The 137,651-nt window shown below is 51.2% G+C and overlaps 5 protein-coding genes, 3 long non-coding RNA genes and 1 pseudogene across 15 annotated transcripts; 7 read left to right on the forward strand and 2 right to left on the reverse strand.

Moving 5' to 3' along the window:
• Positions 1-8,675: 8,675 nt before the first annotated feature.
• Positions 8,676-39,071, reverse strand: LOC127462750 (uncharacterized). 6 transcript variants are annotated; one of them, XR_007900545.1, is made up of 3 exons: positions 39,048-39,071; positions 11,671-11,740; positions 8,676-8,779 (listed from the first exon to the last, which is right to left on the reverse strand). It is a non-coding gene; the product is annotated as an uncharacterized LOC127462750 (long non-coding RNA). The 6 variants fall into 6 exon arrangements; XR_007900544.1 differs by lacking the exon at positions 39,048-39,071 and adding an exon at positions 37,891-37,914; XR_007900543.1 differs by lacking the exon at positions 39,048-39,071 and adding an exon at positions 36,732-36,755.
• Positions 39,072-42,219: 3,148 nt separating this feature from the next.
• LOC127462737 (B-cell antigen receptor complex-associated protein alpha chain-like) lies at positions 42,220-45,016 on the forward strand. The gene is made up of 5 exons (XM_051771618.1): positions 42,220-42,322; positions 42,393-42,650; positions 43,273-43,391; positions 44,712-44,780; positions 44,884-45,016. The coding sequence occupies exons 1-5, from the start codon at positions 42,220-42,222 to the stop codon at positions 44,992-44,994; spliced, it is 660 nt and encodes a 219-aa protein (XP_051627578.1). The 3' UTR covers positions 44,995-45,016.
• Positions 45,017-46,267: 1,251 nt separating this feature from the next.
• On the forward strand, positions 46,268-48,639 carry LOC127462738 (solute carrier family 35 member F4-like). The gene is made up of 3 exons (XM_051771619.1): positions 46,268-46,292; positions 46,517-46,606; positions 48,170-48,639. The coding sequence occupies exons 1-3, from the start codon at positions 46,268-46,270 to the stop codon at positions 48,409-48,411; spliced, it is 357 nt and encodes a 118-aa protein (XP_051627579.1). The 3' UTR covers positions 48,412-48,639.
• Positions 48,640-50,985: 2,346 nt separating this feature from the next.
• LOC127462739 (uncharacterized) lies at positions 50,986-53,323 on the forward strand. Its single transcript, XM_051771621.1, has 5 exons — positions 50,986-51,464; positions 51,706-51,770; positions 51,885-52,589; positions 52,750-52,886; positions 53,164-53,323. Exons 1-5 carry the CDS (start codon positions 51,359-51,361, stop codon positions 53,321-53,323), a joined length of 1,173 nt encoding a protein of 390 aa, XP_051627581.1. The 5' UTR covers positions 50,986-51,358.
• A 239-nt stretch (positions 53,324-53,562) lies between these two features.
• Positions 53,563-59,420, forward strand: LOC127462744 (maestro heat-like repeat family member 5). The gene is made up of 18 exons (XM_051771626.1): positions 53,563-53,740; positions 53,829-53,966; positions 54,240-54,354; positions 54,526-54,663; positions 54,921-55,097; positions 55,244-55,381; positions 55,732-55,880; positions 56,158-56,305; positions 56,526-56,713; positions 56,802-56,939; positions 57,066-57,180; positions 57,352-57,489; positions 57,745-57,921; positions 58,059-58,214; positions 58,372-58,473; positions 58,600-58,702; positions 58,953-58,997; positions 59,309-59,420. Exons 1-18 carry the CDS (start codon positions 53,607-53,609, stop codon positions 59,398-59,400), a joined length of 2,391 nt encoding a protein of 796 aa, XP_051627586.1. The 5' UTR covers positions 53,563-53,606; the 3' UTR covers positions 59,401-59,420.
• A 7,825-nt stretch (positions 59,421-67,245) lies between these two features.
• LOC127462740 (olfactory receptor 14J1-like) lies at positions 67,246-68,205 on the forward strand. Its single transcript, XM_051771622.1, has one exon. The coding sequence runs from the start codon at positions 67,246-67,248 to the stop codon at positions 68,203-68,205; it is 960 nt and encodes a 319-aa protein (XP_051627582.1).
• Positions 68,206-90,719: 22,514 nt separating this feature from the next.
• Positions 90,720-98,927, forward strand: LOC127462748 (uncharacterized). Of its 2 annotated transcripts, none has more exons than XR_007900540.1 (3): positions 90,720-90,764; positions 94,968-95,161; positions 98,811-98,927. It is a non-coding gene; the product is annotated as an uncharacterized LOC127462748 (long non-coding RNA). The 2 variants fall into 2 exon arrangements; XR_007900539.1 differs by lacking the exon at positions 90,720-90,764 and adding an exon at positions 93,212-93,256.
• LOC127462749 (uncharacterized) lies at positions 92,572-102,483 on the reverse strand. 2 transcript variants are annotated; one of them, XR_007900542.1, is made up of 3 exons: positions 102,406-102,483; positions 94,882-94,922; positions 92,572-92,598 (listed from the first exon to the last, which is right to left on the reverse strand). It is a non-coding gene; the product is annotated as an uncharacterized LOC127462749 (long non-coding RNA). The 2 variants fall into 2 exon arrangements; XR_007900541.1 differs by lacking the exon at positions 102,406-102,483 and adding an exon at positions 97,419-97,496.
• A 16,218-nt stretch (positions 102,484-118,701) lies between these two features.
• Positions 118,702-137,651, forward strand: part of LOC127462745 (zinc finger protein 883-like) — a 161,807-nt pseudogene continuing 142,857 nt past the window's right edge.

Genomic DNA, 137,651 nt, shown 5'->3' on the forward strand with positions numbered 1-137,651 from the left:
TAAGCTCTGCGCTGCAATGGCCGGCCCCACCTCCTGGAAAATTGAATCCAAATGAAGATTCCTGCCAGACAAAAGGTGCCACTACAGAAAGGTCTTTGCTGCCCAAGAAGTGCCCAGGCTGTCCCAAAATCTACACCTCAAAGACAAAGCTTCCAGAATTTTTTCCTGGTGGAAAGAGCTGCTGTTCCCTTTTTTCAGTCCTGTTCTGTAATGCCGGTCCCACCTCCTGAGAAATTGAATCCAACTAAAGATTCCTGCCAGAGAAATGGTGCCACCACAGAAAGGTCTTTGCTGCCCCAGAAGTGCCCAGGCTGCCCCACCAACTTCACCTCAAAGCCAAAGCTTCCAGACTTTTTTCCTGGTGGAAAGAGCTGCTGTTCCCTTTTTTCAGCCCTGCTCTGCAATGGCCGGTCCCACCTCCTGGAAAATTGACTACAAATGAAGATTCCTGCCAGACAAAAGGGGCCACCGCAGGAATCTCTTGCTGCCCAAAAAGTGCCCAGGCTGCCCCAAGAACTGCACCTGAAGCCAAAGGATTCAGACTTTTTTTCCCGGTAGAAAGAGCTGCTGTTCCCTTTTTTCAAGCCTGTTCTTCAATGGCCGGTCCCACCTCCAGAAAACTTTGCTCCAAATGAAGATTCCTGCCAGACAAATGGTGCCACCATAGAAAGGTCTTTGCTGCCCAAGAAGTGCCCAGGCTACCCCACCAACTACACCTCAAAACCAAAGGATCCAGACTTTTTTTCCTGGTGGAAAGAGCTGCTGATCCCTTTTTTCAGGCCTGTGCTGCAATGGCCGGCCCCACCTCCTGGAAAATTGAATCCGACTGAAGATTCCTGCCAGACAAAAGGTGCTACCACGGAAAGGTCTTGATGCCCAAGAAGTGCCCAGACTGCCCCAAGAACTGCACCTGAAGCCAAAGGATCCAGACTTTTTTTCCTGGTGGAAAGAGCTGCTGTTCCCTTTTTTCAGACCTGCTCTACAATGGCCGGTCCCACCTCCTGGAAAATTGAATCCAAATGAAGATTCCTGCCAGACAAATGGTGCCACCACAGAAAGGTCTTTGCTGCCCAAGAAGTGCCCAGGCTGCCGAAAGAACTGCACCTGAAGCCAAAGCTTCCAGACTTTTTTTTCCTTAGGGAAAGAGCTGCTGTTCCCTATTTTCAGACCTGTGCTGCAAGGGCCGTTCCCACTTCCAGAAAACTTTACTCCAGATGAAGATTCCTGCCAGACAAAAGGTGCCACCACAGAAAGGTCTTGATGCCCCAGAAGTGCCCAGGCTGCCCCACCAACTACACCTGAAACCAAAGCTTCCAGAATTTTTTTCCTGGTGGAAAGAGCTGCTGTTCCCTTTTTTCAGCCCTGCGCTGCAATGGCCGGTCCAACCTCCTGGAAAATTGAATCCAAATGAAGATTCCTGCCATACAAAAGGTGCCACCACAGAGAACTCATCTATCCCAAGAAGTGCCAAGGCTGCCCCACCAACTGCACCTCAAAGCCAAAGGATCCAGGCTTTTTTCCTGGTGTGAAGAGCTGCTGTTCCCGTTTTTCAGGCCTGCTCTGCAATGGTCGGTCCCACCTCCTGAAAACTTTAATCCAAATGAATATTCCTGCCAGACAAAATTTGCCACTACAAAAAACTCTTGCTGCCCCAGAAGTGCCCAGGCTGCCCCACCAACTACTCCTGAAGCCAAAGGATCCAGACTTTTTTTCCTTGGGAAAGAGCTGCTGTTCCGTTTTTTCTGCCCTGCGCTGCAATCTCCAGTCCCACCTTTTTAAAAACTGAATCCTACTGAAGATTCCTGCCAGAAAAAAGGTGCCACCACAGAAAACTCATCTATCCCAAGAAGTACCCAGGCTGCAACAACTACACCTGAAGCCAAAGGATCCAGACTTTTTTTCCTCAGGGAAAGAGCTGCTGTTCCCTTTTTTCAGTCCTGCGCTGCAATGGCCGGTCCCACCTCCTGGAAAATTGAATCCAAATGAAGATTCCTGCCAGACAAAAGGTGCCACTACAGAAAACTCTTCCTGCCCAAGAAGTACCCAGGCTGCACCAACTACACCTGAAGCCAAAGGACCCAGATTTTTTTCCTGGTAGAAAGAACTGCTGTTCCCTTTTTTCAGTCCTGTGCTGCAATGGCCGGTCCCACTTCCAGAAAACTTTACTCCAGATGAAGATTCCTGCCAGACAAAAGGTGCCACCACAGAAAGGTCTTGATGCCCCAGAAGTGCCCAGGCTGCCCCACCAACTACACCTGAAACCAAAGCTTCCAGAATTTTTTCCTGGTGGAAAGAGCTGCTGTTCCCTTTTTTCAGCCCTGCGCTGCAATGGCCGGTCCAACCTCCTGGAAAATTGAATCCAAATGAAGATTCCTGCCATACAAAAGGTGCCACCACAGAGAACTCATCTATCCCAAGAAGTGCCAAGGCTGCCCCACCAACTGCACCTCAAAACCAAAGGATCCAGGCTTTTTTCCTGGTGTGAAGAGCTGCTGTTCCCGTTTTTCAGGCCTGCTCTGCAATGGTCGGTCCCACCTCCTGAAAACTTTAATCCAAATGAATATTCCTGCCAGACAAAATTTGCCACTACAAAAAACTCTTGCTGCCCCAGAAGTGCCCAGGCTGCCCCACCAACTACTCCTGAAGCCAAAGGATCCAGACTTTTTTTCCTTAGGGAAAGAGCTGCTGTTCCGTTTTTTCTGCCCTGCGCTGCAATCTCCAGTCCCACCTTTTTAAAAACTGAATCCTACTGAAGATTCCTGCCAGAAAAAAGGTGCCACCACAGAAAACTCATCTATCCCAAGAAGTACCCAGGCTGCAACAACTACACCTGAAGCCAAAGGATCCAGACTTTTTTTCCTCAGGGAAAGAGCTGCTGTTCCCTTTTTTCAGTCCTGCGCTGCAATGGCCGGTCCCACCTCCTGGAAAATTGAATCCAAATGAAGATTCCTGCCAGACAAAAGGTGCCACTACAGAAAACTCTTCCTGCCCAAGAAGTACCCAGGCTGCACCAACTACACCTGAAGCCAAAGGACCCAGATTTTTTTCCTGGTAGAAAGAACTGCTGTTCCCTTTTTTCAGTCCTGTGCTGCAATGGCCGGTCCCACCTCCAGAAAACTTTACTCCAGATGAAGATTTCTGCCAGACAAAAGGTGCCACCACAGAAAGGTCTTTGCTGCCCAAGAAGTGCCCAGGCTACCCCAACAACTGCACCTCCATGACAAAGCTTCCTGACTTTTTTTCCTGGTGGAAAGAACTGCTGTTCCTTTTTTCTACCCTGCTCTGCAATGACCGGTCCCACCTTTTAAAAAATTTAATCCAAATGAAGATTCCTGCCAGACAAAAGGTGCTACCACAAAAAACTCTACCTTCCCAAGAAGTTTCCAGGCTGCACAAACTACACCTGAAGTCAAAGCTTCCAGATTTTTTCCTGGTGGAAAGAGCTGCTTTTCCCTTTTTTAAGCTCTGCGCTGCAATGGCCGGCCCCACCTCCTGGAAAATTGAATCCAAATGAAGATTCCTGCCAGACAAAAGGTGCCACTACAGAAAGGTCTTTGCTGCCCAAGAAGTGCCCAGGCTGTCCCAAAATCTACACCTCAAAGACAAAGCTTCCAGAATTTTTTCCTGGTGGAAAGAGCTGCTGTTCCCTTTTTTCAGTCCTGTTCTGTAATGCCGGTCCCACCTCCTGAGAAATTGAATCCAACTAAAGATTCCTGCCAGAGAAATGGTGCCACCACAGAAAGGTCTTTGCTGCCCCAGAAGTACCCAGGCTGCCCCACCAACTTCACCTCAAAGCCAAAGCTTCCAGACTTTTTTCCTGGTGGAAAGAGCTGCTGTTCCCTTTTTTCAGCCCTGCTCTGCAATGGCCGGTCCCACCTCCTGGAAAATTGACTACAAATGAAGATTCCTGCCAGACAAAAGGGGCCACCACAGGAATCTCTTGCTGCCCAAAAAGTGCCCAGGCTGCCCCAAGAACTGCACCTGAAGCCAAAGGATTCAGACTTTTTTTCCCGGTAGAAAGAGCTGCTGTTCCCTTTTTTCAAGCCTGTTCTTCAATGGCCGGTCCCACCTCCAGAAAACTTTGCTCCAAATGAAGATTCCTGCCAGACAAATGGTGCCACCATAGAAAGGTCTTTGCTGCCCAAGAAGTGCCCAGGCTACCCCACCAACTACACCTCAAAACCAAAGGATCCAGACTTTTTTTCCTGGTGGAAAGAGCTGCTGATCCCTTTTTTCAGGCCTGTGCTGCAATGGCCGGCCCCACCTCCTGGAAAATTGAATCCGACTGAAGATTGCTGCCAGACAAAAGGTGCTACCACGGAAAGGTCTTGATGCCCAAGAAGTGCCCAGGCTGCCCCAAGAACTGCACCTGAAGCCAAAGGATCCAGACTTTTTTTCCTGGTGGAAAGAGCTGCTGTTCCCTTTTTTCAGACCTGCTCTACAATGGCCGGTCCCACCTCCTGGAAAATTGAATCCAAATGAAGATTCCTGCCAGACAAATGGTGCCACCACAGAAAGGTCTTTGCTGCCCAAGAAGTGCCCAGGCTGCCGAAAGAACTGCACCTGAAGCCAAAGCTTCCAGACTTTTTTTCCTTAGGGAAAGAGCTGCTGTTCCCTATTTTCAGACCTGTGCTGCAAGGGCCGTTCCCACTTCCAGAAAACTTTACTCCAGATGAAGATTCCTGCCAGACAAAAGGTGCCACCACAGAAAGGTCTTGATGCCCCAGAAGTGCCCAGGCTGCCCCACCAACTACACCTGAAACCAAAGCTTCCAGAATTTTTTCCTGGTGGAAAGAGCTGCTGTTCCCTTTTTTCAGCCCTGCGCTGCAATGGCCGGTCCAACCTCCTGGAAAATTGAATCCGACTGAAGATTCCTGCCATACAAAAGGTGCCACCACAGAGAACTCATCTATCCCAAGAAGTGCCAAGGCTGCCCCACCAACTGCACCTCAAAGCCAAAGGATCCAGGCTTTTTTCCTGGTGTGAAGAGCTGCTGTTCCCGTTTTTCAGGCCTGCTCTGCAATGGTCGGTCCCACCTCCTGAAAACTTTAATCCAAATGAATATTCCTGCCAGACAAAATTTGCCACTACAAAAAACTCTTGCTGCCCCAGAAGTGCCCAGGCTGCCCCACCAACTACTCCTGAAGCCAAAGGATCCAGACTTTTTTTCCTTAGGGAAAGAGCTGCTGTTCCGTTTTTTCTGCCCTGCGCTGCAATCTCCAGTCCCACCTTTTTAAAAACTGAATCCTACTGAAGATTCCTGCCAGAAAAAAGGTGCCACCACAGAAAACTCATCTATCCCAAGAAGTACCCAGGCTGCAACAACTACACCTGAAGCCAAAGGATCCAGACTTTTTTTCCTCAGGGAAAGAGCTGCTGTTCCCTTTTTTCAGTCCTGCGCTGCAATGGCCGGTCCCACCTCCTGGAAAATTGAATCCAAATGAAGATTCCTGCCAGACAAAAGGTGCCACTACAGAAAACTCTTCCTGCCCAAGAAGTACCCAGGCTGCACCAACTACACCTGAAGCCAAAGGACCCAGATTTTTTTCCTGGTAGAAAGAACTGCTGTTCCCTTTTTTCAGTCCTGTGCTGCAATGGCCGGTCCCACCTCCAGAAAACTTTACTCCAGATGAAGATTTCTGCCAGACAAAAGGCGCCACCACAGAAAGGTCTTTGCTGCCCAAGAAGTGCCCAGGCTACCCCAACAACTGCACCTCCATGACAAAGCTTCCTGACTTTTTTTCCTGGTGGAAAGAACTGCTGTTCCTTTTTTCTACCCTGCTCTGCAATGACCGGTCCCACCTTTTAAAAAATTTAATCCAAATGAAGATTCCTGCCAGACAAAAGGTGCTACCACAAAAAACTCTACCTTCCCAAGAAGTTTCCAGGCTGCACAAACTACACCTGAAGTCAAAGCTTCCAGATTTTTTCCTGGTGGAAAGAGCTGCTTTTCCCTTTTTTAAGCTCTGCGCTGCAATGGCCGGCCCCACCTCCTGGAAAATTGAATCCAAATGAAGATTCCTGCCAGACAAAAGGTGCCACTACAGAAAGGTCTTTGCTGCCCAAGAAGTGCCCAGGCTGTCCCAAAATCTACACCTCAAAGACAAAGCTTCCAGACTTTTTTCCTGGTGGAAAGAGCTGCTGTTCCCTTTTTTCAGCCCTGCTCTGCAATGGCCGGTCCCACCTCCTGGAAAATTGACTACAAATGAAGATTCCTGCCAGACAAAAGGGGCCACCACAGGAATCTCTTGCTGCCCAAAAAGTGCCCAGGCTGCCCCAAGAACTGCACCTGAAGCCAAAGGATTCAGACTTTTTTTCCCGGTAGAAAGAACTGCTGTTCCCTTTTTTCAAGCCTGTTCTTCAATGGCCGGTCCCACCTCCAGAAAACTTTGCTCCAAATGAAGATTCCTGCCAGACAAAAGGTGCCACCATAGAAAGGTCATTGCTGCCCAAGAAGTGCCCAGGCTACCCCACCAACTACACCTCAAAACCAAAGGATCCAGACTTTTTTTCCTGGTGGAAAGAGCTGCTGTTCCCTTTTTTCAGGCCTGTGCTGCAATGGCCGGCCCCACCTCCTGGAAAATTGAATCCGACTGAAGATTCCTGCCAGACAAAAGGTGCTACCACGGAAAGGTCTTGATGCCCAAGAAGTGCCCAGACTGCCCCAAGAACTGCACCTGAAGCCAAAGGATCCAGACTTTTTTTCCTGGTGGAAAGAGCTGCTGTTCCCTTTTTTCAGACCTGCTCTACAATGGCCGGTCTCACCTCCTGGAAAATTGAATCCAAATGAAGATTCCTGCCAGACAAAAGGTGCCACTACAGAAAACTCTTCCTGCCCAAGAAGTACCCAGGCTGCACCAACTACACCTGAAGCCAAAGGACCCAGATTTTTTTCCTGGTAGAAAGAACTGCTGTTCCCTTTTTTCAGTCCTGTGCTGCAATGGCCGGTCCCACTTCCAGAAAACTTTACTCCAGATGAAGATTCCTGCCAGACAAAAGGTGCCACCACAGAAAGGTCTTGATGCCCCAGAAGTGCCCAGGCTGCCCCACCAACTACACCTGAAACCAAAGCTTCCAGAATTTTTTCCTGGTGGAAAGAGCTGCTGTTCCCTTTTTTCAGCCCTGCGCTGCAATGGCCGGTCCAACCTCCTGGAAAATTGAATCCAAATGAAGATTCCTGCCATACAAAAGGTGCCACCACAGAGAACTCATCTATCCCAAGAAGTGCCAAGGCTGCCCCACCAACTGCACCTCAAAACCAAAGGATCCAGGCTTTTTTCCTGGTGTGAAGAGCTGCTGTTCCCGTTTTTCAGGCCTGCTCTGCAATGGTCGGTCCCACCTCCTGAAAACTTTAATCCAAATGAATATTCCTGCCAGACAAAATTTGCCACTACAAAAAACTCTTGCTGCCCCAGAAGTGCCCAGGCTGCCCCACCAACTACTCCTGAAGCCAAAGGATCCAGACTTTTTTTCCTTAGGGAAAGAGCTGCTGTTCCGTTTTTTCTGCCCTGCGCTGCAATCTCCAGTCCCACCTTTTTAAAAACTGAATCCTACTGAAGATTCCTGCCAGAAAAAAGGTGCCACCACAGAAAACTCATCTATCCCAAGAAGTACCCAGGCTGCAACAACTACACCTGAAGCCAAAGGATCCAGACTTTTTTTCCTCAGGGAAAGAGCTGCTGTTCCCTTTTTTCAGTCCTGCGCTGCAATGGCCGGTCCCACCTCCTGGAAAATTGAATCCAAATGAAGATTCCTGCCAGACAAAAGGTGCCACTACAGAAAACTCTTCCTGCCCAAGAAGTACCCAGGCTGCACCAACTACACCTGAAGCCAAAGGACCCAGATTTTTTTCCTGGTAGAAAGAACTGCTGTTCCCTTTTTTCAGTCCTGTGCTGCAATGGCCGGTCCCACCTCCAGAAAACTTTACTCCAGATGAAGATTTCTGCCAGACAAAAGGCGCCACCACAGAAAGGTCTTTGCTGCCCAAGAAGTGCCCAGGCTACCCCAACAACTGCACCTCCATGACAAAGCTTCCTGACTTTTTTTCCTGGTGGAAAGAACTGCTGTTCCTTTTTTCTACCCTGCTCTGCAATGACCGGTCCCACCTTTTAAAAAATTTAATCCAAATGAAGATTCCTGCCAGACAAAAGGTGCTACCACAAAAAACTCTACCTTCCCAAGAAGTTTCCAGGCTGCACAAACTACACCTGAAGTCAAAGCTTCCAGATTTTTTCCTGGTGGAAAGAGCTGCTTTTCCCTTTTTTAAGCTCTGCGCTGCAATGGCCGGCCCCACCTCCTGGAAAATTGAATCCAAATGAAGATTCCTGCCAGACAAAAGGTGCCACTACAGAAAGGTCTTTGCTGCCCAAGAAGTGCCCAGGCTGTCCCAAAATCTACACCTCAAAGACAAAGCTTCCAGAATTTTTTCCTGGTGGAAAGAGCTGCTGTTCCCTTTTTTCAGTCCTGTTCTGTAATGCCGGTCCCACCTCCTGAGAAATTGAATCCAACTAAAGATTCCTGCCAGAGAAATGGTGCCACCACAGAAAGGTCTTTGCTGCCCCAGAAGTACCCAGGCTGCCCCACCAACTTCACCTCAAAGCCAAAGCTTCCAGACTTTTTTCCTGGTGGAAAGAGCTGCTGTTCCCTTTTTTCAGCCCTGCTCTGCAATGGCCGGTCCCACCTCCTGGAAAATTGACTACAAATGAAGATTCCTGCCAGACAAAAGGGGCCACCACAGGAATCTCTTGCTGCCCAAAAAGTGCCCAGGCTGCCCCAAGAACTGCACCTGAAGCCAAAGGATTCAGACTTTTTTTCCCGGTAGAAAGAGCTGCTGTTCCCTTTTTTCAAGCCTGTTCTTCAATGGCCGGTCCCACCTCCAGAAAACTTTGCTCCAAATGAAGATTCCTGCCAGACAAATGGTGCCACCATAGAAAGGTCTTTGCTGCCCAAGAAGTGCCCAGGCTACCCCACCAACTACACCTCAAAACCAAAGGATCCAGACTTTTTTTCCTGGTGGAAAGAGCTGCTGATCCCTTTTTTCAGGCCTGTGCTGCAATGGCCGGCCCCACCTCCTGGAAAATTGAATCCGACTGAAGATTCCTGCCAGACAAAAGGTGCTACCACGGAAAGGTCTTGATGCCCAAGAAGTGCCCAGGCTGCCCCAAGAACTGCACCTGAAGCCAAAGGATCCAGACTTTTTTTCCTGGTGGAAAGAGCTGCTGTTCCCTTTTTTCAGACCTGCTCTACAATGGCCGGTCCCACCTCCTGGAAAATTGAATCCAAATGAAGATTCCTGCCAGACAAATGGTGCCACCACAGAAAGGTCTTTGCTGCCCAAGAAGTGCCCAGGCTGCCGAAAGAACTGCACCTGAAGCCAAAGCTTCCAGACTTTTTTTCCTTAGGGAAAGAGCTGCTGTTCCCTATTTTCAGACCTGTGCTGCAAGGGCCGTTCCCACTTCCAGAAAACTTTACTCCAGATGAAGATTCCTGCCAGACAAAAGGTGCCACCACAGAAAGGTCTTGATGCCCCAGAAGTGCCCAGGCTGCCCCACCAACTACACCTGAAACCAAAGCTTCCAGAATTTTTTCCTGGTGGAAAGAGCTGCTGTTCCCTTTTTTCAGCCCTGCGCTGCAATGGCCGGTCCAACCTCCTGGAAAATTGAATCCGACTGAAGATTCCTGCCATACAAAAGGTGCCACCACAGAGAACTCATCTATCCCAAGAAGTGCCAAGGCTGCCCCACCAACTGCACCTCAAAGCCAAAGGATCCAGGCTTTTTTCCTGGTGTGAAGAGCTGCTGTTCCCGTTTTTCAGGCCTGCTCTGCAATGGTCGGTCCCACCTCCTGAAAACTTTAATCCAAATGAATATTCCTGCCAGACAAAATTTGCCACTACAAAAAACTCTTGCTGCCCCAGAAGTGCCCAGGCTGCCCCACCAACTACTCCTGAAGCCAAAGGATCCAGACTTTTTTTCCTTAGGGAAAGAGCTGCTGTTCCGTTTTTTCTGCCCTGCGCTGCAATCTCCAGTCCCACCTTTTTAAAAACTGAATCCTACTGAAGATTCCTGCCAGAAAAAAGGTGCCACCACAGAAAACTCATCTATCCCAAGAAGTACCCAGGCTGCAACAACTACACCTGAAGCCAAAGGATCCAGACTTTTTTTCCTCAGGGAAAGAGCTGCTGTTCCCTTTTTTCAGTCCTGCGCTGCAATGGCCGGTCCCACCTCCTGGAAAATTGAATCCAAATGAAGATTCCTGCCAGACAAAAGGTGCCACTACAGAAAACTCTTCCTGCCCAAGAAGTACCCAGGCTGCACCAACTACACCTGAAGCCAAAGGACCCAGATTTTTTTCCTGGTAGAAAGAACTGCTGTTCCCTTTTTTCAGTCCTGTGCTGCAATGGCCGGTCCCACCTCCAGAAAACTTTACTCCAGATGAAGATTTCTGCCAGACAAAAGGCGCCACCACAGAAAGGTCTTTGCTGCCCAAGAAGTGCCCAGGCTACCCCAACAACTGCACCTCCATGACAAAGCTTCCTGACTTTTTTTCCTGGTGGAAAGAACTGCTGTTCCTTTTTTCTACCCTGCTCTGCAATGACCGGTCCCACCTTTTAAAAAATTTAATCCAAATGAAGATTCCTGCCAGACAAAAGGTGCTACCACAAAAAACTCTACCTTCCCAAGAAGTTTCCAGGCTGCACAAACTACACCTGAAGTCAAAGCTTCCAGATTTTTTCCTGGTGGAAAGAGCTGCTTTTCCCTTTTTTAAGCTCTGCGCTGCAATGGCCGGCCCCACCTCCTGGAAAATTGAATCCAAATGAAGATTCCTGCCAGACAAAAGGTGCCACTACAGAAAGGTCTTTGCTGCCCAAGAAGTGCCCAGGCTGTCCCAAAATCTACACCTCAAAGACAAAGCTTCCAGACTTTTTTCCTGGTGGAAAGAGCTGCTGTTCCCTTTTTTCAGCCCTGCTCTGCAATGGCCGGTCCCACCTCCTGGAAAATTGACTACAAATGAAGATTCCTGCCAGACAAAAGGGGCCACCACAGGAATCTCTTGCTGCCCAAAAAGTGCCCAGGCTGCCCCAAGAACTGCACCTGAAGCCAAAGGATTCAGACTTTTTTTCCCGGTAGAAAGAACTGCTGTTCCCTTTTTTCAAGCCTGTTCTTCAATGGCCGGTCCCACCTCCAGAAAACTTTGCTCCAAATGAAGATTCCTGCCAGACAAAAGGTGCCACCATAGAAAGGTCATTGCTGCCCAAGAAGTGCCCAGGCTACCCCACCAACTACACCTCAAAACCAAAGGATCCAGACTTTTTTTCCTGGTGGAAAGAGCTGCTGTTCCCTTTTTTCAGGCCTGTGCTGCAATGGCCGGCCCCACCTCCTGGAAAATTGAATCCGACTGAAGATTCCTGCCAGACAAAAGGTGCTACCACGGAAAGGTCTTGATGCCCAAGAAGTGCCCAGACTGCCCCAAGAACTGCACCTGAAGCCAAAGGATCCAGACTTTTTTTCCTGGTGGAAAGAGCTGCTGTTCCCTTTTTTCAGACCTGCTCTACAATGGCCGGTCTCACCTCCTGGAAAATTGAATCCAAATGAAGATTCCTGCCAGACAAATGGTGCCACCATAGAAAGGTCTTTGCTGCCCCAGAAGTGCCCAGGCTACCCCACCAACTACACCTCAAAACCAAAGGATCCAGACTTTTTTTCCTGGTGGAAAGAGCTGCTGATCCCTTTTTTCAGGCCTGTGCTGCAAGGGCCGTTCCCACTTCCAGAAAACTTTACTCCAGATGAAGATTCCTGCCAGACAAAAGGTGCCACCACAGAAAGGTCTTGATGCCCAAGAAGTGCCCAGGCTGCCCCACCAACTACACCTGAAACCAAAGCTTCCAGAATTTTTTCCTGGTGGAAAGAGCTGCTGTTCCCTTTTTTCAGCCCTGCGCTGCAATGGCCGGTCCAACCTCCTGAAAACTTTAATCCAAATGAATATTCCTGCCAGACAAAATTTGCCACTACAAAAAACTCTTGCTGCCCCAGAAGTGCCCAGGCTGCCCCACCAACTACTCCTGAAGCCAAAGGATCCAGACTTTTTTTCCTTAGGGAAAGAGCTGCTGTTCCGTTTTTTCTGCCCTGCGCTGCAATCTCCAGTCCCACCTTTTTAAAAACTGAATCCTACTGAAGATTCCTGCCAGAAAAAAGGTGCCACCACAGAAAACTCATCTATCCCAAGAAGTACCCAGGCTGCAACAACTACACCTGAAGCCAAAGGATCCAGACTTTTTTTCCTCAGGGAAAGAGCTGCTGTTCCCTTTTTTCAGTCCTGCGCTGCAATGGCCGGTCCCACCTCCTGGAAAATTGAATCCAAATGAAGATTCCTGCCAGACAAAAGGTGCCACTACAGAAAACTCTTCCTGCCCAAGAAGTACCCAGGCTGCACCAACTACACCTGAAGCCAAAGGACCCAGATTTTTTTCCTGGTAGAAAGAACTGCTGTTCCCTTTTTTCAGTCCTGTGCTGCAAGGGCCGGTCCCACCTCCAGAAAACTTTACTCCAGATGAAGATTTCTGCCAGACAAAAGGCGCCACCACAGAAAGGTCTTTGCTGCCCAAGAAGTGCCCAGGCTACCCCAACAACTGCACCTCCATGACAAAGCTTCCTGACTTTTTTTCCTGGTGGAAAGAACTGCTGTTCCTTTTTTCTACCCTGCTCTGCAATGACCGGTCCCACCTTTTAAAAAATTTAATCCAAATGAAGATTCCTGCCAGACAAAAGGTGCTACCACAAAAAACTCTACCTTCCCAAGAAGTTTCCAGGCTGCACAAACTACACCTGAAGTCAAAGCTTCCAGATTTTTTCCTGGTGGAAAGAGCTGCTTTTCCCTTTTTTAAGCTCTGCGCTGCAATGGCCGGCCCCACCTCCTGGAAAATTGAATCCAAATGAAGATTCCTGCCAGACAAAAGGTGCCACTACAGAAAGGTCTTTGCTGCCCAAGAAGTGCCCAGGCTGTCCCAAAATCTACACCTCAAAGACAAAGCTTCCAGAATTTTTTCCTGGTGGAAAGAGCTGCTGTTCCCTTTTTTCAGTCCTGTTCTGTAATGCCGGTCCCACCTCCTGAGAAATTGAATCCAACTAAAGATTCCTGCCAGAGAAATGGTGCCACCACAGAAAGGTCTTTGCTGCCCCAGAAGTGCCCAGGCTGCCCCACCAACTTCACCTCAAAGCCAAAGCTTCTAGACTTTTTTCCTGGTGGAAAGAGCTGCTGTTCCCTTTTTTCAGCCCTGCTCTGCAATGGCCGGTCCCACCTCCTGGAAAATTGACTACAAATGAAGATTCCTGCCAGACAAAAGGGGCCACCACAGGAATCTCTTGCTGCCCAAAAAGTGCCCAGGCTGCCCCAAGAACTGCACCTGAAGCCAAAGGATTCAGACTTTTTTTCCCGGTAGAAAGAGCTGCTGTTCCCTTTTTTCAAGCCTGTTCTTCAATGGCCGGTCCCACCTCCAGAAAACTTTGCTCCAAATGAAGATTCCTGCCAGACAAATGGTACCACCATAGAAAGGTCTTTGCTGCCCAAGAAGTGCCCAGGCTACCCCACCAACTACACCTCAAAACCAAAGGATCCAGACTTTTTTTCCTGGTGGAAAGAGCTGCTGATCCCTTTTTTCAGGCCTGTGCTGCAATGGCCGGCCCCACCTCCTGGAAAATTGAATCCGACTGAAGATTCCTGCCAGACAAAAGGTGCTACCACGGAAAGGTCTTGATGCCCAAGAAGTGCCCAGGCTGCCCCAAGAACTGCACCTGAAGCCAAAGGATCCAGACTTTTTTTCCTGGTGGAAAGAGCTGCTGTTCCCTTTTTTCAGACCTGCTCTACAATGGCCGGTCCCACCTCCTGGAAAATTGAATCCAAATGAAGATTCCTGCCAGACAAATGGTGCCACCACAGAAAGGTCTTTGCTGCCCAAGAAGTGCCCAGGCTGCCGAAAGAACTGCACCTGAAGCCAAAGCTTCCAGACTTTTTTTCCTTAGGGAAAGAGCTGCTGTTCCCTATTTTCAGACCTGTGCTGCAAGGGCCGTTCCCACTTCCAGAAAACTTTACTCCAGATGAAGATTCCTGCCAGACAAAAGGTGCCACCACAGAAAGGTCTTGATGCCCCAGAAGTGCCCAGGCTGCCCCACCAACTGCACCTGAAGCCAAAGCTTCCAGACTTTTTTTCCTTAGGGAAAGAGCTGCTGTTCCCTATTTTCAGACCTGTGCTGCAAGGGCCGTTCCCACTTCCAGAAAACTTTACTCCAGATGAAGATTCCTGCCAGACAAAAGGCGCCACCACAGAAAGGTCTTTGCTGCCCAAGAAGTGCCCAGGCTACCCCAACAACTGCACCTCCATGACAAAGCTTCCTGACTTTTTTTCCTGGTGGAAAGAACTGCTGTTCCTTTTTTCTACCCTGCTCTGCAATGACCGGTCCCACCTTTTAAAAAATTTAATCCAAATGAAGATTCCTGCCAGACAAAAGGTGCTACCACAAAAAACTCTACCTTCCCAAGAAGTTTCCAGGCTGCACAAACTACACCTGAAGTCAAAGCTTCCAGATTTTTTCCTGGTGGAAAGAGCTGCTTTTCCCTTTTTTAAGCTCTGCGCTGCAATGGCCGGCCCCACCTCCTGGAAAATTGAATCCAAATGAAGATTCCTGCCAGACAAAAGGTGCCACTACAGAAAGGTCTTTGCTGCCCAAGAAGTGCCCAGGCTGTCCCAAAATCTACACCTCAAAGACAAAGCTTCCAGAATTTTTTCCTGGTGGAAAGAGCTGCTGTTCCCTTTTTTCAGTCCTGTTCTGTAATGCCGGTCCCACCTCCTGAGAAATTGAATCCAACTAAAGATTCCTGCCAGAGAAATGGTGCCACCACAGAAAGGTCTTTGCTGCCCCAGAAGTGCCCAGGCTGCCCCACCAACTTCACCTCAAAGCCAAAGCTTCCAGACTTTTTTCCTGGTGGAAAGAGCTGCTGTTCCCTTTTTTCAGCCCTGCTCTGCAATGGCCGGTCCCACCTCCTGGAAAATTGACTACAAATGAAGATTCCTGCCAGACAAAAGGGGCCACCACAGGAATCTCTTGCTGCCCAAAAAGTGCCCAGGCTGCCCCAAGAACTGCACCTGAAGCCAAAGGATTCAGACTTTTTTTCCCGGTAGAAAGAGCTGCTGTTCCCTTTTTTCAAGCCTGTTCTTCAATGGCCGGTCCCACCTCCAGAAAACTTTGCTCCAAATGAAGATTCCTGCCAGACAAATGGTACCACCATAGAAAGGTCTTTGCTGCCCAAGAAGTGCCCAGGCTACCCCACCAACTACACCTCAAAACCAAAGGATCCAGACTTTTTTTCCTGGTGGAAAGAGCTGCTGATCCCTTTTTTCAGGCCTGTGCTGCAATGGCCGGCCCCACCTCCTGGAAAATTGAATCCAAATGAAGATTCCTGCCAGACAAAAGGTGCTACCACGGAAAGGTCTTGATGCCCAAGAAGTGCCCAGGCTGCCCCAAGAACTGCACCTGAAGCCAAAGGATCCAGACTTTTTTTCCTGGTGGAAAGAGCTGCTGTTCCCTTTTTTCAGACCTGCTCTACAATGGCCGGTCCCACCTCCTGGAAAATTGAATCCAAATGAAGATTCCTGCCAGACAAATGGTGCCACCACAGAAAGGTCTTTGCTGCCCAAGAAGTGCCCAGGCTGCCGAAAGAACTGCACCTGAAGCCAAAGCTTCCAGACTTTTTTTCCTTAGGGAAAGAGCTGCTGTTCCCTATTTTCAGACCTGTGCTGCAAGGGCCGTTCCCACTTCCAGAAAACTTTACTCCAGATGAAGATTCCTGCCAGACAAAAGGTGCCACCACAGAAAGGTCTTGATGCCCCAGAAGTGCCCAGGCTGCCCCACCAACTACACCTGAAACCAAAGCTTCCAGAATTTTTTCCTGGTGGAAAGAGCTGCTGTTCCCTTTTTTCAGCCCTGCGCTGCAATGGCCGGTCCAACCTCCTGGAAAATTGAATCCGACTGAAGATTCCTGCCATACAAAAGGTGCCACCACAGAGAACTCATCTATCCCAAGAAGTGCCAAGGCTGCCCCACCAACTGCACCTCAAAGCCAAAGGATCCAGGCTTTTTTCCTGGTGTGAAGAGCTGCTGTTCCCGTTTTTCAGCCCTGCTCTGCAATGGTCGGTCCCACCTCCTGAAAAATTTAATCCAAATGAATATTCCTGCCAGACAAAATTTGCCACTACAAAAAACTCTTGCTGCCCCAGAAGTGCCCAGGCTGCCCCACCAACTACTCCTGAAGCCAAAGGATCCAGACTTTTTTTCCTTAGGGAAAGAGCTGCTGTTCCGTTTTTTCTGCCCTGCGCTGCAATCTCCAGTCCCACCTTTTTAAAAACTGAATCCTACTGAAGATTCCTGCCAGAAAAAAGGTGCCACCACAGAAAACTCATCTATCCCAAGAAGTACCCAGGCTGCAACAACTACACCTGAAGCCAAAGGATCCAGACTTTTTTTCCTCAGGGAAAGAGCTGCTGTTCCCTTTTTTCAGTCCTGCGCTGCAATGGCCGGTCCCACCTCCTGGAAAATTGAATCCAAATGAAGATTCCTGCCAGACAAAAGGTGCCACTACAGAAAACTCTTCCTGCCCAAGAAGTACCCAGGCTGCACCAACTACACCTGAAGCCAAAGGACCCAGATTTTTTTCCTGGTAGAAAGAACTGCTGTTCCCTTTTTTCAGTCCTGTGCTGCAATGGCCGGTCCCACCTCCAGAAAACTTTACTCCAGATGAAGATTTCTGCCAGACAAAAGGCGCCACCACAGAAAGGTCTTTGCTGCCCAAGAAGTGCCCAGGCTACCCCAACAACTGCACCTCCATGACAAAGCTTCCTGACTTTTTTTCCTGGTGGAAAGAACTGCTGTTCCTTTTTTCTACCCTGCTCTGCAATGACCGGTCCCACCTTTTAAAAAATTTAATCCAAATGAAGATTCCTGCCAGACAAAAGGTGCTACCACAAAAAACTCTACCTTCCCAAGAAGTTTCCAGGCTGCACAAACTACACCTGAAGTCAAAGCTTCCAGATTTTTTCCTGGTGGAAAGAGCTGCTTTTCCCTTTTTTAAGCTCTGCGCTGCAATGGCCGGCCCCACCTCCTGGAAAATTGAATCCAAATGAAGATTCCTGCCAGACAAAAGGTGCCACTACAGAAAGGTCTTTGCTGCCCAAGAAGTGCCCAGGCTGTCCCAAAATCTACACCTCAAAGACAAAGCTTCCAGAATTTTTTCCTGGTGGAAAGAGCTGCTGTTCCCTTTTTTCAGTCCTGTTCTGTAATGCCGGTCCCACCTCCTGAGAAACTGAATCCAACTAAAGATTCCTGCCAGAGAAATGGTGCCACCACAGAAAGGTCTTTGCTGCCCCAGAAGTGCCCAGGCTGCCCCACCAACTTCACCTCAAAGCCAAAGCTTCCAGACTTTTTTCCTGGTGGAAAGAGCTGCTGTTCCCTTTTTTCAGCCCTGCTCTGCAATGGCCGGTCCCACCTCCTGGAAAATTGACTACAAATGAAGATTCCTGCCAGACAAAAGGGGCCACCACAGGAATCTCTTGCTGCCCAAAAAGTGCCCAGGCTGCCCCAAGAACTGCACCTGAAGCCAAAGGATTCAGACTTTTTTTCCCGGTAGAAAGAGCTGCTGTTCCCTTTTTTCAAGCCTGTTCTTCAATGGCCGGTCCCACCTCCAGAAAACTTTGCTCCAAATGAAGATTCCTGCCAGACAAATGGTGCCACCATAGAAAGGTCTTTGCTGCCCAAGAAGTGCCCAGGCTACCCCACCAACTACACCTCAAAACCAAAGGATCCAGACTTTTTTTCCTGGTGGAAAGAGCTGCTGATCCCTTTTTTCAGGCCTGTGCTGCAATGGCCGGCCCCACCTCCTGGAAAATTGAATCCGACTGAAGATTCCTGCCAGACAAAAGGTGCTACCACGGAAAGGTCTTGATGCCCAAGAAGTGCCCAGGCTGCCCCACCAACTACACCTGAAACCAAAGCTTCCAGAATTTTTTCCTGGTGGAAAGAGCTGCTGTTCCCTTTTTTCAGCCCTGCGCTGCAATGGCCGGTCCCACCTCCTGGAAAATTGAATCCAAATGAAGATTCCTGCCATACAAAAGGTGCCACCACAGAGAACTCATCTATCCCAAGAAGTGCCAAGGCTGCCCCACCAACTGCACCTCAAAGCCAAAGGATCCAGGCTTTTTTCCTGGTGTGAAGAGCTGCTGTTCCCGTTTTTCAGGCCTGCTCTGCAATGGTCGGTCCCACCTCCTGAAAACTTTAATCCAAATGAATATTCCTGCCAGACAAAATTTGCCACTACAAAAAACTCTTGCTGCCCCAGAAGTGCCCAGGCTGCCCCACCAACTACTCCTGAAGCCAAAGGATCCAGACTTTTTTTCCTTAGGGAAAGAGCTGCTGTTCCGTTTTTTCTGCCCTGCGCTGCAATCTCCAGTCCCACCTTTTTAAAAACTGAATCCTACTGAAGATTCCTGCCAGAAAAAAGGTGCCACCACAGAAAACTCATCTATCCCAAGAAGTACCCAGGCTGCAACAACTACACCTGAAGCCAAAGGATCCAGACTTTTTTTCCTCAGGGAAAGAGCTGCTGTTCCCTTTTTTCAGTCCTGCGCTGCAATGGCCGGTCCCACCTCCTGGAAAATTGAATCCAAATGAAGATTCCTGCCAGACAAAAGGTGCCACTACAGAAAACTCTTCCTGCCCAAGAAGTACCCAGGCTGCACCAACTACACCTGAAGCCAAAGGACCCAGATTTTTTTCCTGGTAGAAAGAACTGCTGTTCCCTTTTTTCAGTCCTGTGCTGCAATGGCCGGTCCCACCTCCAGAAAACTTTACTCCAGATGAAGATTTCTGCCAGACAAAAGGCGCCACCACAGAAAGGTCTTTGCTGCCCAAGAAGTGCCCAGGCTACCCCAACAACTGCACCTCCATGACAAAGCTTCCTGACTTTTTTTCCTGGTGGAAAGAACTGCTGTTCCTTTTTTCTACCCTGCTCTGCAATGACCGGTCCCACCTTTTAAAAAATTTAATCCAAATGAAGATTCCTGCCAGACAAAAGGTGCTACCACAAAAAACTCTACCTTCCCAAGAAGTTTCCAGGCTGCACAAACTACACCTGAAGTCAAAGCTTCCAGATTTTTTCCTGGTGGAAAGAGCTGCTTTTCCCTTTTTTAAGCTCTGCGCTGCAATGGCCGGCCCCACCTCCTGGAAAATTGAATCCAAATGAAGATTCCTGCCAGAGAAAAGGTGCCACTACAGAAAGGTCTTTGCTGCCCAAGAAGTGCCCAGGCTGTCCCAAAATCTACACCTCAAAGACAAAGCTTCCAGAATTTTTTCCTGGTGGAAAGAGCTGCTGTTCCCTTTTTTCAGTCCTGTTCTGTAATGCCGGTCCCACCTCCTGAGAAACTGAATCCAACTAAAGATTCCTGCCAGAGAAATGGTGCCACCACAGAAAGGTCTTTGCTGCCCCAGAAGTGCCCAGGCTGCCCCACCAACTTCACCTCAAAGCCAAAGCTTCCAGACTTTTTTCCTGGTGGAAAGAGCTGCTGTTCCCTTTTTTCAGCCCTGCTCTGCAATGGCCGGTCCCACCTCCTGGAAAATTGACTACAAATGAAGATTCCTGCCAGACAAAAGGGGCCACCACAGGAATCTCTTGCTGCCCAAAAAGTGCCCAGGCTGCCCCAAGAACTGCACCTGAAGCCAAAGGATTCAGACTTTTTTTCCCGGTAGAAAGAGCTGCTGTTCCCTTTTTTCAAGCCTGTTCTTCAATGGCCGGTCCCACCTCCAGAAAACTTTGCTCCAAATGAAGATTCCTGCCAGACAAATGGTGCCACCATAGAAAGGTCTTTGCTGCCCAAGAAGTGCCCAGGCTACCCCACCAACTACACCTCAAAACCAAAGGATCCAGACTTTTTTTCCTGGTGGAAAGAGCTGCTGTTCCCTTTTTTCAGGCCTGTGCTGCAATGGCCGGTCCAACCTCCTGGAAAATTGAATCCGACTGAAGATTCCTGCCAGACAAAAGGTGCTACCACGGAAAGGTCTTGATGCCCAAGAAGTGCCCAGGCTGCCCCAAGAACTGCACCTGAAGCCAAAGGATCCAGACTTTTTTTCCTGGTGGAAAGAGATGCTGTTCCCTTTTTTCAGACCTGCTCTACAATGGCCGGTCCCACCTCCTGGAAAATTGAATCCAAATGAAGATTCCTGCCATACAAAAGGTGCCACCACAGAGAACTCATCTATCCCAAGAAGTGCCAAGGCTGCCCCACCAACTGCACCTCAAAGCCAAAGGATCCAGGCTTTTTTCCTGGTGTGAAGAGCTGCTGTTCCCGTTTTTCAGGCCTGCTCTGCAATGGTCGGTCCCACCTCCTGAAAAATTTAATCCAAATGAATATTCCTGCCAGACAAAATTTGCCACTACAAAAAACTCTTGCTGCCCCAGAAGTGCCCAGGCTGCCCCACCAACTACTCCTGAAGCCAAAGGATCCAGACTTTTTTTCCTTAGGGAAAGAGCTGCTGTTCCGTTTTTTCTGCCCTGCGCTGCAATCTCCAGTCCCACCTTTTTAAAAACTGAATCCTACTGAAGATTCCTGCCAGAAAAAAGGTGCCACCACAGAAAACTCATCTATCCCAAGAAGTACCCAGGCTGCAACAACTACACCTGAAGCCAAAGGATCCAGACTTTTTTTCCTCAGGGAAAGAGCTGCTGTTCCCTTTTTTCAGTCCTGCGCTGCAATGGCCGGTCCCACCTCCTGGAAAATTGAATCCAAATGAAGATTCCTGCCAGACAAAAGGTGCCACTACAGAAAACTCTTCCTGCCCAAGAAGTACCCAGGCTGCACCAACTACACCTGAAGCCAAAGGACCCAGATTTTTTTCCTGGTAGAAAGAACTGCTGTTCCCTTTTTTCAGTCCTGTGCTGCAATGGCCGGTCCCACCTCCAGAAAACTTTACTCCAGATGAAGATTTCTGCCAGACAAAAGGCGCCACCACAGAAAGGTCTTGATGCCCAAGAAGTGCCCAGGCTACCCCAACAACTGCACCTCCATGACAAAGCTTCCTGACTTTTTTTCCTGGTGGAAAGAACTGCTGTTCCTTTTTTCTACCCTGCTCTGCAATGACCGGTCCCACCTTTTAAAAAATTTAATCCAAATGAAGATTCCTGCCAGACAAAAGGTGCTACCACAAAAAACTCTACCTTCCCAAGAAGTTTCCAGGCTGCACAAACTACACCTGAAGTCAAAGCTTCCAGATTTTTTCCTGGTGGAAAGAGCTGCTTTTCCCTTTTTTAAGCTCTGCGCTGCAATGGCCGGCCCCACCTCCTGGAAAATTGAATCCAAATGAAGATTCCTGCCAGACAAAAGGTGCCACTACAGAAAGGTCTTTGCTGCCCAAGAAGTGCCCAGGCTGTCCCAAAATCTACACCTCAAAGACAAAGCTTCCAGAATTTTTTCCTGGTGGAAAGAGCTGCTGTTCCCTTTTTTCAGTCCTGTTCTGTAATGCCGGTCCCACCTCCTGAGAAATTGAATCCAACTAAAGATTCCTGCCAGAGAAATGGTGCCACCACAGAAAGGTCTTTGCTGCCCCAGAAGTGCCCAGGCTGCCCCACCAACTTCACCTCAAAGCCAAAGCTTCCAGACTTTTTTCCTGGTGGAAAGAGCTGCTGTTCCCTTTTTTCAGCCCTGCTCTGCAATGGCCGGTCCCACCTCCTGGAAAATTGACTACAAATGAAGATTGCTGCCAGACAAAAGGGGCCACCACAGGAATCTCTTGCTGCCCAAAAAGTGCCCAGGCTGCCCCAAGAACTGCACCTGAAGCCAAAGGATTCAGACTTTTTTTCCCGGTAGAAAGAGCTGCTGTTCCCTTTTTTCAAGCCTGTTCTTCAATGGCCGGTCCCACCTCCAGAAAACTTTGCTCCAAATGAAGATTCCTGCCAGACAAATGGTGCCACCATAGAAAGGTCTTTGCTGCCCAAGAAGTGCCCAGGCTACCCCACCAACTACACCTCAAAACCAAAGGATCCAGACTTTTTTTCCTGGTGGAAAGAGCTGCTGATCCCTTTTTTCAGGCCTGTGCTGCAATGGCCGGCCCCACCTCCTGGAAAATTGAATCCAAATGAAGATTCCTGCCAGACAAAAGGTGCTACCACGGAAAGGTCTTGATGCCCAAGAAGTGCCCAGGCTGCCCCACCAACTACACCTAAAACCAAAGCTTCCAGAATTTTTTCCTGGTGGAAAGAGCTGCTGTTCCCTTTTTTCAGCCCTGCGCTGCAATGGCCGGTCCAACCTCCTGGAAAATTGAATCCAAATGAAGATTCCTGCCATACAAAAGGTGCCACCACAGAGAACTCATCTATCCCAAGAAGTGCCAAGGCTGCCCCACCAACTGCACCTCAAAGCCAAAGGATCCAGGCTTTTTTCCTGGTGTGAAGAGCTGCTGTTCCCGTTTTTCAGGCCTGCTCTGCAATGGTCGGTCCCACCTCCTGAAAACTTTAATCCAAATGAATATTCCTGCCAGACAAAATTTGCCACTACAAAAAACTCTTGCTGCCCCAGAAGTGCCCAGGCTGCCCCACCAACTACTCCTGAAGCCAAAGGATCCAGACTTTTTTTCCTTAGGGAAAGAGCTGCTGTTCCGTTTTTTCTGCCCTGCGCTGCAATCTCCAGTCCCACCTTTTTAAAAACTGAATCCTACTGAAGATTCCTGCCAGAAAAAAGGTGCCACCACAGAAAACTCATCTATCCCAAGAAGTACCCAGGCTGCAACAACTACACCTGAAGCCAAAGGATCCAGACTTTTTTTCCTCAGGGAAAGAGCTGCTGTTCCCTTTTTTCAGTCCTGCGCTGCAATGGCCGGTCCCACCTCCTGGAAAATTGAATCCAAATGAAGATTCCTGCCAGACAAAAGGTGCCACTACAGAAAACTCTTCCTGCCCAAGAAGTACCCAGGCTGCACCAACTACACCTGAAGCCAAAGGACCCAGATTTTTTTCCTGGTAGAAAGAACTGCTGTTCCCTTTTTTCAGTCCTGTGCTGCAATGGCCGGTCCCACCTCCAGAAAACTTTACTCCAGATGAAGATTTCTGCCAGACAAAAGGCGCCACCACAGAAAGGTCTTTGCTGCCCAAGAAGTGCCCAGGCTACCCCAACAACTGCACCTCCATGACAAAGCTTCCTGACTTTTTTTCCTGGTGGAAAGAACTGCTGTTCCTTTTTTCTACCCTGCTCTGCAATGACCGGTCCCACCTTTTAAAAAATTTAATCCAAATGAAGATTCCTGCCAGACAAAAGGTGCTACCACAAAAAACTCTACCTTCCCAAGAAGTTTCCAGGCTGCACAAACTACACCTGAAGTCAAAGCTTCCAGATTTTTTCCTGGTGGAAAGAGCTGCTTTTCCCTTTTTTAAGCTCTGCGCTGCAATGGCCGGCCCCACCTCCTGGAAAATTGAATCCAAATGAAGATTCCTGCCAGACAAAAGGTGCCACTACAGAAAGGTCTTTGCTGCCCAAGAAGTGCCCAGGCTGTCCCAAAATCTACACCTCAAAGACAAAGCTTCCAGAATTTTTTCCTGGTGGAAAGAGCTGCTGTTCCCTATTTTCAGTCCTGTTCTGTAATGCCGGTCCCACCTCCTGAGAAATTGAATCCAACTAAAGATTCCTGCCAGAGAAATGGTGCCACCACAGAAAGGTCTTTGCTGCCCCAGAAGTGCCCAGGCTGCCCCACCAACTTCACCTCAAAGCCAAAGCTTCCAGACTTTTTTCCTGGTGGAAAGAGCTGCTGTTCCCTTTTTTCAGCCCTGCTCTGCAATGGCCGGTCCCACCTCCTGGAAAATTGACTACAAATGAAGATTCCTGCCAGACAAAAGGGGCCACCACAGGAATCTCTTGCTGCCCAAAAAGTGCCCAGGCTGCCCCAAGAACTGCACCTGAAGCCAAAGGATTCAGACTTTTTTTCCCGGTAGAAAGAGCTGCTGTTCCCTTTTTTCAAGCCTGTTCTTCAATGGCCGGTCCCACCTCCAGAAAACTTTGCTCCAAATGAAGATTCCTGCCAGACAAATGGTGCCACCATAGAAAGGTCTTTGCTGCCCAAGAAGTGCCCAGGCTACCCCACCAACTACACCTCAAAACCAAAGGATCCAGACTTTTTTTCCTGGTGGAAAGAGCTGCTGATCCCTTTTTTCAGGCCTGTGCTGCAATGGCCGGCCCCACCTCCTGGAAAATTGAATCCAAATGAAGATTCCTGCCAGACAAAAGGTGCTACCACGGAAAGGTCTTGATGCCCAAGAAGTGCCCAGGCTGCCCCACCAACTACACCTGAAACCAAAGCTTCCAGAATTTTTTCCTGGTGGAAAGAGCTGCTGTTCCCTTTTTTCAGCCCTGCGCTGCAATGGCCGGTCCCACCTCCTGGAAAATTGAATCCAAATGAAGATTCCTGCCATACAAAAGGTGCCACCACAGAGAACTCATCTATCCCAAGAAGTGCCAAGGCTGCCCCACCAACTGCACCTCAAAGCCAAAGGATCCAGGCTTTTTTCCTGGTGTGAAGAGCTGCTGTTCCCGTTTTTCAGGCCTGCTCTGCAATGGTCGGTCCCACCTCCTGAAAAATTTAATCCAAATGAATATTCCTGCCAGACAAAATTTGCCACTACAAAAAACTCTTGCTGCCCCAGAAGTGCCCAGGCTGCCCCACCAACTACTCCTGAAGCCAAAGGATCCAGACTTTTTTTCCTTAGGGAAAGAGCTGCTGTTCCGTTTTTTCTGCCCTGCGCTGCAATCTCCAGTCCCACCTTTTTAAAAACTGAATCCTACTGAAGATTCCTGCCAGAAAAAAGGTGCCACCACAGAAAACTCATCTATCCCAAGAAGTACCCAGGCTGCAACAACTACACCTGAAGCCAAAGGATCCAGACTTTTTTTCCTCAGGGAAAGAGCTGCTGTTCCCTTTTTTCAGTCCTGCGCTGCAATGGCCGGTCCCACCTCCTGGAAAATTGAATCCAAATGAAGATTCCTGCCAGACAAAAGGTGCCACTACAGAAAACTCTTCCTGCCCAAGAAGTACCCAGGCTGCACCAACTACACCTGAAGCCAAAGGACCCAGATTTTTTTCCTGGTAGAAAGAACTGCTGTTCCCTTTTTTCAGTCCTGTGCTGCAATGGCCGGTCCCACCTCCAGAAAACTTTACTCCAGATGAAGATTTCTGCCAGACAAAAGGCGCCACCACAGAAAGGTCTTGATGCCCAAGAAGTGCCCAGGCTACCCCAACAACTGCACCTCCATGACAAAGCTTCCTGACTTTTTTTCCTGGTGGAAAGAACTGCTGTTCCTTTTTTCTACCCTGCTCTGCAATGACCGGTCCCACCTTTTAAAAAATTTAATCCAAATGAAGATTCCTGCCAGACAAAAGGTGCTACCACAAAAAACTCTACCTTCCCAAGAAGTTTCCAGGCTGCACAAACTACACCTGAAGTCAAAGCTTCCAGATTTTTTCCTGGTGGAAAGAGCTGCTTTTCCCTTTTTTAAGCTCTGCGCTGCAATGGCCGGCCCCACCTCCTGGAAAATTGAATCCAAATGAAGATTCCTGCCAGACAAAAGGTGCCACTACAGAAAGGTCTTTGCTGCCCAAGAAGTGCCCAGGCTGTCCCAAAATCTACACCTCAAAGACAAAGCTTCCAGAATTTTTTCCTGGTGGAAAGAGCTGCTGTTCCCTTTTTTCAGTCCTGTTCTGTAATGCCGGTCCCACCTCCTGAGAAATTGAATCCAACTAAAGATTCCTGCCAGAGAAATGGTGCCACCACAGAAAGGTCTTTGCTGCCCCAGAAGTGCCCAGGCTGCCCCACCAACTTCACCTCAAAGCCAAAGCTTCCAGACTTTTTTCCTGGTGGAAAGAGCTGCTGTTCCCTTTTTTCAGCCCTGCTCTGCAATGGCCGGTCCCACCTCCTGGAAAATTGACTACAAATGAAGATTCCTGCCAGACAAAAGGGGCCACCACAGGAATCTCTTGCTGCCCAAAAAGTGCCCAGGCTGCCCCAAGAACTGCACCTGAAGCCAAAGGATTCAGACTTTTTTTCCCGGTAGAAAGAGCTGCTGTTCCCTTTTTTCAAGCCTGTTCTTCAATGGCCGGTCCCACCTCCAGAAAACTTTGCTCCAAATGAAGATTCCTGCCAGACAAATGGTGCCACCATAGAAAGGTCTTTGCTGCCCAAGAAGTGCCCAGGCTACCCCACCAACTACACCTCAAAACCAAAGGATCCAGACTTTTTTTCCTGGTGGAAAGAGCTGCTGATCCCTTTTTTCAGGCCTGTGCTGCAATGGCCGGCCCCACCTCCTGGAAAATTGAATCCAAATGAAGATTCCTGCCAGACAAAAGGTGCTACCACGGAAAGGTCTTGATGCCCAAGAAGTGCCCAGGCTGCCCCACCAACTACACCTGAAACCAAAGCTTCCAGAATTTTTTCCTGGTGGAAAGAGCTGCTGTTCCCTTTTTTCAGCCCTGCGCTGCAATGGCCGGTCCAACCTCCTGGAAAATTGAATCCAAATGAAGATTCCTGCCATACAAAAGGTGCCACCACAGAGAACTCATCTATCCCAAGAAGTGCCAAGGCTGCCCCACAAACTGCACCTCAAAGCCAAAGGATCCAGGCTTTTTTCCTGGTGTGAAGAGCTGCTGTTCCCGTTTTTCAGGCCTGCTCTGCAATGGTCGGTCCCACCTCCTGAAAACTTTAATCCAAATGAATATTCCTGCCAGACAAAAGGTGCCACTACAGAAAACTCTTCCTGCCCAAGAAGTACCCAGGCTGCACCAACTACACCTGAAGCCAAAGGACCCAGATTTTTTTCCTGGTAGAAAGAACTGCTGTTCCCTTTTTTCAGTCCTGTGCTGCAATGGCCGGTCCCACCTCCAGAAAACTTTACTCCAGATGAAGATTTCTGCCAGACAAAAGGCGCCACCACAGAAAGGTCTTGATGCCCAAGAAGTACCCAGGCTACCCCAACAACTGCACCTCCATGACAAAGCTTCCTGACTTTTTTTCCTGGTGGAAAGAACTGCTGTTCCTTTTTTCTACCCTGCTCTGCAATGACCGGTCCCACCTTTTAAAAAATTTAATCCAAATGAAGATTCCTGCCAGACAAAAGGTGCTACCACAAAAAACTCTACCTTCCCAAGAAGTTTCCAGGCTGCACAAACTACACCTGAAGTCAAAGCTTCCAGATTTTTTCCTGGTGGAAAGAGCTGCTTTTCCCTTTTTTAAGCTCTGCGCTGCAATGGCCGGCCCCACCTCCTGGAAAATTGAATCCAAATGAAGATTCCTGCCAGACAAAAGGTGCCACTACAGAAAGGTCTTTGCTGCCCAAGAAGTGCCCAGGCTGTCCCAAAATCTACACCTCAAAGACAAAGCTTCCAGAATTTTTTCCTGGTGGAAAGAGCTGCTGTTCCCTATTTTCAGTCCTGTTCTGTAATGCCGGTCCCACCTCCTGAGAAATTGAATCCAACTAAAGATTCCTGCCAGAGAAATGGTGCCACCACAGAAAGGTCTTTGCTGCCCCAGAAGTGCCCAGGCTGCCCCACCAACTTCACCTCAAAGCCAAAGCTTCCAGACTTTTTTCCTGGTGGAAAGAGCTGCTGTTCCCTTTTTTCAGCCCTGCTCTGCAATGGCCGGTCCCACCTCCTGGAAAATTGACTACAAATGAAGATTCCTGCCAGACAAAAGGGGCCACCACAGGAATCTCTTGCTGCCCAAAAAGTGCCCAGGCTGCCCCAAGAACTGCACCTGAAGCCAAAGGATTCAGACTTTTTTTCCCGGTAGAAAGAGCTGCTGTTCCCTTTTTTCAAGCCTGTTCTTCAATGGCCGGTCCCACCTCCAGAAAACTTTGCTCCAAATGAAGATTCCTGCCAGACAAATGGTGCCACCATAGAAAGGTCTTTGCTGCCCAAGAAGTGCCCAGGCTACCCCACCAACTACACCTCAAAACCAAAGGATCCAGACTTTTTTTCCTGGTGGAAAGAGCTGCTGATCCCTTTTTTCAGGCCTGTGCTGCAATGGCCGGCCCCACCTCCTGGAAAATTGAATCCAAATGAAGATTCCTGCCAGACAAAAGGTGCTACCACGGAAAGGTCTTGATGCCCAAGAAGTGCCCAGGCTGCCCCACCAACTACACCTGAAACCAAAGCTTCCAGAATTTTTTCCTGGTGGAAAGAGCTGCTGTTCCCTTTTTTCAGCCCTGCGCTGCAATGGCCGGTCCCACCTCCTGGAAAATTGAATCCAAATGAAGATTCCTGCCATACAAAAGGTGCCACCACAGAGAACTCATCTATCCCAAGAAGTGCCAAGGCTGCCCCACCAACTGCACCTCAAAGCCAAAGGATCCAGGCTTTTTTCCTGGTGTGAAGAGCTGCTGTTCCCGTTTTTCAGGCCTGCTCTGCAATGGTCGGTCCCACCTCCTGAAAAATTTAATCCAAATGAATATTCCTGCCAGACAAAATTTGCCACTACAAAAAACTCTTGCTGCCCCAGAAGTGCCCAGGCTGCCCCACCAACTACTCCTGAAGCCAAAGGATCCAGACTTTTTTTCCTTAGGGAAAGAGCTGCTGTTCCGTTTTTTCTGCCCTGCGCTGCAATCTCCAGTCCCACCTTTTTAAAAACTGAATCCTACTGAAGATTCCTGCCAGAAAAAAGGTGCCACCACAGAAAACTCATCTATCCCAAGAAGTACCCAGGCTGCAACAACTACACCTGAAGCCAAAGGATCCAGACTTTTTTTCCTCAGGGAAAGAGCTGCTGTTCCCTTTTTTCAGTCCTGCGCTGCAATGGCCGGTCCCACCTCCTGGAAAATTGAATCCAAATGAAGATTCCTGCCAGACAAAAGGTGCCACTACAGAAAACTCTTCCTGCCCAAGAAGTACCCAGGCTGCACCAACTACACCTGAAGCCAAAGGACCCAGATTTTTTTCCTGGTAGAAAGAACTGCTGTTCCCTTTTTTCAGTCCTGTGCTGCAATGGCCGGTCCCACCTCCAGAAAACTTTACTCCAGATGAAGATTTCTGCCAGACAAAAGGCGCCACCACAGAAAGGTCTTGATGCCCAAGAAGTGCCCAGGCTACCCCAACAACTGCACCTCCATGACAAAGCTTCCTGACTTTTTTTCCTGGTGGAAAGAACTGCTGTTCCTTTTTTCTACCCTGCTCTGCAATGACCGGTCCCACCTTTTAAAAAATTTAATCCAAATGAAGATTCCTGCCAGACAAAAGGTGCTACCACAAAAAACTCTACCTTCCCAAGAAGTTTCCAGGCTGCACAAACTACACCTGAAGTCAAAGCTTCCAGATTTTTTCCTGGTGGAAAGAGCTGCTTTTCCCTTTTTTAAGCTCTGCGCTGCAATGGCCGGCCCCACCTCCTGGAAAATTGAATCCAAATGAAGATTCCTGCCAGACAAAAGGTGCCACTACAGAAAGGTCTTTGCTGCCCAAGAAGTGCCCAGGCTGTCCCAAAATCTACACCTCAAAGACAAAGCTTCCAGAATTTTTTCCTGGTGGAAAGAGCTGCTGTTCCCTTTTTTCAGTCCTGTTCTGTAATGCCGGTCCCACCTCCTGAGAAATTGAATCCAACTAAAGATTCCTGCCAGAGAAATGGTGCCACCACAGAAAGGTCTTTGCTGCCCCAGAAGTGCCCAGGCTGCCCCACCAACTTCACCTCAAAGCCAAAGCTTCCAGACTTTTTTCCTGGTGGAAAGAGCTGCTGTTCCCTTTTTTCAGCCCTGCTCTGCAATGGCCGGTCCCACCTCCTGGAAAATTGACTACAAATGAAGATTCCTGCCAGACAAAAGGGGCCACCACAGGAATCTCTTGCTGCCCAAAAAGTGCCCAGGCTGCCCCAAGAACTGCACCTGAAGCCAAAGGATTCAGACTTTTTTTCCCGGTAGAAAGAGCTGCTGTTCCCTTTTTTCAAGCCTGTTCTTCAATGGCCGGTCCCACCTCCAGAAAACTTTGCTCCAAATGAAGATTCCTGCCAGACAAATGGTGCCACCATAGAAAGGTCTTTGCTGCCCAAGAAGTGCCCAGGCTACCCCACCAACTACACCTCAAAACCAAAGGATCCAGACTTTTTTTCCTGGTGGAAAGAGCTGCTGATCCCTTTTTTCAGGCCTGTGCTGCAATGGCCGGCCCCACCTCCTGGAAAATTGAATCCAAATGAAGATTCCTGCCAGACAAAAGGTGCTACCACGGAAAGGTCTTGATGCCCAAGAAGTGCCCAGGCTGCCCCACCAACTACACCTGAAACCAAAGCTTCCAGAATTTTTTCCTGGTGGAAAGAGCTGCTGTTCCCTTTTTTCAGCCCTGCGCTGCAATGGCCGGTCCAACCTCCTGGAAAATTGAATCCAAATGAAGATTCCTGCCATACAAAAGGTGCCACCACAGAGAACTCATCTATCCCAAGAAGTGCCAAGGCTGCCCCACAAACTGCACCTCAAAGCCAAAGGATCCAGGCTTTTTTCCTGGTGTGAAGAGCTGCTGTTCCCGTTTTTCAGGCCTGCTCTGCAATGGTCGGTCCCACCTCCTGAAAACTTTAATCCAAATGAATATTCCTGCCAGACAAAAGGTGCCACTACAGAAAACTCTTCCTGCCCAAGAAGTACCCAGGCTGCACCAACTACACCTGAAGCCAAAGGACCCAGATTTTTTTCCTGGTAGAAAGAACTGCTGTTCCCTTTTTTCAGTCCTGTGCTGCAATGGCCGGTCCCACCTCCAGAAAACTTTACTCCAGATGAAGATTTCTGCCAGACAAAAGGCGCCACCACAGAAAGGTCTTGATGCCCAAGAAGTACCCAGGCTACCCCAACAACTGCACCTCCATGACAAAGCTTCCTGACTTTTTTTCCTGGTGGAAAGAACTGCTGTTCCTTTTTTCTACCCTGCTCTGCAATGACCGGTCCCACCTTTTAAAAAATTTAATCCAAATGAAGATTCCTGCCAGACAAAAGGTGCTACCACAAAAAACTCTACCTTCCCAAGAAGTTTCCAGGCTGCACAAACTACACCTGAAGTCAAAGCTTCCAGATTTTTTCCTGGTGGAAAGAGCTGCTTTTCCCTTTTTTAAGCTCTGCGCTGCAATGGCCGGCCCCACCTCCTGGAAAATTGAATCCAAATGAAGATTCCTGCCAGACAAAAGGTGCCACTACAGAAAGGTCTTTGCTGCCCAAGAAGTGCCCAGGCTGTCCCAAAATCTACACCTCAAAGACAAAGCTTCCAGAATTTTTTCCTGGTGGAAAGAGCTGCTGTTCCCTATTTTCAGTCCTGTTCTGTAATGCCGGTCCCACCTCCTGAGAAATTGAATCCAACTAAAGATTCCTGCCAGAGAAATGGTGCCACCACAGAAAGGTCTTTGCTGCCCCAGAAGTGCCCAGGCTGCCCCACCAACTTCACCTCAAAGCCAAAGCTTCCAGACTTTTTTCCTGGTGGAAAGAGCTGCTGTTCCCTTTTTTCAGCCCTGCTCTGCAATGGCCGGTCCCACCTCCTGGAAAATTGACTACAAATGAAGATTCCTGCCAGACAAAAGGGGCCACCACAGGAATCTCTTGCTGCCCAAAAAGTGCCCAGGCTGCCCCAAGAACTGCACCTGAAGCCAAAGGATTCAGACTTTTTTTCCCGGTAGAAAGAGCTGCTGTTCCCTTTTTTCAAGCCTGTTCTTCAATGGCCGGTCCCACCTCCAGAAAACTTTGCTCCAAATGAAGATTCCTGCCAGACAAATGGTGCCACCATAGAAAGGTCTTTGCTGCCCAAGAAGTGCCCAGGCTACCCCACCAACTACACCTCAAAACCAAAGGATCCAGACTTTTTTTCCTGGTGGAAAGAGCTGCTATTCCCGTTTTTCAGGCCTGCTCTGCAATGGTCGGTCCCACCTCCTGAAAACTTTAATCCAAATGAATATTCCTGCCAGACAAAATTTGCCACTACAAAAAACTCTTGCTGCCCCAGAAGTGCCCAGGCTGCCCCACCAACTACTCCTGAAGCCAAAGGATCCAGACTTTTTTTCCTTAGGGAAAGAGCTGCTGTTCCGTTTTTTCTGCCCTGCGCTGCAATCTCCAGTCCCACCTTTTTAAAAACTGAATCCTACTGAAGATTCCTGCCAGAAAAAAGGTGCCACCACAGAAAACTCATCTATCCCAAGAAGTACCCAGGCTGCAACAACTACACCTGAAGCCAAAGGATCCAGACTTTTTTTCCTCAGGGAAAGAGCTGCTGTTCCCTTTTTTCAGTCCTGCGCTGCAATGGCCGGTCCCACCTCCTGGAAAATTGAATCCAAATGAAGATTCCTGCCAGACAAAAGGTGCCACTACAGAAAACTCTTCCTGCCCAAGAAGTACCCAGGCTGCACCAACTACACCTGAAGCCAAAGGACCCAGATTTTTTTCCTGGTAGAAAGAACTGCTGTTCCCTTTTTTCAGTCCTGTGCTGCAATGGCCGGTCCCACCTCCAGAAAACTTTACTCCAGATGAAGATTTCTGCCAGACAAAAGGCGCCACCACAGAAAGGTCTTGATGCCCAAGAAGTGCCCAGGCTACCCCAACAACTGCACCTCCATGACAAAGCTTCCTGACTTTTTTTCCTGGTGGAAAGAACTGCTGTTCCTTTTTTCTACCCTGCTCTGCAATGACCGGTCCCACCTTTTAAAAAATTTAATCCAAATGAAGATTCCTGCCAGACAAAAGGTGCTACCACAAAAAACTCTACCTTCCCAAGAAGTTTCCAGGCTGCACAAACTACACCTGAAGTCAAAGCTTCCAGATTTTTTCCTGGTGGAAAGAGCTGCTTTTCCCTTTTTTAAGCTCTGCGCTGCAATGGCCGGCCCCACCTCCTGGAAAATTGAATCCAAATGAAGATTCCTGCCAGACAAAAGGTGCCACTACAGAAAGGTCTTTGCTGCCCAAGAAGTGCCCAGGCTGTCCCAAAATCTACACCTCAAAGACAAAGCTTCCAGAATTTTTTCCTGGTGGAAAGAGCTGCTGTTCCCTATTTTCAGTCCTGTTCTGTAATGCCGGTCCCACCTCCTGAGAAATTGAATCCAACTAAAGATTCCTGCCAGAGAAATGGTGCCACCACAGAAAGGTCTTTGCTGCCCCAGAAGTGCCCAGGCTGCCCCACCAACTTCACCTCAAAGCCAAAGCTTCCAGACTTTTTTCCTGGTGGAAAGAGCTGCTGTTCCCTTTTTTCAGCCCTGCTCTGCAATGGCCGGTCCCACCTCCTGGAAAATTGACTACAAATGAAGATTCCTGCCAGACAAAAGGGGCCACCACAGGAATCTCTTGCTGCCCAAAAAGTGCCCAGGCTGCCCCAAGAACTGCACCTGAAGCCAAAGGATTCAGACTTTTTTTCCCGGTAGAAAGAGCTGCTGTTCCCTTTTTTCAAGCCTGTTCTTCAATGGCCGGTCCCACCTCCAGAAAACTTTGCTCCAAATGAAGATTCCTGCCAGACAAATGGTGCCACCATAGAAAGGTCTTTGCTGCCCAAGAAGTGCCCAGGCTACCCCACCAACTACACCTCAAAACCAAAGGATCCAGACTTTTTTTCCTGGTGGAAAGAGCTGCTATTCCCGTTTTTCAGGCCTGCTCTGCAATGGTCGGTCCCACCTCCTGAAAACTTTAATCCAAATGAATATTCCTGCCAGACAAAATTTGCCACTACAAAAAACTCTTGCTGCCCCAGAAGTGCCCAGGCTGCCCCACCAACTACTCCTGAAGCCAAAGGATCCAGACTTTTTTTCCTTAGGGAAAGAGCTGCTGTTCCGTTTTTTCTGCCCTGCGCTGCAATCTCCAGTCCCACCTTTTTAAAAACTGAATCCTACTGAAGATTCCTGCCAGAAAAAAGGTGCCACCACAGAAAACTCATCTATCCCAAGAAGTACCCAGGCTGCAACAACTACACCTGAAGCCAAAGGATCCAGACTTTTTTTCCTCAGGGAAAGAGCTGCTGTTCCCTTTTTTCAGTCCTGCGCTGCAATGGCCGGTCCCACCTCCTGGAAAATTGAATCCAAATGAAGATTCCTGCCAGACAAAAGGTGCCACTACAGAAAACTCTTCCTGCCCAAGAAGTACCCAGGCTGCACCAACTACACCTGAAGCCAAAGCTTCCAGACTTTTTTTCCTGGTGGAAAGAGCTGCTGTTCCCTTTTTTCAGTCCTGTGCTGCAATGGCCGGTCCCACCTCCAGAAAACTTTACACCAGATGAAGATTTCTGCCAGACAAAAGGCGCCACCACAGAAAGGTCTTTGCTGCCCAAGAAGTTCCCAGGCTACCCCAACAACTGCACCTCCATGACAAAGCTTCCTGACTTTTTTTCCTGGTGGAAAGAACTGCTGTTCCTTTTTTCTACCCTGCTCTGCAATGACCGGTCCCACCTTTTAAAAAATTTAATCCAAATGAAGATTCCTGCCAGACAAAAGGTGCTACCACAAAAAACTCTACCTTCCCAAGAAGTTTCCAGGCTGCACAAACTACACCTGAAGTCAAAGCTTCCAGATTTTTTCCTGGTGGAAAGAGCTGCTTTTCCCTTTTTTAAGCTCTGCGCTGCAATGGCCGGCCCCACCTCCTGGAAAATTGAATCCAAATGAAGATTCCTGCCAGACAAAAGGTGCCACTACAGAAAGGTCTTTGCTGCCCAAGAAGTGCCCAGGCTGTCCCAAAATCTACACCTCAAAGACAAAGCTTCCAGAATTTTTTCCTGGTGGAAAGAGCTGCTGTTCCCTTTTTTCAGTCCTGTTCTGTAATGCCGGTCCCACCTCCTGAGAAATTGAATCCAACTAAAGATTCCTGCCAGAGAAATGGTGCCACCACAGAAAGGTCTTTGCTGCCCCAGAAGTGCCCAGGCTGCCCCACCAACTTCACCTCAAAGCCAAAGCTTCCAGACTTTTTTCCTGGTGGAAAGAGCTGCTGTTCCCTTTTTCAGCCCTGCTCTGCAATGGCCGGTCCCACCTCCTGGAAAATTGACTACAAATGAAGATTCCTGCCAGACAAAAGGGGCCACCACAGGAATCTCTTGCTGCCCAAAAAGTGCCCAGGCTGCCCCAAGAACTGCACCTGAAGCCAAAGGATTCAGACTTTTTTTCCCGGTAGAAAGAGCTGCTGTTCCCTTTTTTCAAACCTGTTCTTCAATGGCCGGTCCCACCTCCAGAAAACTTTGCTCCAAATGAAGATTCCTGCCAGACAAATGGTGCCACCATAGAAAGGTCTTTGCTGCCCAAGAAGTGCCCAGGCTACCCCACCAACTACACCTCAAAACCAAAGGATCCAGACTTTTTTTCCTGGTGGAAAGAGCTGCTGATCCCTTTTTTCAGGCCTGTGCTGCAATGGCCGACCCCACCTCCTGGAAAATTGAATCCGACTGAAGATTCCTGCCAGACAAAAGGTGCTACCACGGAAAGGTCTTGATGCCCAAGAAGTGCCCAGGCTGCCCCAAGAACTGCACCTGAAGCCAAAGGATCCAGACTTTTTTTCCTGGTGGAAAGAGCTGCTGTTCCCTTTTTTCAGACCTGCTCTACAATGGCCGGTCCCACCTCCTGGAAAATTGAATCCAAATGAAGATTCCTGCCAGACAAAAGGTGCCACCACAGAAAGGTCTTTGCTGCCCAAGAAGTGCCCTGGCTGCCGAAAGAACTGCACCTGAAGCCAAAGCTTCCAGACTTTTTTTCCTTAGGGAAAGAGCTGCTGTTCCCTATTTTCAGACCTGTGCTGCAAGGGCCGTTCCCACTTCCAGAAAACTTTACTCCAGATGAAGATTCCTGCCAGACAAAAGGTGCCACCACAGAAAGGTCTTGATGCCCAAGAAGTGCCCAGGCTGCCCCACCAACTACACCTGAAACCAAAGCTTCCAGAATTTTTTCCTGGTGGAAAGAGCTGCTGTTCCCTTTTTTCAGCCCTGCGCTGCAATGGCCGGTCCAACCTCCTGGAAAATTGAATCCGACTGAAGATTCCTGCCATACAAAAGGTGCCACCACAGAGAACTCATCTATCCCAAGAAGTGCCAAGGCTGCCCCACCAACTGCACCTCAAAGCCAAAGGATCCAGGCTTTTTTCCTGGTGTGAAGAGCTGCTGTTCCCGTTTTTCAGGCCTGCTCTGCAATGGTCGGTCCCACCTCCTGAAAACTTTAATCCAAATGAATATTCCTGCCAGACAAAATTTGCCACTACAAAAAACTCTTGCTGCCCCAGAAGTGCCCAGGCTGCCCCACCAACTACTCCTGAAGCCAAAGGATCCAGACTTTTTTTCCTTAGGGAAAGAGCTGCTGTTCCGTTTTTTCTGCCCTGCGCTGCAATCTCCAGTCCCACCTTTTTAAAAACTGAATCCTACTGAAGATTCCTGCCAGAAAAAAGGTGCCACCACAGAAAACTCATCTATCCCAAGAAGTACCCAGGCTGCAACAACTACACCTGAAGCCAAAGGATCCAGAATTTTTTCCTCAGGGAAAGAGCTGCTGTTCCCTTTTTTCAGTCCTGCGCTGCAATGGCCGGTCCCACCTCCTGGAAAATTGAATCCAAATAAAGATTCCTGCCAGACAAATGGTGCCACCACAGAAAGGTCTTGATGCCCAAGAAGTGCCCAGGCTGCCGAAAGAACTGCACCTGAAGCCAAAGCTTCCAGACTTTTTTTCCTGGTGGAAAGAGCTGCTGTTCCCTTTTTTCAGACCTGTGCTGCAATGGCCGTTCCCACTTCCAGAAAACTTTACTCCAGATGAAGATTCCTGCCAGACAAAAGGTGCCACCACAGAAAGGTCTTCCTGCCCAAGAAGTTCTTAGGCTGCCCCACCAACTACACCTGAAGCCAAAGCTTCCAGAATTTTTTCCTGGTGGAAAGAGCTGCTGTTCCCTTTTTTCAGCCCTGTGCTGCAGTGGTCGGTCCCACCTCCTGAGAAATTTAATCCAAATGAAGATTCCTGCCAGACAAAATTTGCCACTACAAAAAACTCTTGCTGCCCAAGAAGTGCGCAGGCTGCCCCACCAACTACACCTCAAAACCAAAGGATCCAGACTTTTTTTCCTGGTGGAAAGAGCAGCTGTTCCGTTTTTTCTGCCCTGCGCTTCAATGGCCGGTCCCACCTCCTGAGAAATTTAACCCAAATGAATATTCCTGCCAGACAAAATTTGCCACTACAAAAAACTCTTGCTGCCCAAGAAGTGCCCAGGCTGCCCCACCAACTACTCCTGAAGCCAAAGGATCCAGACTTTTTTTCCTTAGGGAAAGAGCTGCTGTTCCCTTTTTTCAGGCCTGCGCTGCAATAGCCGGTCCCACCTTTTTAAAAACTGAATCCTACTGAAGATTCCTGCCAGAAAAAAGGTGCCACCACAGAAAATTCATCTATCCCAAGAAGTGCCCAGGCTGCCCCACCAACTTCACCTCAAAGCCAAAGGATCCAGACTTTTTTTCCTCAGGGAAAGAGCTGCTGTTCCCTTTTTTCAGTCCTGCGCTGCAATGGCCGGTCCCACCTCCTGGAAAATTGAATCCGACTGAAGATTCCTGCCAGACAAAAGGTGCCACTACAGAAAACATTTCCTGCCCAAGAAGTACCCAGGCTGCCCCAACAACTGCACCTGGAACCAAAGGATCCAGACTTTTTTTCCTGGTGGAAAGAGCTGCTGTTCCCTTTTTTCAGCCCTGCTCTGCAATGGCCAGTCCCACCTTGTAAAAAATTGAATGCAAATGAAGATTCCTGCCAGACAAAAGGTACCACCACAGAAAGGTCTTGATGCCCAAGAAGTGCCCAGGCTGCCGAAAGAACTGCACCAGAAGCCAAAGGATCCAGACTTTTTTCCCTGGTGGAAAGAGCTGCTGTTCCCTTTTTTCAGACCTGTGCTGCAATGGCCGTTCCCACTTCCAGAAAACTTTTCTCCATATGAAGATTCCTGCCAGACAAAAGGTGCCACCACAGAAAGGTCTTGATGCCCAAGAAGTTCTTAGGCTGCCCCACCAACTACACCTGAAGCCAAAGCTTCCAGAATTTTTTCCTGGTGTGAAGAGCTGCTCTTCTTGTTTTTCAGGCCTGCTCTGCAATGGCCGGTCCCACCTCCTGAGAAATTTAATCCAAATGAATATTCCTGCCAGACAAAATTTGCCACTACAAAAAAGTCTTGCTGCCAAGAAGTGCGCAGGCTGCCCCACCAACTACACCTCAAAACCAAAGGATCCAGACTTTTTTTCCTGGTGGAAAGAGCAGCTGTTCCGTTTTTTCTGCCTTGCTCTGCAATGGCAAGTCCCACCTTTTTAAAAACTGAATCCTACTGAAGATTTCTGCCAGAAAAAAGGTGCCACCACAAAAAACTCATCTATCCCAAAAAGTACCCAGGCTGCAACAACTACACCTGTAGGCAAAGGATCCAGACTTTTTTTCCTAAGGGAAAGAGCTGCTGTTCCCTTTTTTAAGCTCTGCGCTGCAATGGCCGGTCCCACCTCTTGGAAAATTGAATCCAAATGAAGATTCCTGCCAGAGAAAAGGTGCCACTACAGAAAGGTCTTTGGTGCCCAAGAAGTGCCCAGGCTGCCCCAAAATCTGCACCTCAAAGCCAAAGGTACCAGACATTTTTTCCTGGTGGAAAGAGCTGCTGTTCCCTTTTTTCAGACCTGCTCTACAATGGCCGGTCACACCTCCTGGAAAATTGAATCCAAATGAAGATTCCTGCCAGACAAAAGGTGCTACCACAGAAAGGTCTTTGCTGCCCAAGAAGTGCCCAGGCTGCCCCAAGAACTGCACCTGAAGCCAAAGGATCCAGACTTTTTTTCCTGGTGGAAAGAGCTGCTGTTCTCTTTTTTTAGACCTGCTCTACAATGACCGGTCCCACCTCCTGGAAAATTGAATCCAAATAAAGATTCCTGCCAGACAAATGGTGCCACCACAGAAAGGTCTTGATGCCCAAGAAGTGCCCAGGCTGCCGAAAGAACTGCACCTGAAGCCAAAGCTTCCAGACTTTTTTTCCTGGTGGAAAGAGCTGCTGTTCCCTTTTTTCAGACCTGTGCTGCAATGGCCGTTCCCACTTCCAGAAAACTTTACTCGAGATGAAGATTCCTGCCAGACAAAAGGTGCCACCACAGAAAGGTCTTGATGCCCAAGAAGTTCTTAGGCTGCCCCACCAACTACACCTGAAGCCAAAGCTTCCAGAATTTTTTCCTGGTGGAAAGAGCTGCTGTTCCCTTTTTTCAGCCCTGTGCTGCAGTGGTCGGTCCCACCTCCTGAGAAATTTAATCCAAATGAAGATTCCTGCCAGACAAAATTTGCCACTACAAAAAACTCTTGCTGCCCAAGCAGTGCCCAGGCTGCCCCACCAACTACACCTCAAAACCAAAGGATCCAGACTTTTTTTCCTGGTGGAAAGAGCAGCTGTTCCGTTTTTTCTGCCCTGCGCTGCAATGGCCGGTCCCACCTCCTGAGAAATTTAACCCAAATGAATATTCCTGCCAGACAAAATTTACCACTAGAAAAAACTCTTGCTGCCCAAGAAGTGCCCAGGCTGCCCCACCAACTACTCCTGAAGCCAAAGGATCCAGACTTTTTTTCCTTAGGGAAAGAGCTGCTGTTCCCTTTTTTCAGGCCTGCGCTGCAATGGCCGGTCCCACCTTTTTAAAAACTGAATCCTACTGAAGATTCCTGCCAGAAAAAAGGTGCCACCACAGAAAATTCATCTATCCCAAGAAGTACCCAGGCTGCAACAACTACACCTGTAGGCAAAGGATCCAGACTTTTTTTCCTCAGGGAAAGAGCTGCTGTTCCCTTTTTTCAGTCCTGCGCTGCAATGGCCGGTCCCACCTCCTAGAAAATTGAATCCGACTGAAGATTCCTGCCAGACAAAAGGTGCCACTACAGAAAACATTTCCTGCCCAAGAAGTACCCAGGCTGCCCCAACAACTGCACCTGGAACCAAAGGATCCTGACTTTTTTTTCTTGGTGGAAAGAGCTGCTGTTCCCTTTTTTCAGCCCTGCTCTGCAATGGCCAGTCCCACCTTGTAAAAAATTGAATGCAAATGAAGATTCCTGCCAGACAAAAGGTACCACCACAGAAAGGTCTTGATGCCCAAGAAGTGCCCAGGCTGCCCCAAGAACTGCACCTGACGCCAAAAGATCCAGACTTTTTTTCCTGGTGGAAAGAGCTGCTGTTCCCTTTTTTCAGCCCTGCTACAATGGCTCGTCCCACCTCCTGCAAAATTTACTCTAAATGAAGACTCCTGCCAGACAAAAGGTGCCGCCACAAAAAACTCTTCCTTCCCAAGAAGTTCCCAGGCTGCACAAACTACACCTGAAGCCAAAGCTTCCAGATTTTTTTCTTGGTGGAAAGAGCTGCTGTTCCCATATTTTAGCCCTGCACTGTAATGGCCGGTCCCACTTACTGAAAAATTGAATCCAAGTGAAGATTCCTGCCAGACAAAAGTTGCCCCCACAGAAAGCTCCTGCTGCCCATGAAGTGCCCAGGCTGCACCAACTACACCTGAAGCCGAAGGGGAAAAGTCGAAGGTCTTTATGGAAAGAGCTGCTGTTCCCTTTTTTCAGCCCTGCTCTGCAATGGCCGGTCCCACCTTTTGAAAAATTGAATACAAATGAAGATTCCTGCCAGACAAAAGGTGCCACCACAGAAAGCACTTTGCTGCCCAAGAAGTGCCCAGGCTGCCCCAACAACTGTACCTTGTGATAGGTAACAAGACTATAAATTTAGGTTGCAAGGTATAAAAGATTTTTTAATGCCACAAACAAGCAAAAACGGCTATCCGGGCGACCAGAGGAAACCCCTGTTCCTGCCGCAGTCCACAAGGGGGAACAAAAACAGCACTTATTATACCCTTCTTTGCCACCTCCCCCCCAAAGTCATGTCATCAGTCCATTGGTGGAGATTTCACGGGCTGCATCCTGCTTGGTTCCCTCTTCGCGGGCCAACTCTGGGTTGGTTCCTCCTTTCGCGGGCCATCTCTGTTGTTGAGGGGTGTCCACCAATAATTTTAAAGTCATTAGTCTCTATTAGGCCGTGGTTCTGGAAACTTCCATCAGGATGACGGTTGATCGCCCGGACTCCTCGTGGCCGACCCCTCCGTATTGCTCCCCATTAATATGCTTAGAACAAACAGCTTCAAAGTACAATATGCTAAATCATCATTGCGTTGTGGTTAATCAGTTTGCAGCTTACAGAACTTGTGGTTAGGCATTGCATAACACTCTAACTTGTGATTCCAACAAAGCAGTTAACACAATATAATAGCTTTATTAACTCTTTCTCTCATTTGAACAGCAAATTTCTTTAGATCACTTATAACACTGCTCCTCGCAGGTAGGATTTGGGTCTGGGGGTCTCAGTTTTGGTGTGTGGGGGGTCTCAGTTTGGGTCTGAGTGGTCTCTGGGGTGTCAGCTTGGGTCAGGGGGTCTCAGGCTTTGGGTCTGGGAGTCTCAGGGGTCCCAAGGCCTCAGTTTTGGTCTGGGGGCCTTGGTTCTGGGGGTCTTAGTTTGGGTCTGGGGATCTCAGCTTTTGGGTCTGGGGGGCTCAGGATTTGGGTCTGGGGGTCTCAGTTTGGCTCTGGGGATCTCAGGTTTTGGGTCTGGGTGGCTCAGGATTTGGGTCTGGGGGTCTCAGTTTGGCTCTGGGGATCTCAGGTTTTGGGTCTGGGGGTCTCAGTTTGGGTCAGGGAGGTTTAGGGTTTGGGTCTAGGGGGCTCAGTTTGGGTCAGGGGGGCTCAGTTTGGGTCCGAGGGGCTCAGGATTTGGATCTGGGGGTCTCGGGGATCCCAAGGTCTCCATTTGGGTTTGGGGGTCTCAGGGTTTGGGTCTGGGGGGTCTCAGGGGGTCTCAGCATCAGGTTTTGTCCCCCACACCTGTGTCAAAATGTCCCCCGCCACCCCAACCAGTATTTCCTGTTCCCAAACTGGGACAGGGAACCGAAACTGGGAGGGGGAAGGGGGGGAACTGGGAGGGGCTGGGGGGCGCCCAATGACCTTCAGATGGGTCTGGGGGACCCCCAAAGACCCCTCACTGTTCTGGGAACTCCCAAAGACCCCCCCCAGAAGGGACAGGGACCCCCAATGACCCCCTCAGGGTCAGTCGCCCTCCATGGGGGTTGGGGGGCACTGGTGACCTCCCCTAACCCCCCCTCTGTCCCCGCAGGCTCCCAGTGCTCCCAGACCCCCCCCGAAGGCTGCGCCCCGTGCATGACCCCTGGAGCCCCCCGAGACGCCGACCCCCGTGACCGTGACCACCGGGAGCCCCCCGAGCCCCTCCTGCTCCCCGGCCCCGCCCCGGGGGTGGCTCCGGGTGGGGGGGGGGCCCCCCTCCCGCGAGGGGCCCGTGGGGACCCCCCTGACCCTCGAGTGCCACTTCCGAGGCCCCCCCGACCCCGCCCTGACCTGGCTCCAGGCGTGTCCCCCCGGGCTTGGGGAGGTCCCCCGGAGCTGCCCCTGGCCCCAGGAGGTGGTGGCCACCCGGGGGGGCTGCCGGATGGAGCGGGCGGTGCAGGAAGGGGGGGGAAGCTCCACCCTGACCTTCCCCAAACTGTCCCACAACGACTCCGGGCTCTTCTTCTGCTGCGTGGAGTCCGGGGGGGAGACGGCCCAGAGCTGCGGCACCTTCGTCAGGGTCCTCGGTGAGTGGGGGGCGTGGGGGGGTCTCACCCGGGTCACTCGGCCCCTCCCGGTGCCCCCAGCATGGTACCAGTATAGCCCAGTCCCTCCCAGTTTAACCCAGTCCATCCCAGTCCCCTCCAAGGGTATCCCAGTGCCCCCCAGCCCTGCAGCACCTTCGGGAGGGTCCTGGGGGTCTCGGGGGGATCGAGGGGGCTGGGGGGTCTCATCTGAGTCACTGATCTTTCCCAGTCCATCCTAGTCCCCTCCCAGTATAACCCAGTCCATCCCAGTCCCCTCCCAGTATAACCTAGTGCTACCACAAGCCCCCCCAGTCCATCCCAGTGCCCTGCAGTGCCCCCCAGTCCATCCCAGTTATTCCCAGTAACCCCTTTGAGCCCTTCTCAGTGCCCTCCAGTCCCACTCCAGTCTGTCCCAGTCACTCCCAGTATCTCTCTTGAGTCCCTCCCAGTGCCCTCCCAGCATAACCCAGTGCCCTCCAGTCCCTCCCAGTATAACCCAGTGCCCTCCCAGTATAGCCCAGGCCCTCCCAGTATAACCCAGTGCCCTGCACTCCCTCCCAGTATACCCAGTCCCTCCCAGTGTAACCCAGTCCCTCCCAGTTACCCAGTCCCGTTCCCACAGAGCCAGTTCCCGCCCCGTTCCTGGCGCTGAGGGAGAGCACCAAGAACCGGATCCTGACGGCGCAGGGGGTGCTGCTGCTGCTCTGCTCGGCCGGGCCGGGGCTGCTGCTGCTGCTCAGGGTGGGACACTGGGACAAACTGGGACAACTGGGACAGGGGGACACCAACTGGGACACTGGGACACCAACTGGGACACCCAACTGGGACACTGGGACACCAACTGGGACACTGGGACAACTGGGACAGGGGGACACCAACTGGGACACCCAACTGGGACACTGAGACACCAACTAGGACACTGGGACACCAACTGGGACACCCAACTGGGACACTGAGACACCAACTAGGACACTGGGACACCAACTGAGACACTGGGACAACTGGGACACCCAACTGGGACACTGGGACACCCAACTGGGACACTGGGACAACTGGGACAGGGGGACACCAACTGGGACACTGGGACCCCCAGTTCTGTCACTGGGACCCCCAATTGGACACTGGGACCCCCAGTTGGGACACTGGGGACACCAACTGGAACTTTGGGACCCCTAAATAGGACACTGGGGACACCAACTGGGACACTGGGGACACCTAATTAGGACATTGGGGACACCAACTTGGACACTGGGGACACCAGCTGGGACACTGGGGACACCAGGTGGGACATTGGGTCCCGTAAATGGGACACTGGGGACACCAATTGAGACATTGGGGACATTAATTGAGACCCTGGGGACACCAATTGCCCCCCGGGTCCCCCAAAATCCCCCCCTGGGTAACCTCAATCCTCCCCAACCCCCCAACCCCCCCTGGTACCCCCAATTCCCCCCTGGATGCCCCAAAACCCCTTCAACGCCCCCCGTACCTCCCAGTTCCCCCCAAATCCCCCCCCAGTTCCCCCCAACCTCCTCCTGCCATCCCCAAATCCCCCCAGTCCTCCCCAGAGACACCCACCCCCCCCTGGCCACCCCTAAATCCCCCTGGTGCCCCCAAAACCCCCCTGGCCACCCCTAAATCCCCCTGGTGCCCCCCAAAACCCCCCTGGCCACCCCAACCCCCTCCGGCCACCCCTAGTTTTCCCCTGTCACCCCTTAATTCCTCCTTGGTGCCTCCAAACCCCACCCGGCCACCCCAAAACCCCCCTGGAGTCCCCCCAAACACCCCCCGGCCACCCCAAAACCCCCCTGTGCCCTCTTTTCCCCCCCTGGCCACCCCTAAATCCCCCCTGGTGCCCCCAGAAAACCCCCCCGGCCACCCCAAAACCCCCCTGTACTTCCAACCTCCCCGCCCCACCACCCCTAAATCTCCCCTGGTGCCCCTCAAAACCCCCCTGGCCACCCCAAAAATTCCCTGTGCCCCCTTTTTTCCCCCCTGGCCACCCCTAAACCCCCCCTGGCCACTCCAAACCCCCCCGTGCCCCCTGTTCCCCCCCCATAGAAACGCTGGGCCAACGAGCAGCTGCTGCACCCCGAAAAAACCACATGCGAGGAGGAAAACCTCTACGAGGTGACGTTCTGGGGGCCCCCGCGCCCCAAAATCGTGCTGGGGGGGTCTATCAGCCCCTAAACCCCCCCAACCGACCCGAATCCCCCCCTTTCCTCGTTTTCAGGGGCTGCACCTGGACGAGTGTTCGATGTACGAGGACATTTCCCGGGGGGTCCAACCCACCTACCAGGATGTGAGGACCCTCCCCGGCGACTCCCAGCTGGAAAAGCCCTGAGGGACCCCCCGAAAAAGGGGGGTGGGACCCACCGGGAAGGGGTTTGGGACCCCCTGGCTCTGCTTGGCCCCCCCGATGCTCTGCTCTGGTGACAAAAGGCTGTGCTGACCCCCCCAAAATAAAGCTGCTGCACTGCTGGATGGGTTCTGTGGGTTTTGGGGGGTTAGTTACTCATGTCAGTGCACAAACACCCCACAGATTGTGCCAGGAAGACACTGAGAACACACAGCCCTTTGAAATGGGATTTAGAGCAGTCAAGCTATTCCAGAGACAGGGGAATTGGTGTGGAACTAGAGTAGGGATGAAAAGCTGACACATGGATCCCCAGTGCTGGGGCACCTTTCTGTGGGTGCTGCAGGTGCTGGGCAAGGCTCACACAGCCCTTCCATAACACCCCCTCTTCCTGAGCCAAAATTGGCATTCTCCAGCCGGGCACAGTATCTGTTGGATTCAACCCGGGGGCGTTTTAATTTCCAGATATAACAACATCCTTTCCTTTAGTAAAGTCTCTGTTATTTCATAATTGAAGAGGTTTCTGTTTCCACTACACGTTTATCAAATGGAAGCAAAGAGAATGCCTGATACACAGCCCATCCTGAGACGTGGTTGGGCTGACAGCTGAGCTCTGTGAGCACCTTGAACCAGAATTTCAGCTCCTCTGTGAGCACCTGAGGGACAAAAAGCAGGGCTAATTTATCACCCATCAATCTACCAAAGTGTATAACCCCAGCCATGAGGGAACAACCTGACGGAGCAGACAAGGAGGAGCGAGCCTTTGCTCCTTTTAATGTAGGGCACTCAGCAGCAGGACTGAGTGACCAGAAGAAAATTTTTGGAAGTTTCTGCAGCTTGCTTTTGATCTCCCAAGGAAATTGTAGCTGGCTGGTAACGCTGTCATGTAAAAAAAAAAAACCAAAACTAATGCATAAATTTAAGGTGTTGAATATTTGTAATCTGTCAGATTTCATTTTGTCTTCAACGTGGCACCAAGGCTGTGGTCTTGCCCCAGTCTGCTTAGTTTGCAGTTAAATTCATCAGCTAATTGTGTTTAATGTCCTTTAGAGTATGAGTTCCTGCTGCTGTCACCTTTGGGGTGTGGTCCAGGTGGAGGGTTTGCAGCCTTTTGTCAGGGAAATGTCCCACTGAGACAAGGACACCACAGCCTCAGCCAAGAGGGCAAGCTGGGATCACCACCCTTCTGGTAGGGGAACAAATGAAGGTTTCTGGCAGCAAAAACAGGTTGTTTGTATCTGATTAAAGCTTGAGAAAAGCCATGAAATATGAGTGTGATAACCTTGGTATTACAGTTTGTGAAAGGCCATCCAGCCCTTCCCATTACACCAGTCAGAACTTCCCCTCATTTCACACTCCTAAATAAAAAAACCAAAATCACTCACTTTGTGACAACTATGTAATTGTGGTGTGGATACTGATATCACACTTGTAGGGTGAAGTGGAAGAGAAATATCTCACTCTAGTGTTTTTCCTGTAATCATGCATGATTTGCTCTGTTTTTCCCTAGCTTTCAATATCCAGGTTAACGTTGGTGTCCTGCTCACATACCCCATCCTGATCTCCATCGGCACAGTGCTCAGCGTCCCTGGAAATGCAGGTACCACGGCTGGTGGTGGAAAAATAACCCCACGGGCACACAGACAGCACAAGCAGTTTATTGTCCAAATACTCAAAATCTGTTGTCACCAGGGCAGGGGGTATACGTGGAAATTTATTCCAGAGTCCTGTCTTGTTGAATAGCCTCTGCCTCTGCTCTCCCACCCTCTCAGCCTCGCCGCTCCTGGGATTTGAGCATGTTTTCAAAGAAAAATCTATTTTTAGGGGGATGCAGGTCAGAGCTGCAGAACAATCAGTACCTGAAGGAGGCTGCCCAAGGGCTCAGGTGCCCTCTTGGTGCTGGTTGTGGGTCTGGGAGGCACCGACTCCAGCTCTCTGACCCACGTGCTGCTCTCTCCCAGTCCCTGGCCTGTGCAGCCCAAGGAAACATTCTGCTGGTGCAAACTGTTAAAGAGTTACCATAAAGTGCCTTCCCTCTCAGAGAAGAAATCATGGAATCATAGATTCATTAAGGTTGGAAAAGACCTTCAAAATCTCCAAGGAGATGGGAGGTTGGACCTCCAAGTCAAACCCTCAACAAAATATGCCCATGGCCAGTTAACCATATAGTGAAGTGCCACGTCTACTCACTTCTTGAACACTTTCAGGGATGGTGACTCCACCTCTTCCCTGAGGAGCCTGGTCCAGTCCTTAACCATTCTTCCAATTAATAAATATTTCCTAATATCCAACCTGAGGCCATTTCCACTTGCTCTATCACTTGTTACCTGAGAGGCAAACACCCACCTGTCTACAACCTCCTCTCAGGGAGTTGTAGAGAGTGAGAAGGTCACCCTGAGCCTCCTTTTCTCCAGGCTGAGCCCCCCCAGCTCCCTCAGCTGCTCCTCATAGACCCTTTCACATGGAAACCTTGAGGCTTGGATCCCACAAGGCTTCCTCAGAGCCTGCATGAGGTGGTGAGGGATGGAAGAGATGTGGCACTTCCAGTGCTGTGCTATCAGGTCAAAGCTGTTCTCTGAACTAAGGGTGCTGCTCGCTCTGAAGATCTGAGAACTGCATGGCCACTGTCACAGCCAGAGTGCAGCACATGGGTCACAGAGACGTGCCAGGCTGCTCTGATGCCATCATCCATATGTTGGAAATCAGAGACAAGGAAAAAACTAACAAAGGCAATTCAGCAATTGTGCTGAAACTCTCTCTGTCTGGGAAAAAGATAACAAAAAGACTGAAAATGCGGATTAATTAGCATGTGAAGCGAGCAATCAATAACCAATAGAAGATAGAATACTAATTAATGAAGAGGATTATGAAATTTATAGCCAATGAGCATTAATTCCTTTGTTTGCTAAAAATGCATAAAATAGTGAAAAGTATTGAAAGTGGGTGTGTGTGTCTGGTGGAGTGACCCCACAAGCACCCTGATAATAATGGTAATAGATTATTATTAAAGTATATAAATGCATAGAAATAACAAGGTAATAAAGTAATGCCTGCTTTCCAATACTAAAAAAATAGCTACAGAGCTTGATTTGTCCTGGTTTTGTTGACACATCCCACTGCTGGTTTGATGTTGTTGCTGTTGTTCTTGTTTCCTTCCCCGCAGCCGTGGATCTGGTGAAGCACAAAATGATCTTCAGCGTGGTGAGGTTGGGAGCCACCATCATCATCTGCATCGGGTTCCTGCTCATGCTGCTCCCCGAGGAATGGGACGAGATAACCCTGAGGTTCATCAACAGCCTGAAGGAGCAGAAGAGTGAGGATCACGCCGACGAGATCCCAGAGTCCAGCGTACACACGAGGAGCAGGAGCAGAGCTAACGGGACAGTGTCTGTACCACTGGCTTAGGGCTGGGGGACCTCCCCTGCACGCAGGTGTATATTCTGTGGATACAGCTGAAATCCCCTCACCACCTGTATGCTTAAAAAAAAATGACATTTAACCTGAACAAGGGATGGACTGTAAGATAAGAGAAATACATCTATAATAAATGTTTACATTTATACACTTATCGAGGAATGGGTGTAAATAACTACAATAAAATGTTTTGTAATAAAAAAGACATTTCTGCTGGCGTCTCAGTGAAGTGGTGGGTTTAAAATGTGGATCAAGTTTACACCATTTATCTCCTTTTGCTTTTGCCTTGAGAGGCATTCTCAAGGATACAAATCTTGGATATTTCCAGCCAAATCTCAGAATTGAACATCTCGACTTGCCTTCAATAAGGTGACCTTTCAGCAAGGTACTAGGTTTGGAAAACCATTTCAAACCTCTCCTGGCATTTTTGAGAATTCATTTGTGAAAGACCCTGATGTTCTCGTTTGCATTTGGAATTATTATCAGAAAATATCAGCAAAACATGAAGCCTCCATCCCAAACCATGCTGAGCTGTGCCTCTTTCTAACACCACCCTTCTAGAATTGGTGCTGGGATTTGGAAAAGCCAAAAATGATTTTATTCATCTCTTTTTCCCCCAGAAAAACTGCACTCCCAGCTGCACGACAAGCTTCTCAGGAGACATGGAACACCCCAGATTGCCAGTGTCCTTGGGAAATTCCTATTTTCAGTTCCTATTTTCTAGGGCTTTGGGACAAACCAATATTTTTCTTAACCTCCACTGTGGAAAAGTCTTTCAAAAGCCAAAACAAATCAAACAACCTTCCAGTCTCTTCCCTAAGCCTATTGCTGTGTAATTTAGGCTGGTTTACAGCATTCCTAGGACTGACCATGCAAGACTGTCTTTATTTGAGAGCACTTGATATGCAGACAAGCATTTTTTCCCTTTTCTTTTTTATTTTTAAAGGGATAATAGAAACAACTGGAAAGTATCACAGGTTGCTGAACTCTGCTGGCTCTACTGCCCACAGTTTGTAAGTTTACTTAGCAGCTAGAAGGAGTTTTTTTGCTTGTGGGTATTTTTTTTTATATCAATAATGTTTCTGCCAGGAAAAAATAGTCATGTAAATAGTAACAAAGGCACTTTTAGATTTTATTCTTCCCTTTGAGGTCTTTATTTTATCCTTTAACGTCCATGTCCAAACTGTTCCTTGCAACGAGCAGAGCTGATAAAATACTTGTGTATATTTAAAAAACCCACAGCTGGGCTCCTTTATCACATGACTGAAGAATTAGGGCTGTAGAAACCAACCCAAACCAACTGCTACCTGTGCATTAAACCCAGAAGTGTAAGGTTTGGGTACACTTTTACAGCTCCTTGTCTGCTGCTTTTGAAAGGAGCTAGACATAGAAAAATATCCTAAAAAAGTGAAGTCTATGGAACAGGAGATACTGATGGTAAAACACCGATGGGCTGAGAGCACACAACATATGGCAGCTTGGACACTACCTCAAGTTGGTTTTGGAGTTGATATATTCATTTACATTACTAGATTAGGGGATGTGTTTTACTGAAATTTTAGCTCCTGCCAAACTGAACACACGGGAAAAACAAAACTTTCATTCAGTATGCACTGATGAGGACTTTTGGCAAGCAGACTCATAGAAGCATCTTCAGGCACAGGACTGGATCCTTCAGGAACGTCACTGAACTTGAAAGCACCCACCGGAGTGTCCCTAGGATGAGTGGGAAGGCCTTAGAAAGGCTGGAGCACTCACTCTCTCAACTCCAAATCATCCAATACAGATTTGGCTTTGTATTTTTGAGCCCTTCAAAGCTTTCCTGGCCAGTTAGCTCCCTGCAGCAGAGGAAGGATCAGTGTTTTTGCAATATCCTCCCTTGTTTGGGGTGCTTTTGGAAGACTGAGGGAACTTTTGTTCCTTGAGGGCTTTTATCCCTTACCAGAATTATTCTATTCTTATCCCTTAATAGAAAACCCTTTGCAAACCAAACAATGCCAGGGTTTTTTGCTTCTGTTTAGTTTTTGAAATTGACTCTCAATGGACCATTTGAAGGCAAATGAGTTGCTGCTGATTTCAGTGCAGCTGCGACTAAAGGGGTCAGAGCAGCATTCGTGCCCTTGCCCACACATTGTGTCACAGCCCCTCTGTTTAGATGGCCACCAACCAAGACTTCTCCCAAGGAGGCCATGCCAGCTTCTGTGGAGGCCCCGTGCCCTTCCCACTGCTGCTGTGTTGGCAGCCGAGGGGGCTCTTTCTGCTGCCACAAGCAGGCACAGGAGGGGAGTGTTTACTCCTTTTTGGAACCGTTCCTAAAGTTCACGTCCAGCTGTCTCAGATGCTTTAGGGATCGGATTCCTTCCAACCTGGGGCAGGTTGACCAGGTTGGGGGAGGCCCCAGGGCCCGTGTCCGTGTGTCACAGGGCCCTTTGTGACATGGTGGCCGTCGCCAATGGGATGGGACAGGGCAGGGTGTCCAAGGGCCCTTTATGACACATCCTGATATAGGTGTTGGGCGGCAACGCGGCCGCGCCACAGTACTCGGAGCACGCGTCTGGTCAGGACGGGACTGAGCGGGGCTGTGAGGAGTCTCCTCGCAGCCAACTCATTCGTTGCTGACCGGAAGCGATTCTGAGAGTTTTTTTTTGAGCAAGTTCCCTTGAGGCCACACCACAGGAGTTGGTGACCCGGAGGTTTTTCCGAGGCATCCCCACTCCCTGTGGGAGTGGCCCTCGAGGCCAGGCCACAGGCCTTGGTGACCCGGAGCTTTTCTGGGCATCACCAGTGCTTGTGGAAGGTGCCTACGAGGCCAGACCACGGGACTTGGTCACCTGCAGTCCCTGTGGAAGGTGCCCTCGAGGCCATTTTGTGAGATTTGCCCACCAGGGTTTTTTCCGAAGCGTCTCTCGTGCAAGTTCCCTTGAGACAAGACGGTGGGATGGCAGGGAGACGCTTCAGCCTGTTCAGGCTGCTGAGGAGGAAGAAGAACAGGAGAGGTCCTGGGGCGGCCCCAGCACAGCAAGCTGAGGAGCCCCTGCAGCAGGGTGAGTGCTGGAGATGGGCCACAGGGCTGGTGGCTGCAGCCAGCTTGGCCCCTTCCTGTCCCCTCTGGACACGCCCAGGGAAAAAGGAGGGGGGAAGAGGGGCCCAGGCTGACCCCCCAGCATCCCTGCTCCATCCACTGGGCACCACAGGGCCGGCCCTGCCTGTGGAGTGCAGGGCTGGGCTGTGTTCCCTGGCCTCTCCCGCACACCCTCAGCTCTGCCTGCACTCGCTCTTTGACAGATCCAGGCCAGGAGCGGACAGAGGAGCAGGACCGCCCCCATGGCCGCTTCCGCAGAGCAGTTCAGGTACCTGCAGCCATCCCCCCCTGGGCTGGGCCTGCTGTCCCTGCTCCGCCTGGCACTGCTGGTGGAGCGCTCCCATGGACTTCCCTCTCTTCCCTGCCCTTTCTTCTCCTGCAGAGGTTGCTGAAAATCATGCGCATTCGGCATAGAACACCCAGGACCACACCACCTGAGCTCGTGTCAGAGCCTGACACCAGGCCAGCTGAGCTCAAAGAAAAGCCTGATGGCAGCACCGCGCCGATTGATGGCATGGCAACCTCTGACACCGCTGTGAGCGAGGACACAGCCAACCCTGACACCGCACTGGCCGACCCCATTGCGAAGGATGACACAGAACCCAGTCATTGCACAGCAAAGCCCGACACCGCTTTGGCTGAAGACACTGCTTTGGCTGAAGACACAACCAGCTCTGACACCACAGTGACTGATGTCATGGCCAAGGCTGACATGGCGCTGATGGCCATTGATGGCACATCACCCTCTGACACGGCACCGATGGACGGCACAGCAAAGCCTGACACTGCTTTGGCTGGTGACACAACCGGCTCTGACACTGATCTCGTGGCCCAGGCTGACATCACACCGATGCTGACTGAGGGCACAGCAAGCTCTGCTGAGGCACCGATGGATGACTCAGCAAACCCTGAGACTGCCATGACTGATGACACAACCAGCACTGAAACCACAACAAGTGACCTCATGGCAGAGGGTGACGCCACGAGTGAGGGCATCGGAAACGCTGCCACCACGTCAGCTGAGAGTGTGACTGATGCTCCCAGTGTGCACTTTTTGGAGGGGAAAGGTGTCTCCAGCTGGAAGTCAGTAAGCAGCCTGTGGTCAGGGTTTAAGTCCCCAGGGGTCTCGTGGCCTCTCAAGTTGGGTCTGCTGGCCCCCTAAGCCTTTGAGGCCAGCAGAGTGTGGTGGGAAGGGAAGCACCTGCTCCCTCTGGCAGCTCCTCAACTGTCCCCCACTGCCTCTCCAGGTGCCGGCCATCGTTTGGTACATCCACCATGACCTCACCTCCCACGTGTCTCCGCACACTGACATCTGCAGGCTCGCTGAGGCACACCCACGTGATGTGGTGATGACTCTCCTGCGCTGTGCCCCAGAGTGTGACAGGTACAGGGCCCAGCTGCCTTGCTGGCTCAGGGATCACCAACCCGTACAACCCCTCACCCTGCAGAGCCTGTCCCACATGGTCTGCCAGACAGATGGAGACTTCCAGGACCCTTGGGCCACTCCATTTCCTAGCCTTGGCCTGTCAGCCCCCAATCCTACTGCCACATGCCCTCCCTGCCCCTCAAGGCACCATGGCTCTGTCACATGGGCCCCCACAGATGCCCAGGCCATGGTGCTGTAGCTGAGACCCCCCTGACCCAGAGCTCTGGCTCCACAGAGCTGCTGCAATGATGTGGAGAAGCATCGGCTCCTCGGGAACAACAGTGGAGAAGGTGCTGCCAACACTGCTCCGAGTGATGGAGGACTGGCCAGTGCATGGAATGTCCACCTCCGATGGCGACAACAGAGACGTGTTTGCCCTGGTTGTGAGTTTCTAGAAGTGACCTTTACTCCTCCCCACGTCGCCTCTCCAGTGGCTCTCCATCATCCCCCACCCCTGCATCTCCCTGCCTCAGGCCTTGGGCTGCAAATGTGGCTGAGGGGCAGGTTCAGGGGCACCAGGCCGGCTGCTCCCCCTGCCTCTCCCCTGGCCTCTCCCTCCCACACTCGGACCCTGCCACGTGGACCTCTCGCACTCAGTGCTGTCTCTCTGTGCTTTGATTGCAGGCAACCCTGGCACTGTGGCTGATCATCCAGGAGCCCAACTGCCAGGGTGCAGTCATGAATTACATCCCCCGCCTGCTCATGGCTCTGCTGTTCCAAGTGTCCATGAGCACAGAGCAGGTGCCAGAAGAGGTGAACACCTTCTGGAGGGGATGCCTGGAGCAACACCACCTTCCCACCCAGCCCAACAGGTGCTCCATCCCAGTCCTCTCTCCCTGCCATGCCCTCAGGGTTGGGGCCAGCGCTCCCAGCATGACCTGGCCTTTGCTCTGCACACAGGTTTTTGGTCCAGACCATGAAGGCCCTGCTCTGCCACCTGCCGTGGGAGGATATTTGGATGGCAAGGAAGCGCAGGCTTGCCTGGGACCCACTCCTGAATTCTGACACCCATCACTATGCAGTGGGTCTGCATGTCAGGTGAGAGAATCTTGTCCATGCTGCTCCCATCATCTCTACCCTGGGCACAGGGCACTCCACACAGCCCCTATGGGTGTAGGGCAGAGGGCCTTGGCCCCAAGGGATGGCTGAGTAGCTTGGAAAAGGCTGTGCGAGGCGGGTGCACAGGAGGAGCCACCTGCCATAGTGCCCACGTCCCATCCTGGGCTGCTGGGAAAAGACCAAGACTCTGTGAGTCACTGCTGGGAGAGCTTTGCCCACCCTGTTCAGGGTTCATGCTTTTCTCCCTGACAGGGAGATGCGCCGCCAACTGACCCCCTCCCATTCCCCACTGGCAATCCACCTGCTGGGGCAGCTCAGCTCTGAGGACCCCCGTTGGGAGCTGCCTGCCCTGGAGTTCCTGGTGGAGGTGAGCCTGATGGCGAGCGCTGCCTGGCCCAGCTGCCTCCCCCTCTCTGCCCTCTGGCAGCCGCAGCCGCCCGGGACGGTGCCTGCACCCTGTGCTGCTGCCTGGGCCCAGCCCCGGGCGGGTCCGGGCTCCTGCTGCCCGGGCACCCCGTCACTGCTCCCTGCCTTCCAGCTCCTGGACTATCTGGACGGAAGGAGATGTCACAGCAGTGTTGAGCAGATCCTGTCAAGGCACCTGCAGAGTGAGTGCCCAGAGAGACGTCGCCTGGCTCTCCGAGGCCGCATGGTGCTCTGGACGGATCTGTCAATGGTGAGAAGGGGACACCCGGCTGAAGCCACACAGGCAACCTGGGGCTGGGGAAGGCAGTCCCTTGGGCTTGGCAGGGCTTTGGGAGCTGTGGATGCTCTTCCCAGCTCTCCTGCCTCCCTCTTCTGCTGCCTGGGCCCTGCGGGACAGGCCTTTGGCCTCTGGACCCCGGGGCAGCAGCGTGGGGTTGCACCACCAGAGTGCCCTGCCGCTGTTGCAGCTGTTCAGGGCTTGACAGCACAGCACTGTGTTCCACACAGGCCCAAAGCATCTGCAGCCTGTCTCAACACCTCCTGGAGCTGCTGCCTGATGCAGATGGAGAGCTGGTCGTGATGACCCTCTCTGTGTTTGTGAGTGTGCTCCGGGACAAAGACATTCAGGCATTCATCTCCACTGCCCCCAAGCTGGCTGAGGTGCTCTGGCCACTCTTTGACAACGTAAGGCCTTGTATCCCCAGTCCATGGGCACTGGCTGCTGCCAGGAAACTTTGTGCCCTGTGAATGTTCAGGCTTGTGCCTGTGCCTGGTTGGCCTGGAGCATCCAGTGCTGAGGTCTTTTTCTCTTCTTTTGCACCCATGTGCAGCTGTCCTCCTTTCACTTCCTCGAAACGGTGATGGAGGTACTGGTGGAAGGGGGAACAAAGCCCTTGGAGATGCAGATGCACCAGAGCCTGGTGCTGTGGTTCTTCCTGCAGTATGATGAGCACCAGTGCGTGGCAGAGGTGAGCACTGTGGGCTCTGGGGTCCCCGTGGCAGGGGCTGGGCTGCCTCCTGCCCTGGGGCTTCATGGGCTCCAGCCTCCTCCTGCCCAGGCACCGAGACCTGGCCACAGAAACTCAAGACACCTCCTCTTCCAGATTTTTATGGAGGAGAAAGGTGTCCCCAGTCGGCAGCAAGTAAGCAGCCTGTGGCCAGGGCTCAAGTGCCCCAGGGGTCTTGGGGCCTCTCATGCCAGGTCCGCTGACCCCCTAAGCCTTTGAGGTCACACTGTGTGGTGGGAAGTACTTCTTGGGCAAGCTGGGCAACCTGCTCCCTCTGGCAGCTCTCCAACTCTCCCCCACTGCCTCTCCAGGTGCCGACCATCGTGAGATCCATGCACCAGTGCCTCACCTCCCACATGACTCCAGGGGTCAGGATGCACACTAACATCTGCAGGCTCACTGAGGCACACCCACATGATGTGGTGATGACTCTCCTGCGCTGTGCCCCAGAGTGTGACAGGTACAGGGCCCAGCTGCCTTGCTGGCTCAGGGATCACCAACCCATACAACCCCTCACCCTGCAGAGCCTGTCCCATGTGGTCCGCCAGACAGATGGAGACTTCCAGGAACCTCGGGCCCCTCCATTTCCTAGCCTTGGCCTGTCAGCCCCCAATCCTACTGCCACATGCCCTCCCTGCCCCTCAAGGCACCATGGCTCTGTCACATGGGCCCCCACAGATGCCCAGGCCATGGTGCTGTAGCTGAGACCCCCCTGACCCAGAGCTCTGGCTCCACAGAGCTGCTGCAATGATGTGGAGAAGCATCGGCTCCTCGGGAACAACAGTGGAGAAGGTGCTGCCAACACTGCTCCGAGTGATGGAGGACTGGCCAGTGCACAGAATGTCCACCTCCGATGGCGACAACAGAGATGTCTTTGCCCTGGCTGTGAGTTTCTAGAAGTGGCCTCTGCTCCCCCCACATCACCTCCCCCACCCCTGCATCTCCCTGCCTCAGGCCTTGGGCTGCAAATGTGGCTGAGGGGCAGGTTCAGGGGCACCAGGCCGGCTGCTCCCCCTGCCTCTCCCCTGGCCTCTCCCTCCCACACTCGGACCCTGCCACGTGGACCTCTCGCACTCAGTGCTGTCTCTCTGTGCTTTGATTGCAGGCAACCCTGGCACTGTGGCTGATCATCCAGGAGCCCAAGTGCCAGGATGAAGTCATGAATTACATCCCCCGCCTGCTCATGGCTCTGCTGTTCCAAGTGTCCATGAGCACAGAGCAGGTGCCAGAAGAGGTGAACACCTTCTGGAGGGGATGCCTGGAGCAACACCGCCTTCCCACCCAGCCCAGCAGGTGCTCCTTCCCAGTCCTCTCTCCCTGCCATGCCCTCAGGGTTGGGGCCAGCGCTCCCAGCATGACCTGGCCTTTGCTCTGCACACAGGTTTTTGGTCCAGACCATCAAGACCCTCTTCTGCCGGCTGCAGTGGGACAATGAGGTGGTGTCAGTGGAGCGCAAGTGTGGCTGGGACACGCTCCTCTGTGCTGACACCCAGCACTATGCAGTGGGGCTGCTGGCCAGGTGAGACACCCTTGTCCCTGCTGCCCCCAGCATCTCTGCCCTGGGCATGGGGCACCCCACACAGCCTTCTGGGGGAGCTTTGCCCACCCTACTCAGGCTCCATCCTTCCTTCTTTCCCCCTGACAGGGAGATGCGCCACGTCTTGATCCCTTTCTATTCTCCAATGGCAATCCACCTGCTGGGGCTGCTCAGCACTGAGGACTCCCGTTGGGAGCTGCCTGCCCTGGCCTTCCTGGTGGAGGTGAGCCTGATGACGAGCGCTGCCTGGTCCGCCTGCCTCCCCCTCTCTGCCCTCTCACAGCCGCAGCTGCCTGGGATGGTGCCTGCACCCTGTGCTGCTGCCTGGGCCCAGCCCTGGGCGGGTCTGGGCTCCTGCCGGCCGGGCACCCCGTCACTGCTCTCTGCCTTCCAGGTCCTGGACTTTCTGGACAGGAGTAAATGTTGTGACAGTGTCCTGCCCATCCTGTCGAGGAACCTGCGGAGCCAGTGCCAAGAGAGGCAGCGCCTGGCGCTCAGAGGCCTCCTGGTGCTTGCTGTGGATCCCTCAATGGTGAGAAGGGGACACCCGGATGAAGCCACACGGGCAGCCTGGGGCTGGGAAGGGGAGGTGCTTGGGTTTGGCTGGGCTTTGGGAGCTGTGGCAGCTGCTCCCAGCTCTCCTGCCTCCCTCTTCTGCTGCCCTGGCCCTGCGGGACAGGCCTTTGGCCTCTGGGCCCCGGGGCAGCAGCGTGGGGCTGCACCGCCAGAGAGCTGTTGGTGGGGCAGCTGTTCAGGGCTTGACAGCACAGCACTGTGTTCCACACAGGCCCAAAGCATCTGCAGCCTATCTCAACACCTCCTGGAGCTGCTGCCTGATGCAGATGGAGAGCTGGTCGTGATGACCCTCTCTGTGTTTGAGAGTATGCTCCAGGATGAAGACATTCGGGTATTTGTCTCCACTGCCCCCAAGCTGGCTGAGGCGCTCCGGCCCCTCTTTGACAATGTAAGGCTTTGTGCCCTCCACCTCCAGGCACTGAGTGCTGCCAAGAAACTTTGCCCTGTGGATGTTCAGGCCTGTGCCTGTACCTGGTTGGCCGGGAGCATCCAGTGCTGAGGTCTTTTTCTCCTCTTTTGTCCCAGGACAACACCCACGTGCAGCTGCTCTCCATTCACCTCTTCCAAGAGGTGATGGAGCTGCTGGTAGAAGAGGGAACACAGCTCTTGGAGACTCAGGTGCACCAGAGCCTGGTCCCACTGTTCATCCATGGGCATGACGAGAACCAGTGCGTGGCAGAGGTGAGCACTCGTGGGCTCTGGTGTCCCTGTGCACGGGGCTGGGCTGCCTCCTGCCCTGGGGCCTCAAGGGCTCCAGCCTCCTGCTGGCCTTGGTGCAGGGACACAGGGGCTGTGCCCTGGGCTGTGGTGCCATGTCCCGCTCTCTGCTGCTCTGCAGGCCTCTCGGGAAGTGCTGCTTTGCGCTGCCAGGTTCCTCAAGAGAAGGGACCTGGAGAAGTTGCTGAGGAGAGAGCAGCACTTCAAGTTCTGCGATTGCCTGGTAAGGATGACCCTGAAGGCCCAGCCCCAGGCTGGACAAGCCCCCAGGCCCCGATGCCAAGTGTGCAGGGCTGGCCCTGTGCCCCTGCCACTGCTGCAGCCACAGACACCCCCCTGCTCTCTGCAGATGGACAAGGACGTGAGCCGAAGGGCCGAGCACCTGCAGCAGGCCCTGCCCTACCTGCAGAGCCCACAGCAGCCCCTGCGAGAGGCGGCCGTCAGGTTCATGGGTGAGCCCCAAGGCCGCGGTCCCTCCCTGCCCACTGCAGCTCAGCCCCAGCCCCGGCTGCTCCAGCGGCAGCAGGATGTGGCCCAGGGATGTGCTGGGGAGGCCCGAGTGCCCTGGCAGTTGCTGCTGCCCTCTGCCAGCCCAGCCCTTGGGTGTCCCAATGCGGGAAGGCCCCGGCTCAGCCCTGCCAGGCCAGGAGGCCGTGGGGGGGGGCTGTGCTGCTGGGGCCCTGACACGCTCTCTGTTCCCAGGGATTGCTGCCTGGCACATGCAAGACCTGCAGCTCCTCATGAGGGGTGAGTGAGGACAGTGGGCTTTCACTGGGGGCTGGCAGGGAGGAGCACAGACCCTGGACAGGGAACTGCAGTCCCTGCCCTGCCTGCGCGGGGCTCTGCTCCCTGCACGGACAAGGGGCGCTGTGGGCAGAGCAGGGACACATTTCAGGGGCAGGGAGAGGATTGGGGGCCAGCACCTTCCCGCTCATCCTGTTGACCCCTGCTCCCTGCTGGCCATGGCAAGAGCTGGCTGGGATGGCCCTGGCAGGAAGAGCTCCTCGGGTTCCCACACATCCAGGCTCTGACTGTGGCTCCGTTCCTCTCTCTTCCAGCCTTTGAAGCCATGAGCCAGGACGACTGCCCGTCCTACTGCACCATGCGGACTGAATTCTTGTCCGCTTTCAGACGGGCAGTAACAAAGTAATCTCCAGCCAGACAACCTGCATCCCCCCAACAGCACTGGAAGACCAAGGGACGAGACCACTTCTCATGGGAGCTGGAGATTCAGCTGATGCTGGGCCCAACTGAGCCAGCCGGCAAGGCCAGGCAGCTCCTGGCCTGCCCATCTCTATGAACAGCCCCTTCCCTTCCCAAACCTTCCCTTCCCAAACCTTTCCCAAACCTTCCCAAACCTTCCCAAACCTTCCCAAACCTTCCCAAACTTTCCCAAACCTTCTCCTGCCCACACTTAATCCTCCCTTTCCCCTTAGCTTAAGAAGGTTCATCCCTTCCCCTTAGATTAATAAACATCAGCTCCCCTCCTCTCTCCTCCCCTTCCCAAACCTTCCCTTTCCTCCCCAAACCTTCCCCTGTCCACACTTCATCCCTCCCTTTCCCCTTAGCTTAAGAAGATTCATCCCTCCCCTTCCCCTTAGATTAATATCGGCTCCCTTCCCCTCCCTTCCCCTCCATCCCCTTTCCTTCCCTCCCCAAACCTTCCCAAACCTTCCATTCCCTCCCCTCCCCTTCCCTTCTCCTGCCCACACTTCATCCCTCCCTTTCCCCTTAACTTAAGAAGCTTCATCCCTCCCCTTCCCCTTAGAGTAATAAACACAAGCTCCCCTCCCCCCTCCCCTTCCCTCCCCTCCCCTTCCCTCCCCTCCCCTCCCCTCCCCTCCCCTTCCCTCCCCAAACCTTCCCAAACCTTCCCTTCCCAAACCTTCTCTTCCCTTTCCCAAACCTTTACAAACCTTCCCAAACCTTCTCCTGCTCACACTTAATCCTCCCTTTCCCCTTAGCTTAAGAAGGTTCATCCCTTCCCTTCCCTTCCCCTTAGATTAATACACATCAGCTCCCCTCCTCTCCCCTCCCCTCCCCTTCCCAAACCTTCCCTTTCCTCCCCAAACCTTCCCCTGTCCACACTTCATCCCTCCCTTTCCCCTTAGCTTAAGAAGATTCATCCCTCCCCTTCCCCTTAGATTAATATCAGATCCCCTCCCTCCCTTCCCCTCCATCCCCTTTCCTTCCCTCCCCAAACCTTCCCAAACCTTCCCTCCTCTCCCCTCCCCTCCCCAAATCTTCCCTCCCCTTCCCTCCCCTCCTTTCCCCTCCCCAAACCTTTCCTTCCCTCTCCTCCCCTTGCCAAACCTTCCCTTCCCTTCCCAAACCTTCCCTTCCCAAACCTTCCCAAGCCTTCCCTTCCCAAACCTTCTCTTCCCTCCCCTCCCCTTCCCTTCTCCTGCCCACACCTCATCCCTCCCTTTCCCATTACCTTAAGAAGCTTCATCCCTCCCCTTCACCTTACATTAATAAACATTTGCTTTCTCCCCCTGACCTGCATCTTTGTGGAACTCAATCGCCACAAACCTCAGCCCTGTAGCTCACAGGCCCATTCCTGCCTTGCTTTTGCCCCTTGTGCTGTGGGCACACACACAGGGACAAGGGCACTTCAGGCTGCCCTTGTCCCTAGGGCTCTGGGGCACATTTAAAACTGCTTTAGCACAGGTCCCACCAGCAGTTGCTCTCCAGTGCCACAGGGAGCCTGGCAGGCTGGGCACACACCCACTCAGCAAACCCCCGGCAACTCTGCTCTGCCTCAGGCAACACCTCAGCTCAGCCACTGCAGCTGGGCTGGGGCCGTTCTGTCCCACACTCAGTCACAGTACTGACTGTCTCAGAGACAACACCTTCAGGACATCAACCTCAAGCCTACCCACAGGGTACCTGAGTGTTCCCAAACAACAACAAAAATACCACCAATCTGCTCCACACCTATTCATCAACCCCTGCAAGCACCCCAAAGCACAAGCATCACACCTCAGCCACAGACCCTGGCTGACAGCAGAAAGCACCAGGTATCTCCTTGCCATAGGATCAAGATGTTGATCTGTTCTCTACACACTCAGCTTCCTCCCCACCTGATTTTATTGTACTCATTACCTGACTGCACACGGTGAGCTTCTTGGTCTCCAAATGTTTATAACTATCTTGGCCTCAAAAATTCTCATCTCCTCTGCACCTTCTCTACTCAGAAGAAATGTAGAGGGTTTTTTGGTTTCTTGTTTTTTGTTTTTGGTTTTTGTTTTTTTTTTTTTTGTTTTGTTTTTTGTTTTTTTTTTTTTTTTTTTTTGTTTTGTTTTTGTTTTTTTTTTTGTTTGTTTGGTTTTTTTTCTCAAACTTTTACAAGCAAACTGCTGTTTGGATCCATGGAATCATTAGCTCCTCCTTTGCCGTCTTGGAAACAAAGGCACAACTTTAGAGCCCGTACTATTTCTCTCCCTTACCATCAGGACTAAGGCATAAAGGAGCTTCTCTGGGCTGCATGCAAGTGACATGGACTTGGCAATAACCCAGAACTAGCTCGGAGTGAAACTGTGTTCACCCAGCACAAGAGTGGATGGAACAGTGTGCTGGTTTAAAGGTAAACCAGCAGGGGAAATGAACTCAACTCAAAGGAGAGATTATAAGTCAGAATAACAATTTAATAAAATAATACAATACGTACAATTATACAGACAAACAATTGGTCTTAACCCACAAAACCCAAATGTATAACCCAGCACCCTGGGGCATGAACAGAGTGGTGTTCCTTGCCCCCCCCCCCCCCCTCGAGTCCAAAGTAAAGGCAGAGGGGAAAACCCTGCTGGTGGGAGAGCTGTTGCAGTCTGGTCAAAAGTGGTGATTGCAGTCCAGTTGAGGGTGGTGTCTCAGTCTGGTTGAGAGCGGTGAGCTGCAGTCTTCCTCTGCAGTTTTACCATGAGTGGTAAAAAGGTTCCGAAACTCCAAGTTTATATATTCTCCAATTCAGGCAGGAATGTTCAGTCTTTCCCTCAGAGTAGGGAATTCCATAAAAGGGTATGAGGACAGGAACATCTTCCTATCTCACAGGCCTCTACCGACAACAGTTTCTGGGAAATGGCATGGAAAGCCATAGAATACACAGTCCTGGGCTACATCCATCCAGTGATGAATCAGTCCCAGCCGTTCTATTGTTTCAATAATTGCTTCAATATAGTGCACTATCCTATCTTATACTGAACAACTAGTAATTTTAGCATTTATACTGTGTAGTACACAATTCTGATTAAGATAATTTGTCTGATCAATTGTATAAATAAATGTTTCTTTTTTTTTATAAATACTCTCATTTGGTCAACCATTAAAACCAGTGGGGCAAAAGTGGTTCAATCGCACTTCTGTAATTCCTTAAATTTAATTTGTTGACAAAATCCAAAGCAAAGATTGGACCCCTTATTCTTTGAGGCACTGCAGTGGGACAATGGCTCTATGATTACAGGAGGTTGCACTGTTTCCCAGCATTCTTGGGCTCCATAAGGCCATGCACTGTTACAATGGCCCACTGATTCCATCATTTTCTCCAGTGTCTCAATGGACCCTTGATTCCATGAGGTTCCACAAAGGCCCAAGGTCCTTTTGATTCCACTAGATTCCACGGCGTCCCATGTTCCCTTTGGTTCCAGGAGGCCCCAGTGTATTCCAATGGACCCTGGATTCCATGAGATTCCACAGTGTCCTGGGGTTCCCTTGTCTCCCTCAGTTTTGGCAGTGTCCCAGGGTCCCTTTGTTCCCAGGGAGGTTCCTTTGTTTCCATCAGGCCCTGCCACGTCCCAGACTCCCTTTGGTTCCATGAGGTGCTGCAGGGTCACAATGTCCCCTTTATTCCAGGAGGTTCTGCCATGTCCCAGGGTTCCTTTGGTTCCATGGGATTCCACAGGGCCAAAACTCTCTGGTTCTTATCCTTCCAAAATTTGTGGGCCCATTCTATCCCTGCCTGGGATGGAGCCCCATTGTGTTTCTGCAGGAATGGATCCATGGCCATCCTGCCACTGCACCAATTGAATGCTGCACAAACATCACTGCAGGCCCGACCCTGGATGCAGGAACAGTCTGGGAACTCCAGGCCTGCTCCCATTCAGCAGAGCCAGGCGGGGTCCCAAAGAGCACAAGTGATTGACTGCAACCCCTGCAGGTCTCTGGCATTGCTGGGGACAAATGCAGGAACTGCCAGGAGCTCTGCAGAGCCCTGACAGTGCCACTGCAATCCCAAGCTGTATTGCCCGGGGCAACCCTCAGCACAGCCAAGGCCACAACCCTTCGTGAAAGGTGTCCCTTCTGGGCAGGGCCAGGGGGACAAACCCCTCCATCTGTCCCTGCACATGTTGGGTCCAATTCTCATCCCCCACTTAGGGACAAAGTCAGGCTCCATTGGGTGTTTAGCTTTGCATTTCCTTCACCCTTTTGTGCTTCCAACACACACACACCCCAGTCTGGGCAGAGTTTGGTCTTCCAAAAAACACAAGACCTGACTATTTGTGGCTCCAGCTCCAGTGACTGGAACTTGGGCCATGATCCGTGCCAGGAGTAGAGAGGTCTCTCCCCACAGAAACTTCTTGACAATGGAGTTATCAAGAAAACGGGACAGGCTGTGGGGATCACTTGCAGGGCACAGCCAGGGATGTGTCTTGACCAGCCTCCTGTTTATCATGACCAGCTTTTTCAGCCTCTTTTCTCTCTCTTTTTTCATGCTGTTTCCTCCAGAAACCACTGGGATTCTACCCTTGCTTTGGTTCTTTCTTAGACATCCCATGACAAGTCTTGCCCAGTCCCCAAATCCCCTTTCTGTCTGCCCATTATGAGTCTCAGAGCCCAAGGCCAAATCCCCCATCCTCAGCTGCAAGGTCACCCTGAGAGGTTCTGCCATTGACCCACTTGTTTCAAGTTTCACACAGATACCTTGGAACTTCCTTTCAATTATTTTTTTTATTTTTTGGACTTAGAAGGGTTTCTCCAAAAACATGGCAATTCATGTCCTCAAAAATGGAAATTCTTTGGAGAAGGAGTTTGGGACTTCAGACTCAAAAGAATGACAAAATTATTTGGCTTGGAAGGGAGCTAGAAGGTCATGTGGTCCAAGTCTCTGGACATGGACAGTGACATCTTTTACTAATTCAGGTTACTCATAGTCCCTGACCTTGGACAAATGGAGTGATGGGACATCCACTTCTCTGGAAACCTGGTCCAGTTCTTGCCGCCCTTATTGCTAAATATTTCCTCTTATTATACAATATAAAACTCTTCTCTTTCAGTTCAAAGCCACTGTCCCATGTTCTGCCACTACAGGCCTTGGTAACAAGTATCCCTGGGATTTCCTTAGACTATGAGCACGACATTTTCATCTGCAAAAAAATTAGTGAGTGCCCGGAGATCTCCCAAGATGGGCTTTAAAGGTCTCAAGCACATGAGCACTAGAGAGGGGCTAAGGAGCTGTGGCCTCAATGGTGTGGAGACTGAGGACGGTACAGGACAGCCCTCAGAGGGCTTGAAGGGAGGATTTAGAGATGGTGGATCCATTTCTCATAGCAGAAAAGACCATGAGAAATAAAGAAATAATACCAAGTTCAGCTAGGGAGGTCAAAACTGGAAACAAAGAGAAAGGAGTTTCACTCTGAGGGCAAAGGTGTGGTGCAACACATCACCCAGAAGGAGTCTGGATGAGCCCAAGGCTTTGTGTGTGCAGGAAGAGCCAGGGAGGACGCAGAGATGTCAGTGCAGGAAGGTGCCAGCCAGGTGGGGCAGCCGGGGGGATGACGACAGCCTGCAGGGAAAGGGGCAGGGCATGGACACCTTAGGACAGCCTGGGCTGGAGAGGAGATAGGGATGGGGAGAAGCTGAAAGGCCCTGACACAGCCACCTTCTGCAGGCCTTTGGCCAGGGCTGCTGTCTGTGCCCCTGATGCCAGGAGGAGGGGAGTGGCCCTTGCAGCCCTGGGGCCTCATGGCCTCCTTGTCCCTGCTCAGCAGCCTGGCAGGTGCCACCCCATGGTCCTGCCCTTGGCACTGCACATCCCACATCCCAGTGCCCCAGGAAGAGCCCTGAGGAATGAGGCAGGGACAGCACCTGCCTTCCCAGGGGCTGGGGGTCAGGCCTTGGTCCTCTGGATTAAGGAAACAAGTCAAAGTTTATTCATCATTAGAACCACCTTTCCTTTTCTTGTCCATCCTTGTCACCACTGTCTGCAGTTTTCTGTTCCAACTGGAACCTGGGGACACGTTCTCAGTTGTGTCCCTCAGTGGGACTCATTTGCACTACAAGAAACTTCAGTGTTTCAATCTCATTTTGAGTTCTTGAGAAGTTGTTTGAACTTACTCTCAGGGACTGAGTCTCAGGTAAACAACACCAATTCCCCCCCAAGGGTCATGAACTGCCTGGGGCTGTTGCTGTGCTGCTGAGCTGGGCCAGGCTCCTGGCACACAGGGAGCTCCTGCTAAGCAAGAAGAGCTTCAAAGAGACAGCTCTGCTGGTGAGCAGCTCCTCTGCACAGCCCAGCAGGGCTGAGGGCACTGCCAGGGCAGCTCAGGGACACCAGCAGGGCACAGGCAGAGCTTCAAGGGGCTCAGCACTGGCAGGAGGGCTGAGAGCTCCCTGCAGGAGGAATTTTGGCAGGGCTGCACATGGTGAGTCTGTGGCTGCAGGGCAGTGCAGGGGCAGCTCCTGGACGCATCTCCTAAAGCTGGCCCAGCCCCAGCTGATGGGATGGGTGAGCAGGGGCTGTTTTGGGGCACTTTGGAAGAGCTGTGAAGCCGGGGGTGCAGCCAGGGGTGCCCAGGGCTGTGGGGCAGAGCAGGGTCCTGCAACCCAGGGTGCTGTGCTGGGCAGGGACTCTGCTGCCTGCCAGGGGCAGCTCTCAGCCGGCCCGGGGAGCTGCTGCCAGGGCTGGGGCAGAAGGGCTTTGGGCAAGGGGCAAACCTGGCAGCTGAGAGAGGATTTTTTCCATGTCTTGCTGTTGCAGGGTCAGACCTGCTCACAGCTCCAGATCACTACACTATATTTAATGCAGAATTTTTTGCAAAGCTCACAAAAGGCAGGGGCTACAGGAAAGGAGTTTGTCCTGCTGGTAGTTTCCTGCTTAGGCATTGTAGCAGAGACATTGTTCTCTCAGTTCTGGAGGCTACACTGAAATTCAAACTGTTTTCCTCTCGGAGATGAACATTTCAGGCAGGATCAGAAATGAGCACAGGATCCTGGGCAGGGCTGAGCCTTCCCTTGGGGGTGGGCACTCTCCTGTCCCAGCCCTTGGCTTTTCTGCAGGAGGGCTCCTGTCCTGCTCTGTCCAGCACAGCTGCACCTCTGGGCTGGCACAGGGGACACTTCACAGAGCTGACCTTGGAAACAACATTGTCCTGCTCTCATCACTGCACATGTATTTGGGGGTGTGTTTTTTAATATTTGTTTGTGTGAAATCAAAGTGAATGCAGCACAAGGTAAAGAGTAGGGCAGATGGGAAACAGGCTAAAGAACTCTGCAACTCTCCTGGTTCTGCTTGAAACCACAGAGAGCTGAGCCCTTTTGTCTCTTGTCTTTTCTAAAGATTCTTTACATTTTCAGCAATAAAAATGAGAATTTTTACTCCTAAAAGGAACACTATGCAGATTTAATGGTGGAACATATCTAACAGAAGAATTATTCTAAAGACAATAGAAACCTCTGTTCTGCAGAGCACGCTATTGTGAGTAAGGGGGTCAGAAATGGAACTTGTCTATTAAAGGTGGGTTACATCTGACATCCCTTGTGATCATCAGAGCTGTCACAAACCAGCTCCATGTCGTCACTGCAGCAGAGCAAAGCTGAGCCCTTGGCAGCACATGGCCAGAATTCTTGCTGTTCACACCACTCTGAGCCAGTATAAGGGAAATACAAATGGTTTGGGGGGATTACTATGAAAGATGGAGTATCTTTGCTGAGAGGGGTATCTCCTAATTGTTCTGTGTCTTTTTCTTTTCTTAACAGACCCTGTGCTAGGGAACAGCAAATGTCCAACAGCAGCTCCCTCACCCAGTTCCTCCTCCTGGCATTCACAGACAGGCGGGAGCTGCAGCTCCTGCACTTCTGGCTCTTCCTGGCCATCTCCCTGGCTGCCCTCCTGGCCAACGGCCTCATCCTCAGCGCCATAGCCTGTGACCACCACCTGCACACCCCCATGGGCTTCTTCCTGCTCAACCTCTCCCTCACAGACCTGGGATCCATCTACACCACTGTCCCCAAAGCCATGCACAATTCCCTCCGTAACACCACAGCCATCTCCTACACAGGATGTGCTGCACAGGCCTTTTTCTTTCTATTCTTCATCTCAGCAGAGTTTTCCGTCCTCACCATCATGTGCTACGACCGCTACGTTGCCATCTGCAAACCCCTGCACTACGGGACCCTCCTGGGCAGCAGAGCTTGTGCCCACATGGCAGCAACTGCCTGGGCCGCTGGCTTTCTCAATGCTCTGCTGCACACAGCCAGTACATTTTCCCTGCCCCTGTGCCAGGGCAATGCCCTGGGCCAGTTCTTCTGTGAAATCCCACACATCCTCAAGCTCTCCTGCTCACACTCAGGCTACCTCAGAGAACTTGGGCTTCTTATGTTTAGTACCTGTTTAGGGTTTGGTTGTTTCATTTTCATTGTTTTCTCCTATGTGCAGATCTTCAGGGCTGTGCTGAGGATCCCCTCTCAGCAGGGACGGCACAAAGCCTTTTCCACGTGCCTCCCTCACCTGGCCGTGGTCTCCCTGTTTATCAGCACTGGCGTGTTTACTTACCTGAAGCCCCCCTCCATCTCCTCCCCATCCTTTGATCTGGTGGTGTCAGTTCTGTACTCAGTGGTGCCTCCAGCACTGAATCCCCTCATCTACAGCCTGAGGAACCAGGAGCTCAAGGATGGCCTGAGGAAACTGATAACTGGGTGTTTTTCAGAAGCAACAAACTCTCTGAGATGGTTTGAATGATAACGGACAATCCAGTTTGTGGGTACAAAGCTGAATACTTTATTTGACATAACTTTAGCTATATAGAGAGTTTTGGGAAAGCAGGGTAAGCATTCCATTGATGGCTGGGGTTAAAGGTCTAGGAAGATATTTTTCTTTAAACAGATAAACAGATATTTCTTTCCATTTCGGGTATATAAAAGCTGTACATTACCTTGAAAAAAGGGCCTTCTTGCTACAGAATTTTCACTTGTAGTATTGAAAGTAAAGCTGCACTTAAATCACAAACACAATGCAGATGGGGGCAAACAGAGTGATAAAACAGATTTACCTCTGGAGTCTAGAAGTCAACTTAATTAAAAGATACTATAAGAATATAAGAGAGTAAATATAAACAGGCTTCCCTGTGTTTAAATCTCAAGGTTTCTGGCTAAGATAACTTCTTATGTCTGCTGTATCATTAAGAATTCCTACCACAACACATATCTTCTCTATTTTTTGCTCCTGGTGGGGATGTTATTTTTGTGAGAATTTGTTCAAATCAAAAATCTTTATGTATAAATATGCATATAAAAAATGTATATAAAAAACATTTTCAATTCAGTGTTTGCCTTTCTAGCCTGGCCCAGAGGCTGTACAAACTGGGAATTGACTCACTGTGTGCTTAAGCCAAATAAAGAACTCTGCATTGGCTTGTCTGCCTGACATCTTTCCTCTCTGACTTCTCTGCAGCTGCAGGGTCGGTGCCTCTGTGCAGAGCTGGGCCAGAAAAGAGTCCCAGCAGAGCAGCACTGCCAGGGAGCAGCAGCCCTTCTCCTCCATGGCCTCCTCTCCCTTCCCTTCCACACTGTCCTGCAGAGCCCTGTGTTGTTGGAGGCCTCAGTGCTCTGGCAGTCGGTGCCAGTCCTGCTGCAGGACTGTCCAGGGACTGCAGGCAGGGACAGCCACGGGCACTGCTGGCACAGAGCTGACCTCTGCAGCAGTACTGCCATCCTGCAGGGGCATCTCCTCAGACCAGGGCCTGAAAGCTTCCATCTGCTTTCCACTTTGCTCTCCAGGATGTGCCCAACACAATGCCCTGTAGAGGAAAACAGCAGTGACCAGCACAAGGGGGGGAGTGCTCAGGGTGGGGGCACCCAGCAGTGCCCTGGCACAGCCAGCGCCGCTCCCAGCACTGGCCTCTCACCCCAGGCCATTGGGCTTGTTCTTCCCTCCAAGGAGGGACAGCAAATGACCAGCTCAGGGGTCCATGTTTGCACTGCATGCACAAGACATGCCCATGTGTCACGGCTTGGGGCTGGGGGGTGGAAGGCTCAGACAAAGCTGATGGCAGAAGCCGTCTCGTTGAGCTACGAGGGGCAGAAAGGACCCCCTTGCTTTGCAAATTCCTTCTCAGAGAGGAGCCTGGCTGTGGCTGGATCCAATCTCAGGCTCAGATTTTGGGTTCAATTGAAGGAATTCTAGAGGTGTGATTCAATCACTTTGTCCTGCAGGTTTTAGTGATGGCAAATCAGAAATATTTCAATAAAATTAATTATTTATTATGACAAATGAACAGACAATTGATCAGACAAGTGAACAGATAAATGACCTTAAAGAGAATTATTTCCTGCACAGTATAAAAGCCAAAACCTCCTAGCAGTATAGTGTAAGATAGGACAGTGGAGTCTATCAAAGTCATTCTATTAAAGCAATTGGATCAAAGACAGCAAAAAGAAACGATCCTGAAGCAGAGATTGAGGTAACTCACCCCACAATGACAGGGGGTAGTTCTCTCTCTTTCACTTAACCCCTGGGCAGTGACCATGAAGAGCTGTCCCTGCTTCATGGCAGAAGCTCCACACACTTCAAGGAAGTCTGTGGAAGAATCTGCCACATGACAGTTGGACGGGGCTTTTATAGTTATCAAGGGTTTGACTGCCAGACATATTTGCAGGCCAGGGAGCAGCTTATCTGTCAAATCCTGCTTCAGAAAGCAGGATGTGTGTTTGAAGTTTCATGAAGCATTTTGGGTTTAGCATAATTCAACATTAAAAACAGCACCTTGGCACCAGCAGTAACTCATCACAGAGAGTGTGCATTGTTTGCATTCTCTGACCATTGTTTAGGTATTATCTGAGCAGAGCATCCTGCCAGAAATGGCCCCTTGATTCCATGAGGTTGCAAAGACTCTCAGGGTTCCTTTAGTTCCTTGAGGCCCTGCAGTGTCACAATGGCCCCTTGATTCCAGGATGTTCCAAAACATCCCAGGGTTCCCTTGGCTCCAAGAGGCTCCCCAGTGTCCCAGCGGCCCCTGGATTCCAGCAGGCCCTGCAGTGTCCCAATGGCCACTGGGTTCCAGGAGCCACAGCGGCTGCCGCCGGCGTCTGTGCCCGGAGCCGCCGCTCCCACGGGGCTGCCGCACTCACCGCCGGGGTTGCCGCTCGCGCAGCCGCCGCTCTGCCCCGGCTGCACCGGGACCCGGCACCGCCTCGGGCCTGCGCTGCCGCCTCAGCGGCCACAGGGACACAGCCATGGGGGACCTTTGCTCTGACACTGATGGGGCCTGGCTTTGTTCTGCTTGGGGCTGGGCTTTGGGAAAATTGCTGTTCATGTTCATGCTCCACTGGAACAGCTCCTGAATTCCAAAGGTTTCCTAATCCAGGGGAGGGGTTTCTATGGCATCGGAGGTGCCGCCCCTCGGGACACATTGTCAATAAACCATCCAGCTGACTGGGATGGTTGTAAGAGCTGGGGAACACAGGATAATCAGTCATCCCCTGAAAACCTTGGAACATTCCCTACCTGAATCATAACCCAAATGGAACAGTTTGGATCCAATTCCCAAATAGTTTGGAAACTCCAGTCATTCCTGACACCAGGAGGGAAATTCAGCAGATAACTAAAGCCAGTCCCCTTGGGAGCCCACAACCAGCGGGGCTGAGGGAGGCCCTGGCAGCTCCCCAGCACCTCCCTCTCAGTGGGACACCTCTGGCACCCTCTCCCAGCTCAGGAACCCTCCAGTTTGCAACACTCCAAAGATTGTCCCTGATGCCCAGGACAATTCTGATCCCCCTCCACAAACACTCCTCCAGCTGTGCCCCTTGTCTGTTGGCAAACACAAAGGGATTTGGGGGAGTGTTTCCCTGACAACAAAGAGAATTTGGTAGAGAGGGAGCTTTCCACAGCCAGCTCTTGATGTGTCCACACATCTCTGCCTGGGTGTGGGTATGAATTGACAGTGGTGGGAATGTTGTTCTTGTGAATCTATAATTCAGTCACTGTTAAAATTGCACCAAATGCTATTGAATCACTTGATAATTGTTTGATTGGTCAATGATGAGTGATACTAATGTCTTTTCCCCCCTTGTCTTTGAATCCAAATCCTTTGCACACTGACCCTCTTACATCCCAAGGTTCTGTGTAAATCATTCCACTTCATCAAAAAATATATTTTTCATGACTTTCACTTTAAAATCTTCCTCCTTAGCTAAACTACAAAACAACTACAATTAGCTGTAGAACTCTTGAAGACTTGAAGACAATTAAAGGAAGGAAATAATTTGTTTCTCAGTGTTTTAATGGGTCCCACAGTGTGTTTGGAGCTGCATCAGCTGTCAGTCCAAGATGGGCCATGTCAGAACTGGTGAGGTTGGGGGGTGAGGAGCAAGGTTGATCATACAGGGTCAGTGTGGATCTCCTGAGGAGGCACTCAGCATCAAGATCACTTGGAGAACACCTCTATCACCTCTCCTCTGAACTAAAAAATATCCATAATTGAATTAAAACAAAAAAATTACAAACTTCAAAGACTTGTTTTGAAATTGCCTTGAAGACAATTAAAGGAAGACAAAGAGATCCTGAGGGCTTTCTGCATTTTAATGAGCCCCACGGTGTGTTTGCAACCCAACCCATGATCCTGAGGTGCTGAGAGAAGATTGAAGCAGCTGCTGAAGAAGTCAGAAGCCAAAGTGCAAGTGCCTTGAAGCATTGCTGGGCCCCACTGAGGGCAGGCACTGCCAAAGCCTCCCCAGGGACTCCTTGGAGCAGCTCCTTGGAGGCCAGGAGTGCAGGCAGACAAAGGCTCTGGGCAGGCCCCTGCAATGCTGAGCAAAGCCTGCCTTGGTTTTGTGGAGCACAAAGGCCAAGGCCTGAGCCCCAGGCCCTGGCCCAGCAGATCCTGTCCCTCCCGGCTGGCTCAGGGCTGTTTGGGGGGCACTGGGATGGGAGGGGGAGGAACAACAAAGGCCCAAAACTGGGCAACCCCTGCCAGGCTCCTGAGGGAGGGGCGAGGCAGAAACCAAGTGCAGAACCTGCCAGGCAAGTGTCTTGTGGTGGCCTGAGTGGCAGAGGCAGCTGCCAGAGGCAAGGGGACAAAGGCCTGGGTGCCTTTGGGCCTTGCAGCCCTGCCAGAGCCCTTGGCCATCTCTCCTGCAGGCTGTCCTGCCCTGGCCCTGCTGCTGCTCTGGCCTTGCAGGCTGCACACACCCCTCCTGCTTTCCCACCCCCTCCCAGCAGCATTTCTAGACCCTCCCTGATGTCTCTGCACCAGCTCTGGCTGTTGCCATGTGCACTTGGCCTTCTGAACTTGGATCCTGAGCCCCTGTGCCACAGGACATCCCTGCCAGAGCCCAGGCCCTTCTCCTGGGGGTCACTGCAGAGCTGAGCAGATCCAGGTCACCTCCCATTCCTCTGCCAACCCCCTGGGCCTGCTCTGGGCCCTCCAGGTCCTTGCCCTGCTCCCAAGGGCTGTGGGGGTGCTGAATGGTAAGGGCTTGGGGTTTAGAGCTCAGGGTGGGGATTAGGCAGAACTTTGGGAGGTTTGTTGTTCTGCTGGCAGTGTCTGGTTCATGATTAGGGGAAGAGATTTTTAGGCTGGGTTAGGATTAAAGCTTGGTTTTTCATACTGGTAATACAGGTTTGGGATTAGGGTGGGCATTGGAGGACAAATAAGAGTGTGGAGTTCTGGGTTTGGGCTTTTTCTGGCTTGGAATTAGAGCAGTGGTGTCTTAGTTAGAACAACTGGGACCGATTCATCACTGGATAGGTATAGCCCAAACCTGTGTATTCTATGGACCTCCATGCCATTTCCCAGAAACTCTTGTCAAGGGGGGGGGGAGGGCCTGCCTGTGGGGGGATGTTCCTGTCCTCATACCCTTTTATGGAATTCCCCTATCTGAGCATCCTCATACCCTTTTATGGAATTCCCCACTCTGAACATTCTCATACCCTTTTATGGAATTCCCCGCTCTGAGAGAAGGATTGACCATTCCTTTTATGGAATTCCCTGCTCTGAGGGAAGGATTGACCATTCCTGCCTGAACTGGAGAATATATAAACCTGGAGTTTCAGAACTTTTCTACCACTCGTGGGATCCAGAGGAGAGGAAGACTGCAGCTCATCGCTCTCAACCAGACTGAGACCACCAGCCTCAACTGGACTGCAATCACCACTTTTGACCAGACTGCAGCAGCTCTCCCACCAGCAGGTTTTTTCCCTTCTCCCTTTACTTTGGACTCGGGGGGGAGGGGGGGGCCCAAGGAACACCACTCTGTCCATGCCCCAGGGTGCTGGGTTATACATTTGGGTTTTGTGGGTTAAGACCAATTGTTAGTTTGTATAATTGTACTTATTGTATTATTTTAATAATTTGTTATTCTGACTTATAATCTCTCCTTTGAGTTGAGTTCATTTCCCCTGCTGGTTAACTTGGGGGTGGGAGGGGTGGCTGAGGGGAGTGGGGAGAGCGGGAGCGGGGTTGCCGTGGGGGTACCTCGGTGTCCTCATGCCTTGATTCCTGGAGAGCGAGGGAGGCTGGAGATAGGGAGGAGCTTCGAGAGCCCTGAGAGCCTGGAGAGGGGGGGCACGGAGAAGGGGAAGCCTGGACAGTGGGGACCCCTGGGGTCCCCTAGGACAACAAAGTGGAGAACCTGATGAGGGGGAATTTCTAGGAATGCGGCATCCCGAAGGCGAGAATCAGAGGAGAAGGGAGCCTTGGGACCCCCAACACTCCCAGCATCTCTAGGTAGAACCCCCAGCATCCCAGACAGGGGAGACTCTCTGAACCCTAGAGGGGGGAAACCAGAGAAGGGGAAATCTTAGGAGAATTTTTTTGGGCTCATCTTCATATTTTAGAGTATTTTTTAGGTGAATCTTTTTTCAGTTTGGGGGGGCAGGAGTCTTCTCACTATTTCTTATAGGCTTTTGCCTGAATCTCGATGATTTGGGGTTTTCTGGGTTGATCCTTGGTGTTTTGGAGGTTTTTATGGTCACAGGATGTCCGGTGAGTTCTAGAGATGGACTTGGGCAGGAGGAACCCCCAAGCCCAAACGCTCAGCCCTTGTTTCCCCCCCATCAGGATTTGTCCTTCCCAAAGCTCGGGCGGATGGAGGAGGAGGCTGGGAGGAAGAGGAAGATGCCTTGGGCCCCCCAGGCAGGTGAGGAGGAAGTCAGTGTCCCTTTGGGCGGGTGTTGTGCTGGCTCTGTCAGCCCAGCATGGCCCCGGCTGCAGGACAACCCCGCTGGCGCCGCCGTCCTGCCGGGGCCGGAGTTGGGGGGATGTCCTTGGCCTTCCCTGTGGGCCGGAGGCAAATCCCCTGCCTGTCCTTCTTGCTTCCTGCCCCAGGCCCCGAGCTGAGGACGGAGAGCCCGGAGGACAAATCCCCCCGTGAGACCCTGGTGGGAGAGGCCGTTTTGAAGGGCTCCCCGGTGCAGGAAGGCAGCGGGGAGGAAAAGGGCCGGAGATCCCCCCGCAGGAGGGGCTCCAAAGCCAGCCCAGGGTGTTCTGAGGAGGAAAGAGCCAGCCTGTGCCGGGAAGGCGGCTGGAGCTTGAGGGGGAGCTCTGACCTGGTGGTCCCTGAGCAGCCTCCCAGCAGAGAGAAGCCCTTCAGGTGCTTGGAATGTGGGAAGAGCTTCAGGGACAGCTTCAACCTGATCCGACACCAGCACATCCACACTGGTGAACAACCCTACATGTGTGGGGAATGTGGGAAGAGGTTTATGAACAGCTCCCACCTCCTCACCCATCGTTGCATCCACACTGGAGAACGGCCCTACACGTGTGGGGAATGTGGGAAGAGGTTTATGACCAGCTCACATCTCTGCAGGCATGAGCAGACACACACGGATGAGAGGCCCTTCCGCTGCACCGACTGTGGGAAGGGCTTCAAGCGGAACTCCCACCTTGTCACCCACCGGCACATCCACACCGGGGAGAGGCCCTACAAGTGTGGGGAGTGTGGGAAGAGCTTCACCCACAGCTCTAACTTGACCAGACACCAACGGACCCACCGGGGTAATAGAAGCCCTGTGAGTGCCCCAACTGTGGGAAGAGCTTCAGCCACTGCTTCCACCCCAAATTTACCCCCTAATGCTGAGGCAACCTCTGGAATTCAAGGACTGTCAGTCCATCCCTTTCCACCAGAAATGGCCAGTCCCCTTTCCCAGGGGCAGCTTCTTCCAACAGGACCCTTCTTGGGGGGAGTGTGGAGATTCCTGCCTTGGCTGGGGACCCCCCAATGTCAGTGCTGGAGGTTGAGAGCAGAGACCTCCCCACCAGCGTTGGTCTGGGGGAGTTCCATCCATCTCTAATTAAGAATTATTGCTTTTGTGTCAACTTTAGTCGAATTGTTTCAACAATTGCTTTAGTGTAGAGCACTGTCCTATCTTATCCTGTAGTCCTGGTAGATTTAGTGTGTATATTGTGCACTAATTGTGATGAAGATCTTTTGTCTGATCATTTGTATCTCTAAATAAATTCATTTCTAGCAATAGATCTGATTTGCCATCATTAAAACCTGGGGGACCAAAGTGATTCAGTCACACCTCTGTAATTCCTCTAATCTGAAACTGTTGGCATGATCCAAGGCTGAGATTGGATCCAGCAGCCCCCAGCACCCCACAGTAAATTGAGAGTTCAGGGGGGCCACCTCCCTTTCCCACCCCTTTGTGCCCAAATACCCCCATGAGACCATCTGACCCACCAGACCACCCCCCCTTTTCCACCCTTCTCCCTGTTTCTCCCATTTTCCCATTGTCCTCTTAATCCTCATTTTCCCCTCCAAACAGTTTTTGGGCTCCCAACCCCCACTTTTTGCCCCCTCTCCTGTGGATGCTGAAGGAGAAAATGAGGCTGCACACACAGAGTTCCATTGCAGGACTTGTCCACCCATCTTTCCAGTGTCCCCCTTTCATTGGGGTTCCTTTGGAAACAGCGCCTGGGCTTTGTCTTTTAGTCCACCAGAATTCCCAGCATGGCCCCAAAGCAGTGCCCTGATCCCACACATTCCCCTCCCCTCATGTGCTGGTGTATTGGGACGAAGTTGTGATGATATTTTTGGTCTGTGTTTGGCCTTAGCCACCTGCAGTAGTTTATAGTTCTCCCTGCCAAGTTCACTGATAAAACAGTGAATTTGGCCTTGGAGGGAGAACTTCTGTATAAACTGTATAAACTGTGATTGGTTAATGGCTCGTCAAGGGCATTTGGAGGAGACAGTGATGATAAAGGGAGGAAGGCTCACCCCCAGACTCAATTGGGAAAGACCCCCAGGACACACATGGGGGGATTTCCAAAGTTCTCACCCATGTGCAGGAGGGGTGCACTGACATACCCAGGGGGAGGGATTGAGAACCCCTGATGGGGCAGTGCTGGCCACACCTGGGGAGGTTGTGGTCTCTCAATTAATTGTTTAAAAAGGAGATAGTGCCTTCTTGGCAAGAGCTAGCTTTACTTCAAGGACAACGTTGCCTTCTGGCAGGGACTCTTGCCAGCTTGTTAACTTATTGACTCTCCGAGGGTGCCGCTTCTGCTCTGGGTAATTATAGGTATGCTAGGTCAGTAAGATAACTTTATAGGCAACAGCTGGGTGACTGGGGAGGTCCCACTGGGGGCTTATTCCTCTCCTCGTTCCTCCCTTTTGGGTTGTTCATTTTCTTGGCCAACTTTTGTAATAAACATTGGGGGTTTTTTGTTGAGCTAGCAACGGTGTCTGTTTTTCGTGTCTGTATATCTCGGACCTTCCCTGATAAAGTAACCCCCCCTCCCTGATACACAGTGACAGAACTGGGGGTCCCAGTGTCCCAGTTGGTGTCCCCCTGTCCCAGTTGTCCCAGTGTCCCAGTTGGTGTCCCAGTGTCCCAGTTGGTGTCCCCCTGTCCCAGTTGTCCCAGTTTGTCCCAGTGTCCCACCCTGAGCAGCAGCAGCAGCCCCGGCCCAGCCGAGCAGAGCAGCAGCAGCACCCCCTGCGCCGTCAGGATCCGGTTCTTGGTGCTCTCCCTCAGCGCCAGGAACGGGGCGGGAACCGGCTCTGTGGGAACGGGACTGGGTAACTGGGAGGGACTGGGTATACTGGGAGGGACTGGGGTATACTGAGAGGGAGTGCAGGGCACTGGGTTATACTGGGAGGGCCTGGGCTATACTGGGAGGGCACTGGGTTATACTGGGAGGGACTGGAGGGCACTGGGGTGTACTGGGAGGGCACTGGGTTATACAGGGAGGGAGTGGAGGGCACTGGGTTATACTGGGAGGGTACTGGGAGGGACTCAAGGGGGATACTGGGAGTGACTGGAACGGACTGGAGTGGGACTGGGGGGCACTGGGAGGGTATCAAAGGGGATACTGGGAATAACTGGGATGGACTGGGGGGCACTGCAGGGCACTGGGATGGACTGGGGGGGCTCGTGGTAGTCCTGGGTTATACTGGAAGGGGACTGGGATGGACTGGGTTATACTGGGAGGGGACTAGGATGGACTGGGAAAGACCAGTGACTCAGATGAGACCCCCCAGCCCCCCCTGACTCCTTCTCGAGACCCCCAGGACCCTCCCGAAGGTGCCGCAGGGCTGGGGGGCACTGGGATACCCTTGGAGGGGACTGGGATGGACTGGGTTAAACTGGGAGGGACTGGGCTATACTGGTACCATGCTGGGGGCACCGGGAAGGGCCGAGTGACCCGGGTGAGACCCCCCCACGCCCCCCACTCACCGAGGACCCTGACGAAGGTGCCGCAGCTCTGGGCCGTCTCCCCCCCGGACTCCACGCGGCAGAAGAAGAGCCCGGAGTCGTTGTGGGACAGTTTGGGGAAGGTCAGGGTGGAGCTTCCCCCCCCTTCCTGCACCGCCCGCTCCATCCGGCGGCCCCCCCGGGTGGCCACCACCTCCTGGGGCCAGGGGCAGCTCCAGGGGACCTCCCCGAGCCTGGGGGGACACGCCTGGAGCCAGGTCAGGGCGGTGTCGGGGGGGCCTCGGAAGTGGTACTCGAGGTTCAGGGGGGTCCCCACGGGCCCCTCGCGGGAGGGGGGGCCCCCCCACACCCGGAGCCACCCCTGGGGCGGGGCCGGGGAGCAGGAGGGGCTCGGGGGGCTCCCGGTGGTCACGGTCACGGGGGTCGGCGTCTCGGGGGGCTCCAGGGGTCATGCACGGGGCGCAGCCTTCAGGGGGGGTCTGGGAGCACTGGGAGCCTGCGGGGACAGAGGGGGGGTTAGGGGAGGTCACCAGTGCCCCCCAACCCCCATGGAGGGCGACTGACCCTGAGGGGGTCACTGGGGGTCCCTGTCCCTGCTGGGGGGGGTCTTTGGGAGTTCCCAGAACTGTGAGGGGTCATTGGGGGTCCCTCCGGGGTCTTTGGGGGTCCCCCAGACCCACCTGAAGGTCATTGGGCCCCCCCCAGCCCCTCCCAGTTCCCCCCCTTCCCCCTCCCAGTTTCAGTTCCCTGTCCCAGTTTGGGAACAGGAAATACTGGTTGGGGGGGGGGGGCGGGGGACATTTTGACACAGGTGTGGGGGACAAAACCCGATGCTAAGACCCCCTGAGACCCCCCAGACCCAAACCCTGAGACCCCCAGACCCAAATGGAGACCTTGGGATCCCTGAGACCCCCAGATCCAAATCCTGAGCCCCTCAGACCCAAACTGAGCCCCCCTGACCCAAACTGAGCCCCCCAGACCCAAACCCTAAACCTCCCTGACCCAAACTGAGACCCCCAGACCCAAAACCTGAGATCCCCAGAGCCAAACTGAGACCCCCAGACCCAAATCCTGAGCCCCCCAGACCCAAAACCTGAGATCCCCAGACCCAAACTGAGACCCCCAGACCCAAATCCTGAGCCCCCCAGACCCAAAACCTGAGATCCCCAGACCCAAACTAAGACCCCCAGAACCAAGGCCCCCAGACCAAAACTGAGGCCTTGGGACCCCTGAGGCCCCCAGACCCAAAGCCTGAGACCCCCTGACCCAAGCTGACACCCCAGAGACCCCTCAGACCCAAACTGAGACCCCCCCCCCACCAAAACTGAGACCCCCAGACACAAATCCTACCTGCGAGGAGCAGTGTTATAAGTGATCTAAAGAAATTTGCTGTTCAAATGAGAGAAAGAGTTAACAAAGTTATTATATTGTGTTAACTGCTTTGTTGGAATCACAAGTTAGAGTGTTATGCAATGCCTAACCACAAGTTCTGTAAGCTGCAAACTGATTAACCACAACGCAATGATGATTTAGCATATTGTACTTTGAAGCTGTTTGTTCTAAGCATATTAATGGGGAGCAATACGGAGGGGTCGGCCACGAGGAGTCCGGGTGATCAACCATCATCCTGATGGAAGTTTCCAGAACCACGGCCTAATAGAGACTAATGACTTTAAAATTATTGGTGGACACCCCTCAACAATGGAGATGGCCCGTGAAAGGAGGAACCAACCCAGAGCTGGCCCGCGAAGAGGGAACCAAGCAGGATGCAGCCCGTGAAATCTCCACCAATGGACTGATGACATGACTTTGGGGGGGAGGTGGTAAAGAAGGGTATAATAAGTGCTGTTTTTGTTCCCCCTTGTGGACTGCGGCAGGAACAGGGGTTTCCTCTGGTCACCCGGATAGCCGTTTTTGCTTGTTTGTGGCATTAAAAAATCTTTTATACCTTGCAACCTAAATTTATAGCCTTGTTACCTGTCACAAGGAACAGTTTTTGGGGCAGCCTGGGCACTTCTTGGGCAGCAAAGTGCTTTCTGTGGTGGCACCTTTTGTCTGGCACGAATCTTCATTTGTATTCAATTTTTCAAAAGGTGGGACCGGCCATTGCAGAGCAGGGCTGAAAAAAGGGAACAGCAGCTCTTTCCATAAAGAGCTTCGGATTTTCCCCTTCGGCTTCAGGTGTAGTTGGTGCAGCCTGGGCACTTCATGGGCAGCAAGAGCTTTCTGTGGGGGCAACTTTTGTCTGGCAGGAATCTTCACTTGGATTCAATTTTTCAGTAAGTGGGACCAGCCATTACAGTGTAGGGCTAAAAAATGGGAACAGCAGCTCTTTCCACCAGGAAAAAATCTGGAAGCTTTGGCTTCAGGTGTACTTTGTGCAGCCTGGGAACTTCTTGGGAAGGAAGAGTTTTTTGTGGCGGCACCTTTTGTCTGGCAGGAATCTTCATTTAGAGTAAATTTTTCAGGAGGTGGGACAAGCCATTGCAGCAGGACTGAAAAAAGGGAACAGCAGCTCTTTCCACCAGGAAAAAAGTCTGGATCTTTTGACGTCAGGTGCAGTTCTTGGGGCAGCCTGGGCACTTCTTGGGCATCAAGACCTTTCTGTGGTGGCACCTTTTGTCTGGCAGGAATCTTCATTTGCATTCAATTTTTTACAAGGTGGGACTGGCCATTGCAGAGCAGGACTGCAAAAAGGGAACAGCAGCTCTTTCCACCAGGAAAAAAAGTCTGGATCCTTTGGCTCCAGGTGCAGTTGTTGGGGCAGCCTGGGAACTTCTTGGGCAGGAAGAGTTTTCTGTAGTGGCACCTTTTGTCTGGCAGGAATCTTCAGTCGGATTCAATTTTCCAGGGGGTGGGACCGGCCATTGCAGCGCAGGACTGAAAAAAGGGAACAGCAGCTCTTTCCCTGAGGAAAAAAGTCTGGATCCTTTGGCTTCAGGAGTAGTTGGTGGGGCAGCCTGGGCACTTCTTGGGCAGCAAGACTTTTTTGTAGTGGCAAATTTTGTCTGGCAGGAATATTCATTTGGATTAAATTTTTCAGGAGGTGGGACCGGCCATTGCAGAGCAGGCCTGAAAAATGGGAACAGCAGCTCTTCACACCAGGAAAGTCTGGATCCTTTGACTTTGAAGTGCAGTTGGTGGGGCAGCCTGGGCACTTCTTGGGGTAGATGAGTTCTCTGTGGTGGCACCTTTTATATGGCAGGAATCTTCAGTCTGATTCAATTTTCCAGGAGGTTGGACCGGCCATTGCAGCGCAGGGTTGAAAAAAGGCAACAGCAGCTCTTTCCACCAGGAAAAAATTTTGGAAGCTTTGGTTTCATGTGTAGTTGGTGGGGCAGCCTGCGAACTTCTTGGGTATCAAGACCTTTCTGTGGTGGCACTTTTGTCTGGCAGGAATCTTCATCTGGAGTAAAGTTTTCTGGAAGTGGGAACAGCCTTTGCAGCACCGGTCTGAAAAAAGGGAACAGCAGATTTTTCCACCAGGAAAAAAAGTCTGGATCCTTTGGATTCAGGTGCAGTTCTTGGGGCAGCCTGGGCACTTCTTGGGCATCAAGACCTTTCTGTGGTAGCACCTTTTGTCTGGCAGGAATCTTCATTTGGATTCAATTTTCCAGGAGGTGGGACCAGCCATTGCAGAGCAGGGCTGAAAAAAGGGAACAGCAGCTCTTTCCACCAGGAAAAAAGTCTGGAAGCTTTGTCTTTGAGGTGAAGTTGGTGGGGCAGCCTGGGCACTTCTGGGGCATCAAGACCTTTCTGTGGTGGCACCATTTCTCTGGCAGGAATCTTTAGTTGGATTCAATTTCTCAGGAGGTGGGACTGGCATTAAAGAACAGGACTGAAAAAAGGGAACAGCAGCTCTTTCTACCAGGAAAAAATGTCTGGTACCTTTGGCTTTGAGGTGCAGATTTTGGGGCAGTCTGGGCACTTCTTGGGCAGCAAAGACCTTTCTGTGGTGGCACCTTTTGTCTGGCAGGAATCTTCATCTGGAGTAAAGGTTTCTGGAGGTGGGACCGGCCATTGCAGCACAGGACTGAAAAAAGGGAACAGCAGCTCTTTTTTACCAGGAAAAAAACCTGGATCCTTTGGTTTTGAGGTGTAGTTGGTGGGGCAGCCTGGGTACTTCTTGGGCAGCAAGAGATTCCTGTAGTGGCACCTTTTGTCTAGGAGGAATCTTCATTTGGATTCAATTTTCCAGGAGGTGGGGCCGGCCATTGCAACGCAGAGCTTAAAAAAAGGAACAGCAGCTCTTTCCCTAAGGAAAAAATGTCTGGATCCTTTGCCTACAGGTGTAGTTGTTGTAGCCTGGGTACTTCTTGGGATAGATGAGTTTTCTGTGGTGGCACCTTTTTTCTAGAAGAAATCTTCAGTAGGATTCAGTTTTTATAAAGGTGGGACTGGAGATTGCAGCGCAGGGCAGAAAAAACGGAACAGCAGCTCTTTCCCTAAGGAAAAAAAGTCTGGATCCTTAGGTTTTGAGGTGCAGTTGGTGGGGCAGCCTGGGAACTTCTGGGGCAGCAAAGACCTTTATGTGGTGGCACCTTTTGTCTGGCAGGAATCTTCATTTGGATTCAATTTTTTAAAAGTTGGGACCGGTCATTGCAGAGCAGGGTAGAAAAAAGGAACAGCAGCTCTTTCCACCAGGAAAAAAAGTCTGGAAACTTTGTCATGGAGGTGCAGTTGTTGGGGTAGCCTGGGCACTGCTTGGGCAGGAAGAGTTTTCTGTGGTGGCGCCTTTTGTCTGGCAGGAATCTTCATCTGGAGTAAAGTTTTCTGGAGGTGGGACCGGCTATTGCAGCACAGGACTGAAAAAAGGGAACAGCAGCTCTTTCTACCAGGAAAAAAAGTCTGGATCCTTTGGTTTTGAGGTGTAGTTGGTGGGGCAGCCTGGGCACTTCTTGGGCAGCAAGAGATTCCTGTAGTGGCACCTTTTGTCTAGGAGGAATCTTCATTTGCATTCAATTTTCCAGGAGGTGGGACCGGCCATTGCAGCGCAGGGAGAAAGAAGGGAACAGCAGCTCTTTCCACCAGGAAAAAATCTGGAAGATTTGGCTTCAGGTGTAGTTTGTGCAGCCTGGGAACTTCTTGGGAAGGAAGAGTTTTTTGTGGCGGCGCCTTTTGTCTGGCAGGAATCTTCATTTAGAGTAAATTTTGCAGGAGGTGGGACAAGCCATTGTAGCAGGGCTTTAAAAAGGGAACAGCAGCTCTTTCCACCAGGAAAAAAAGTCTGGATCCTTTGGCTTGAGGTGCAGTTCTTGGGGTAGCCTGGGAACTTCTTCGGCAGCAAAGACCTTTCTGTGGTGGCACCTTCTGTCTGGCAGGAATCTTCATCTGGAGTAAAGTTTTCTGGAGGTGGGACCGGCCATTACAGCACAGGACTGAAAAAAGGGAACAGCAGTACTTTCTACCAGGAAAAAAATCTGGATCCTTTGGCTTCCGGTGTAGGTGGTGCAGGCTGGGTACTTCTTGGGCAGGAAGAGTTTTCTGTAGTGGCACCTTTTGTCTGGCAGGAATCTTTATTTGGAGTAAATTTTCCAGGAGGTGGGACCGGCCATTGCAGCGCAGGGCTGAAAAAAGGGAACAGCAGCCCTTTCCCTAAATAAAAAAAATCTGGATCCTTTGACTTCCGGTGTAGGTGGGGCAGTCTGGGCACTTCTTGGGCAGGAAAGACCTTTCTATGGTGGCACCATTTGTCTGGAAGGAATCTTCATTTGGAGCAAAGTTTTCTGGAGGTGGGACCGGCCATTGAAGAACAGGCTTGAAAAAAGGGAACAGCAGCTCTTTCTACCAGGAAAAAAAGTCTGAATCCTTTGGTTTCAGGTGCACTTCTTAGGGCAGCCTGGGCACTTTTTGGGCAGCAAGAGATTCCTGTGTTGGCCCCTTTTGTCTGGCAGGAATCTTCATTTGCATTCAATGTTCCAGGAGGTGGGACCGGCCATTGCAGAGCAGGGCTGAAAAAAGGGAACAGCAGCTCTTTCCACCAGGAAAAACTTCTGGAAGCTTTGTCTTTGAGGTGAAGTTGGTGGGGCAGCCTGGGCACTTCTGGGGCAGCAAAGACCTTTCTGTGGTGGCACCATTTCTCTGGCAGGAATCTTAAGTTGGATTCAATTTCTCAGGAGGTGGAACCGGCACTACAGAACAGGACTGAAAAAAGGGAACAGCAGCTCTTTCTACCAGGAAAAAATGTCTGGTACCTTTGGCTTTGAGGTGCAGATTTTGGGGCAGCCTGGACACTTCTTGGGCAGCAAAGACCTTTCTGTGGTGGCACCTTTTGTCTGGCAGGAATCTTCATCTGGAGTAAAGGTTTCTGGAGGTGGGACCGGCCATTGCAGCACTGGAGTGAAAAAAGGGAACAGCAGCTCTTTTTTACCAGGAAAAAAATCTGGATCCTTTGGCTTCAGGTGTAGTTGGTACAGCCTGGGTACTTCTTGGGCAGGAAGAGTTTTCTGTAGTGGCACCTTTTGTCTGGCAGGAATCTTCAGTTGGATTCAATTTTCCAGGAGGTGGGACCGGCCATTGCAGCACAGGACTGAAAAAAGGGAACAGCAGCTCTTTCCCTAAGGAAAAAAAGTCTGGATCCTTTGGCTTCAGGTGTAGTTGTTGCAGCCTGGGTACTTCTTGGGATAGATGAGTTTTCTGTGGTGGCACCTTTTTTCTGGCAGGAATCTTCAGTAGGATTCAGTTTTTAAAAAGGTGGGACTGGCCATTGCACCGCAGGGCAGAAAAACGGGAACAGCAGCTCTTCACACCAGGAAAAAAGCCTGGATCCTTTGGTTTTGAGGTGCAGTTGGTGGGGCAGCCTGGGCACTTCTTGGGATAGATGAATTCTCTGTGGTGGCACCTTTTGTCTGGCAGGAATCTTCATCTCGAGTAAAGTTTTCTGGAAGTGGGAACGGCCATTGCAGCGCAGGCCTGAAAAAAGGGAACAGCAGCTCTTTCCACCAGGAAAAAGTCTGGATCCTTTGGCTTCAGGTGCAGTTCTTTCGGCAGCCTGGGCACTTCTTGGGCAGCAAAGACCTTTCTGTGGTTGCACCTTTTGTCTGGCAGGAATCTTCATTTGGAGCAAAGTTTTCTGGAGGTGGGACCGGCCATTGAAGAACAGGCTTGAAAAAAGGGAACAGCAGCTCTTTCTACCGGGAAAAAAAGTCTGAATCCTTTGGCTTCAGGTGCAGTTCTTGGGGCAGCCTGGGCACTTTTTGGGCAGCAAGAGATTCCTGTGGCGGCACCTTTTGTCTGGCAGGAATCTTCATTTAGAGTAAATTTTGCAGGAGGTGGGACAAGCCATTGTAGCAGGGCTTTAAAAAGGGAACAGCAGCTCTTTCCACCAGGAAAAAATGTCTGGTACCTTTGGCTTCAGGTGCAGTTCTTGGGGCAGCCTGGGTACTTCTTGGGCATCAAGACCTTTCTGTGGTAGCACGTTTTGTCTGGCAGGAATCTTCATTTGGATTCAATTTTCCAGGAGGTGGGACCGGCCATTGAAGAGCAAGTCTGGAAAAAGGGAACAGCAGCTCTTTCCACCAGGAAAAAAGTCTGGAAGCTTTGACTTCAGGTGAAGTTGGTGGGGCAGCCTGGGCACTTCTTGGGCAGCAAAGACCTTTCTATGGTGGCACCTTTTGTCTGCCAGGAATCTTCATTTGGAGCAAAGTTTTCTGGAGGTGGGACCGGCCATTACAGCACAGGACTGAAAAAAGGGAACAGCAGTTCTTTCTACCAGGAAAAAAAACTGGATCCTTTGGCTTCCGGTGTAGGTGGTGCAGCCTGGGTACTTCTTGGGCAGGAAGAGTTTTCTGTAGTGGCACCTTTTGTCTGGCAGGAATCTTCAGTCGGATTCAATTTTCCAGGAGGTGGGACCGGCCATTGCAGCGCAGGGCTGAAAAAAGGGAACAGCAGCCCTTTCCTTAAGGAAAAAAAGTCTGGATCCTTTGGCTTCAGGAGTAGTTGGTGGGGCAGTCTGGGCACTTCTTGGGCAGCAAGAGTTTTTTGTAGTGGCAAATTTTGTCTGGCAGGAATATTCATTTGGATTAAAGTTTTCACGAGGTGGGACCGGCCATTGCAGAGCAGGCCTGAAAAACGGGAACAGCAGCTCTTCACACCAGGAAAAAAGCCTGGATCCTTTGGCTTTGAGGTGCAGTTGCTGGGGCAGCCTGGGCACTTCTTGGGATAGATGAGTTCTCTGTGGTGGCACCTTTTGTATGGCAGGAATCTGCAGTCGGATTCAATTTTCCAGGAGGTGGAACCGGCATTACAGAACAGGACTGAAAAAAGGGAACAGCAGCTCTTTCTACCAGGAAAAAATGTCTGGTACCTTTGGCTTTGAGGTGCAGATTTTGGGGCAGCCTGGACACTTCTTGGGCAGCAAAGACCTTTCAGTGGTGGCACCTTTTGTCTGGCAGGAATCTTCATCTGGAGTAAAGGTTTCTTGAGGTGGGACCGGCCATTGCAGCACTGGAGTGAAAAAAGGGAACAGCAGCTCTTTTTTACCAGGAAAAAAATCTGGATCCTTTGGCTTCAGGTGTAGTTGGTACAGCCTGGGTACTTCTTGGGCAGGAAGAGTTTTCTGTAGTGGCACCTTTTGTCTGGCAGGAATCTTCATTTGGATTCAATTTTCCAGGAGGTGGGACCGGCCATTGAAGAGCAAGTCTGGAAAAAGGGAACAGCAGCTCTTTCCACCAGGAAAAAAGTCTGGAAGCTTTGACTTCAGGTGAAGTTGGTGGGGCAGCCTGGGCACTTCTTGGGCAGCAAAGACCTTTCTATGGTGGCACCTTTTGTCTGGAAGGAATCTTCATTTGGAGCAAAGTTTTCTGGAGGTGGGACCGGCCATTGAAGAACAGGCTTGAAAAAAGGGAACAGCAGCTCTTTCTACCAGGTAAAAAAGTCTGAATCCTTTGGTTTCAGGTGCACTTCTTAGGGCAGCCTGGGCAATTTGTGGGCAGCAAGAGATTCCTGTGTTGGCCTCTTTTGTCTGGCAGGAATCTTCATTTGCATTCAATGTTCCAGGAGGTGGGACCGGCCATTGCAGCGCAGGCCTGAAAAAAGGGAACAGCAGCTCTTTCCACCAGGAAAAAGTCTGGATCCTTTGGCTTCAGGTGCAGTTCTTTCGGCAGCCTGGGCACTTCTTGGGCAGCAAAGACCTTTCTGTGGTGGCACCTTTTGTCTGGCGGGAATCTTCATTTGGAGCAAAGTTTTCTGGAGGTGGGACCGGTCATTGAAGAACAGGCTTGAAAAAAGGGAACAGCAGCTCTTTCCCTAAGGAAAAAAAGTCTGAATCCTTTGGCATCAGGTGCAGTTCTTGGGGCAGCCTGGGCACGTTTTGGGCAGAAAGAGATTCCTGTGGCGGCACCTTTTGTCTGGCAGGAATCTTCATTTAGAGTAAATTTTGCAGGAGGTGGGACAAGCCATTGTAGCAGGGCTTTAAAAAGGGAACAGCAGCTCTTTCCTCCAGGAAAAAAAGTCTGGATCCTTTGGCTTCAGGTGCAGTTCTTTCGGCAGCCTGGGCACTTCTTGGGCAGCAAAGACCTTTCTGTGGTTGCACCTTTTGTCTGGCAGGAATCTTCATTTGGAGCAAAGTTTTCTGGAGGTGGGACCGGCCATTGAAGAACAGGCTTGAAAAAAGGGAACAGCAGCTCTTTCTACCGGGAAAAAAAGTCTGAATCCTTTGGCTTCAGGTGCAGTTCTTGGGGCAGCCTGGGCACTTTTTGGGCAGCAAGAGATTCCTGTGGCGGCACCTTTTGTCTGGCAGGAATCTTCATTTAGAGTAAATTTTGCAGGAGGTGGGACAAGCCATTGTAGCAGGGCTTTAAAAAGGGAACAGCAGCTCTTTCCACCAGGAAAAAATGTCTGGTACCTTTGGCTTCAGGTGCAGTTCTTGGGGCAGCCTGGGTACTTCTTGGGCATCAAGACCTTTCTGTGGTAGCACGTTTTGTCTGGCAGGAATCTTCATTTGGATTCAATTTTCCAGGAGGTGGGACCGGCCATTGAAGAGCAAGTCTGGAAAAAGGGAACAGCAGCTCTTTCCACCAGGAAAAAAGTCTGGAAGCTTTGACTTCAGGTGAAGTTGGTGGGGCAGCCTGGGCACTTCTTGGGCAGCAAAGACCTTTCTATGGTGGCACCTTTTGTCTGCCAGGAATCTTCATTTGGAGCAAAGTTTTCTGGAGGTGGGACCGGCCATTACAGCACAGGACTGAAAAAAGGGAACAGCAGTTCTTTCTACCAGGAAAAAAAACTGGATCCTTTGGCTTCCGGTGTAGGTGGTGCAGCCTGGGTACTTCTTGGGCAGGAAGAGTTTTCTGTAGTGGCACCTTTTGTCTGGCAGGAATCTTCAGTCGGATTCAATTTTCCAGGAGGTGGGACCGGCCATTGCAGCGCAGGGCTGAAAAAAGGGAACAGCAGCCCTTTCCTTAAGGAAAAAAAGTCTGGATCCTTTGGCTTCAGGAGTAGTTGGTGGGGCAGTCTGGGCACTTCTTGGGCAGCAAGAGTTTTTTGTAGTGGCAAATTTTGTCTGGCAGGAATATTCATTTGGATTAAAGTTTTCACGAGGTGGGACCGGCCATTGCAGAGCAGGCCTGAAAAACGGGAACAGCAGCTCTTCACACCAGGAAAAAAGCCTGGATCCTTTGGCTTTGAGGTGCAGTTGCTGGGGCAGCCTGGGCACTTCTTGGGATAGATGAGTTCTCTGTGGTGGCACCTTTTGTATGGCAGGAATCTGCAGTCGGATTCAATTTTCCAGGAGGTGGAACCGGCATTACAGAACAGGACTGAAAAAAGGGAACAGCAGCTCTTTCTACCAGGAAAAAATGTCTGGTACCTTTGGCTTTGAGGTGCAGATTTTGGGGCAGCCTGGACACTTCTTGGGCAGCAAAGACCTTTCAGTGGTGGCACCTTTTGTCTGGCAGGAATCTTCATCTGGAGTAAAGGTTTCTTGAGGTGGGACCGGCCATTGCAGCACTGGAGTGAAAAAAGGGAACAGCAGCTCTTTTTTACCAGGAAAAAAATCTGGATCCTTTGGCTTCAGGTGTAGTTGGTACAGCCTGGGTACTTCTTGGGCAGGAAGAGTTTTCTGTAGTGGCACCTTTTGTCTGGCAGGAATCTTCATTTGGATTCAATTTTCCAGGAGGTGGGACCGGCCATTGAAGAGCAAGTCTGGAAAAAGGGAACAGCAGCTCTTTCCACCAGGAAAAAAGTCTGGAAGCTTTGACTTCAGGTGAAGTTGGTGGGGCAGCCTGGGCACTTCTTGGGCAGCAAAGACCTTTCTATGGTGGCACCTTTTGTCTGGAAGGAATCTTCATTTGGAGCAAAGTTTTCTGGAGGTGGGACCGGCCATTGAAGAACAGGCTTGAAAAAAGGGAACAGCAGCTCTTTCTACCAGGTAAAAAAGTCTGAATCCTTTGGTTTCAGGTGCACTTCTTAGGGCAGCCTGGGCAATTTGTGGGCAGCAAGAGATTCCTGTGTTGGCCTCTTTTGTCTGGCAGGAATCTTCATTTGCATTCAATGTTCCAGGAGGTGGGACCGGCCATTGCAGCGCAGGCCTGAAAAAAGGGAACAGCAGCTCTTTCCACCAGGAAAAAGTCTGGATCCTTTGGCTTCAGGTGCAGTTCTTTCGGCAGCCTGGGCACTTCTTGGGCAGCAAAGACCTTTCTGTGGTGGCACCTTTTGTCTGGCGGGAATCTTCATTTGGAGCAAAGTTTTCTGGAGGTGGGACCGGTCATTGAAGAACAGGCTTGAAAAAAGGGAACAGCAGCTCTTTCCCTAAGGAAAAAAAGTCTGAATCCTTTGGCATCAGGTGCAGTTCTTGGGGCAGCCTGGGCACGTTTTGGGCAGAAAGAGATTCCTGTGGCGGCACCTTTTGTCTGGCAGGAATCTTCATTTAGAGTAAATTTTGCAGGAGGTGGGACAAGCCATTGTAGCAGGGCTTTAAAAAGGGAACAGCAGCTCTTTCCTCCAGGAAAAAAAGTCTGGATCCTTTGGCTTCAGGTGCAGTTCTTGGGGCAGCCTGGGAACTTCTTGGGCATCAAGACCTTTCTGTGGTGGCACCTTCTGTCTGGCAGGAATCTTCATCTGGAGTAAAGTTTTCTGGAGGTGGGACCGGCCATTACAGCACAGGACTGAAAAAAGGGAACAGCAGTTCTTTCTACCAGGAAAAAAATCTGGATCCTTTGGCTTCCGGTGTAGGTGGTGCAGCCTGGGTACTTCTTGGGCAGGAAGAGTTTTCTGTAGTGGCACCTTTTGTCTGGCAGGAATCTTTATTTGGATTCAACTTTTTAAAAGGTGGGACCGGTCATTGCAGAGCAGGGCTGAAAAAAGGGAACAGCAGCTCTTTCCACCAGGAAAAAAGTCTGGATCCTTTGGTTTCAGATTGTTGGGGCAGCCTGGGCACTTCTTGGGCAGGAACAGTTTTCTGTAGTGGCATCTTTTGTCTGGCAGGAATCTTCATTTGGAGTAAGTTTTTCATGAGCTGGGCCTGGCCATTGCAGCGCAGGCCTGAAAAAAGGGAACAGCAGTTCTTTCAACCAAGAAAGAAAGTCTGGAACCTTTGGTTTCAGGTGTAGTTGGTGTAGCCTGGGCACTTCTTGGACAGGAAGAGTTTTCTGTGGTGGCACCTTTTGTCTGGCAGGAATCTTCATTTGGAGTAAATTTTTCAGAAGGTGTAACAGGCCATTGCAGGGCATGCTGTAAAAAGGGAACAGCAGCTCTTTCCACCAGGAAAAAATGTCTGGAAGCTTTTGCTTTGATGTGCAGTTGTTGGGGTAGCCTGAGCACTTCTTGGGGAACAAGAACTTTCTGTGGTGGCACCTTTTGTCTGGCAGGAATCTTCATTTGGATTCAACTTCTTAGAACGTGGGACCGGTCATTGCAGAGCAGGGCTGAAAAAAGGGAACAGCAGCTCTTTCCACCAGGAAAAAAGTCTGGATCCTTTGGTTTCAGGTTGTTGGGGCAGCCTGGGCACTTCTTGGGCAGGAACAGTTGTCTGTAGTGGCATCTTTTGTCTGGCAGGAATCCTCATTTGGAGTAAGTTTTTCATGAGGTGGGACCGGCCATAGCAGGGCATGCTGAAAAAAGGGAACAGCAGCTCTTTCCACCAGGAAAAAATGTCTGGAAGCTTTGGCTTTGAGGTGCAGTTGTTGGGGCAGCCTGAGCACTTCTTGGGGAACAAGAACTTTCTGTGGTGGCACCTTTTGTCTGGCAGGAATCTTCATTTGGATTCAAGTTTTTAAATGGTGGGACCGGTCATTGCAGAGCAGGGCTGAAAAAAGGGAACAGCAGCTCTTTCCACCAGGAAAAAAGTCTGGAAGCTTTGGTTTTGAGGTGCAGTTGTTGGGGCACCTGGGCACTTCTTGGGCAGGAAGAGTTTTCTGTGGTGGCACCTTTTGTCTGGCAGGAGTCCTGATTTGGAGTAAATTTTTCGGGAGGTGGGACGAGCCATTGCACAGCAGGGCTGAAGAAATGGAACAGCAGCTCTTTCCACCAGGAAAAAAGGTCTGGAACCTTTGGTTTGGAGGTGCAGTTATTGGGGCACCCTGGGAAGTTCTTAGGAAGCAAAGAGCTTTCTGTGGTGGCACCTTTTGTCTGGCAGGAATCTTCATTTGGATTCAACTTTTTAAATGGTGGGACCGGCCATTGCAGCACAGGGCTGAAAAAAGGGAACAGCAGCTCTTGCCCTAAGGAGAAAAAGTCTGGATCCTTTGGCTTCAGGTGTAGTTGCTGCAGTCTGGGCATTTCTTGGGCAGCAAAGAGCTTTCTGTGGTGGCACCTTTTGTCTGGCAGGAATCTTCATTTGGATTCAACTTCTTAGAACGTAGGACCGGTCATTGTAGCGCAGGGCTGAAAAAAGGGAACAGCAGCTCTTTCCACCAGGAAAAAAAGTCTGGAAGCTTGGGCTTTGAGGTGCAGTTGTTGGGGCACCTGGGCACTTCTTGGGCAGGAAGAGTTTTGTGTGGTGGCGCCTTTTGTCTGGCAGGAGTCCTCATTTGGAGTAAATTTTTCGGGAGGTGGGACGAGCCATTGCAGAGCAGGGTTGAAGAAATGGAACAGCAGCTCATTCCACCAGGAAAAAATGTCTGGAAGCTTTGGCTTTGAGGTGCAGTTGTTGGGGTAGCCTGAGCACTTCTTGGGGAACAAGAACTTTCTGTGGTGGCACCTTTTGTCTGGCAGGAATCTTCATTTGGATTCAACTTTTTAGAACGTGGGACCGGTCATTGCAGAGCAGGGCTGAAAAAAGGGAACAGCAGCTCTTTCCCTAAGGAAAAAAAGTCTGGATCCTTTGGTTTCAGGTTGTTGGGGCAGCCCGGGCACTTCTTGGGCAGGAACAGTTTTCTGTAGTGGCATCTTTTGTCTGGCAGGAATCTTCATTTGGAGTAAGTTTTTCATGAGGTGGGACCGGCCATTGCAGCGCAGGGCTGAAAACAGGGAACAGCAGTTCTTGCCCTAAGGAAAAAGAGTCTGGAAGCTTTGGTTTTGAGGTTCAATTGTTAGTGTAGCCTGGGCACTTCATGGGCAGCAAGAGTTTTCTGTGGCACCTTTTGTCTGGCAGGAATCTTCATTTGCATTTAATTTTCCAGGAGCTGGGCCTGGCCATTGCAGCGCAGGCCTGAAAAAAGGGAACAGCAGTTCTTTCAACCAAGAAAGAAAGTCTGGAACCTTTGGTTTCAGGTGTAGTTGGTGTAGGCTGGGCAGTTCTTGGGCAAGAAGAGTTTTTTGTGGTGGCACCTTTTGTCCGGTAGGAATCCTCATTTGGAGTAAATTTTTCAGAAGGTGTAACAGGCCATTGCAGGCCATGCTGTAAAAACGGAACAGCAGCTCTTTCCAGCAGGAAAAAACGTCTGGAAGCTTTGGCTTTGAGGTGCAGTTGTTGGGGCAGCCTGAGCATTTCTTGGGGAACAAGAACTTTCTGTGGTGGTACCTTTTGTCTGGCAGGAATCTTCATTTGGATTCAAGTTTTTAAATGGTGGGACCAGCCATTGCAGCACAGGGCTGAAAAAAGGGAACAGCAGCTCTTTCCACCAGGAAAAAAGTCTGGAAGCTTTGGCTTTGAGGTGCAGTTGTTGGGGCACCTGGGCACTTCTTGGGCAGGAAGAGTTTTCTGTGGTGGCATCTTTTGTCTGGCAGGAGTCCTCATTTGGAGTAAATTTTTCGGGAGGTGGGACGAGCCATTGCAGAGCAGGGCTGAAGAAATGGAACAGCAGCTCTTTCCACCAGGAAAAAAAGTCTGGATCCTTTGGTTTGGAGGTGCAGTTATTTGGGCACGCTGGGAAGTTCTTAGGAAGCAAAGAGTTTTCTGTTTTTGTCTGGCAGGAATCTTCATTTGGATTCAACTTTCTAAAAGACGGGGCCAGCCATTGCAGAGCAGGGCTGAAAAGAGGGAACAGCAGCTCTTGCCCTAAGGAAAAAAAGTCTGGAACCTTTGGTTTGGAAGTGCAGTTATTGGGGCACCCTGGGAAGTTCTTAGGAAGCAAAGAGCTTTCCGTGATGGCACCTTCTGTCTGGCAGGCATCTTCATTTGGATTCAAGTTTTTAAAAGGTGGGACCGGTCATTGCAGAGCAGGGCTGAAAAAAGGGAACAGCAGCTCTTTCCCTAAAGAGAAAAAGTCTGGATCCTTTGGCTTCAGGTGTAGTTGGTGCAGCCTGGGAATTTCTTGGGCAGCAAAGAGCTTTCTGTGGTGGCACCTTTTGTCTGGCAGGCATCTTCATTTGGATTCAAGTTTTTAAAAGGTGGGACCGGTCATTGCAGAGCAGGGCTGAAAAAAGGGAACAGCAGCTCTTTCCACCAGGAAAAAAGTCTGGATCCTTTGGCTTCAGGTGTAGTTGGTGCAGCCTGGGCATTTCTTGGGCAGCAAAGAGCTTTCTGTGGTGGCACCTTTTGTCTGGCAGGCATCTTCATTTGGATTCAAGTTTTTAAAAGGTGGGACCGGTCATTGCAGCGCAGGGCTGAAAAAAGGGAACAGCAGCTCTTGCCCTAAGGAAAAAGAGTCTGGAAGCTTTGGTTTTCAGGTTCAATTGTTAGTGTAGCCTGGGCACTTCATGGGCAGCAAGAGTTTTCTGTGGCACCTTTTGTCTGGCAGGAATCTTCATTTGCATTTAATTTTCCAGGAGCTGGGCCTGGCCATTGCAGCGCAGGCCTGTAAAAAGGGAACAGCAGTTCTTTCAACCAAGAAAAAAAGTTTGGAACCTTTGGTTTCAGGTGTAGTTGGTGTAGGCTGGGCACTTCTTGGGCAGGAAGAGTTTTCTGTGGTGGCACCTTTTGTCGGGCAGGAATCTTCATTTGGAGTAAATTTTTCAGAAGGTGTAACCGGCCATTGAAGGGCATGCTGAAAAAAGGGAACAGCAGCCCTTTCCACCAGGAAAAAATGTCTGGAAGCTTTGGCTTTGATGTGCAGTTGTTGGGGCAGCCTGAGCACTTCTTGGGGAACAAGAACTTTCTGTGGTGGCAACTTTTGTCTGGCAGGAATCTTCATTTGGATTCAACTTTTTAAAAGGTGGGACCGGTCATTGCAGAGCAGGGCTGAAAAAAGGGAACAGCAGCTCTTTCCACCAGGAAAAGTCTGGAAGCTTTGGTTTTGAGGTGCAGTTGTTGGGGCACCTGGGCACTTCTTGGGCAGGAAGAGTTTTCTGTGGTGGCATCTTTGTCTGGCAGGAATCTTCATTTGGATTCAACTTTTTAGAACGTGGGACCGGTCATTGCAGAGCAGGGCTGAAAAAAGGGAACAGCAGCCCTTTCCACCAGGAAAAAAGTCTGGATCCTTTGGTTTCAGGTTGTTGGGGCACCTGGGCACTTCTTGGGCAGGAAGAGTTTTCTGTGGTGGCACCTTTTGTCTGGTAGGAGTCCTCATTTGGAGTAAATTTTTCTTGAGGTGGGACGAGCCATTGCAGAGCAGGACTGAAGAAATGGAACAGCAGCTCTTTCCACCAGGAAAAAATGTCTGGAAGCTTTGGTTTTGAGGTGCAGTTGTTGAGGCAGCCTGAGCACTTCTTGGGGAACAAGAACTTTCTGTGGTGGCACCTTTTGTCTGGCAGGAATCTTCATTTGGATTCAACTTTTTAAAAGGTGGGACCGGTCATTGCAGAGCAGGGCTGAAAAAAGGGAACAGCAGCTCTTTCCACCAGGAAAAAAGTCTGGAAGCTTTGGTTTTGAGGTGCAGTTGTTGGGGCACCTGGGCACTTCTTGGGCAAGAAGAGTTTTCTGTGGTGGCATCTTTTGTCTGGCAGGAGTCCTCATTTGGAGTAAATTTTTCGGGAGGTGGGACGAGCCATTGCACAGAAGGGCTCAAGAAATGGAACAGCAGCTCTTTCCACCAGGAAAAAAAGTCTGGATCCTTTGGTTTGGAGGTGCAGTTATTTGGGCACGCTGGGAAGTTCTTAGGAAGCAAAGAGCTTTCTGTAGTGGCACCTTTTGTCTGGCAGGAATCTTCATTTGGATTCAACTTTTTAAAAGACGGGACCGGCCATTGCAGAGCAGGGCTGAAAAAAGGGAACAGCAGCTCTTTCCCTAAGGAGAAAAAGTCTGGATCCTTTGGCTTCAGGTGTAGTTGGTGCAGCCTGGGCATTTCTTGGGCAGGAAGAGCTTTCTGTGGTGGCACCTTTTGTCTGGCAGGCATCTTCATTTGGATTCAACTTTTTAAAAGGCGGGACCGGTCATTGCAGAGCAGGGCTGAAAAAAGGGAACAGCAGCTCTTTCCACCAGGAAAAAAGTCTGGATCCTTTGGTTTCAGGTTGTTGGGGCAGCCTGGGCACTTCTTGGGCAGGAACAGTTTTCTGTAGTGGCATCTTTTGTCTGGCAGGAATCCTCATTTGGAGTAAGTTTTTCATGAGGTGGGACCGGCCATTGCAGCACAGGGCTGAAAAGAGGGAACAGCAGCTCTTGCCCTAAGGAAAAAAAGTCTGGAACCTTTGGTTTGGAAGTGCAGTTATTCGGGCACCCTGAAAAGTTCTTAGGAAGCAAAGAGCTTTCTGTGATGGCACCTTCTGTCTGGCAGGCATCTTCATTTGGATTCAAGTTTTTAAAAGGTGGGACCGGTCATTGCAGAGCAGGGCTGAAAAAAGGGAACAGCAGCTCTTTCCCAAAGGAGAAAAAGTCTGGATCCTTTGGCTTCAGGTGTAGTTGGTGCAGCCTGGGCATTTCTTGGGCAGCAAAGAGCTTTCTGTGGTGGCACCTTTTGTCTGGCAGGCATCTTCATTTGGATTCAACTTTTTAAAAGACGGGACCAGCCATTGCAGAGCAGGGCTGAAAAAAGGGAACAGCAGCTCTTTCCCTAAGGAGAAAAAGTCTGGATCCTTTGGCTTCAGGTGTAGTTGGTGCAGCCTGGACATTTCTTGGGCAGCAAAGAGCTTTCTGTGGTGGCACCTTTTGTCTGGCAGGAGTCCTCATTTGGAGTAAATTTTTCGGGAGGTGGGACGAGCCATTGCACAGCCGGGTTGAAGAAATGGAACAGCAGCTCTTTCCACCAGGAAAAAAAGTCTGGAACCTTTGGTTTGGAGGTGCAGTTATTGGGGCACCCTGGGAAGTTCTTAGGAAGCAAAGAGCTTTCTGTGGTGGCACCTTTTGTCTGGCAGGAATCTTCATTTGGATTCAACTTCTTAGAACGTAGGACCGGTCATTGTAGCGCAGGGCTGAAAAAAGGGAACAGCAGCTCTTTCCACCAGGAAAAAAAGTCTGGAAGCTTGGGCTTTGAGGTGCAGTTGTTGGGGCACCTGGGCACTTCTTGGGCAGGAAGAGTTTTGTGTGGTGGCATCTTTTGTCTGGCAGGAGTCCTCATTTGGAGTAAATTTTTCGGGAGGTGGGACGAGCCATTGCAGAGCAGGGTTGAAGAAATGGAACAGCAGCTCATTCCACCAGGAAAAAATGTCTGGAAGCTTTGGCTTTGAGGTGCAGTTGTTGGGGTAGCCTGAGCACTTCTTGGGGAACAAGAACTTTCTGTGGTGGCACCTTTTGTCTGGCAGGAATCTTCATTTGGATTCAACTTTTTAGAACGTGGGACCGGTCATTGCAGAGCAGGGCTGAAAAAAGGGAACAGCAGCTCTTTCCCTAAGGAAAAAAAGTCTGGATCCTTTGGTTTCAGGTTGTTGGGGCAGCCCGGGCACTTCTTGGGCAGGAACAGTTTTCTGTAGTGGCATCTTTTGTCTGGCAGGAATCTTCATTTGGAGTAAGTTTTTCATGAGGTGGGACCGGCCATTGCAGCGCAGGGCTGAAAACAGGGAACAGCAGTTCTTGCCCTAAGGAAAAAGAGTCTGGAAGCTTTGGTTTTGAGGTTCAATTGTTAGTGTAGCCTGGGCACTTCATGGGCAGCAAGAGTTTTCTGTGGCACCTTTTGTCTGGCAGGAATCTTCATTTGCATTTAATTTTCCAGGAGCTGGGCCTGGCCATTGCAGCGCAGGCCTGAAAAAAGGGAACAGCAGTTCTTTCAACCAAGAAAGAAAGTCTGGAACCTTTGGTTTCAGGTGTAGTTGGTGTAGGCTGGGCAGTTCTTGGGCAGGAGGAGTTTTTTGTGGTGGCACCTTTTGTCCGGTAGGAATCCTCATTTGGAGTAAATTTTTCAGAAGGTGTAACAGGCCATTGCAGGCCATGCTGTAAAAACGGAACAGCAGCTCTTTCCAGCAGGAAAAAACGTCTGGAAGCTTTGGCTTTGAGGTGCAGTTGTTGGGGCAGCCTGAGCATTTCTTGGGGAACAAGAACTTTCTGTGGTGGTACCTTTTGTCTGGCAGGAATCTTCATTTGGATTCAAGTTTTTAAATGGTGGGACCAGCCATTGCAGCACAGGGCTGAAAAAAGGGAACAGCAGCTCTTTCCACCAGGAAAAAAGTCTGGAAGCTTTGGCTTTGAGGTGCAGTTGTTGGGGCACCTGGGCACTTCTTGGGCAGGAAGAGTTTTCTGTGGTGGCATCTTTTGTCTGGCAGGAGTCCTCATTTGGAGTAAATTTTTCGGGAGGTGGGACGAGCCATTGCAGAGCAGGGCTGAAGAAATGGAACAGCAGCTCTTTCCACCAGGAAAAAAAGTCTGGATCCTTTGGTTTGGAGGTGCAGTTATTTGGGCACGCTGGGAAGTTCTTAGGAAGCAAAGAGTTTTCTGTGGTGGCACCTTTTGTCTGGCAGGAATCTTCATTTGGATTCAACTTTCTAAAAGACGGGGCCAGCCATTGCAGAGCAGGGCTGAAAAAAGGGAACAGCAGCTCTTTCCCTAAGGAGAAAAAGTCTGGATCCTTTGGCTTCAGGTGTAGTTGGTGCAGCCTGGGCATTTCTTGGGCAGCAAAGAGCTTTCTGTGGTGGCACCTTTTGTCTGGCAGGCATCTTCATTTGGATTCAACTTTTTAAAAGGTGGGACCGGTCATTGCAGAGCAGGGCTGAAAAGAGGGAACAGCAGCTCTTGCCCTAAGGAAAAAAAGTCTGGAACCTTTGGTTTGGAAGTGCAGTTATTGGGGCACCCTGGGAAGTTCTTAGGAAGCAAAGAGCTTTCCGTGATGGCACCTTCTGTCTGGCAGGCATCTTCATTTGGATTCAAGTTTTTAAAAGGTGGGACCGGTCATTGCAGAGCAGGGCTGAAAAAAGGGAACAGCAGCTCTTTCCCTAAAGAGAAAAAGTCTGGATCCTTTGGCTTCAGGTGTAGTTGGTGCAGCCTGGGAATTTCTTGGGCAGCAAAGAGCTTTCTGTGGTGGCACCTTTTGTCTGGCAGGCATCTTCATTTGGATTCAAGTTTTTAAAAGGTGGGACCGGTCATTGCAGAGCAGGGCTGAAAAAAGGGAACAGCAGCTCTTTCCCTAAGGAGAAAAAGTCTGGATCCTTTGGCTTCAGGTGTAGTTGGTGCAGCCTGGGCATTTCTTGGGCAGCAAAGAGCTTTCTGTGGTGGCACCTTTTGTCTGGCAGGCATCTTCATTTGGATTCAAGTTTTTAAAAGGTGGGACCGGTCATTGCAGCGCAGGGCTGAAAAAAGGGAACAGCAGCTCTTGCCCTAAGGAAAAAGAGTCTGGAAGCTTTGGTTTTCAGGTTCAATTGTTAGTGTAGCCTGGGCACTTCATGGGCAGCAAGAGTTTTCTGTGGTGGTACCTTTTGTCTGGCAGGAATCTTCATTTGCATTTAATTTTCCAGGAGCTGGGCCTGGCCATTGCAGCGCAGGCCTGTAAAAAGGGAACAGCAGTTCTTTCAACCAAGAAAAAAAGTTTGGAACCTTTGGTTTCAGGTGTAGTTGGTGTAGGCTGGGCACTTCTTGGGCAGGAAGAGTTTTCTGTGGTGGCACCTTTTGTCGGGCAGGAATCTTCATTTGGAGTAAATTTTTCAGAAGGTGTAACCGGCCATTGAAGGGCATGCTGAAAAAAGGGAACAGCAGCCCTTTCCACCAGGAAAAAATGTCTGGAAGCTTTGGCTTTGATGTGCAGTTGTTGGGGCAGCCTGAGCACTTCTTGGGGAACAAGAACTTTCTGTGGTGGCACCTTTTGTCTGGCAGGAATCTTCATTTGGATTCAACTTTTTAAAAGGTGGGACCGGTCATTGCAGAGCAGGGCTGAAAAAAGGGAACAGCAGCTCTTTCCACCAGGAAAAGTCTGGAAGCTTTGGTTTTGAGGTGCAGTTGTTGGGGCACCTGGGCACTTCTTGGGCAGGAAGAGTTTTCTGTGGTGGCATCTTTGTCTGGCAGGAATCTTCATTTGGATTCAACTTTTTAGAACGTGGGACCGGTCATTGCAGAGCAGGGCTGAAAAAAGGGAACAGCAGCCCTTTCCACCAGGAAAAAAGTCTGGATCCTTTGGTTTCAGGTTGTTGGGGCACCTGGGCACTTCTTGGGCAGGAAGAGTTTTCTGTGGTGGCACCTTTTGTCTGGTAGGAGTCCTCATTTGGAGTAAATTTTTCTTGAGGTGGGACGAGCCATTGCAGAGCAGGACTGAAGAAATGGAACAGCAGCTCTTTCCACCAGGAAAAAATGTCTGGAAGCTTTGGTTTTGAGGTGCAGTTGTTGAGGCAGCCTGAGCACTTCTTGGGGAACAAGAACTTTCTGTGGTGGCACCTTTTGTCTGGCAGGAATCTTCATTTGGATTCAACTTTTTAAAAGGTGGGACCGGTCATTGCAGAGCAGGGCTGAAAAAAGGGAACAGCAGCTCTTTCCACCAGGAAAAAAGTCTGGAAGCTTTGGTTTTGAGGTGCAGTTGTTGGGGCACCTGGGCACTTCTTGGGCAAGAAGAGTTTTCTGTGGTGGCATCTTTTGTCTGGCAGGAGTCCTCATTTGGAGTAAATTTTTCGGGAGGTGGGACGAGCCATTGCACAGAAGGGCTCAAGAAATGGAACAGCAGCTCTTTCCACCAGGAAAAAAAGTCTGGATCCTTTGGTTTGGAGGTGCAGTTATTTGGGCACGCTGGGAAGTTCTTAGGAAGCAAAGAGCTTTCTGTGGTGGCACCTTTTGTCTGGCAGGAATCTTCATTTGGATTCAACTTTTTAAAAGACGGGACCGGCCATTGCAGAGCAGGGCTGAAAAAAGGGAACAGCAGCTCTTTCCACCAGGAAAAAAGTCTGGATCCTTTGGTTTCAGGTTGTTGGGGCAGCCTGGGCACTTCTTGGGCAGGAACAGTTTTCTGTAGTGGCATCTTTTGTCTGGCAGGAATCCTCATTTGGAGTAAGTTTTTCATGAGGTGGGACCGGCCATTGCAGCGCAGGGCTGAAAAGAGGGAACAGCAGCTCTTGCCCTAAGGAAAAAAAGTCTGGGTCCTTTGGTTTGGAGGTGCAGTTATTTGGGCACGCTGGGAAGTTCTTAGGAAGCAAAGAGCTTTCTGTGATGGCACCTTCTGTCTGGCAGGCATCTTCATTTGGATTCAAGTTTTTAAAAGGTGGGACCGGTCATTGCAGAGCAGGGCTGAAAAAAGGGAACAGCAGCTCTTTCCCAAAGGAGAAAAAGTCTGGATCCTTTGGCTTCAGGTGTAGTTGGTGCAGCCTGGGCATTTCTTGGGCAGCAAAGAGCTTTCTGTGGTGGCACCTTTTGTCTGGCAGGCATCTTCATTTGGATTCAACTTTTTAAAAGACGGGACCAGCCATTGCAGAGCAGGGCTGAAAAAAGGGAACAGCAGCTCTTTCCCTAAGGAGAAAAAGTCTGGATCCTTTGGCTTCAGGTGTAGTTGGTGCAGCCTGGACATTTCTTGGGCAGCAAAGAGCTTTCTGTGGTGGCACCTTTTGTCTGGCAGGAGTCCTCATTTGGAGTAAATTTTTCGGGAGGTGGGACGAGCCATTGCACAGCAGGGCTGAAGAAATGGAACAGCAGCTCTTTCCACCAGGAAAAAAAGTCTGAAACCTTTGGTTTGGAGGTGCAGTTATTGGGGCACCCTGGGAAGTTCTTAGGAAGCAAAGAGCTTTCTGTGGTGGCACCTTTTGTCTGGCAGGCATCTTCATTTGGATTCAACTTTTTAAAAGACGGGACCAGCCATTGCAGAGCAGGGCTGAAAAAAGGGAACAGCAGCTCTTGCCCTAAGGAGAAAAAGTCTGGATCCTTTGGCTTCAGGTGTAGTTGCTGCAGTCTGGGCATTTCTTGGGCAGCAAAGAGCTTTCTGTGGTGGCACCTTTTGTCTGGCAGGAATCTTCATTTGGATTCAACTTCTTAGAACGTAGGACCGGTCATTGTAGCGCAGGGCTGAAAAAAGGGAACAGCAGCTCTTTCCACCAGGAAAAAAAGTCTGGAAGCTTGGGCTTTGAGGTGCAGTTGTTGGGGCACCTGGGCACTTCTTGGGCAGGAAGAGTTTTGTGTGGTGGCATCTTTTGTCTGGCAGGAGTCCTCATTTGGAGTAAATTTTTCGGGAGGTGGGACGAGCCATTGCAGAGCAGGGTTGAAGAAATGGAACAGCAGCTCATTCCACCAGGAAAAAATGTCTGGAAGCTTTGGCTTTGAGGTGCAGTTGTTGGGGTAGCCTGAGCACTTCTTGGGGAACAAGAACTTTCTGTGGTGGCACCTTTTGTCTGGCAGGAATCTTCATTTGGATTCAACTTTTTAGAACGTGGGACCGGTCATTGCAGAGCAGGGCTGAAAAAAGGGAACAGCAGCTCTTTCCCTAAGGAAAAAAAGTCTGGATCCTTTGGTTTCAGGTTGTTGGGGCAGCCCGGGCACTTCTTGGGCAGGAACAGTTTTCTGTAGTGGCATCTTTTGTCTGGCAGGAATCTTCATTTGGAGTAAGTTTTTCATGAGGTGGGACCGGCCATTGCAGCGCAGGGCTGAAAACAGGGAACAGCAGTTCTTGCCCTAAGGAAAAAGAGTCTGGAAGCTTTGGTTTTGAGGTTCAATTGTTAGTGTAGCCTGGGCACTTCATGGGCAGCAAGAGTTTTCTGTGGCACCTTTTGTCTGGCAGGAATCTTCATTTGCATTTAATTTTCCAGGAGCTGGGCCTGGCCATTGCAGCGCAGGCCTGAAAAAAGGGAACAGCAGTTCTTTCAACCAAGAAAGAAAGTCTGGAACCTTTGGTTTCAGGTGTAGTTGGTGTAGGCTGGGCAGTTCTTGGGCAGGAAGAGTTTTTTGTGGTGGCACCTTTTGTCCGGTAGGAATCCTCATTTGGAGTAAATTTTTCAGAAGGTGTAACAGGCCATTGCAGGCCATGCTGTAAAAACGGAACAGCAGCTCTTTCCAGCAGGAAAAAACGTCTGGAAGCTTTGGCTTTGAGGTGCAGTTGTTGGGGCAGCCTGAGCATTTCTTGGGGAACAAGAACTTTCTGTGGTGGTACCTTTTGTCTGGCAGGAATCTTCATTTGGATTCAAGTTTTTAAATGGTGGGACCAGCCATTGCAGCACAGGGCTGAAAAAAGGGAACAGCAGCTCTTTCCACCAGGAAAAAAGTCTGGAAGCTTTGGCTTTGAGGTGCAGTTGTTGGGGCACCTGGGCACTTCTTGGGCAGGAAGAGTTTTCTGTGGTGGCATCTTTTGTCTGGCAGGAGTCCTCATTTGGAGTAAATTTTTCGGGAGGTGGGACGAGCCATTGCAGAGCAGGGCTGAAGAAATGGAACAGCAGCTCTTTCCACCAGGAAAAAAAGTCTGGAAGCTTTGGTTTTGAGATGCAGTTGTTGGGGCAGCCTGGGCAGTTTATGGGCAGCAAGAGTTTTTTGTAGCGGCACCTTTTGTCTGGCAGGAATCTTCATTTGTATTCAATTTTCCAGGATGTGGGACCGGTCAATGCAGCGCAGGGCAGAAAAAACGGAACAGCAGCTTATTCCACCAGGAAAAAAGTCTGGATCCTTTGGCTTCCGGTGCATTTTATGGGGCAGCCTGTGTACTTCTTAAGGAACAAGACCTTTCTGTGGTCGCACCATTTTTCTGGCAGGAATCTTCAGTTGGATTCAATTTTCCAGAAGGTTGGACCGGCCATTGCAGCGCAGGCCTGAAAAAAGGGAACAGTAGGTCTTTCCAACAGGAAAAAAAGTCTGGAAGCTTTGGTTTTGAGATGCAGTTGTTGGGGCAGCCTGGGCACTTTATGGGTAGCAAGAGTTTTTTGTAGTGGCACCTTTTGTCTTGCAGGACTCCTCATTTGGAGTAAATTTTCGGGAGGTGGGACCGGCCATTGCAAAGCAGGGCTGAAAAAAGGGAACAGCAGCTCTTTCCAACAGGAAAAAAAGTCTAGAAGCTTTGGTTTTGAGATGCAGTTGGTGGGGCAGCCTGGGCACTTTATGGGCAGCAAGAGTTTTCTGTGGTGGCACCATATCTCTGGCAGGAAGCTTCAGTTGAAATCAAGTTCTCAGGAGGTGGGAGAAGCCATTGAAGTGCAGAGCTGAAAAAAGGGAACAGCAGCTCTGTACCTAAGGAGAAAAAGTCTGGAAGGTTCGGCTTTGAGGTGAAGTTTTTGGGGCAGCCTGGGCACTTCTTGGGCAGGAAGAGTTTTTTGTGGTGGTACCTTTTGTCTGGCAGGAATCTTTATTTTTATTCAATTTTCCAGGAGGTGGGATAAGCCATTGCAGCGCAGGGCTGAAAAAAGGGAACAGCAGCTCTTTCCACCAGGAAAAAAAGTCTGGAACCTTTGGTTTCAGGTGTAGTTGTTGGGGTAGCCTGGGCACTTTTGGGCAGGAAGAGTTTTCTGTGGTGGCACCATTTGTCTGGCAAAAATCTTCATCTGGATTCAATTTTTCAGGAGGTGGGACGAGCCATTACAAAGCAGGGCTGAAAAAAGGGAACAGCAGCTCTTTCCCTAAAGAAAAGAAGTCTGTAAGCTTTTGTTTTGAGGTGCAGTTTTTGGGGCAGCCTGGGCACTTCTTGGGCAGCAAGACCTTTCTGTGATGGCACCTTTTGTCTGGCAGGAATCTTCATTTGGATTCAATTTTTTAAAAGGTGGGTCCGGCCATTGCAGAGCAAGGCTGAAAAAAGGGATCAGCAGCTCTTTCCACCAGGAAAGATAGTCTGGAACCTTTGGTTTTGAGGCGCAGTTGTTGGGGCAGCCTGGGCACTTCTTGGGTCCCAAGAGCTTTCTGTGTTGGCAACTTTTGTCTCTGAGGTGTTTGTTCCCTGTTATGAAGTCACTTATGGTGTCAATCACAGAGCACTGGGACTCCTCACAGGGCATGATGAAGGAATACAGCAGCAGTGTGGAAAGAGGAGGTAGAAAAATTCACTTCTGTATCTAATTGCTTTCCTCAATTAGAGAAATTGCTAATCTTATGACATGATTTGTACTGGACCCTTCTAAGTATTTCCTTTTGCCCAGACCTTTTGCTCCAGATGTGCCAGCTACACCCAATGAAACCAGAGAGAATCTCAGCAAAGCCAAAAATCAGCTCTTATGGCACTTGGCACTCTATGGGCTTTGGCACTGGAGCTCAGTCTCTCTGGGATGGCTGGTCCAGAACAGTTCATTTAATGAATGGTGCTGTTGCTGAACTTCCCTGGGCACATTGCAATTGGCTACTGAGGCTGAAAGATTTCCTCGAAGGATTTTTATGTTTGGAAATTCCAGGCTGAATTTTAGGGAAAAACTCCAGTATTCTGAAAGTGGAAAGTTGATCAAACAGAAAAGTCTGTTTCTTCTACAACAGATTTGAAATAGTCCACTTGTAAAAATCACAAAGCTTGAAGTCTACTCAGCAGAGCTGATTCCTCATCTGCACTGATCATCAGCAACTGGCCTCTCTCCTATTTCAGGGTCTCATCTGTGTACACTGGATTAAGGCCTCCTCACTTCTTAAGAAAAGTAGTGTTATAAGCTCACAGTTCTGGCAAGGTTTCCTTAGCAGATGGGTTGAAAAGCAAAACTTTGTTGCCATGACCAACGAATGCAGAGCCCAAGGTTGTTTGTGGTGCTAGCTTTGCTCCACTCTCTAATAACTTCTGTCCAGATCAGCGCTGGCAACAAGAATTCCAGGTTAACGCTTGTTTCATTTTTCAGGCTTTGCATTTCAAGAATGGGGAGTTGTTATTGGAAACTCTGCCATGGCTGTCAGTAACAGCCTTGGAAAACAGTTTTTCTTATTTCTGAGGGAGAAGTTTCCAACCCAGCTTTGGAGTATGCAAATAGTTGAATGACTTGTTGTACAATTGGAAATAAAAATCAATACATTTGGTCTGATTAATGTCTTAAGTTATATTTGGCTAAAGAGTTCTTTTCTTGTTACCTTCTTTAAAAAATAGGACCCATAAGCAGAAAGGTGATCTCCTGAAGTATTGCAACCTTTTAAGTCCACTTGTTGCCATACAACAATAGCATGCCAATATCACATCCAAAGATACAGAATCTTACAGAGATACACACAAATAGATACCTATACATATCTATGTATGTATATCTATCTACCTATACATATCTATACATATCTATACAAATACACACAAGAAAGTCTGGGGTTCCTGATGAGAGTTCTACACGGGTAATGAACAGCGGACTGGTTTGATGAGTCATACAACTGTGGGAACCATGAACGTAAGCTCTGAGCTTTGCTTTATTGTCCCGGTTTGTAACTGCCTGCCTTCCCTTTGGGGGGAACACAGGCCTCTATTTTGCACGGTCTGTTTTGTTTCACTTGGCAGTGTAGACTAGGGGCAGAAGAGTTTTTGGAGCCAAACAGCTCGATCCAGATTCAGTTCCTTTAGTGGTGCCTAAAACTCAGGAGCTGGACTCCACGGTGCCGGTGGGACCCTCCCAACTCAGCACGTTCCATGATTCCATCAAGTCCATCTGTCAGCCCAGCACTGCCCCAGCAACCCCCAAACCACTAAAGCGTGTCAGCCATGGCCAGATGCCGGCGCCTCTGAAACACCTGCCGGGGTGCTGGCTCCGCCTGGGCAACCCATTGCAGTGCCCGAGCCCCCCCGAAAAACACGGCGAGAAACCTTTGTCCAGGAGCTGACCTGAAGCTCCCCTGCCTCAGCCTCGGGCCACGTCCCCCGCTCCTCCCAGCGCAGGCTCCTTTCCAGCAGCCCCCTCGGCAGAAGGCGGCTCAGGGCTCCCCTCTGCCCCCCCGGCCGGCTCCGCTCCGGCCCCGCTCCCGCCACGGCCCCGCTCGGCTCTGCACGGGGAAGGAACGCGCCCAGCCCCGGCCCGACACCCCCGGGGGCCGCGCACCGGGGGACTGTCCCCGGGGCTCACTCACCGGGGGTCCCTCCTCGGGGGTGACTTACCGGGGCTCCCTCCCCGGGGTCACTTGCCAGGGGTTGTTCACCGCGGGTCATTCACGGGGAGTCCCTCCCCGGGGGTCACTTGCAAGGGGTTGTTCACCGCGGGTCGCTCACCGGGGGTCCCTCCCCAGGGGTCACTTACCGAGGCTTCTCCCCCGCGGGTCGCTCACCGGGTGTCACTTACTGGGCGTCGCTCACCGGGGGTCGCTCACCAGCGGCCACTCGCCGGGGGCCGCACACGGGGGGTCCCTCCCCCGCGGCCGCGCACCGGGGGCCACTCGCCGGGGGTCTCTCCCCCGGGGTCTCTGCCCGGGGGTCGCTCACCGGGGGCCACTCGCCGGGGGCCGCGCACGGGGGGTCCCTCCCCCGGGGCCGCGCACCGGGGGCCACTCGCCGGGGCTCTCTCGCCCGGGGACCACTCGCCGGGGGTCTTGGGGCCGCTGCCCGGGGTCTCTGCCCGGGGGCCGCTCAGCGGCAGCGCTCCCGCTCCCGGCCCCGCCCCGCCCGCTCCCACCCAAACCCCACCAACCGCCCCTCTCGGCCCCGCCCCCGCCCCGCCCAAGCCCCGCCTCGCCCCGCCCACTCCGCCGCCTCCCATTGGCTGCGCACGTTCGGCCCTGGAGCGAGGAGCGCGCGGGGAGCGTTGCCTGGAAACCGGCCAGGGAATCCCGGGAATCCTCGAGGCGCCGGCGCTGCCCCCCCACTCCTGGAGCAGCGGCCGGGCCCGCCCGGGGAGCGGGCACTCAGCGCCCGGCTGCGGCCGCCAAAACGGGCAGGGAAGCAGGCGCGCGGGAGGCGGGCTCCGGGCCCCGGGCAGCGAGGAGCCCTAAAAAGAACAAAAGTGTTGGAAGAGAGGGAACTCATCGCACCGTCACAGAACAGGCTGAGGTGGAAGGGACCCACGAGGAGCGTCGAGTCCGAGCCTTTGCCCGGCACAGCACCGACCCCAAGAGTCACACCGTGTGCCTGAACTCTGCCAGATCACAGTCCAGCATCAGCTTCATGTGCCGTGAGGCCCCACGTGTGTGTTTGCTCCCCGTGTCTGGTGGGAGAGATGACACTCCCTTAGAGTGGAATAAAGATTATCCGAGACTGGAACTGGCAGCTGTGATAAACTGTATCCCGAGAGCATTTAACTGGTAGCAGTTTTCCCTGGGCTCTAGCTTGCTATTTATTATAGTTATTTGCAGACAGGAAAGGGGAGAGAATTAAAAAATCTCTTTCTCCTTGCCCCCTCCACAACAAGTTTGAGGACATGTGGGTGTTGAAACAGAGCTTAACAAACAGTCCAGCCTTGAGAGAGTGGGGAGAGCACAGAGGGGCTCAGTTTAACCGTTTGTCTGGTTTTCTTCCTTTCGAAGGAGGATTTATTTTTCTTAGGTGGGAAAGTGCCAAAAATAGACAGCAAAATCAGACTGCAGTTCAGAGATCACACTCTCATCTCCGTGGAACCAGATCAAGAGAATGCTGTGGGTACAGTGAAGCCACCCCTGTACATTTGGGGTGGGCTGGGGAGTGCATGTGAGGCATGTGAGTTGTTGCTCTCCTGTGCAAAAGGTCTGTAAGGGTCATGCAGTTACACTGAGCTGGATCCTGCATCCCATTAGGGTTTGTTAGGATACTGTGGGGTTGTTTGTTGAGTGATATGGCACATTCCAACCTTCTGGAGGAGGGGCTTCAAAACTAAATTCAGCCTATGATTCTGTATGGGAGGTACATGGCTTTTGTCTCAGGTTTGATGGAGTAGATCATTACAGCAGCTAAATGGCCTCTACAGGTCTTGATAATAAGGGGTTTTTTCTATTCTTTGTATTTAAGAACAGGAATAATTTATAAAAATAGGTTTTCTCAAGAGAGGGAATTCTGCTGGTTGCAGCTGCTGCTGTGGCTGCATTTAGTCTTCACTTCTGGGTTATCTCTGTATCCAAGCAGGTGCCAGGGGCACTACTAAGTTGTTCCACAACATTGATCCATGCATCTTGCATTATACTGTGTTTATACTGCTTCTCATCCATGAAGGTTTTTTAGTATGAAATTGTAGAAGTGCTTTTTATCTCACTTTAAAAAAAAAAAAAGGGGGTGGGACACACAGCAAAGATTATCTTGTATAGTTTGGGGTTTGTTTGGAGGAATTGAATGTTTCCCAAGAAAAACACACCATAACTTTCTGATTTTTTCCTCCATCTTGCTTGTGTCCATATTGAGACTGTGTAGGTTTTGGAGACTTTTTCCCCCCAGTTTTTGGGCCACCTTGCCTTCTGATGTCACACAGATCAACCCAGGATGACAGGACACATGGAAGACCTGTGTCCACAAATTCCATGTGCAACCTGCCCAGAGAGCTCTGAATTGCTTTGCACAGCTCTGACCAAGGACTGATGATGGGCATGTGATTTTTAAGAAACAGATCAGTATCAGACTGGAAATGTGTTGATGCACACCTGTTCATTAATACTTTCCCTTAAGTGGCCTGTTTGCTGTACAGCATCACTCCTGGGACTCTAGCAGGGGCAGTTTTAAGGCAGCAGATGATTGTAAATAAATTTTCAGAGGTGTTTTGTAGAGTCCCTTATTGCTGTCGGAGGTGGCTGTTGGAAAATTCATTTGGGAGGGTGACTTGCATGCTTTGTTGTAAGAGTGACTCCAGAATTAAGGAGCATTGGCAAGTGCAGTGAGATGAGTCTGAGGCTGTGGATCACATGTGACTGTTTCCTCCCTGCTGTCTTTTAGGATGAAATTTGCAGGGAGATGGTTTATGTGTATCATTCCTTAAGGAACAGGAGAGACACTCCCATGATGGGGACAGATGACACTGGCAGTGAGGATGGCACGGCCCAGGTTTGTTCCTGCAGACACCCCAAAACTTATCTTTCCATGGGGGGTTTTGCTGCATGAGATGAGCTTGCCCAGAATGGCAGCAGGGCCTGGGTTCTGCCGTGATCCTCAGCACCCAGAGCCTTTCTGCCCAGCCCTGCAGTGCCCAGAGGAGCTGAGGCTGCACCACAGAGGCAGTTTAACAGTGGAACTGAGCAATGTGATCTCATGCTTAATTAAACACTCGAGATGTTAACAGGATTTCTGGTGCATGCCTTATGGCCCAGTGAGCAAAGCTACTGGAGCAACTAAAACCAGCTCTTACTGGTGTGTCCTTAGCACATCCTCTACTGAGGCTACTGGATAGGCCAGCAGATATTCCCTAGGGATCACTGCCATGCTAAACCCCTGTTAGATTCTGTATCCAATGGAACACACTGCAGGGGTGTTCATTTTAGGGTAGGGTGGGTCAGCACTGTGAGTAAAGACCTACCTTGTTCTGAAATGTACTTTTCAGGTTGTCTCTGTTCCTGCTCGCAGGTACAGTGTGCTTTTGCTGGGTCATAAGTCCTTCCTAAGCATGGCTTTGAGCTTTGGAACCTTTATTTCTGCTTTTTTGGCAGTGAGATGCTGTGTCTTAGCTCTGTGATCCGAAACACTGGAATGGCAAAACAGGGCACAGTCTGTCCTTGTCTCGGTAATTACAGCAAGGCTTTTTGCCTGGCACTTATTTTTCTTTGGAAGTAAATCTCACTGGTCCTCCAGAGCTGAGGTTGTACACTGGCACCTGAACAACATGTGCAGATCCCAGAATATTCCTTCTTGCCCTTGAAGACTCCAGGCCTGGGAATGGAGCTCCTCTGTGCTTGTGTCAAACTATATCCAAAGACTGCGTGTGGCAGCTAGAAATAAACTTCTGTGAGCTTCCAGAAATAATGGGTAGGGCTGGGCAAGAGTGTAAGTTTAAGGCTATTTAATTCCTCCATCTGTAAACCACAGGAGAAAGCCAAATGCTGTAAACATCCCCACCTCCAAAAGCGTGCTGGAACACGGAATAGAGTTCAGCATTTTCCCTACGAAGATAAAACAGGCCTGGATAAAACCGAGTCTTCTGGAGAATGCTCTCAGTGACCCCAGTGCCATGTGGGAAGGGAGCACATTCCTGCTGCTCCCTACCCACAGCCTCACACACTGCTGTGCAATAAGGACACTGCTCTCAGCTGAAGGATTTGTTTTCTGCTTCTTCTTCCCCAGCAGACTCACGGGCTGCGCTTTCCTTTGTCATACTTGGAAGCACTGAAGCAGGTTTGGAGGAGCAGCACTGTTCATGTTAAAGAGCTTAACCTCACCTCAGATGAAGAGAAGGCAAACCTTGCCTTGTCCCTGTGGAGTGAATGTCTGATTGAAGTTCTTTGATGCTTCTGTGAATTAGCTGCTCCTCTAAAGGAGTGTTTCTGTCTATTAAGCATCTCCTGAGAGCGAGGCTTATTAAATTACTTTTTTATCCATCCAGCCTCTGGTTTGTGGTGCTGCCTAAACAAATACTTGCTTTTCTTTCCTCAGTTTTAGGAAACTGGGCATGGGGAAAAACAGGTAAGCTGCTCACTGTCTAGTGAGCTACAGCTCCATGTCTGGGGATGCACAAAGTCACTCCTAGTAACACCAATGCTGTGGTATCCCCTTCCATCTGGAGAGCTGCTAAAGTTATACATGGGGCAGGATCCAGAACCTTGGGCATAGAACAGTAACTTGTTTTTTTTCATTTGTAAAGTTCAGCAGCAAGAAAACACGTTTGTTCAGTTTGACTGCCCTGACAGGACAGAAGCTTCTCAGTAGAAGCTGTGTGTGTGTAACAGTTTGTTTGGATACATGTCCGGAATAAAGACAAGTGCCAGAAATATTCAAATGCACAAAATATCTTTTATTACAGTGAGAATAATAATAATAGTAATAAACTTAGCAAGAGGAATTAAAACCTAAAAAGGATACAAAATAACTACCTTATCGGGTGGCATTAAAACAAATACTACGAACAGCATTTAATACAGTATTAACTAGTGAAAAGGGATACCAAAAAAGGATCTTAACACAATATTATGGATAACATGATATTGGTTAGTAAAAAGGGAAACTAAAGGAAAAATACTATAAACATAAAAGGGGAATTAAAGGAACACTAAAAGGATATTAAAAAGTTTGTTCTCTCAGTTGCTTCCTGTCAATAAACTGTGCTTACCCACACAGACAGGCCAGGGCTGCCAGGATCTGCAGCAGCTGGTCGGTGCCCGTGCTTAGCGGGCGTCCCCATGGAACAACACAGTCTCCATGGCAGGATGAGGATCGCTCACCCCAGCAGTCCTGACACCCCATTTTATCAGCTCCACATTACACCACGTAGGGCCAGTACCCAGTATAAGGTGATGCCTGAGTGGCAGCCAAACCCCGCCTGTTCATCACCTGATAGCAACAGTCTGTGCATGCCCTGCTGTAGGGCAAGGGGCCAGCGACCCCTGCCCACAGAATCTGCCTCCCATCATCATCTTTCTCACCCCTATGGATGACCTCTAGCATTGTGTTTCAAGGGTAGATGTATCTATCTTGCAATATGTAGCAAAACCAAGGAAGAACTCAGCTCTGATAATTGGGGATATCAGGCTGACTTGCTAAAAAGCACAATGGACCTTACAATTAGCTTGTGCCATGAAGTTACATTGTACCATACTCTGGCTGGTTTCACATCCTAATATGATTCCTTTCTCACACCTCTATGCTCCATTGATCATCTAATTCAAAATACCCCCCTTACATTTGTTTAAATATAAAATGAACCAAGGACAATTTTTGAGTGCTTTGCATTTAGATTTCATTAGTCTGAAGTGGTAGAATAAATGGTCTTGTGTGTATTTGTCTATATAGAATCATGGACTGGTTTGGGTTGGAAGGGACCTTAAAGGTCTTCTCATTCCACCCCCTGCCATGGGCAGGGACACCTTCCACTAGAGCAGGTTGATCCAAGCTGTCCTTGGACACTTGCAGGGATCCAGGGGCAGCCACAGCTTCTCTGGGAATTCCATCCCTGCCCATCCCCACCCTCCCAGGGAAGGATTTCTTCCCAGTCTCCCATCTAACCCTGCCCTCTTTCAGTTGAAAAACCATTGCCCCTTGTCCTGTGCCTCCAGGCCCATATCAAGAGTCCCTCTCCCTCCTTTTTATAAGCCCCCTTCCCTGGTGGGGTGTCTTCAGCTCCTCCCAGGACCTGTGTGTGTCTGTATCTATCTTGTATCTGTCTGTATTTATAGACAGGATATATTTTAATACATTTCTATCCATATATTTAGACATAGATATTTACACACTGTAAATATTAATGCACACCTGTCTACACAATGATGATAACTTTGTGTCCAGACCTACCCCTTCCCCTCTGTAACCTTTTTGGGGTGTTTATTCCTTGGGATTTCCAGGGTCTCACTTTCAGTGGAGCGGATCTTTCCCACCTGGATCTTTGCTACATCAACTTCAAGGTGGCCAATCTGAGCCGCTGCAACCTGGCCCGTGCCAACCTGTGCTGTGCCAGCCTGGAGAGGGCTGACCTGTCAGGCTCTGTGCTGGATGGAAGAGCTGCTGCAGCTTGGGAGGGCTGGGCTTGTGTTAACAGAGAGGAGCTGGAACAAACAGAGCGGTGTAAAACATCGACTTCTTAAATATATTCTAGAGTTGTTCTGGTTCCCAAAGCTTTTACACCTCCTCACACTAATGATTTAACAGGATTGACTCCCAAAGCAGAAATTAAAAGTGTCTTCTTGATTGTCTTTGGTGTTGTTCTTCCGGCTCTCAGTGACTCCAGTCTGTGCCAGTGTGCCAACCTGCCAGGGGTGAAGATGCTGCGCTCCAACGCAGAGGGAGCGTCCCTGAAAGGCTGCAACTCTGAGGACCCATCAGGCCTTCAAGCTCATCTGGAAGGTGAGAAGCTTTTGCCTTGTGAATCTGTGCCAACTGAAGCCTGTGTTTGTCCATTTCTATGGCCCAGAAAAGGTCCAGCTGTGGTTTGTCCAACCCTGAGAAGGGCCCACAAGGGCTGCACTGAGTCTGTGACCATCTCAGCCCCAAATCCCCTTGTCCTCCTCCAATTCACACAGCTCTGAGGCAGCACCAGTGTGCAGCTGCTGTGTTTCTGACTGGTTTTCCTCACAGCACCCCTTTCTGTGTGTGTTCCAGGTGCCAGTCTGAAAGGAGTGGCCATGGAGGGCAGTCAGATGACAGGAATGAACCTCCGAGTTGCAACGCTGAGAAACGCCAAACTAAAGAACTGTAACCTCAGGGGAGCAACGTTGGCAGGAACTGATTTGGAAGTGAGTTGGGATTCATTTTCCATCCTATTCCTTTCTCTGCTATTGTCAGCTGGTAATTTGGGGGATTGCTGGCTTTTGGCTGACCTCTCCAGCTTCAGAGTACAATGGAGTTCAGGTAAATGGACTTCCAGTAAAGCTTTGAACAGAGTTCTGGGTGCATTCCATTGACACTTCTTTTTCTTTTCCCCTTCAGAATTGTGACCTATCAGGTTGTGACCTCCAGGAAGCCAGTTTGAGGGGCTCTGATGTGAAAGGAGCCATCTTTGAAGAGATGCTGACCCCCCTGCACATGTCCCAGAGCATCAGATAGGGAAGAGAAGACGTCAAAGAGGAAGGAATCCAAACATTTGTTGTGACCTTCTTCACCTCCTCCCCTTCCTGAGTTAGAAGGAATGGTTATTAGACAACTTCCATTTGCAGTAGTGCCTAAGTAGACTCTTCTGATCACTTTTGGGGAGGGAATTTTTGTTTCAGAGGTGGAAAGAGAGTTTCTCCCTTTGTGAAGAGAGTGAGGAAGTGGGCTGGTTCTGAAAGCAGAAAGTGGGGCTGGTTTGGGGGGGAGGGTTCAAGACTTTCGTTGTTTAGCATTGCCTGACTTTGGAATGCATTTTAATTTCTAAAGCACAATATATGCAATTCTATTTGTTAAGTCTGTCGCTGCAATATGAATAGAAAATGTTATTGCTGTATAGTAGCAAAGAAAGTGGAGGTTTCCAGGTAGACAAGTGTCTTTACAGTCAGTGTCTTCATTCCTGCAGGGTGTTAATGCCAGGGGTGGTCACACAGTGCCCACAGGACGTGTTCAGGTCTCTGCTGGGCTGGAAACAGTGGGAAACTGTCCTCAGAGGTCCTAAATTGCTGTGGAGTAGTTGGGGTGCAGGGTTAGAGCAGCTTTATCCCCTCAAATGTGCAGAGGAAGCTGCTGCCCCTGCAGGGACCTGCCCAGAGCCCGGATTGAGTTCCCCCTGGGAGATCCCTGGGCAGAAATGGGATGTCTCAGTCAATGCTCTCCAAAGGAGTGTGAAATTGCACTCTCAATCCCAGCTGGGAAGAAAAATTCCCCTACTTCCACATGTCCTGGCCACTCCAGACTGGAGTTCCTGTAGTTTTTTCCTTCTTTGTTGGGAATTCAATGGACAGAGGAAAACACAGAAGTGTCCCCTAAGCAGAGAGAAGCTCTGGGGCCACAGTACCTGCTCCCCCCTCTTCTCATCCCTTCAGTAGATGAAGAAATGACCCTCAATGTTTCCCCTCAGTGTACTCTTCAAATCCTCCTTGAAAGAATGGGCATAATCCCATTTGCCAGCCAGATCCACTTTGTGTTGCTTAAAGTGGCTGTAAAAGCATCTTGCCTGGGGCCAAGTGCCCCTTCCACACTTGCTTTACCAGTGGAAAAAGCAGGGAAAGCTGTTTTTTGTGTGGGCACCCTTCAAATCTCAGTGTTTGTGATCTTGGGAATCCTCTTGGACCTGGAACAATGGCAGATTATCTCTTGTCATGGGATTTGTACCTGGAGATTGTTTTGGTCTGTGTTTAAATCTTCCTTGAAAATACAACTGATAGAAAACAATGTAAAAAAAAAGAAAAAAGAAAAAAAAAAGACAAAAAGGCCATACGAAGAAAAAAAGGGAGGAAAAAGAGAAAAAGGAGAAAAAAGAGAAAAAAAGACAGAAAAAACATGAAAAAAATGAGACAAATAATAAAAAAGAAAGAAAAAAGAGAAAAAAAGAAAAAGAGAAAGAAAAAAGGGAGAAAAAAGGAAGTAGAAAGAAAAACGGAAAGGAAAAAAGAAAGAGAAAAGAGAAGGGAAAAAAAGACAGAAAAACAATAAAACCAAAAAAGTATTATCCTCACTCCACTCACGTGCAAATGGCCGCTCTGATCCGCCGCAAGGACTACAACTCCCATGGTGCCCCGCGCAAAGCGCAGGCGCGGCGATGGCGTTCGGGGGCGTGGCCGCGCACTGATTGGCTGTGGCGGTGCTCCTTGAATGCGGTGCGCACGCAGAGCGCCGTGTTGACTTCCGGGAATCGGTGATGGCGGCGGGTCCTGCCTTTGTCTGTGAGAGCTGGCGGGGGGTGCGGGAGAGCGGGGTCTGGGGATCCCCTCGGGGGCTGCGGGGAGCGCGGCTGGGGGGGGAAAGGCTGGAGGGCTCGGGAGGGTTTAGCGCGGAGGTTCGGGGGTTCCCGAGAGGCAGAGCGCAGGGCCTTGGAACCGTCTCGGGGACCACGGGGCCCGGGGGCCTCCCAAGAACCCGGATGTTCGATTCGATTGCCGAGAAAGTCCCTCGGAAAAAAAAATCAGAACCACCCAACGAAAAAAATAACCCTAAAAAAAGGAAAAGTGAGAAAAAGGTGAAGGAAAAACTGCAAGGGCCAGGATGATTTTATTGCTTTGCTTCAATTTTTCCTCCTCAGATTTTCTGCTCTCTTCCTTTACAGAAAGCTTTTCTGCTGTTCTGTGGTTTTGGGGTCCCTTGGGGGCTTTTAGGGGTCCCTGAGGAGGTTTTTGAGGGTCTCTGAGGGGATTTGGTTTCCTGAGGGGACTTAGGGAGGTGGTTGAAGGTCCCTGAAGGGGTTTGGGAATCCCTGAGGGAGTTTTGGAGTCTCCGAGGGAATTGGGAGGTCCTGGGGGGCTTGCAGGGGGTGTCTTTGAAGGAGTTTTCTGGGTTTCTAGAGGGATTTCAGAAGTCACAGACGGTTTTGAGGGTCCCTGAGGGGGTTTTTGGGGTCCCTGAAAGGACCTGGGGGGTCCCAAGTGGGTTTTGCAGGTCACTGAGAGGGTTTAGGGGGTCCTGGAGGGGGATGAGGTCTCTGAGGGTATTTGTGGGGTCTTTAAGGAGGTTTTGATGGGTCCAGAGGTGGATTTCTGAGGGGATTTCAGGGGTTTTGAGGAAATTTTATGGGGTCTCTGTGTCAGTGGACTGACCTCAGGGAAAGAGGATCCCAATTCCCCCCCTGAGCCTCAGAGACCCCCAAAACTCAGCACACAGAGACCCCAGAGGGAAGGGGGCCCGGGGGTCCCCTAAAGCCCAGCTGTGGGGTTCAGGGGGTCCCCCAGCTCCCAGGGGAGGGGTCCTGTTGGTGCCCCCAAAAATCTGGGGAGGGGGATGTACCACATCTGGGTAAGGGGATCCCAGTGCTCCAGTATATCCCAGTGACCCTCAGTATAGCCCAGTAACCCTCTCAGTGACCAGCCAGTGTGTCCCAGTGACTTCCCACTGCCCCCCAGTAAGGCCCAGTGATCCTACAGTGAGCACCCAGTAACCCCCAGTATGGCCCAGTAACCTCCCAGTGTCCCCCTGTGTGTCCTGGTAATCCCCCAGTAACCCCCCAGTCCCTCCCAGTGCCCCCTGGTTCCCCCCAGTGTGTCCCAGTATCCCCCAGTAATCCCCCAGTGCCCCCCAAAGCCTCCCAACTGTCCCCAACATGTCCCCAGATGTCCTTGACCTTTCTGTGAGGGGGGGAGGAGTGTTTTTGGTCAGAGGGTCCGGGGGGGCTCCTGGAGTGAGATGGAGGGTTGGGGACACCAGGGATGGGGTTTGGGGACAGTGGAATTGGGGATGCCAAGGGGGGAACTGGGGACACCGAAAGGGTCTTGGGGACACGAGGGGGATCTCAGGACTCACCTGCTCTTGGTGCAGGCCCTCCTCTCCCCTTCTAGGCCCCATTAACCCCCTCAAATGTCCCCCAACTCCCCTTTTTTTCCTTTAATCTCCTTCCGCCCAGATACTTTTGACCCCCCAATGCCCCCAAGACCCTTTTAACTCCCCCAAAATCACACAAAGCCCCTCAAAACCCCCCAAATCCCCATCCAACCCCCCCCCCCCGATCCCCCCAAATCTCCCCAAGTCCCCACCTCAAATCCCTTCCAACCCCCCTCTAAGAGGGATCACCTTGCACCCTGGGACAGGAGCACAGTGGGCTGTACTGGGGGCACTGGGGGGGGCTCAGATGTCCCAGGACAAGGTGACCCAGCTCCAGGAGAGATCTGGGGAGCAGTGAGGAGGTACTGGTCTGTACTGGTCTGTGCTGGTTTATACCCCCAATCCCCAAAGCCCCTCCCCAGCTCCTCCTGGACCCCAAAGCCCCCCAGGCACCCCCAGGCCCCTGACTTGGTCCTGCTCCCCCTTGAGCATCTGCAGCTGCTGCAGAACCAGGCATTTCATCAGCAAATGTGCAGGTGACCCCAAGCTGGGGGTGTGTTGATGTGCTGGAAGGCAGGAGGGCTCTGCAGAGGGACCTGGCCCAGCTGGATCCATGGGCTGATTGCAAGGGGATGAGGTTCCAGCAGGCCAAGGGCCGGGTCCTGCCCTTTGGCCACAAGAAGCCCCGTCAGCCCCCCGGGCTGGGGCCAGAGTGTCTGGAGAGCAGGCAGGCAGAAAGGGAGCTGGGAGTGGGGATGGACAGGGAGCTGAAGAGGAGGCAGAGTGTGGCCAGGTGGCCAAGAGGGCCAATGGCTGGTGTCCTGTGTGAGGAAGAGTGTGTCAGCAGGAGCAGGGAAGGGATTGTTGGGCTGGAGTGAGCACTGGTGAGGCCACCCCTGGAGTGCTGTGTCCAGCTCTGGCCCCTGAGCTGAGGAAGGCCCTGGAGGGGCTGGAGCAGGAGCAGAGAAGAGCAGCAAGGCTGGGGAAGGGAGTGGAGCACAAGTGGTGTGAGGAGAGGCTGAGGGAGCTGGGGGTGTTGAGGCTGGAGAAGAGGAGGCTCAGGGGAGACCTCCTGACTCTCTGCAAGTCCCTGCCAGGAGGTTGGAGCCAGGTGGGGGTGGGGCTGTTCTGCCAGGAAGCAGCAGTAGGACAAGAGGGCTGGGTCTGGACCTGTGCCAGGGGAGGTTTAGGTTGGATAATAGGAAGCAATTTTTTGCCAAGAGAGTCATCAGGCCTTGGAATGGGCTGGGCAGGGAGGGGGTGGAGTCAGCGTCCCTGGAGGTGTTGAAGGTGAGAGTGGATGTGGCCTCAGTGCCATGGTCTGGGAAGCACAGCGGGGTTGGATCCAGGGTTGGACTTGATGATCTCGGAGGTCTTTTCCAACGTGGCTGATTCTGTGATTCTGTGATTGCCATTCCTGTGGCAGCACATGCTTGAGGCTCCATCCCCAGGGTGATAGAGATGTCTGTCCATATCTATCTCCAAGGTCAGTCTGTAAATGTGTGGTGTTAGAAAAGCAGGCTAAGTTGTGGGCTGGTTGTAGAAGGAGAAAGAAGCCCAGAGGCCAGTGCAAGCAGGCAGCCCTCAGCTTGCACCTGATGTCCCCTCCCTGCAGGTTCCTGTCCTTGAGCCCAGGCCCTGAGGTGAGGCTGAGAAGTGGCGCGGAGGTGAGCCCAGAGCTGTCCCTGAGGTGAGGCTGAGAATAAGTGCAAGGCAGAGGTGCTGCTGAGGAAGGAGAGCCCCGTGGTGGGGAAGGAACAAAGCTGTGAGTGCCCATCCCCGAGCAGGTGCTGTGTCCATCCCCTGTGTGCCAGGTGAGCTGGGGCTTTGCTGCAGAGCTGCGGGCGCTGATTTGAGCGTCTCCAAGTGCTGAGATGGTGGGCACCCAGGAACACAAACTGTGCCTGGCCACGGAGCCTGCAAGGAGGAGCAGAGACAGCCGTGGCAGTGTGGGGGGCCAGGTTGTCCCTGTGCCTTCCCCTGCAGGCCCTGGCTGTCCCTGCTGGGCCCCTGTCCATCCCCATCAGGTCCCTGCCCGTCCCCCCGGGCTGAGCTCCCCCCAGGAAGTGCCGTGGAGCTGAAGCTGCTGCCATCCCCCCCTGCAGCCGCTGCCCCAGCCAAGGGAGCAGCAAAGGCAGGGCCAGGAGCAGAGGCAGCAGCAGGGGAGCCCTGGGGGGGCCGGGAAGCTCTTGTGTGGGGCAGGAAAGAGGCGCTGGGCACGAGGCCGGGGCTGTGCTGAGCAGGCCCAGCCCTCACATCCCCCCAGCCAACGCCGGCTGCCCGGGGGGCTTGGGAGGGACCCCCAGCCCGTGTGCCCCACACTGAGCTGGCAGAGAGAGAGCCAAGGGACAGGGCCACGGGCAGGGCCACGGGTGAGGGACAGGCAGGGCCATTGCAGGGCCACGGTGAGGGCACAGCCTGTGGCAGCAGAGCTGCCCAGGGCCGGGGGCAGCCGGGGGTGTTGGTACCAGCCAGTGCTGGGGCCGAGCAGAGCACGAGGCCTCTTGCAGAGCCCTGGAGCAGCCTCTCACGTGTCAACCCTATTCTCAGGGCACACACATTTCTTTGGGCCAAAGAACCTTAAAACAGTTGGCACTGACTACACTTTACCACCATCTGTTCTCCAGCTGCTCTGCTGGTTCAGAGCAGCACAGTAAGACAGTGGGGATCCCTGGTATCCTTGGAAAGGCAAAGTCCAGAAATGGGGGGGGGGGGGCAGAGAAGGGTAAACCTGGACAGCAGGGACCCCTGGGATCCCTGGGACAACAGAGTGGGGAACCTGGAGAGGGGGAGTGTCTGGGAACGTGGCACCCTGAAGGTGAGAGTCAGAGGAGAACGGACCCTTGGGACCCCCAACAGTCCCAGCATCCAAAAGTGGGACCCCCAGCATCCCAGACAGGGGAGACCCTCTGAACCACAGAGGGGCCAGACCACAATGGGGGAAGGCTTGGGAGCACTTTTTTAGACAGGATTTTCATATTCTTGAGTATTTTTTTCCTGAATCTCAACTTTTTGCAGTCGGGGGGGGGGGGGGCTTCATCTTGCTATTTCTGAGAGGTTGTTTGCCTGAATCCTGGTGGTTTGGCTTTTTCTGAGCTGAATCTTGGTGTTTGGGAGGTTTTTATGGACACAGGATGCCCGGTGAGTTCTAGAGATGGACTTGGGCAGGAGGAACCCCCAAGCCAACGCGCTCAGCCCTTGTTTTGTCCCCATCAGGATTTGTCCTTCCCAAAGCTTGGTCGGATGGAGGAGGAGGCTGCGAGGAAGAGGAAGATGCCTTGGGCCCCCCAGGCAGGTGAGGAGGAAGTCAGTGTCCCTTTGGGCGGGTGTTGTGCTGGCTCTGTCAGCCCAGCATGGCCCCGGCTGCAGGACAACCCCGCTGGTGCCGCCGTCCTGCCGGGGCCGGAGTTGGGGGGATGTCCTTGGCCTTCCCTGTGGGCCGGAGGCAAATCCCCTGCCTGTCCTTCTTGCTTCCTGCCCCAGGCCCCGAGCTGAGGAGGGAGAGCCCGGAGGACAAATCCCCCCGTGAGACCCTGGTGGGAGAGGCCGTTTTGAAGGGCTCCCCGGCGCAGGAAGGCAGCGGGGAGGAAAAGGGCCGGAGATCCCCCCGCAGGAGGGGCTCCAAAGCCAGCCCAGGGTGCTCTGAGGAGGAAAGAGCCAGCCTGTGCCGGGAAGGCGGCCGGAGCTTGAGGGGGAGCTCTGACCTGGTGGTCCCTGAGCAGCCTCCCAGCAGTGACAAGCCCTTCAGGTGCTTGGAATGTGGGAAGAGCTTCAGGAGGAGCACCACCCTCCTCACCCACCAGCACATCCACACTGGGGAACGTCCCTACATGTGTAGGGAATGTCGGAAGAGCTTCAGGCAGAGATCCAGCCTGATCCGACACCAGGCCATCCACACTGGGAAATGGCCCCACACATGTGGGGAATGTGGGAAGAGCTTCAGGGACAGCTCCACCCTCTGCATCCACCAGCGCATCCACACTGGAGAACGGCCCTACAAGTGCTCGGAATGTGGGAAGAGGTTTCAGACCAGCTCACATCTCCTGAAGCACCAGCGGACGCACACGGATGAGAGGCCCTTCCGCTGCACCGACTGCGGGAAGGGCTTCAACCAGAACTCCAACCTCGTCAGGCACCAGCGCATCCACACCGGGGAGAGGCCCTACAAGTGTGGGGAGTGTGGGAAGAGCTTCACTCAGAGCTCTAAGTTGACCAAACACCAACGGACCCACCAGTAAGGGAAGCCCCACCAGTGCCCCGACTGCGGGAAGAGCTTTGGCCATAGGACTGACACACAAAAAAGGTTTCAAAAGGTCTTCAGGATTTTGAGTATCTGCACTCCAACATCAGTTTATTCTTTTGAATATGTGTAAGTTTAACCTCAGTTTAGTCTGAAAGCCAAATTCACCACTACCCCATTCCCTGATAACCGTGGGCTGGTTCTGACAAGTGAGGCAGAAATTACCCACTGCCCAGCAAAAACCAGTGGGGCCAGCCAGTGGTCTTTGCCCTGGCAGCCCAGTTTCCCCAGTCTCATCTCAAAATGACCAGTTACACTGAAGCAAAGAGCACTGGAACCAGTGCAACAAGCCCCAGTCTGACTTTCACACCTGCCCACGTGTCCTGTTTTCTGCTGCTCTACAAACCTTCCTTGTTTAAAATACAATGGAAAAATGAACAGTTTTTGGGGTTGTTTTGGTTTTGGGTTCGGGTGTTTTTTTCCCCCCCACTATTCTCATTAACCTCATTTCAAATCTATTTCGGTGTTTGAAGATGAATTAAAATTTTGAATGATTTTTAATGCAAATTTTAACGGGGGTACTTTTGAATTAGATGATCAATGGAGCATAGAGGCATGAGAATGGAATCATATCAGGATGTGAAACCAGCCAGAGTATGGTACAATGTAACTTCATGGCACAAGCTAATTGTAAGGTCCATTGTGCTTTTTAGCAAGTCAGCCTGATATCCCCTATTATCAGAGCTGAGTTCTTCCTTGGTTTTGCTACATATTGCAAGATAGATACATCTACCCTTGAAACACAGTGATAGAGGTCGACCATAGGGGTGAGAAAGATGATGATGGGAGGAAGATTCTGTGGGCAGGGGTCGCTGGCCCCTTGCCCTACAGCAGGGCATGCACAGACTGTTGCTATCAGGTGATGAACAGGCGGGGTTTGGCTGCCACTCAGGCATCACCTTATACTGGGTACTGGCCCTACGTGGTGTAATGTAGAGCTGATAAAATGGGGTGTCAGGACTGCTGGGGTGAGCGATCCTCATCCTGCCATGGAGACTGTGTTGTTCCATGGGGACGCCCGCTAAGCACGGGCACCGACCAGCTGCTGCAGATCCTGGCAGCCCTGGCCTGTCTGTGTGGGTAAGCACAGTTTATTGACAGGAAGCAACTGAGAGAACAAACTTTTTAATATCCTTTTAGTGTTCCTTTAATTCCCCTTTTATGCTTATACTATTTTTCCTTTAGTTTCCCTTTTTACTAACCAATATCGTGTTATCCATAATATTGTGTTAAGATCCTTTTTTGGTATCCCTTTTCACTAGTTAATACTGTATTAAATGCTGTTCGTAGTATTTCTTTAATGCCACCCGATAAGATAGTTATTTTGTATCCTTTTTTTTTAGTTTTTAATTCCTCTTGCTAAGTTTATTATTATTATTATTATTCTCACTGTAATAAAAGATATTTTGTGTGTTTGAGTATTTCTGGCACTTGTCTTTATTCCGGACGTGTATCCAAACGAACTGTTACATAAGGTTGGAATGTGCCATATCACTCAACAAACAACCCCACAGTATCCTAAGAAACCCTAATGGGATGCAGGATCCAGCTCAGTGTAACTGCATGACCCTTATAGACCTTTTGCACAGGAGAGCAACAACTCACATGCCTCACATGCACTCCCCAGCCCACCCCAAATGTACAGGGGTGGCTTCACTGTACCCACAGCATTCTCTTGATCTGGTTCCACGGAGATGAGAGTGTGATCTCTGAACTGCAGTCTGATTTTGCTGTCTATTTTTGGCAATTTCCCACCTAAGAAAAATAAATCCTCCTCAGAAAGGAAGAAAACCAGACAAACGGTTAAACTGAGCCCCCCTGTGCTCTCCCCGCTCTCTCAAGGCTGGACTGTTTGTTAAGCTATGTTTCAACACCCACATGTCCTCAAACTTGTTGTGGAGAGGGCAAGGAGAAAGAGATTTTTTAATTCTCTCCCCTTTCCTGTCTGCAAATAACTATAATAAATAGCAAGCTAGAGCCCAGGGAAAACTGCTACCAGTTAAATGCTCTCGGGATACAGTTTGTCACAGCTGCCAGTTCCAGTCTAGGATAATCTTTATTCCACTCTAAGGGAGTGTCATCTCTCCCACTAGACACGGGGAGCAAACACACACGTGGGGCCTCACGGCACATGAAGCTGATGCTGGACTGTGATCTGGCAGAGTTCAGGCACACGGTGTGACTCTTGCGGTCGGTGCTGTGCCGGGCAAAGGCTCGGACTCGACGCTCCTCGTGGGTCCCTTCCACCTCAGCCTGTTCTGTGACGGTGCGATGAGTTCCCTCTCTTCCAACACTTTTGTTCTTTTTAGGGCTCCTCGCTGCCCGGGGCCCGAAGCCCGCCTCCCGCGCGCCTGCTTCCCTGCCCGTTTTGGCGGCCGCAGCCGGGCGCTGAGTGCCCGCTCCCCGGGCGGGCCCGGCCGCTGCTCCAGGAGTGGGGGGGCAGCGCCGGCGCCTCGAGGATTCCCGGGATTCCCTGGCCGGTTTCCAGGCAACGCTCCCCGCGCGCTCCTCGCTCCAGGGCCGAACGTGCGCAGCCAATGGGAGGCGGCGGAGTGGGCGGGGCGAGGCGGGGCTTGGGCGGGGCGGGGGCGGGGCCGAGAGGGGCGGTTGGTGGGGTTTGGGTGGGAGCGGGCGGGGCGGGGCCGGGAGCGGGAGCGCTGCCGCTGAGCGGCCCCCGGGCAGAGACCCCGGGCAGCGGCCCCAAGACCCCCGGCGAGTGGTCCCCGGGCGAGAGAGCCCCGGCGAGTGGCCCCCGGTGCGCGGCCCCGGGGGAGGGACCCCCCGTGCGCGGCCCCCGGCGAGTGGCCCCCGGTGAGCGACCCCCGGGCAGAGACCCCGGGGGAGAGACCCCCGGCGAGTGGCCCCCGGTGCGCGGCCCCGGGGGAGGGACCCCCCGTGTGCGGCCCCCGGCGAGTGGCCGCTGGTGAGCGACCCCCGGTGAGCGACGCCCAGTAAGTGACACCCGGTGAGCGACCCGCGGGGGAGAAGCCCCGGTAAATGACCCCTGGGGAGGGACCCCCGGTGAGCGACCCGCGGTGAACAACCCCTGGCAAGTGACCCCCGGGGAGGGACTCCCCGTGAATGACCCGCGGTGAACAACCCCTGGCAAGTGACCCCGGGGAGGGAGCCCCGGTAAGTCACCCCCGAGGAGGGACCCCCGGTGAGTGAGCCCCGGGGACAGTCCCCCGGTGCGCGGCCCCCGGGGGTGTCGGGCCGGGGCTGGGCGCGTTCCTTCCCCGTGCAGAGCCGAGCGGGGCCGTGGCGGGAGCGGGGCCGGAGCGGAGCCGGCCGGGGGGGCAGAGGGGAGCCCTGAGCCGCCTTCTGCCGAGGGGGCTGCTGGAAAGGAGCCTGCGCTGGGAGGAGCGGGGGACGTGGCCCGAGGCTGAGGCAGGGGAGCTTCAGGTCAGCTCCTGGACAAAGGTTTCTCGCCGTGTTTTTCGGGGGGGCTCGGGCACTGCAATGGGTTGCCCAGGCGGAGCCAGCACCCCGGCAGGTGTTTCAGAGGCGCCTGCATCTGGCCATGGCTGACACGCTTTAGTGGTTTGGGGGTTGCTGGGGCAGTGCTGGGCTGACAGATGGACTTGATGGAATCATGGAACGTGCTGAGTTGGGAGGGTCCCACCGGCACCGTGGAGTCCAGCTCCTGAGTTTTAGGCACCACTAAAGGAACTGAATCTGCATCGAGCTGTTTGGCTCCAAAAACTCTTCTGCCCCTAGTCTACACTGCCAAGTAAAACAAAACAGGCCGTGCAAAGCAGAGGCCTGTGTTTCCCCCAAAGGGAAGGCAGGCAGTTAGGAACCGGGAGAATAAAGCAAAGCTCAGAGCTTACATTCATGGTCCCCACAGTTGTATGACACATCAAACCAGTCCGCTGTTACCCATGTAGAACTGTCATCAGGAACCCCAAACTTTCTTGTGTGTATTTGTATAGATATGTATATATACACATACCTATGTATAGATATCTATTTGTGTGTATCTCTGTAAGATTCTGTATCTTTGGATGTGATATTGGCATGCTATTGTTGTGTGGCAACAAGTGGACTTAAAAGGTTACAAGACTTTAGGAGATCGCCTTTCTGCTTGTGGCTTTTATTTTTTAAAGAAGGTAACAAGAAAAGAACTCTTTAGCCAAATATCAGTTAAGGGCTCCTCGCTGCCCGGGGCCCGGAGCCCGCCTCCCGCGCGCCTGCTTCCCTGCCCGTTTTGGCGGCCGCAGCCGGGCGCTGAGTGCCCGCTCCCCGGGCGGGCCCGGCCGCTGCTCCAGGAGTGGGGGGGCAGCGCCGGCGCCTCGAGGATTCCCGGGATTCCCTGGCCGGTTTCCAGGCAACGCTCCCCGCGCGCTCCTCGCTCCAGGGCCGAACGTGCGCAGCCAATGGGAGGCGGCGGAGTGGGCGGGGCGAGGCGGGGCTTGGGCGGGGCGGGGGCGGGGCCGAGAGGGGCGGTTGGTGGGGTTTGGGTGGGAGCGGGCGGGGCGGGGCCGGGAGCGGGAGCGCTGCCGCTGAGCGGCCCCCGGGCAGAGACCCCGGGCAGCGGCCCCGAGACCCCCGGCGAGTGGCCCCCGGTGCGCGGCCCCGGGGGAGGGACCCCTCCGTGTGCGGCCCCCGGCGAGTTGCCGGTGGTGAGCGACCCCCGGTGAGCGACCACCATTAAGTGACACCCGGTGAGCGACCCGCGGGGGAGAAGCCCCGGTAAGTGACCCCTGCGGAGGGACCCCCGGTGAATGACCCGCGGTGAACAACCCCTGGCAAGTGACCCCCGGGCAGGGACCCCCGGTGCGCGGCCCCCGGGGGTGTCGGGCCGGGGCTGGGCGCGTTGCTTCCCCGTGCAGAGCCGAGCGGGGCCGTGGCGGGAGCGGGGCCGGAGCGGAGCCGGCCGGGGGGGCAGAGGGGAGCCCTGAGCCGCCTTCTGCCGAGGGGGCTGCTGGAAAGGAGCCTGCGCTGGGAGGAGCGGGGGACGTGGCCCGAGGCTGAGGCAGGGGAGCTTCAGGTCAGCTCCTGGACAAAGGTTTCTCGCTGTGTTTTTCGGGGGGGCTCGGGCACTGCAATGGGTTGCCCAGGCGGAGCCAGCCCCCCGGCAGGTGTTTCAGAGGCGCCTGCATCTGGCCATGGCTGACACGCTTTAGTGGTTTGGGGGTTGCTGGGGCAGTGCTGGGCTGACAGATGGACTTGATGGAATCATGGACCGTGCTGAGTTGGGAGGGTCCCACCGGCACCGTGGAGTCCAACTCCTGAGTTTTAGACACCACTAAAGGAACTGAATCTGCATCGAGCTGTTTGGCTTCAAAAACTCTTCTGCCCCTAGTCTGCACTGCCAAGTGAAACAAAACAGACTGTGCAAAATAGAGGCCTGTGTTCCCCCCAAAGGGAAGGCAGGCAGTTACAAACCAGGACAATAAAGCAAAGCTCAGAACATACATTCATGGTCCCCACAGTTGTGTGACACATCAAACCAGTCCTCTGTTCATTACCTGAGTAGAACTCTCATCAGGAACCCCAAACTTTCTTGTGTGTATTTGTATACATATGTATAGTGATGCCTTAAGCCCCTAATGGTTTTTTATTTTTCTAATAGTTATAAGACTTGTAAATTTTATAGGTAGGTTTTAAAAGCAGAAACCCCTCTGTCCCTTGTTCCTTTCCCTTGTTTACACATTCCCTAACCCTTTTACCCCATTCTATGCCTTCTATATCAACCTACCCCCGAATCCAGTAGCAGTGTTTAGTCTTTTGTCAAGGTAAAGGCCCAGACTGTTTGGAGAACAGCGTATCAGGGCCTAAACCACAGAGTACGGTCAAAAACTAGGTGACAATATACCCTTTGTACTCTGATGAAGCTGAAGATGATGAAGTAGGTGGTCCCAAAAAGACCCCAGACCCAATTCTCAGGGGGAGGACCCGGGGCGGTCCAGAGGAAGGGCCAAAGGGTGGACACATCTGGGATTGGATGGATAATGCTATAAAATGTAACCTCTCGGGCACGGCCGGTGCGCGCGTCTATATCACCTATTGCCTTGGCAAATAAACCCTTTCTTATCTCACCCCTACTAACTGCTCCGGAGATTTTTTTCAGAACCAAAATACACCGGCAACAGTGGTGGAACCCGCACGGGGAGAACTGGACCGGGGACTTCTTCAGATTGGAAATTTTCATCAGCAGGAATATTCCTCAGCAAGCCGGCTTTTATCTGAGAGAAATTCCCGCCGGTCTGAGAAGTCCAGCTCCACGGAACCCACGAAAACAAGCACGGAGCATAGAGGTGAGATAAGAAAAGAACGAATCTGGTTAGTTAGCAGCTGCGGGAAAGTTTTGTGTCCCGGGATAGGGGGCACGGATTCCTGAAAATTTTGACTTGGGCCCTCGAAACAGTCTAGAGAGTCAATTTTCAGGGGGAGGCGAACGGGTTAGTTCGCCAATTACCCAGGTCAGGGCGGGTGTTCAGCCTAGGGGCTGTTCTGGTTTTGGAGGGGACGCCCTCCGGTGCTCTGACACTGTGGGAGAGCCGGTGGGGCTCTATAATCGGTACGACTTGGTAAATAGCTGAGAGGTTACGTTAACAGCCTCGTGACCTAAAGGTTGTCAGTTCCAGACCCAGTGTGTTTGATTGGTTTGCTTTTGTTTTGCAAGCATGGGTTGTGTGGATTCAAAAGTTAAGATCCCTAAAGAATCCCCCCTTAGTTTGGTTCTAAAGCACTGGAAAACTTTAGCTGGTTCTGAGACACCTTTAAAGAAGGAAGAGCTGTGCAGGTTGTCTCTAAATGCTTGGCCGTTGTTTGGACAAATGAGAGGGATAGCATGGCCGAAATTTGGTCCGTTTGAACTGGATACAGTGTTTCGGTTGATCTCGCTTCTTCATGTAGAACAGAGGTGGCAGGAAATTCGATATGCAGAGTTGTTCTTGTTTTTGTTAACACGCCCTGAATTGGGTATAGGAGATAAGGAAAACGAAAGTTCAGGAAAGATGGAAAAAGCAGAAATGGTTTTAGGAAGAGGGAAAAGGAAAGATCGAGTTAAAGCTGCTCCTATCCCACAAATACTATTTAAGAACACCGGAGAGGATGATTTGGATATGTTGATATCACCTGACAGGAGAGAAAGTAGCCCGGGAGCTCCACAAATCGGACTCCCTGCTGCAGCGGCGGTGGGGGGGGCTGGAGCTGCCGGGGCAGTGGTTGCTCCTCCTGGACCGGCTCCAGCTGGACAGGCGGGAGCCGTGGGGGGACTCCCTGGCGCGGGCATGGCTGCGCCAGGGGGAGTTGGAATCTCCGGAGGAGTTGGCTCCGGGGCGGCAGGAGCTGCTCCGGGCACAATCAGTACAGGACTTGCTGCCATGGCAACAAGTACAGGAGCAGGCACTGTGGGAGTAACAGGGGCAGGGGCCACAGCAGCAGTGGCAGGAGGGGCAGGGGCGGTGCCAACAGGCGGGGCCTCTGTCCTGACTGACTTGGGAGGTGGGGCTGGAGCCGCCCCCTTTCCCACGCCTCCCCCTCCCGAGGGGGAAGCTTCCATCCTTGGGGGAGGGGGAAGAAAAGAAGAACCGAGGGAGTTTCCAATCTCTGCCTCTCACGAAAAGGGAACAGAAACGCACAGACAGGGCAAGCCGATTCCAGCTGCAGAGAGAAGGGAGAAGCGAGGGTTACCACCGTTTGATAAGGACACGGAAGCAGAGGGTGAATTAAGTGATAACTCGGGGGAAGGAGAAGCCGACCAGCCTGTAGTAAAACCGAAAGGAAAATTGGCTCGCGAAGTGTTAGCTTTCCCCGATCCGGTTGCAAGTAGAACAAGGGCAAAAGACAAGCCACCGTTAGAAGCCCCCTTAAGACAAGCCGTGACCAATCAAGGCACGGTATTAATAAAGGCTCCTTTCTCACTGGTTGAGTTACAGCAATGGAAAGATTGTGTGGGGGCTTATAGAGATAATCCGGAAAAGATGGCAAATTATGTCCAAAGAGCAATCAAATCTCAGAATCCTGACTGGAATGATCTAGAGGTTATGATGGATACTTTATTAGACCAAACAGAGAAGGAAATGGTGAAAAGAGCTGCTCAAAAAGCAATAGAAATACAAAAAACCACTGGGCAGTTTCCAGGCGAAGATGTCAAAGATATCTTCCCCCTCACGGATCCTGGATGGGATCCTAATGTGGCAGCAGGTTTAGGAGCTTTGAAACGTTATCAAGATTGGGTAATTTATGGATTTCGGCATGGAGTTCCGAAGGCGATGAACTGGTCCAAAATGTACGAGGTTAGACAAGACATAAATGAGTCACCTACTGATTTTCTAAATAGATTGAAAGATGTTATCAGAAAATATACGGATATTGACTTAGAGTCAGAGATGGGAAAGAAAAATCTGTTATACTTATTTATAGGGCAGTCCACAGATGATATAAGAAGAAAACTGCAGAAGGCAGGTGGTGATAGAAGGAATATTAGTGAGCTGTTAGATGTAGCCTGGATGGCATATCAAAATAGGGAGCAGAAAAGGAAAACAAGGGAACAAGAAGGTGGCTACAAAGAGCCTCATAAACGTAACCCCAGGTATCAGAGGTCTAACCACCGGCAGGACATAGCCGATGACAGATGTTCTAACTGTAAGAAGAAGGGACATTGGAGAAGAGACTGCCCGGAGCTGAAGGGAACTGAAAACGCACTTCCCCCACCACCACCCCCAGCCCCCCAACTGGCTGTGAGTCAGAATGTATGAGGGGGACCGGAGGTTTCTTACCCAGCAGAGCCTCTGGTTACAGCTAAGCTGGGGGGGGAGAATGTTGAATTTTTGGTTGATACAGGTGCGGCATACTCTGTATTAAATACTTTGGAAGGGAAACTGAGCCATGAAACTGTAACTGTGGTAGGTGCTACAGGGGTAAGTGAAACAAGGCCATTTTTTAAACCTTTAAAATTCAAACTGGGCAAACACTGGGTAACTCATCAATTTCTCTATATGCCAAATTCTCCTAAGCCTCTACTGGGTAGAGACTTACTGGAAAAATTAGAAGCTGAAATTAAATTCACCAAGGGGGGAGACATAAAGGTTATAATCCCAGATACTAAATATGTCGAGGCAGCTGCTTTCTTTATACAGGAAAAACATGGAGAGATCCCTGCAGAAGTTGAAAATGCTGTCATACCTTTAGTCTGGGCCAGCGAGTACCCTGGGAAATCAAAGCAAGCTGAACCAGTAAGCATCGCACTCAGGCCAGGAGCAGCCCCGGTAAGGCAGAAACAATATCCTTTGAAATTAGAAAGCCGAAAAGGCCTAGCACCTATAATTGAAAAGTTCCTCAAATTTGGTTTACTAGTAGAATGTGAATCCAGATTTAATACCCCCATACTGCCCGTGAGAAAGGCTGATGGCAAAAGCTATCGGCTAGTCCAAGATCTTAGGGCCATTAATAGAATAACTGAGGACATTTACCCAGTGGTAGCCAACCCCTATACACTGTTAACCACATTGACAGAGGATTTAGGATGGTTTACTGTACTCGACCTCAAAGATGCCTTTTTCTGCATTCCTGTACACAAAGATAGCCAGGAGATTTTTGCCTTTGAATGGGAAAATCCTGAGACAGGGAGAAAAACGCAACTAACCTGGAGAGTTCTTCCACAAGGCTTTAAGAACAGTCCAACGCTTTTCGGAAATCAGTTGGCAAAGGAACTGGAGGACTGGAGAAGACAGCAGCAAGAAGGAGTTGTCCTGCAGTATGTTGACGACATCTTAATTGCAGCCAAAAACCGGGACCAATGCATCGAGCTCACTGTAAGTCTCTTGAACTTTTTGGGGCTAAGTGGGTATCGGGTCTCGAGAGAAAAGGCACAGATAGCCAAGGAGATAGTCATCTACCTGGGACTTGAGATCTATCGTGGGCATCGGCGACTCAGTGCAGACCGAAAAGAGGCCATTTGCCGTCTCCCAGAGCCCCACACTGTACGAGAGAGGCAGGCTTTCCTGGGAATGGTAGGATGGTGTCGGCTGTGGATAGCTAACTATGGGTTGCTAGTCAAACCTCTGTATGAAGCCCTGAAAACGGCCAAAGAGGGAGTTATAACATGGACAGATGAGACCAGAGATGTGTTTAAGCAACTGAAACAGTCCTTGATGTCAGCTCCAGCATTAGGACTACCAGATTTGACTAAACCGTTTGAACTGTTCACACACGAGCAGTTAAATGTTGCTCTGGGAGTATTATCACAAACTCTGGGAAGCCAACGAAGAGCTGTGGCTTATTTCTCCAAACAGCTGGACAGTGTTAACCAAGGGTGGCCGGGGTGCCTGCGAGCTGTCGCAGCAACTGTTATCCTGATTGAAGAGGCCCGGAAGCTCACCCTTGGGCAGCACATCACTGTGTATGTACCCCATGCAGTTCAAGCTGTGCTTGAACAAAAGGGAGGCCACTGGCTGTCCCCCAGCAGAATGCTTAAGTACCAGGTTGTGTTGCTGGAACAGGATGATGTTACCCTAAAAACAACATCTATTGTAAATCCAGCTATGTTTCTGTCTTCAGCACTAACTGACAGTGTCCCCGAGCATGACTGTTTGCAGACTATAGAGGAGACTTACTCCAGCAGACCAGACCTGAAGGATGAGCCCCTGGAAAACGCAGACTGGGAACTGTATACAGACGGAAGCAGCTTCATGCGAGATGGTAAACGCTTCACAGGGTATGCAGTAACAACCAGAGATGAAGTGATCGAGGCAAAAGCCTTGTCAGCAGATGTGTCATCCCAAAAAGCAGAATTAATTGCACTGACAAGAGCCTTGGAACTGAGTGAAGGAAAGAAGGTAAATATCTGGACTGACTCAAAATATGCATTTAGTGTTGTACATGCCCACGGAGCCATCTGGAAGGAGAGAGGACTACTGACAGCCCAAGGCAGTGGAGTCAAGCATGCAGACCAAATCCATGCACTCCTGCAGAGTATTTGGAAACCAGAGGAGGTAGCTATTATGCATTGTAGGGCCCACCAGAAGGGGAAAACAATTCCCGAGTTGGGAAATCAGTTTGCTGATCAAGCAGCAAAAAGGGCTGCAGAAAAAGGCATCTTGGCAGTAGTGCCACAAAAAGAAATTGACTTGACAAAATACACCCCTAAGTATGATGAGAGAGACAATCAGCTAATTAAATCATTGAAAGCTGAAATCAAAGAAGGGGGGTGGGCTGTTACCCCTACCGGGCAGGTTGTAGTCCCACCACTGCTCCTTAGGGAAATAGCTCAACAGGAACATGAGGCTACCCATTGGGGAACGGAAAATCTCCTGAAACATCTAAAGAAAACAGTAATAGGAACAAATATGACCGAAGCTGTGCAGTCTACGGTAGGTAAGTGTGAGATCTGCAAACGAAATAATCCAGATACATCAAAGAGAGTGGTACTAGGGGTAACAAAAGCTGGAGACCAACCTGGAGATTACTGGCAAATAGATTTTGCTGAGTTACCACCATGGGGGGGGTACAAATACATCCTTGTACTAGTTGACACTTTCAGTGGATGGCCTGAAGCATACCCCTGTCGCACTAACGCAGCAAGGGAAGTGGTAAAAGCTTTATTAAACCACATAATTCCAAGGTTTGGGGTTCCTCTAGGAATGGCATCAGATAGAGGAACACATTTTATTGCGACAGTAGTAAAAGAAGTATGCCGCATCCTGGGAATTGTCTGGGACCTACATACCCCCTATAGACCTCAGGCTAGTGGCAAAGTTGAACGAATGAATGGAAACATCTATGTCCTGGGTTCAGGCTTTGCCACTAGCTCTGCTGAGAATTCGTATCCAGCCGAGGCGGAGGGATAACATAACCCCTATGAAATATTATATGGAAGACCATATCAGGCACCACATGTACCAGGGGATGTACACTTAAGAGGGAGAGCCGATTTACAAAAATATTTGATTGCTTTAGGCTCTACTTTGCAGAAGCTGCAGAAGGTCATCGAGTTATCCAGACCTATAGGACTGGACACCCCTGCTCACCCATTCCAGCCAGGAGACTGGGTCTATGTCAAGTGGTGGAACAGTGACCCCTTGCGAGCCAGGTGGAGAGGACCTTACCAAGTCCTGCTGACCTCCCTCACCTCCGTCAAAGTTGCTGGCAGAGAACCCTGGTTCCACTACTCTAGAGTCAAGAAAGCATCAGCTCCTGGGACAACCAACCAGACAGAACCAGACACCGACAACGAGGATGTGGAATAGACTGCTTGTTCTGTGTATTCTGTTCATGCAACCGGTAACCATGAACCGAGTTTGGGACCAAAAATTGCATGTGGCCCTAGTCCAAAACGTATCTAAAATTCTCCGAAAAACGGAATGCTGGATTTGTACTCAAGTACCAGCAATTGACGATGAGAATAGTGAGTGGCCCCTAATTGGCATTTTACTAAACGAGACAAACTTCGGTAAATCCATGATGAATTTCCCAGGGTCCTGGAAGCCAGTTACAGAGGCCTATTACCCGGTGGCCCTAAGTAATGTAATTTCTAATCAGGATGTTGTTCCCTGTATGATCATAAACGCTACAGGAAAAATCATTCTCCCCCCCCTACTGTGATAAAAACAATTTAAAAGAAGAAATAAACCCAGAAATTGTTGCAGGGATGGCACAGTTCCCTTTGAGATTAATTCCTCCCCAGGGTTCGGGATGGTATTGGATTTGTGAAAAGGAAGCCTGGAAAGTTTTGCCTCTTGATAAGGATCGGGCCTGTGCTCTGGGAGCAGTGATTCCAAATATAACAATCCTCGATCCAATTGATGAACCAGAATGGGAAAGACCCTATCCAAAAAGAGTGAAAAGAACTAGCAATCCCCTCATTGAGCACCCTACGATTTTCCATAGCATAATCAGAGCTTTAATCCCATCTCTAGGAGTGAGTGAATTGGAAAAGCAATTGTAAATATTTCGGCTGTTATGGAAAACATACAAGATCACACTCTGGATGCAATTGAAACCCTGAAAGAACAGTTCCAAAGCTTGTCTCGTGTGGTAATACAAAATAGAATGGCCCTCAATTTTTTGCTAGCCTCACAAGGAGGTGTGTGTAAAGTCATCAATACCAGCTGCTGTTCTTACATAGATCAGACTGGTAGAATTAATAATGATTTGGCCTCAATTCGAAATCAAACCGAAATTTTTCATCAGATATCTCTGGATGATGTCTCCCTAGGTTTAGGAGACGTCCTCAACAAACTCACCTCATGGTTACCGAACTGGACATGGATGAAACAACTGTTTATCTTAGTATTGTATATACTTAGTGTTAGTGTAATAGCTCACTGCATACACCGATTTTATAGTTGTTGTAAGTGTAGGTAGTAGAGATTGGACAAAGACCTTTGGGTTTTGTCCAGTCTCTAAGGGGGGAACTGATGCCTTAAGCCCCTAATGGTTTTTTATTTTTCTAATAGTTATAAGACTTGTAAATTTTATAGGTAGGTTTTAAAAGCAGAAACCCCTCTGTCCCTTGTTCCTTTCCCTTGTTTATACATTCCCTAACCCTTTTACCCCATTCTATGCCTTCTATATCAACCTACCCCTGAATCCAGTAGCAGTGTTTAGTCTTTTGTCAAGGTAAAGGCCTAGACTGTTTGGAGAACAGCGTATCAGGGCCTAAACCACAGAGTACGGTCAAAAACTAGGTGACAGTATACCCTTTGTACTCTGATGAAGCTGAAGATGATGAAGTAGGTGGTCCCAAAAAGACCCCAGACCCAATTCTCAGGGGGAGGGCCCGGGGCGGTCCAGAGGAAGGGCCAAAGGGTGGACACATCTGGGATTGGATGGATAATGCTATAAAATGTAACCTCTCGGGCACGGCCGGCGCGCGCGTCTATATCACCTATTGCCTTGGCAAATAAACCCTTTCTTATCTCACCCCTAATTAACTGCTCCGGAGATTTTTTTCAGAACCAAAATACACCGGCAACACTCTGAACTGGTAAAGGAGAGTTCTGCAACCCCAGGGGACGCAGCAGGAACAGAGAAAGGACTCTGGCCAGTGACTCGTCTCACCCGCAGTGAACTCCCCTTGTGCCTCCCCAGTTCAGGGGGGGCTGGACCAGAGCCAGGGGTGGGCTTTCCAGGAGGGTGTCCTGAAGAACTCTCCAGCCCACAGGCTGCATGGAGTGGAGCCCTGCCCTGCCCTTTGTGCCATTGGAAACAGCCCATGGTCCTGCCCAGCCTTGTTCTTGCCTACTGAGCCTTCCAGGACTATGGCAGAGGGTGGAGAGGAGTGATCCCCATCCTGCTGGGTCTACTCCCCACCCTGACCAGCATGGCCAGTGCAGGCTCAGCCCAGGGTGCCACAGCCCCTCCCTGTGCAGAGCAGCACCTCCAGCTCAGGGCCTTGCAGGGATCCCAGGCTGGGATCTGCAACTGGCCAAGGCAACCTGGACACACTGACCTGGGCAAAGGGATGTCCCTGGAGAAGAGCAAGGCAGCATTTCTGGGCCTGCAGAGAGGAATCCCTGACACAGAGAAACCGCTTTCTGGGCCAGGACTCTGGGCTGGGCTGGGCAGAGGGGCTGGCACTGAGGGGCACAGTCAGGCTGTGCTGGGCATCTCCTGGAGGTGACACCAGGGCTCCTGCAGTTTCCGTGACCTCCATTTCCTCCTGCCATGCTGAGTGTCCAGCCTCTGAGCTGATGGGGATGCTGAGACTCCTCTCTGTGCCCCAGGAGCTGCTGTGCCCTTCAGAGGGGCTGGGGCTGTGGGGGGAGTGCCCAGAGCTCTGCAGCACCCTGGGCTGGGCACTGCTGTGGGACCAGACCAGACTGGGCTGCTCCACCAGTTGACCTCTATAATGAAATCACTTCTAATTTTCTCCTGAAGAACCATGAGAATATGTGTTGTGTCCTGAGCACTAGACTGGAACTCTGTGAAAATAGAAAAGGTTTTGGTGTCAGGGATATTGAGGAGGCTGGGCAGTGTCACTGGGAGACCTCTCCCAAACACTTGGAAAGGCCAGAGCCATCCCAGAGCTTCCTGGGGCCTTGGCAAAGGCAGACATGGAACCAGTCTGCAAACAGGGCAGCAAGGAGGGTTGGCAGAGTTCCAGACTGCTCAGGCTCAGCAGGGAAGGGGATAGGGCAAGTCCTCCTGCAGCCATTGCCAGGTATGGGAAGGACAAGGAAGGGATGGCAGAACCCCTGTGGGAGGGAAAAGAAAGGGATGTTCTGTGCCCAGACTTCAGCAAGGCCCTGGACATGGTGTCCTGTGATCTCATTAGAGCCAGACTGGTGAGAGCTGGACTGGACAAGTGAAACATGTGGTGAGTGGGAAGTTGAATGACTGATGAGGGTCAGAAGTCAAGGCACAAATTCCTCTGGGCAGCAACTCCCAGGTGACATCCATCAGGGACCAGCCCTTGACCATTCCTATGGAACACCTTTATTATGTCTCTGGGTGATGGGATGAAATGCACTTTCCACTCCTTTGTGGATGATGCCAAGTTGCAGCGAGTCTGTGAGAAACCTCGTCTAGTTAATGGGGACTTGTACAAAAAATGTGGTCAAGATGAGTGAGTTGGATAAACTTGTCCTGCCATCAGGTGCCCAGCAAGGCCCAAGACAATGAAGAAAAAACTCATGGGTCAGAGGAAAGGAAAATCAAAAGGAGGGAAAAAGACCAAACCCAACCAAACCAAACCCAAACAAACACAGAATGACAGAATATGTTGAGGTGGAAGGGACCCACAAGGATCATCCAGTCCAACCCAACTCTTCCATTGCCATCTGCCCCCACCCCAGCAGGCTCTGGAGCAAAGCACGGCTGAGGTCCAGCCCAGCTCTGCTCTGACAGAAAGAACCTGCAGTCAGGGACAGGAAGAGGACAAAGTCTTGTTTAACCAGCCTGAGGAATAATGGGCTCAATGACCTCCTCTGTTC

This window comes from Manacus candei, unplaced genomic scaffold (assembly GCF_025592945.1).
Source record: "Manacus candei isolate 608988 ecotype Guabito, Panama unplaced genomic scaffold, ASM2559294v1 h1tg000138l, whole genome shotgun sequence".
Lineage (NCBI taxonomy): Eukaryota > Metazoa > Chordata > Aves > Passeriformes > Pipridae > Manacus > Manacus candei.

What these genes read in the sequence shown, in the direction of transcription:
- LOC127462744 (XM_051771626.1), top strand. Translation starts at nt 53,607, where the DNA reads ATGAATTACATCCCCCGCCTGCTCATGGCTCTGCTGTTCCAAGTGTCC. An exon ending in TCTGGACGGATCTGTCAATG is followed by an intron (nt 54,664 to 54,920) that starts GTGAGAAGGGGA and finishes TGTTCCACACAG; the next exon opens with GCCCAAAGCATCTGCAGCCT. An exon ending in CCTGCAGCTCCTCATGAGGG is followed by an intron (nt 58,998 to 59,308) that starts GTGAGTGAGGAC and finishes TCTCTCTTCCAG; the next exon opens with CCTTTGAAGCCATGAGCCAG.
- LOC127462738 (XM_051771619.1), top strand. Translation starts at nt 46,268, where the DNA reads ATGAAATATGAGTGTGATAACCTTG. An exon ending in ATATGAGTGTGATAACCTTG is followed by an intron (nt 46,293 to 46,516) that starts GTATTACAGTTT and finishes GTTTTTCCCTAG; the next exon opens with CTTTCAATATCCAGGTTAAC. An exon ending in CAGCGTCCCTGGAAATGCAG is followed by an intron (nt 46,607 to 48,169) that starts GTACCACGGCTG and finishes CCTTCCCCGCAG; the next exon opens with CCGTGGATCTGGTGAAGCAC.
- LOC127462737 (XM_051771618.1), top strand. Translation starts at nt 42,220, where the DNA reads ATGACCCCTGGAGCCCCCCGAGACGCCGACCCCCGTGACCGTGACCAC. An exon ending in CGCCCCGGGGGTGGCTCCGG is followed by an intron (nt 42,323 to 42,392) that starts GTGGGGGGGGGG and finishes GCCACTTCCGAG; the next exon opens with GCCCCCCCGACCCCGCCCTG. An exon ending in AGGAGGAAAACCTCTACGAG is followed by an intron (nt 44,781 to 44,883) that starts GTGACGTTCTGG and finishes CCTCGTTTTCAG; the next exon opens with GGGCTGCACCTGGACGAGTG.
- LOC127462740 (XM_051771622.1), top strand. Translation starts at nt 67,246, where the DNA reads ATGTCCAACAGCAGCTCCCTCACCCAGTTCCTCCTCCTGGCATTCACA.
- LOC127462739 (XM_051771621.1), top strand. Translation starts at nt 51,359, where the DNA reads ATGGCAGGGAGACGCTTCAGCCTGTTCAGGCTGCTGAGGAGGAAGAAG. An exon ending in TGAGGAGCCCCTGCAGCAGG is followed by an intron (nt 51,465 to 51,705) that starts GTGAGTGCTGGA and finishes GCTCTTTGACAG; the next exon opens with ATCCAGGCCAGGAGCGGACA. An exon ending in GTGTCTCCAGCTGGAAGTCA is followed by an intron (nt 52,590 to 52,749) that starts GTAAGCAGCCTG and finishes CTGCCTCTCCAG; the next exon opens with GTGCCGGCCATCGTTTGGTA.